The sequence below is a fragment of the Mesoplodon densirostris genome, chromosome 4 (genome assembly GCF_025265405.1).
Source record: "Mesoplodon densirostris isolate mMesDen1 chromosome 4, mMesDen1 primary haplotype, whole genome shotgun sequence".
Classification (NCBI taxonomy): Eukaryota; Metazoa; Chordata; class Mammalia; order Artiodactyla; family Ziphiidae; genus Mesoplodon; species Mesoplodon densirostris.
This window is the reverse complement of record NC_082664.1, coordinates 159,818,393-159,962,571: the sequence shown is the minus strand read 5'-3', so window position 1 is coordinate 159,962,571 and position 144,179 is coordinate 159,818,393. Positions and strand designations below refer to the sequence as shown.

General features: G+C 41.8%; 1 protein-coding gene and 1 pseudogene across 2 annotated transcripts; both read left to right on the top strand.

Moving 5' to 3' along the window:
* Positions 1 to 29,177: 29,177 nt before the first annotated feature.
* PRKCQ (protein kinase C theta) lies at positions 29,178 to 134,489 on the top strand. Of its 2 annotated transcripts, XM_060095409.1 has the most exons (17): positions 29,178 to 29,295; positions 32,937 to 33,136; positions 36,648 to 36,708; positions 46,558 to 46,720; positions 48,174 to 48,205; positions 48,302 to 48,387; positions 51,656 to 51,785; positions 55,265 to 55,374; positions 56,379 to 56,496; positions 58,067 to 58,227; positions 61,822 to 61,995; positions 99,917 to 100,008; positions 102,120 to 102,182; positions 109,895 to 110,033; positions 116,082 to 116,270; positions 131,764 to 131,892; positions 134,334 to 134,489. In XM_060095409.1, the coding sequence occupies exons 1-17, from the start codon at positions 29,178 to 29,180 to the stop codon at positions 134,487 to 134,489; spliced, it is 2,121 nt and encodes a 706-aa protein (XP_059951392.1). The 2 variants fall into 2 exon arrangements, with proteins under 2 accessions (XP_059951392.1, XP_059951393.1); XM_060095410.1 differs by lacking the exon at positions 116,082 to 116,270.
* LOC132489693 (U6 spliceosomal RNA) lies at positions 45,337 to 45,414 on the top strand (annotated as a pseudogene).
* Positions 134,490 to 144,179: the final 9,690 nt, after the last annotated feature.

Below are 144,179 nucleotides of genomic sequence, written 5' to 3'. Positions count from 1 at the left end.
ATAAAAGCAAAAAAAAAAAGCATTGACAGAAGAACGGATAAAAAGATTGTAATATATTTATTTCAATGAAATTCTAAGGAACAATGATTCTCAAAGTGTGGTCCAGAGACCCCTGGAGATCCTGTAGACTTTGAGGGTGTACCCAGGTCAAAACTCATTTCACAGCATGGCTAAGACCTTTTTCACATTTTCACTCTCATTCTCTGAGTTTTCCAGAGGCTGTATGTTACAGTAGCAACAGACTAAATGCAGAAACAGGTGTCAACAGACTAAATGCAGAAACAGGTGTAAGAGGCCAAATGTCTTCTATGAAGCCAGACATTAAAAAGATTAGAGAAATGTAAAGCAGTGCCACTTTTCTCATTGCTTTTTTGCATTGAAAAATATTATTTAATCGTAAAATATGTTGCTTATGCTAACATGTTATATGTAATGGGTTTTTATTATCTAAAATTAATATATGCGTTTAAAAATCTTCTCACTGTTATTTTCTGATATGGCAAATATTGCCTAATCCACTTAAACCTCTTCGGCATCCTCAGTGATTTTTAAGAAGGTAAAAGAACCCTAAGACCAAATATTTGAGAGCTACAGCTATAGAGCAATGAAAATGAATAAATTGAGGTTACATGTATCAAGAAGAATGTATCGGGCCTCCCTGGTGGCGCAAGTGGTTGAGAGTCCGCCTGCCGATGCAGGGGATACGGGTTCGTGCCCCGGTCTGGGAGGATCCCATATGCCGCGGAGCGGCTGGGCCCGTGAGCCATGGCCGCTGAGCCTGCGCGTCCGGAGCCTGTGCTCCGCAACGGGGGAGGCCACAACAGTGAGAGGCCCGCATACCGCAAAAAAAAAAAAAAAAAGAAGAATGTATCTCACAAACCTGATAAATGGAGCTGCAGAAGAATATTATAAACAATTTATATTGAGTTTTAAAGCCAGTAAAATATGCTATATTAGAATAGATATAGATATACAGATATTTGTTACATGTATAAAAAATGGTGGAAATAATAAATTCCAGAGTCTGGATAGTAGTTCTCTTGGTGGGTAGTGAAAGTATGAAAGGGAATTCAATCCAGAGAAGGACATTGGAAACTTCAAATATGTCAGTTAGATTTTCTATTTTAGGTTGGATTCTAGGTATAGGGTGTTCATCAAGTTATTTTTTATATTTTGTATGCCTGAAATGTTTTATAATACAATTTTAAAACTAGTAGCTATATACAACTCAACAACAAAAAAGAGTCCAACTTAAAAAATGGACAAAGGACTTGAACAGACATTTTTCCAAGGATGATACACAAATGGCCAAGGAGTATATGAAAAGATGCTCAACATCATCGCAAATTAATACCACAGTGAGATATCACCTCACACCCATTAGAATGGCTGCTATGAAAAAACAAAATAACAAGTTTTGGTGAGGATGTGGAGAAACTGGAACCCTTCTACACTGTTGGGAATGCAAAATGGTATGGCCACTATGAAAAACAATATGGCAGGTCCTCAAAAAAATTAATAGAGTTACTGTATGATCCAGTAGTCCCCCTTGTGGGTATTCATACAAAAGAATTGAAAGCAGCATCTCAAAAAGGTATTTGCACACCTGTGTTCATAGCAGCATTATTCACAATAGCCAATAGGTGGAAACAACCCAAATATCCACTGACGGATGAATGGATAAACGTAATGTGGCATGTACAAAAAATGGAGTATTATTCAGCCTTAAAAAGGAGGGAAATGCTTCAATTAAAAAGGAAGGATATTCTGATATATGCTATAACGTGGGGTTGAATAATATTCTACTTTAATCTTTTTAGACTTCAGTTGTCTCCTCTGTAAAATAGGATCAGTAGCCCATTCTTCAAAGGTTGATGTGAGGATTTAACGAAAACATGAAAAATGATGGCCAGTGCCTCGCACAGTGCTTCGGCCCATGATATATGTTTGTTTCCTTCTCTTTGCTAATTTTTTTTTAATTTAATCTTTTTTATTTTTGGCTGCGTTGGGTCTTCGTTGCTGCACGTGGGCTTTCTCTAGTTGCGGTGAGTGGGGACTACTCTTCATTGCGGTGCACAGGCTTCTCATTGTGGTGGCTTCTCCTGTGGCAAAGCACGGGCTCTAGGCATGCGGGCTTCAGTAGTTGCAGCATGTAGGCTCAGTAACTGTGGCTCGCAGGCTCAGTAGCTGTGGGCTTAGTTGCTCCGTGGCACGTGGGATCCTCCTGGACCAGGGATTGAACCCGTGTCCCCTACGTTGGCAGGTGGACTCTTAACCACTGTGCCACCAGGGAAGTCCCCCCTTGCTAAATTATAAATTTCATTGAGGACCAGGTACAAGAAATACGCCTTTTTCATTTCCCTAGTTCCTTGTGTGACACATGAGTGAGAGCACAGTAATGATTATCATGTCTGCTTGAATTAGAGAATCTCCTTGCATAGTAAGTTAGAGATCTGACCCCAGCATTGTAATAGTGATTGTCTCACCCTTTCCTGCTGCTCTCCCCACAGCCCCTGCCACCTATAAATCAATAACGTGAGGAAAATAATAGCAGACCTGTCACTCAGAAAAACAAAGCTGATGTAATACGTCTGTGGGATTGGATCTCTCTTACATAGGAGAGAATGTTGAACAGTTGTCTGATAAATGCAGGTATTGAGGACAAGCTGAAAGCATCAAATCACAAGTCAGGACCCAGTTTCCAGTTATCTTAATTTGTCTCCTCCTTTGCCTGAATCAATAAAAGTTAATCAGTGTGGAGTTAATTATACTGTCACTCCTTGCTGTTACCAGTGTATTCTGTGGTCATTGCATGATTAGATGGGTAAATTGGTACTTAAGTTGACAGTATGATTGGGTCATTAAAGAGGAAAATCTGAAGAAGAACCTTGAGTGGGGTTGATTTCCGTGGAAACATCCAGCCATCCACCAATTTTCTGGAATAGATGTCAAATGGCTGTGGGAATTAAACTGAAAACTGCAACTATGACAAACAGTTTAACTCCTTTCAAATTATTTTCCCTCCACTGTTTTCTCCAAACCTCTCTCTCTCTCTGAAGCTCTCCCCAAAGGGTAACTTACTACATAAATTGTTTGTTCTGAGAATTTCTTTTTTCTTTAATATGAATTAATGACTCTACCCCCAATTCATAATAGAAGTATACTCAGGGATAAAACTCAAGTTTTTTGAAATCCTTCATTTTCTTAAAAGAATCTTGCCTATCTAGACTGAGAAAGCCATGAGTATAAGTTTATTACATAGGAAATGTCTATTTATTTTATTGTCTCAAGAGAAATTAGATAAGTGGTAAAAGTTTGTGAATATTTTATTAGGCACCTGAAATAATATCACTCTCCCAGTTTTCTGAAAGTAAACGTGTCATCTGTGTCCCAGAATAGGCTTCTGCATGTTTTAGAAACAAACACAACGTAGTTCAGGTAGGCCAACCCCATAATTGATTGGGAAATAAACGAATGCATTCTTTATGCGACACTGAACCCAGAGAGCAAAATAATTTGTAGGACTTGCAGACTTGGGAGTCTGTCTAAAAATAAAAGGTGAAACCTAGTATTATGCAAACACATATATTCTTCCTTTTTTTCCCAGGATCTCATCCTAAACGGTTACAAAGGACCTTCCTGAAGCAGAGAGTAGGTTAGCAATTAGGCAGCCGTTGCTTTGGAGACAGATACGCAGTGCGAGGTGCTCTGGCCATGGGTGAGGCGGGTAGGGGGCGCAGAAGTGCCTCAGATCCTTAGATCTGTCCTGCACATGATGATAAAAGGAGAAATTAATCTGATACTGACATTGGCTGTCTTGCGTTTCTTCCAAGATATACAGATATTGTGACTCCTTTGTACTTCGAATTGAAAGGAAAATGTGAAGTAGTGAAATGTCAGAATACATAGTTTTAATTACATTTGATTAATTGGGGGGTATGTAAAATAATTTAAACAGTTAAAAATAGGCTGTCTGAGGGCATTCACCTTTAAAACTAGAAACTCTGGCTGCCTGGTATAGTGGGAAGGGCACTCAGATGCTGAATCCTGGCTCTTTTCCTTTTTTGCAGCTAAAAAGTAGGGGTTTTTTGCCCAGTTTCTTCATCTGTGAAGTAGGGATGACGATTTCTACCTTACAGAGCTGCCGTGGGCATTCTTTTAGATGAGTGTAAAGCACTCAGTCTAGCACACAGTAGGTGCTCAATCAATAGTAACTAATCTTAATATGTCTCACTCATATTTCCATTGTAAAAATCTGTCACACACTTAAACACACGCATTTAATACTTAAAAATAGTCTCGACATATAGCAAACATTCACCAAAATGTTTCCCAAAGGTAAATTTCAATCTCTCACTTCCTTGTGGAATTTTACACACATCCCAAATCAGTCAGGGATGAGGGACAGACTGTATTAATGAGGTGTCTGGTTCACTGTAGAAAGATAAAGTAATAAATGGTATAATCGATTTTACTCAGTTAAGGGAAACTTGCTTTGAAGCTACATGCAAACCACCTGAAGAAATGGTAACCCTCTTAGCATTATGGGGCTAGAGATGACTTTTCCCCTTCCCATAATGGGGAGGATTTGGCACTCTGGTTTCCAGTCTTGACAGCTGCCCACACAAAGCATAAGACAAACAAGGTCTGTCGTCTCAACCAGGAAGGATGCCCTTGAAGATAACTAATAAGGACCTACTGTATAGCACAGGGAACTCTACTCAATACTCTGTAATGACCTGTATTGGACAAGAATCTAAAAAAGATCGTATATATGTATAACTGATTCACTTTGCTTTACACCTGAAACTAACACAACATTGTAAGTCAACTCCAAAAAAAAAAAAAAAAAAAAAGAAAGAATAAAGGGCAGGAGGACCATGAGAGGAAAGAGTATGGCGCTTCCAGGATTTGACCAGGCTGGTCTCCGTTCCAACACAGGCGTAGTTTTCTCTGGAGAACAGCCCCACCGGCCAGAGGGTGGCCTTGTCAGAAACCTTCTCTGTTAGGAGTGAGTTTATTTCATCATCAATGACAGTGTTTTAAGTGTCTGGAGGTGTGTGTTTGCTTTTCTTAGGTAACCACAAAACAGCGGTTAGCTTCTCTCTAATAGATAAGAGTGACAGAAGTTGCTGTTGCCTTTAAAATGATGCATGCAGTCTTATTCTGAGAGTGAACTTGGTGAGTTTAGTCACGACAGACCTAGTTCTTACTTTTTCCTCTCTCACCTTTTCCCAGCACCACCCTTCCCCATGTCGTCTTACTCCTCCGTTTGGGGATAGAAAGAAAGCAGAGCAGGGAAGCACATGCCAGGCTGGCAGCAGTTTTAGATGCCTGGGCTCCACCCGTGTGACTTTTTCCTCTTTTCTTTTTAAAACTAAACACAGCAGGATGTGTGCACACCAATTACTGAGCACAGAGAAACCCGGGCACTGCTGTATTGAAGGAACAGCTTTCAAAGGACTGTGGCAGGAGCTGGCTGCCTCCCTGCCAGGCATTTAAAGAGCTGTGCTCTCCCGGGGAGAAGAGCTGACTTCCTAACCTGGGACTTTTCTCAGAGCCCCGCAGAAGGAGCTCTGTGTAGGGAAAGGACATGTTGGCAATGGGTTTCCCACTAACTTTGGGACCTTCTGCACCCAAGCAAAAAAAAAAAAAAAAAGAAACCTTAAAAAAATTTATTTTATTGTACTTGGCAAAAACAATGAAAAGAATGTGAACTTGACTTTGAATACCTTACACCTGTGGGTTATACATTTTTCCAGTGTATTCCTAGGAATACTTAAGGAAGCTATGATGTAGGTAGCCTTTATTACCTCCATTCTTTTTAGATAAGCACTTTGAAGCACAAAGCAGGCAAGTGACCTTGTGACATCAAATGCTTCAACGTTAAGCTGATCTTCTTTCTCTTTTTAAAAAAATTTTATTGAAGTACAGTTGATTTACAATGTGTTAATTTCCTCTGTACAGCAAAGCGACTCAGTTATACATATATATACATATATATACACACACATATATATACCTATATATATATTCTTTTTCATATTCTTTTCCATTATGGTTTATCACTGGATATTGAATATAGTTCCCTGTGCTATATAGTAGGACCTTGCTGTTTATCCATCCTGTATACAATAGTTTGCCTCCCAAACTCCCATTCCTTCCCTTCTCTACCTGTCCTCCCCCTTGGGAACCACAGTCTCTTCTCTATAGCTGGGAGTCCATTTTTGTTTTGTAGATATGTTGATTTGTATTGTAGTTTAGATTCCACATATAAGTGATATCATATGGTATTTGTCTTTCTCTTTTTGACTTACTTCACTTAGTATGATAATCTCTAGGTCCGTGTTGCTGCAAATGGCATTATTTCATTCTTTTTGATGGCTGAATAATATTCCATTTAGGCATATATGTACCACATCTTCTTTATCCATTCATCTGTTGATGGACATTTAGGTTGTCTCCACATCTTGGCTATTGTAAACAGTGCTGCTGTGAACATAGTGGTGCATGTATCTTTTCAAAGTATAGTTTCGTCTGGGTATATGCCCAGGAGTGGGATTGCTGGGTCATATGGCAACTTTCTCATATATGCCCTTATGTGCTACAATCGAACGTCTAAAAATGGGTAGGACAGCACACCAGACAATCCTGTTGTTGAATTACACTCAAATGCTGCTCTTGTCTTAGAGTGAGAGCTGTTAACCCTGAATTTAGAGATGCCAGGTTATTGATACCCATGGTTTCTATCAGGGCTGTTGTCTTCATGTTCTATTGCTTCCACTAAAATGCAAGTATTTCGCGGATGAAGTACTTATCATCCATGCTCCATGAGTATTTATTGTATGAATGTTATTATTGAACAGATAATTTATATGTTATTCCCATAATATCAGAACGCAAGGATATTTCTCCAGAACGGCAGGTTTCTGCCTGTAAACGCATTCGCCTCAGCAAAATGGTGAGCACAGCAAGCAAGCTGGGAAGCCGTCGTGCACTGTAGCATGTTGGGGACTCAGACCAGAGAGCTAAATCTCTACTCCCTCATTTTATAGACAGAGAAGCTGAGACCCACAGAGTAGAAGAGATTTCCCCAAGTTTACCCTATCAAGCTTTGCCCTGGCCTTTTCATTCTTAGTGAGAACCCAAGAGCTGGCCACAGTTAGAACATGGCCCCAGCTCCTGTCTCTGACAGGGAGTCAGGAACATGTTGAAAAGATGTAGTTTCTCCCCTGGAACTTAAACTTAATTGTACAGAAATGCCCTTGAGTTCAGCATTTCATATAGAAATCAGATTTCTTTAAAGAGCAGGGGGAGAAGCATTTGAAATTTGAATATAAATACTTTGGGGAGAAAGAATGAAGAGAAGCTGTTACTTCACATGGAAGAGACAAGGCTTGGAGGTGATTTTAATATGTAGATGAATATAAGAGGGATCATTGAAAAAAGAGTCCTAACTAGCAATTTCTGATCTTCATTTAAAAGAGAGAAATAGGCTTGTAATAGAGCAGGACATTTTCTGTTTAGTTGTTAAAAAAAAAAAAAGTGGTAATCAGAAGGACTTAGCATAAACTTACTAAGCTTCGTGCCAAACTCACCTAATTCCATTTTTATAGAGTTACCAGACGGGTGAAATACTAGAAAAGTGAGAGAACATTTTTATGTCAATAAGACATTTAATAGGATGTCTCATAACACTCCTGTTAAAAATATGAAAAACACCTAGGGAACAACAATTCATTTCGTATTCAAGAAAGAGGCGTCTTTAGTGGCAGGTCATAGAAGTCTTCTAGTTATCAGTATTTATAGAAATAAATGACCTTAGTGAAGGCTTAGAAGTCAGGCCAAATGAACAAAGGGTCAATATATGTAATTTTAGAAAACTCAACTTCCTCTGAGTTCTAACATATGTTACTTTTATTCACCGATGAGCCCTGAAGTTATAGCAAGACAAAATAATTTGGATCAACAGAAAGGAGACTGGGGCTCTCATGATTAAATTCACTAATATCTTTTCCCCAGTCCTAGAGAACCATAACTTGATACTTAGCCACGTCACTTTCAATTGCTAAAAATAATCTAAAAGTACTTCCTTTTCAAGTCATTTGGAAATAGAGTTAAAAGTTGGCAGCCTAGAACCTCAACTAGGAGGTTTAGTCTGACTCCAACTCAGCCTCTCCAGAGTTGTGGGGAGAGAACTGTAATGCCGGACCTGTGTCACCTTGGTGACATCACCATGACAGTACTGCTAAGCAAGCAAATTCCTAGCTGCTTTAGTGCTGCCTAGATTTCCTGAAAGCAGAAGGAACCAGTGAGGGGAGCCTTGGTTCTGGAGAGCCATTCCATGTTCCCTTCAAACTCAGTCCTGCCAACTGTAGACTGGAAACCCAGAACTTTGTTTTAACGTTTCCCAGTGGAGCAGCTTTTATAAGATGTTTCTTCTCTCTCTGCTAAGAGGTCATTCCCGTTAGAATGCCTTCTACCTCTGATCAGAACCAGCCTGGCTTCCTTAATTTACCGAAAGCCCAGCAAGGAAATACCTGGAATCAGTGGAGACAGGTCGGGCTAGTTGTGCATATCCATCTCCTGCTGCCCCAAAGTCAACCATCCCCAGGCCCCAGTCATGGCAGCCCCAGAGGTTGGATGCCAGAGCATAGCACAGTGGACCTACACCCTAGAGAAGCAACTCTTCCTTCAGAGTCTAAGCAGGTGAGCAAGATGAAGGGCGTTTCAGGCAGGAACTGAAGGTAGATCCTGGTGCGAGCCATGGTTCCCATTCTCTTTGCTCCTGGAGATGATGTGTGAGAGATGGTGCGGGGAAGAAACCACCCCGCCCTCCTTCCTCTTCTTTCCTCTTTGCCTAGAGACCATCACTTGGCTTTTGCTCCTGTTCTGTCACCAGGGAGGAAGCCCTGAACTGCAGCAGTCCCAGAGGAGGAAATGTGGGGAAGGGGTGGCACTGTGGATGAGTATCCAGAAAAAGGCAGTGTTCCTCCAGCCCTTCCCTGACCCAAGTTTGCAAAGACAAGAAGTGTAGCTTCATGGTTGGGAGCAACTGGGGTACAAGTGTCTTTTGAGAGCCCTAGAGAAGCATGGGATGAATAGTACCTTTTCATCATCCCGTCTCTGCAGTAAAGAACAGCTGCAAGGAACTCAGTGGGAACCCAAAGTGTTCTCGACAAAGATGTCAGTATAATTCACCCAGTCAGACGTAGTTAAAAATAATTACTTACAGGACAGAACTTGCCATACAGGAGATCAAAGTGCTCTGTGTGCTTTCAGAATAGACTCCAGACCCCAGAAAGGAAGAGAATGTTACAGCAGAGAACCCACAGGTTGGTATCTGTGGCACTGGAGTCCGGTCCCCGCTCCACCACCATTAGCTGTGCAACCTTGGATGCATGTCCTCACCTCTCTGAGCCTGTTTCCCTACCTGTAAAATATGGATGAGAGTATCACCTTGGGTATGTCACAAGACCATGGCATGAAAATGGAGGAAACATATGCAAAAAGGACTTCTAATTAATGTCAGATTTTGCTATTCCTCCTTCTCATTGATTTCCCTAAGAGATAAATGGAGGCAAAGACTAACAAAATAGCTTATTGCTCTCCATTCTTTTTACAACAAGATGAAATGTTACTTTTAAACATGAACAATAGTAAGAAAGGGAACCTCCCACTTCCGTCCAGCCAATCACAAATGTCCACAGTGAAGATCCAGGGAGAGCACTTGGTCCTCTTCTCCCGTGTCCACTGGTCCACGCCCAGGAACTTCAGCCCCTGCCTCTCTCTGTCTCTTAAGCATCACGAGCTTGTTCCAGCAGCAGCCCGACCAGGGCTCACTCCCCTCGGAGTGGTTGGGAGATGTTGAGAATTAGGGGCGGGCATATTTTTTCAAGATACTGTAGGTTTTGTTTCAAGGAGGGCAAGTTGGTGCCTGAGTTCAGCCCTTTCCTTCTTGCAGCCCAAGAGCATGACAGAGGGACTTAGGGACACTACACGTTTCCTTCCTCTTTCTCTCCCGGAGCTTTTACCTGGACAAATTTGAATTTCAAATTTTTAAACCTCAGGAAAATCTCTGTGTTCAGAAGATGGTTCGGGTTTGTTTTGTGCTGTCAGATGCGGGATGAGAGCAGGACATTGACACCGGATGCCCTATTTGGGTACCATTGTCACATCCTCTTTTTTCTTTCGTCCTGTGAACAGGACAGGGAGAATTGGCTGGTCAGTCTGGGGGGCAGGGGCCAGAAGAAGGGGGAGGGGAGGAGGAGGAGGAGGACTTTTTAGAGTAGAATAAAAAAATTCTATTTTGTTATTAGGACAGTCCTTCTATCATTCAGGAAACCTCATCAGTTATATTCTTACTTGCTTCTTACTAGTCTTGTGAAGTGTGGTACCCATTAGTCTATGTGTTCGGCTGCGGTCACAGGCCTCCAGTCCTTTTCTGCCTGCACATCCAGGCTCAGGTGGTCCAGGGCATCGTCAAGGTGATTCAGTGCCACCACCTCCAGGTTCTAGCCGGTGGCAAGAGGCAGATGGGCCCAACCTGGAGGTTACTCATCAGCTGGGCTCATCGGCCATTGGCCACATCCACCTGCAGGAAATTGTGCCAGTGGTGAGGTGTCTGCCATAGGCTGCCCCGACCTTCAGATGCCCTCTGTTGGAGACCACCAGTTGCACGCTTCCTCTTCTCCCCCTCATCCTCCTTGCTCTCCTGGTTCGCCTTCCCTGGCATCACTCTCCAGCCACACCTGTGTCTCCACTGCCCCACCCACCCCAGTCTCTGTTGCCCTCTGTCACCTTTTCCTGCTTCACCTTTACTCTCCATGCTCAGCATCACCGGTGGGCGTATCTCCCCCACTCCTGCCTCCTTCCGCAGAGCCCTTTCCCCCAGGCCCTTACTCCCCACTACCCTTGGCCATGGAAGCCCCTCGTGTGACCTGGAGCTGGGGGAGGACCTGATCTGATCCCACGACTCCACAGGAAGAGGAATCTCTGACTCCACTCTCCCAGGGTGTGTTCCAAATGGGACTTTGGGAAGCAGTTCCTAGTAAATCTATTATAAATGCATTGTAGGTGGTTTCGTAGTACCATTAATTCTTCCCAAAATGTGCATATGTCGATTCAACATCATGGGTAACATTTCTATGGGAAAAAAATATGCTCTGATCTAAACTACCTATTAGTGAAGTTGTGGACGGCTGCTGTTTCCTAAATTGGAATCTCCTATGATAAGGATTGGAGGATTCTTGAAGTCAAGAACTGTGGCTTCGATGTCTAAGAACCGCCCCCCCCCCCAGTACTTTCCACATACTAAACTCCCAGGAATTGATATTAAAAGTGACTTGTTGGGCTTCCCTGGTGGCGCAGTGGTTGAGTCTGCCTGCCGATGCAGGGGACATGGGTTCGTGCCCCGATCCGGGAGGATCCCACATGCCGCGGAGCGGCTGGGCCCGTGAGCCCTGGCTGCTGAGCCTGCGCGTCCGGAGCCTGTGCTTTGCGACGGGAGAGGCCACGGCAGTGAGAGGCCCGCGTACCGCAAAAAAAAAAAAAAAAAAAGTGACTTGTTAAACTACCAAATGTTATCAAAGCAAGGCATCTGATTGTGTGCTAGGTGGTACCCTGGGGCCTGGCGTCCAGTGGCCTTGCAGTGGAAAGGGACTAGATTCGGAATCAGGAGACTTAGGCTGTGTCACGTACAAGTTCTATAGCCTTGAGAAAAGTCCCCACTGCTGCAGGCATCCATTTCTCCTTTCACTATAATGGGAACTGTCCATCCTACTGCATAAAACTGTTAGGTGTGAAAAATGAATTGATATAGGAAAAGCATTTTCTCCTTTTTGTTACATAGGATCACTTTTTTAAAAAATTAGTATTGTAAACCTCTGAAAAAATAACCACTTAAAATCACCTAAGGGCTTCCCTGGTAGTGCAGTGGTTAAGAATCAGCCTGCCAATGCAGGGGACGTGTGTTCGAGCCCTGGTCTGGGAAGATCCCACATGCTGCGGAGCAACTAAGCCTGTGCACAACAACTACGGAACCTGCGCTCTAGGCCTGAGAGCCACAACTACTGAAGCCCATGCGCCACAACTACTGAAACCCGCGTGCCTAGAGCCCATGCTCTGCAACAAGAGAAGCCACCGCAATAAGAAGCCCGTGCACCGCAAAAAGAGTAGCCCCCGCTCACCGCAACTAGAGGAAGCCCGCGTGCAGCAACGAAGACCCAACGCAGCCAAAAATAAATAAAAAATAGAAATAAATAATAAAAAGAATTTTTTAATAAAATAGAATCACCTAAAATCCAATCCATCCAGAGATAGCACTTTTTTTAAAATCTTTATTGGAGTATAATTGCTTTACAGTAGTGTGTTAGTTTCTGCTTTATAACAAAGTGAATCAGTTATACATATACATATGTTCCCATATCTCTTCCCTCTTGCGTCTCCCTCCCACCCTCCCTATCCCACCCCTCCAGGCAGTCACAAAGCACTGAGCTGATCTCCCTGTGCTATGTGGCTGCTTCCCACTGGCTATCTACCTTACGTTTGGTAGTGTATATATGTCTATGCCTCTCTCTCGCTTTGTCACAGCTTACCCTTCCCCCTCCCCATATCCTCAAGTCCATTCTCTAGTAGGTCTGTGTCTTTATTCCTGTCTCACCCTTAGGTTCTTCATGATATTTTTTTTCTTAAATTCCATATATATGTGTTAGCATACGGTATTTGTCTTTCTCTTTCTGACTTACTTCACTCTGTATGACAGACTCTAGGTCTGTCCACCTCATTACAAATAGCTCAATTTCGTTTCTTTTTATGGCTAAGTAATATTCCATTGTATATATGTGCCACATCTTCTTTATCCATTCATTCGATGATGGACACTTAGGTTGTTTCCATCTCCGGGCTATTGTAAATAGAGCTGCAATGAACATTTTGGTACATGACTCTCTTTGAATTATGGTTTTCTCAGGGTATATGCCCAGTAGTGGGATTGCTGGGTCGTATGGTAGTTCTATTTGTAGTTTTTTAAGGAACCTCCATACTGTTCTCCATAGTGTCTGTATCAATTTACATTCCCACCAACAGTGCAAGAGTGTTACCTTTTCTCCACACCCTCTCCAGCATTTATTGTTTCTAGATTTTTTGATGATGGCCATTCTGACTGGTGTGAGATGATATCTCATTGTAGTTTTGATTGGCATTTCTCTAATGATTAATGATGTTGAGCATTCTTTCATGTGTTTGTTGGCAGTCTGTATATCTTCTGTGGAGAAATGTCTATTTAGGTCTTCTGCCCATTTTTGGATTGGGTTGTTTGTTTTTTTGTTACTGAGCTGCATGAGCTGCTTGTAAATTTTGGAGATTAATCCTTTGTCAGTTGCTTCATTTGCAAATATTTTCTCCCATTCTGAGGGTTGTCTTTTGGTCTTGTTTATGGTTTTCTTTGCTGTGCAAAAGCTTTGAAGTTTTATTAGGTCCCATTTATTTATTTTTGTTTTTATTTCCATTTCTCTAGGAGGTGGGTCAAAAAGGACCTTGCTGTGATTTATGTCACAGAGTGTTCTGCCTATGTTTTCCTCTAAGAGTTTGATAGTTTCTGGCCTTACATTTAGGTCTTTAATCCATTTTGAGCTTATTTTTGTGTATGGTGTTAGAGAGTGATCTAATCTCATACTTTTACATGTACCTGTTCCGTTTTCCCAGCATCATTTATTGAAGAGGCTGTCCTTTCTCCACTGTACATTCCTGCCTCAGAGATAGCACTTTTGATCCAGTTTTTCCCACTAAAATTTATGCATGTAAATTTATCTTTTTAAGTGAGCGCCTATTATATACACTATGGTTAGTATCTCTTTTTAACTTAACTGTATACTGTAAATTGAGTGAAAAATAATCTGCTGGTTGTAAAATATTCCACTGTAGTTATATGTCATAATATATTTAAATAATACCTTATTTTGGGACATTGAGGCTGTTTCCAATTTTGCTATTATTAGCCAGTGCTGCAGTGGGCATTCTTGTTTATATACCTTCATATACTTGCCTTATTATTTTAAAGTCATTTAATACATATTTTCTTCCATAAAGACTGTATAGGTCCCTTATCCAAACTATTACAGCCAAATCTATTTTATAATTTATATTTAATGAAGGTAATAAAGTTATACACTGTATAGTACAAAATATTCCTAGTAAGCTATGCATTGTGGGGTAGGGTATTAGCAGTTATGTTCAGTGGGATTAAATAGACCATAAATAGCCCACATCAGATTTGCTACAAAATTAGTTTGCACCACAGAACCATTTTTTTTTTCCTATTTTCAGAGCTTTTGGATTTTGGAATTGCAGAAAAGGGATTATGGAACTGGCTGATTTACATTTCTTTAGGTTCTAGTGAAATTGAACGTTTTTCATTGTTTCATTTTGCCTTTATAATATTCATTTTGTAAAAGGTGTGCTCTTAGCCTTTGCCTGTTTTTTAATTGGGCAAATAATATTTAACTATTAGGCTTGACCTCCTTATTGATATTTAAGAGCTTTTCACATATTTGTCAAATATTTAGCCACATACTTTACAATCATGTCTCCTAGTTTGTCATTTGTCTTATACTCTGATAATGTTTAACACATATAAGTTTTTAGTAAAATAGAATAGAAATGTGTTCCTTTATGGAGCTTGTCTATGGTATATTTGAGAAATCTTTCCTAATTCCAAAAGGATATAATCATTACTCTACATATCTAGTACCTTTAGTAGTTTAGAGGTTTTTATTTCTATGTTAATATCATCAATCTATCTGAATTGTATTTTGATGTCAGCTTTAATATAAGTTTTAGCCGATGGGCACAGTCCATTTATTAAACAATCTTTCCTTTTCCCAGGACTTTACTGTCATCGTTGTACCTAAGCTTTCATAAGTATCTGGACCTGTTTCAAAACATTTGGTTTTGTACTGGTGACCTCTCCAACTCTGCTGCTGCCAGCACCACACTATTTCCATTATTACATCTTTATTCTCATATCTATTAGGGCTGGGGCGGGGGAAGGATGAAGAGGTGGAGTGCAGGATTTTTAGAGCAGTGAAACTGTACTTAGTCTGATACAAGAGCGGTGGATACATGTCATTATGTATTTGTCCAAACTCACAGAATGACAGCACCAGGAGTGAACCCTCGTGTAAACTGTAGGCTCTGGGTGATGGTGACGTGTCAGTGTAGGTAACAAACGTACCATCTCGTTGGGGCTGTTGATGATGGGGGATGTTGTACACGGGTGGAGCAGCAAATATATGGGAAATCTCTGTCCCGTCTGCTGAACTTTGCTGTGACTCTAAGACTGCTGTTTAAAAAAATGAAGTCTATTAAAAAAACAAAAATGAGACATTACTCCTGAAATCGCAGAGCTTACCTCCAAGGGGAGAGTATAAAAAGCTAAATAGAAAACTAGAAGAGATTGCATTTCTCAAATATTGTGTTACAAATAGGCACCAGAGAACAATGCTTCTCAAACTGTGAGGAAGGGGACTTCCCTGGTGGCGCAGTGGTTAAAAATCCGCCTGCCAGTGCAGGGGACATGGGTTCGAGTCCTGGTCTGGGAAGATCCCACATGCTGCGGAGCAACTAAGCCTGTGCGCCACAACTACTGAGCCTGCGCTCTAGAGCCTGCGAGCCACAACTACTGAATCCTGCGTGCCTAGAGCCCATGCTCCGCAACAAGAGAAGCCACTGCAAAAAGAAGCCCACACACTGCAATGAAGAGTAGCCCCTGCTCGCCTTAACTAGCAAAAGCCCCTGCGCAACAAAGACCCAACGCAGCCAAAAATAAATAAATAAATAAATAAATAAATAAATAAATTTACACCCCAAAAAACCCCCAAAACTGTGATGAAGGACCAATTAAAAAAAAAACAATTTCCAATATCTTTTAAGACTAGCAACCTCTTTCTTAACCTTATCTTTGAAAAGCTGTGTGTAAACTGTCAGTGCTCTATGCCTGTTAGTTATTTGCCACTAATCTGTAGTGGATTCTTTGTCAAAATGAAGATACTTATTCAGTCCACCTACCTTCTCTACAGAACAGTGAAAGTGTATTTATTAAATACTGTGCCGTCCTCTTAAGAGATTGTTGTCTTGTAAGAATAGGCTGAAGCACATTTCACACAATAGCTCTGATCACAAAATAATCTTGTTAGCTCACTGAAAATTCACCGAGTAAAGTCGAAGGTTGGCATTTTCATTTATTTATTTATTTTATTTATTTATTTTTGGCTGTGTTGGCTCTTCCCTGCTGCGTGCATGCTTTCTCCAGTTGCGGTGAGCGGGGGCTACTCTTTGTTGGGGTGCATGGGCATCTTATTGTGGTGGCTTCTCTTGTTACGGAGCACGGGCTGTAGGCATGCGGGCTCAGTAGCTGTGGTTCGCAGGCCCTAGAGCGCAGGCTCAGTAGCTGTGGCACACGGGCTTCACTGCTGCGCGGCGTGTGGGAACTTCCTGGACCAGGGCTTGAACCCTTGTCCCCTGCATTGGCAGGCAGATTCTTAACCACTGCGACACCAGGGAAGGCCAAAGCTTGGCATTTTCAAGAGGTCTGCCGCATAATCAAGTACTTCTTTTTCTTTTTACCATTCTTTTTGTTCAAAGACACAAAGTTTTTAATGTCTTCATATTTTATGTGTGTATGATGAATACAGAAAACCCCCCCTTGGAATATGAATAATCAGCAGTTAGCTAGTTGCACTCACTAACTGAATGCTTGCTACTGCATGTGAGGATGCTGCAGTGTCCAAAATTAGCAAAATTAGGACATGTCACAAATATTAAGTCCGATCGGGCCGAGGGTCTGGCATCGGGTGGTGTAAGCAGTACTCATATTTTGCGTAGGAGAAAATCTAGTCATCTGTTCAAATCATATTCCTCACTGAGTGATATCTACAATAAAATACGAGCACAGTGGAAAGATGAGTAAATAAGGACCTAGGAGACCTGAGTCCTAGTAACATTTCTTCCACCAATTAGGTAGATTTGATCACTTGCTTTAATTTCTCTGACCCTCAATTTCCTCAGCTGTTACAAGAGACAGCAGTTAGATCACTAAAGGCACTTTCAGCTCTCAAAAAGAAAAAAGAAAAATGAACAGATCAACTCACTGATTTGTTCACAGATTGATTCATTCATAACCGATGTATCCGTGTACGTATTCAAAAGACACTTGCAGTGAACATATTACATGTCAGTTACTGTGCTACTCGCGGCGGCCGAATGAGAAGGCAGTATGGAAAAGAGAGATGCGTTCCCCCAAGTCTCCGAATTCCCTTCTTGTTGTGGCGCTAGAATTCACTAAGCATGGGGAAATGATGAGAGACAGGGAGGAATGAATAGGGGGGAATTCTTTTGGCATCACCACGTTTAATGTATGTATGTAGAACAGAGCTTCTCAGCCTCAGCACCATTGATGTGTTTGTTGTGGGCAGCTGTCCTGTGCATTGTAAGTTGTCTGCAGTATCTCTGGCCGCAATCTACCCAATGCCGGTCCCACCCTTTCCACCCTTGTGACAACCAACCATGTCTCCAGGCATTGCCAGATGTCCCCTAGAGGCAAGGTTGCCCTGGTTGAGAACCAGTGATTTAGAATCACCTCAGTGCCAGGCACTGTGCTGGACGCCAGGCAAATAAAGAAGAGAAATACACATCCTGGTCTTGAGGCCTTTATTCCAGGGCAGTGCTTCTAGAACTTAGATGTGCAGCGAGTCAGTGGAGGGCCTGTTGGAACCCAGACTGCAGACACCCGCTTCCATAATTTCTAATTCAGCGGGTCCGGGTGGGGCCGGCGGGTTTGCATGTCTAAAGCGGTGCTGGTGCGATGCTGGTGGTCCCCCAGGACGACACTTTGAGAACCGTTGGGCTCGGGGGTTCCCATCTCGCAGGTGACGGGTGTCCACTGCAGTTGTGGCCGAGAATATACATGTTCTCGCCTCACCCGTTCAACCAGTGTTTGCTGAGATTCAGAGTAATCTGTGGTCTTTAAATTGAGAAATCAGACCCCAGATGGGCTACTAAACCCACAATAAACCTGAAAGGTCACAGGAAGAAAAACCAGGGGAGGACCTCCTAAGCCAGAACAGTGACGAAAAGGTGCTTAGTTTCATCCTCTTGATTTCATTCTGGATTAACAGATGAATGGGTTGTTCATGGGCTTGTCCAGGTACCTAAATAGTATCTAATTTCAATTTCCATGGATTCTAAGCTCTGATCACAGACAGGCTTTTACAGACCACTCATTTCTAAGGTGGGGACAATCGTGGGCAACGAGAGACGTGGGTCGTTCACCTAGACCTGCACGCACACATCCCTCCTGGAGCGTCTGAGCCCCGCTCGGCCGTCTCCGCCCCTGGTCTCCACCCCTGTGGTCTCTGCCCCTGTGGTTCTGCCCCTGTGGTCTCCGCCCCTGTGGTCTCCGCCCCTGGTCTGGTCTCCCTTTCCCTTTATCTCCAGCAGTAACTTCGACAGCAGTGCCTGTCGTGCTGGCACACGCAGGGCTGTGTGTGTGTTGTTATTCTTCACAAAACTATTAGTTCGTCTTTGGACTGAACACTGCTACTTCCTCTTGCTATGGCGATACTACCAAATACTGTATTTTCTTTGAAAAGTGTCACACACCCTCGGGAGGAAGTGGGGTGTGGTGTTTGAACACCACTGGGGGGACAAGGGTGTTTCGCTCCCGCCATACCCACAAGTGACAGCCCGCTTTGCAATTCTTGTTTTCTCTGTCTCTTAATGTTGAGTCCACACTGACTGGCCACGTCATTCTACTCGCAGGATGAACAGCGAGAAAGTGGAGTCCAGGCTGCCAGAACCTCCTCTCTGTCCCCCTCTAGGCAGGGGTCTACTTCATTCTGAGGTCCCAAGGCTGATTTAGAACAGGGACCCTGTCACATTTTTGCATCCAGCACCAGGCTTTATACCTAGGAGGCAGGTTTAGCAAATACTTAGTGAGCAATGGCAAAAAACAAATGTACGTGTCACTTCATTTCCTTAGCCAATAGTTTAGGTGAGTTCTAGGCCATGTCAGGTAATCCACTGAGTCAGTCATCATCATCATCATCATCATCATCATCATCATCATCATCATCGGTAGTTAATTTCATCAGGGAGAATTTCCGCGGTTACTTTGGAAAAGTCCTATATGATGTTATAGCTACCTTTTGCACCAAACACTGTTGTAAGCATTTCATTTAATGGTTAATTCATTTAATCCTCCCGACAACTCTATGAAGTGGGTCTGCTGTTTTCCCCATGTTGCAGAAGTAGAAACATAGTCGCATAGAGATTAGGTCACTTGTCTATGACTGTGCAGTTGGGGAAAGCTGGCGTTTGTACCGCGGCCCTCTCGTTGACACACCTGTGAGCTCCTGCCTGTGTCCTCTCCTTCCTCATGGTATACTGCCAGGCCAGGGAAAAGGGACCATGTGGCCAGGGACTTCAACTTGACCGTCTCAGTCAAGATGTCCTTTGGGGGCTTCGCTGGTGGCGCAGTGGTTGAGGGTCCGCCTGCCGATGAAGGGGACACGGGTTTGTGCCCTGGTCTGGTAAGATCCCACATGCCGCGGAGCGGCTGGGCCCGTGAGCCATGGCCGCTGAGCCTGCGCGTCCGGAGCCTGTGCTCTGCGCTCTGCAACGGGAAGAGGCCACAACAGTGAGAGGCCCGCGTACAGGGAGAAAAAAAAAAATGTCCTTTGACCGGGGCACACTGGGCCCTGCCTCTGATTGGACACCCCACATCCATTCAGGTGGGGTGTTTTTCCTACCTGAGCACCTGACAGGCAGAACTCTTCCTCTGATGCATTAGGAAGATTCCAGAGTATCCTGTGTCTCATTAGAGCTACTGAGTTAATATGATGGTAAAGTCACTGAGAAAATTGTCTCTTTCCCCCCAACTTTATTGAGATATAATTGACAATTAAAAGTTGGATATATATTTAAGGTGTACGATCGGATGACTTGATAAACGTATACACTGAAATAATCACCACAATCAAGCTAATTAACATATGCATCATTTCACATAGTCACCTTTTTTTGTGTGGTGAAGAGTGTCTTTTAAGAGTAAAATTTGACGCAGTGAACAGACCCATCATTAAATTTCCTTCCTGTACCAGGCAGCATCTTTGGACTCGGTAAGTGGTTACCCTACCCTGGGTAGAAAGTAGTGCCGAGGAGACCGACTTCGTACAAAGCAGTGAGCTCTGTCTGCTCTAGACTTTGGCCCCAGGAATCCTAACTGATACCAGCCAGCCACCAGTAAAGGCATGAACGGAGAAGGCACAGAGGTAGACAGTACACACTTATGACCCTCTGGGAAAATTACCCAGGTCAGCAGCTTTGACCTCACTTCTGAAAGAGAGCTTAAGCTCCTCCAAGAAACTTCAACTCCGTTTATATTACCCACTCTTTAACTCTTCAAATTATAGCCATGGAGTAGAAAGATCATTAAACCACAGGTTCTGACAAAAAGAAACATCAAATTGGTACCCAAGGTAACTGAGCAAGTAGGCTGTCCAGAGGCTGCTGGGAAAGCCTGTCTGACAGCTGTCGTGGGTCCTTGCTAATTAGGAACTGGGTGAACAGATGGAAACAATCTATGGGGAACTCTCCATGCTTTCACTTCCTCCCTGGCCTCACCTTAAAAGCCATTTTCTAACAAGGAATCATTGACTAGTTTGAGTGGAGGTACTTAGCAACCAAGGCTGGAATCCAGGTTCTATTGCTTACTAGCTGTGTGACCTTCAGCAAGCTGCTTACCCACTTAGGCCTCAGCTTTCTTATCTGTAGAATGGAGCTAATTATACCTATCTCACGGGCTTGGTGAGAAGGTTGAATAACACAAGCTACGGAAAGCTTTTTGCAAAGTTTTGTGAGCTGTAGGAGACCTAATAAATAACCGTCTAGGCTATGCATATGCTTGGAACAAATGGACAGATACATCAGGAGTCAGGGAGATGGAGAAGAAAAAAATCAACTTGACTAGTGATAAAGGTCGCATTGGTGGATATGGCCAAAGTGTCCAAGCAAATCCGTTGGTCGTTGTTCACAGTGTCTTGGGCAGTACTGCACAAAGGCTGGCCTCCCAGGACTGGCAGATTAGCCCCGCCCCGCTTATGGCGTGGCAGAGGGGAGTGGAGAAACATGGTCTCTGAAAGTCGGTAGATCCCCCCAAAAGAGAGGAGGGGGCTGGACTGGGCACGCATAGGTTATTCTTCTAAAACTCATCTGTCAGATAAATCGCTCCTCTTCTCACGGGGGGCAGGAAAGGATTTCTGGATGAAGTAGTACAGAAGTGAAGTCCTTGAAAGATGAGAAAGATTGAGGGGTGGCAGCTGTGTACACGTGGAGCTGGTAGAGCATCCAAGCAGAAGGAAGGTGTAAACAGAGCCGTCGAGATGGATTGTCGGGGTGTATTCAGAAAACAGGCTGAGTTGTGTGCGGTCGGTACATTGATGCCAACACATGGGGGCTTTTAAATAGCAGATTGAATCATGATTTAATTCAGCAAGGATGTGGACAGTTGAGTATTTGTATAATGTGATCAGAGCTGTGTTTTCGTGGGACTGTCTATTCATGTCACACATTAAAATTAGTGTCAGAATATTAATAATGCCATCCCAGGTTCTTTCTTTCCTATATTTCAATATTTGTTTTATTTCTACACTTTTTTTTTTTTTTTGGTGGGAGAAGGGATATGTTCTATTAGTCTGCTCAGGCTGCCAGAACAGAATACCACAGACTGAGGGGTTTCAATGACAGAAGTTTGTTTTCTCCCTGTTCTGGAGGCTGGAAGGCTGAGATCAAGGTGCCTTCAAGGCTGGTTTCTGATGAAAGCCCTCTTCCAGGTGTGTCGATGGCATCTTCCCACTGTGTCTTCATGTGGCAAAGAAAGAAAGAGCGCTCTGGTGTCTCTTCCTCTTCTTATAAGGACACTGTCCTAATGGATCAGGGCCCCACCCTTACGACCTCATTTAACCGTAATTATCTCCCTAAAGGCTCCACCTCCAAATACAGTCCCATGGGGGCTTACGGCCTGAACATATGAATTGCTGGGGACACAATTCAGTCCATAACTGGGGTTGGGGGGAGTCTTGTTAATGTTCGCAGGTAGGAGGGCATTACTAGCTCTGTCACAAATCGCCTTTCCTTACTAGTTGAAGGTTAGGCCTCTTTCCTTTTGTCATGTAGCATATATGGTCAGGGTTATTTTACAATATTATCTTCATTTCATACTTATTATTTTAATTCACCTTTGAGACCATATTTAGGGGTGAGAGGCTAATATTTAGTCTGACTCTTTTTATTGTACTACTTTGTAGACATCTTAGCAAGGGGATAAAACACTTCCCAACTAGTTACAGTCTTTCTTCCATGCACATTGCAAGGCAAATTAAGTTTTTTATTATAACTTTTTTTCTACAGCAGTAAGTCATTTTATTCAGCTGCCACTTTTACCTAAGAAACCTTTCTATCTCTTAAATGTGAAAGCTATAAGCTTAATTTGCCAAAATTTGCCTGATGTTTAATTTACCAAACTTTGGCTGAGCTGATGTGTTTGGAACCCATTGAATGTTTTTTCCCCTCATCCCCAAGCTTACTGTTGATTCCTTTGTGTTTTCTATATGGTAAAGATTTGATATTTCTTTGAGACCTTCCCTGTGTCCCTAAGACACCTCCAGCTAAATTGTAACAATAAAAATGACATCCAAATTTTTTAAAAATAAAGAAGTATACTCATTCTTAGTTCACTTGCTGCAGAGGAAGAGAAGTTGTGGTATGTTTTAGCTGATGAGAGTATAGAGAACTTCTCTTGCTTTCTGTTTCTATGGAATTTTCCCCCATCCGCTTTTGTTAGGTGGTGGCAATCCTTCAGGTCACCGTGAAAGTATTTGGTGGCTTTGAATTGTGGCAGGTGAGTCAGTCTAGATAAGTAGGTCAGTCAGCATCAGGGAGGCAAGAAACCAGAATTCTCCATTCAGTACTTAATGGCATATGACCTCAAGCATGCCACCGAGCAGCGATACTTGACCATCTCCCTGCATTGTCACTACCTGCCGAAGAGAAAAGAGTTCACACTTAAAGGTGAAAACATTGAGCTGTAAGAGTAAAGGTCCTCCACAAATTTAAAGTACACATTAGGATGGTGTTTCGCAGTTGGGATGGCAAAAGTGCAGAAGATTGGATGGACACACTGATAGTTCATCATGATGAGTGCCAGCATCGTGATGACTCCATTAGGGGAAAATAAGTGCTATAGGAGAGATATGTGGAGGGTTTTACAGGAGCTCAGTGGCAGAGCACAGAGGCAGGTCACGTAATTCAGCCCAGATATGCTCCTAAAAGACTGTTTCCATTCTCTTCCTACCCTTTTTTTGGTATATACTAATAATGACCATAAAGTACGCTAGAAAGTATATCAGTTGCAATAATAATAATAATAACTAACATTACTTTGAGAGTTTACTATGTGCCAGCCCTGTTCTAAGCACCTCCATGTGTTTTCCCATTTCATCCTCAGAGCCCTTTGAGACGAGTAATGGTATTATCACCATTTTCCAAATGAGAAAGCAGAGAGGTTAAATAATTCCTGCAGTTGAGCTCATAATGGCATCGATTCTCTGCCTGTAACGATGCCTGGGATGTTTCCTTTGTATTGATTTCCTCTGTAACTGTCTGCCACCTAATCGGACCATAGAATTACCCTTTCAGGTAAAAGAAATGCATGAAGATTAAAAGATGATGTAAAATGTTGCTTTTGAAAATTAAGTTTCTTAGCAAAAAGGCATTGAGCATCAGCTCGATATCAGACAGGGATTAACCCTGGAGGTACATAGATGATTAAGATATGACCTCTGCTCTCAAAGCCTGAAGTCTTTTTTGGGAAGACCAACAGGAACTAATCCATCGAATAAAGCGTTGTAGGGAAATATGGCTGTGTGAGCATTTGGTCTCCTCCTCAGCCCCACATTCCCCAGAGGAGCGTGGTAATAGAGGAGACCCCTCATCACAGCTAGAGTCCAGTAAGGAAGGCACCTGCATGCACTCATTCTGGAGGGATTTTGCTAGATATACTGCAGATGAAACCAGAGGGACTTCTATAGGTTGAGTCCCACTCGTCTTCTGGGGATATGAGTAGATCCCACCCTCTTCAAGGATTATGTAGGAGAAATCCTGGTGGGGCCCTACTGTGTCCCCCAAATTTGGGGGCTAAGAGCTGAAGACAAAGACAGAGAATGGGAGGTACAGGATCTACCCCACTCAGACTTGAAATGGCAACTGTGAGGTGAACAAATATGACAGGTGCTGTCTTGCAGGGTACCCGGGGAGCCATGGGGGCTGGGGGAGCGCTGAGTAAATTCCACCAAGACGTGCCGAGGGAGGCTGATGGAGGTGAGGGAAGAAGAGCTTCACAGAGGAGGTACAGACTGAGCAGGAGCTTGAAAGATGAGGAAGCGGGGGTGGGACAGATGGAGGCTGGAGTGAGGTAGGAAGGCGGTCCAGGGAGAGGAAGCAGCATTGCTAAGAGCCTAGAGCTCCGAAGCAGCATGACAAGTTGGAGAAATGGCAGTGGCTCTGCATGGTCCTAGGGAAGATCCTTTGGGACTGGGAGTGAGAGGTTACAGGGCTGGGGAGAGAGACAGGTAAGCTGCTATGATGGGTCCAACGAGGGTTGATGCAGAATCCAGCCAAGACCCCAGGGAAGGAGGAGAGGAGATGGGGAAGGAGAAGGACAGGTTGGTTGCGGTGGATGAGAGAAAGGGTGATGTCTAAGCAGGGTGCTAGGCTGGGAGTCATGGTACCAGTCACTGAGCTGGTCAAACAGAAGAAGAGGAGGATTCCAAAGGCAAGACAGTGAGTTCCTTTCGCACCTGGCAGGTTGGGGGTCCCCGGGAGCTGTCCAGGAGAGACTGGATGTGTGCTTTTATTCCTCAGATGAGCGGTCCGTAGAGGGACCTGTGTGTTGCCAGAACAGCCTGAGCTGGCCAGTCAGTCTTACTGCACACATTGTTTGTTGTAGAGGGCGAGGCTACTGTGATTGGCAATAAGGAGATTATGAAATTCACACTCCACAGAGAGACTGGGGGAAGACAGTCCTGACAGATGCGATTCCAGTGCATGTATTTCTGTACACAAGTAATTTTCCTTTCTATTTTAGCACCCCTTCTCCTTTACCATCAGCTCTGCACACAAAAAACCAGCCCACAAAAATCTGTTATGTTAATTTCATCCTCATGTGCCTATTACACATCTTCTTGGCTCTTGAGATTTGCATATATACACATACATATATGGATACATACACATATGAGTGTTCAACACATTTATGCTCACAACAGCATTGTATGGAAGTGTATGATTCCTGGTGTCCTTGCCATTGTTAGGTAAGAGCATTTCTAAAATATTTGCTAACTGCACAGGTAAAATAATATTGTGTTTTATTTTAAATATTTTATTATACTTTGAATTGAATATTAATGGATCCCCAAAGAAAATGCATTATCAAGTTCCAATGTTATTTTCTTCTCAGCTATTTGCACCAAAATGCAAAATTTCAGGAGACCTTAAATACTACGGAGTAAAACATGTTTTCTTAAGGCTCTAACCATTTCCCTTTAGTAAACTGAAACTATGCTGGATTACTTCAGATTTTAGTTTAATATTTCATTTTATGAATTCTCAGTTTCCTAATGTATATTCTTTATATAACCTCTGGATTTATAATCTATGCCTTGAAATGCCAGTGGCATATTTCTTTATTTTGATTTTTAAATTATCATATGGCAAAATTGACCTTTGCTTTGGGTGTATCATTCTGTGAATTTAAGTCTAGATTTCTGTGACTACCACCACAATCATGCTATAGAACAGTTAGATCTGCCCCTAAAACCTGCTCATGTCACCCTTTTATAATCATACCCTGTCCCCTACCCAAACCACTGGTAACCACTGATTCTTTTTTTTTTTTTTTTTTTTTTTTGCTGTACGCGGGCCTCTCACTGTTGTGGCCTCTCCCGTTGCGGAGCACAGGCTCCGGACGGGCAGGCCCAGCGGCCATGGCTCACGGGCCCAGCCGCTCTGCGGCATGTGGGATCTTCCCGGACTGGGGCACGAACCCGTGTCCCCTGCATCGGCAGGCGGACTCTCAACGACTGCGCCACCAGGGAAGCCCAACCACAGATTCTTTTCTCCATATAGTTTTGTCTTTTCAAGAATGTCATATAAATGCAATTATATAGTATCCTGCTTTGTTTTGTACATCTTAAATTGCTCACGAGGCTGAACATTTTCCTACAAACTAGTTACAAGTATGTTTTTTGTATTTTGTATAGTTTGTGTTCTTGCCACTTATTTAGTTGGGTCATGGGTAGTGGTTTTGGGGTTTTTTTTCTACACGTTTGTGTATGCTTATTATATAAGAATGATGCTAACTTATTTTCTGTTGCATTTACCGTAGATATTTTCCTTAAGTCTTTGCCTTTGCATTTTGTTATTTTCTTTAAGTGTGTATGACCTTACAAATAGCGATATTGTTTGATCTAGTAATATTGGAATTCTCTGGTTATCTAGTTTGATGCAGTCTTCCTAAATTAAAAAAAATGTAAAAGGAGCTTATCACAGCATTATTTCTATTATGGAAAAACTGGACACAATCTAAATGTGGAACTATAAGACTTCAGTAAAGCAGATAATGGAGCTGTCCCTCAGTGGGCTATCCTGTAAGAATTAAAAGGATGCTTACAGAGATGACATAGTAGCTTGGACAATTTTTTTGGTAAAATGTTAAATTAAAAGTCAGATACAATCTCATATACACAGTATGAGCACAGTGTATAAAACAAAACCATAAAACCCATTAATTAAAATAGACTAGAGAAAATCCATCAAAATAGTAACCGTGATTTGCTTCTGTCGGAACTATGAGCAGTGTTTTACCAATTTTGTGTATTTTCTTCATTTCATGATGATTGCCTATTACTGTTACAGAAGAGGAAAAGATTCTGGGCAGCTCAGCAATAAAATGCTACCTTTTGCCTTTAAAAGGCGCCCCCTGAGCTTGAGGCTTTGTTGAACAACGTGTGAGGTTAAGCACACGGATGCCAGTTCTGCTTTCTGAATGCCAAAATGTCAGATCCCGTCACCGTGGCTAGACCTTTAGAAAGACAGTGGCTTGGCTACCAGACAGATGCATGCATTGGGCAAATCATCAAAATGCTGTTGGGTGAGGGGATAGTGCAGGCGAGTCTGGTGAACTGGCGAGGGAATCAGGATGGCTGTGGATAGGAAGTCAGTTAATGTCTAAGCCAGCCCTGTTGGGGGAGGGGGTTTTGCAGTAACTCTGTTCCTTACTGTGATAGAACCCCTGGGAACACTAGACCTTTCAGTCTGTTCCCCAGACAGATTTTCCCAGGTGCATGTTGAGCTGCTGTTGCCTAATTCTGAACCCAGCCTGGAAATAGCAGAGTGACGACACATCCATCAGTAAAGGTCAGAGTGGTTGTAACTCGGACTTTATGAGTCAGTGATCCCTCGAGGCTCAAGTCAGAATTAATGACTTACCTTCACTTGTGTTAAGGAAATCTTCAAAAAGTCCACACGTGGTAAATACTCGCATAAACGATGCTAGTTCTTGGTGATTGTTCCTGATCAGTGGAGGAATATAGATTTGTCTGAAAGATCTACATGGTCCAGGAATGGGGGTGTCAAAGAAGTTTTCTCTGGAGAATTCTCAGTTCTTAGCCAGGCTTCTGCCCAAGAGTTCTAAGCTCAGAGGATGAAGGGGGCCCCCTAAAGACAAATCTGGAAGTCATCTAGCTGCTAATTCAGCAGTGACATATACAGAATGTGTTTCCAAGGCTAAGAACTCCTGACAAATCATGGTGATTCCATAACCATCTCCTTTAGTTAAACCTGCTGAACTGCAGGAAATTGGGACTCTCATAACCTCCATGAAATTAACAGCAGTGATCAAGAGCCCCTAATTTGTCTCTCTGTTTGTTCAAAAAATACCCAGGCTGCCGGCATTCCAGAGGACTGGCAATCTTTTATGGCTCTGTCGGATTCAGGGTTACGGGCCCAAGATTTCCAGTTGTGTCATTGATTCTCACATCTGGGATCCTGTTACTCTGAGTAGTTTTCTTCCTTCACAAAAAGGTAGAAAAGATGGCTAATGCTTTCTTCTTGATATCTTTGGCTTGCTTAAGAATGTTTGGGAAAATTCGTGAGGCAAAATCGATTCAAGAGAAAGAGGAAGCAAAGACGTAACTTTATCACTAAATACCAGAGAATAGTTTCAGATTGATGGAACCTCATGGAAAAGTAGGTTTAAAAAAAGGTTGAAGTAAATGGACAAAACAAAGACAAGGAAGGAACAACAGATGAAGAATCAGACTGGAATTCTGGAATTTGTAGCCAACACTACGATGACTTTCACCGGTATCTCCAGGAAAGTGTAATTATTAGTTCTTTGGCTTTTACGAAGTACTTTGTTTATCCTTCCACAATGAAGTGGTATTTTACGGTGGTCAGTGATTTAGGGTTTTTAAGTGGTTTGTAATATTCAAAAGCTTAATTTATATATATCTATATGTATATGTGTGTATGTGTGTCTAAAGTAAACAGAGATCAGCTGCTGAATAAATATCCAGAGCCACTTCCATCACACACGTAAATAGCCCATGTAAGAATTTCACGGTGTCATGTTCAACTGGTGTGACTAAAATAGACTCACTGTTTGTAAACTCATTTTCTTACTACTGTGTGTTGTTTCCTGGGTACCTTCTTGAATAATATTGATAGAAGAAGTAAAATGTTGGAAAGCCTCTGCTTCTCTCTGCAACTATTAAATAAAACTCCATTCGATTAAGAGTGGAACGTAGGTCTAACTGACAAAGTTCAGTAACGCTGAAGTCCAGAACGCCACTTTCTTTGGCTAGTCAGCCTGTGGTTTGGGGTGAGCCCAATAATGTACTGTGCAGAAGGGGAAGTAAAACATTTGTTTGAATGGATAGTGGAGCCATTTGAGGCTCTGGCTGTCAGAGATAAAGCACTGGTTAAGTGGGGATGGGACACCCACAATAATATATTTTACAGCCCCCAAACAGCATTTGTCTTTTGTCGCTTTTCAGGGAGCGACCATGTCACCATTTCTTCGAATTGGTTTGTCCAACTTTGACTGTGGGTCCTGCCAGCCGTGCCAGGGAGAGGCTGTTAACCCTTACTGTGCTGTGCTTGTCAAAGAATATGTTGAATCAGGTAAGCTTGAGTGGGTGGTATAGGTGGGGTGGGAGAGGAGGAGGAAGACCCTGCTATGAACTGGGAAGTAAGGTCTTCCGGGATCTTCAAGGTCATCTGGCGCAACCTAATTTTCCAGCTCAGGAAACTGATGCCCAGGGAAGCCAAGCGCTTTCTCAAAGGCATATGGGCTTAGTAACAGCCTCTGAACTAGATCTGGTCTCCTGCCTCATGTTCTACAATATTTCATGGTCCCATTTTCCACATAAACAAAGGAAAGGAGAAATGAGTTGAGGACATTATTGTGAAGAGTTAACGGGGGAAAAAATCCACTTTAATGAGCTGAAGTAGAACAGGGTGGTGTTAAGTCTGGTTGTTGTCAATGATTATAGATAAAGTCTGCATAATCTTAGAATTAACTCCATAGATGGTTTACTGCTTCTTTGGCCAAGCTCAGATGAATAGTACAAAGAATATATGATTAGCGCTTAGAGTCCAAATTACAGAAAACTTACTTTTGTGTTTACTAAAACCCTGGTTGAGTGAAAGAATAGTCACGTTTTGTCAAATTTAAATATTTATTAGAAGTTCATGGTAAGGGGGAGAGTGTGACAGTCTTCCCGGATTCCTTTGTGTGTTTAAATCATTCCATTAAAATAATCTATTCTGTCTGGAATCTCTCCATGATCACTTCAACTGTTCCAACCCTCCCTCATCCCTGCCTCTGTATTTTAAGATTCTCGTGGACTTTCTTAAAAAAAAAAAAAAGCAGGAGGAAGTTTACATCCCGTGATTTTTTTTTTGACACTGAAACACATTTTATTAATAAAGAATGTTGATATAAGCATACCAATTTAAATACAAAAATGTTTTTCAACTTGACAATCATTACACTAAAACAGATTTGACTATCTTATTCACAGTTATTATAGTTTATAGAACATTTAATTAATATTTCTTCTATTTATTCCTCCTCTCCCCATCCCGTGATTTTTCCAGCTTCACTGCCTTCCTACACACATTCTGGTTTTCACAGAGACTTCGTAGGGAAGTCTGATTGCCACCAATGCAGAGTCCCAGTAACAGTAGGAGCCATTATAGTTCGTTTACAGAGAAAGTATTTATGGAGCACCTACTATATACTGGGTCAGAATACGTGCCTTTCCTCTAGAGCTTCTTTCCTAGCAGAGGAGCATAGGCAAGAAAGAAAAATATCACGTGGTAAGTCATGTGAAGTGAAGACATTAAAGCAGGGTAGTGGGGAGAGAGAAGGATTGGGGCTGGAGAGACAGATGGAGAGAGACAGAAGTCCTGAAAAAAATAGTCCTTTAAGGGCTTCCCTGGTGGCGCAGTGGTTGAGAGTCTGCCTGCCGATGCAGGGGACACGAGTTCGTGCCCCGGTATGGGAAGATCCCACATGCCTCGGAGCGGCTGGGCCCGTGAGCCATGGCCGCTGAGCCTGCGCGTCCGGAGCCTGTGCTCTGCAACGGGAGAGGCCACAGCAGTGAGAGGCCCACGTACCGCAAAAAAAAAAAAAAAAAAAAAAGTCCTTTAAGGGGGTGACATTCACAGGTGCAAGAGGAATCTGATTTTGCAGTTGAGAACCTCCAGCTAGATGTTTCCAGCTCAGAACCCTGGGGTTTCAAATCCTGGTGTGTTGGCTTTTCTCTCCCTTATAAGACTTCTGCTCTGTGGTTGACTGACTTCAGCCTTCGAGACCCTGTGGGCACATCAAAGCGGGGAAGACTGTCTGATGATCTCGATTTCCCTTCTGCCTAGATTTCTCTCCTGTTTAGTTAAAAGTGAGAATGGCACTTGGTCCCAATCTAAGACCTTTCAAAGGTCACCAAAATCTTTGAAGTGTGCAATGTCTGAGTTTTTCAAAGCTGCTTTCGACTTAATGGGTCCCCGGGATCCAGTTCCCTTTACAACCACAGCTCTCACTGACATTTGCCTCTTGAGAGCCTTTTTAAAATTTCTTCTTCTTTTGGCCTTGCCTTTGAACTTAGTATAATCAGCCGTGTGGATCCAGAGAACGTGTCGAAAAAGACTTTGTTTTTCCAAAAGGTTAAGCTGTGGAGTTTAGAAGTTTGGGGTGTCGATTTTGTCTTAGTTTTGTTCTGAAAAGAAATCACTCTGAACATGATCGTTCAAATATTACTTCTCTAGAGTTTAAGCACATTTCAGTCTTGGGGGTGTGAGGCTGAATTTTACGTAAAGCAGTAGAACGGGCAAACAGGACACAGTGCTGTCGGTCTGGGAGCCTTTGAAAATGGCAAAACCCACTTTAAATAGATAGGAGCTTGAGTTCTGGTTCTCTTTTTAAGTGATTGCAAACATTACTGAATGAAGGTGTAAAAAATGCCTTGCCGTGGGAATTTCTGTCCTTTTTCGGGGTGTGGAGAATGGTTATGGTTGGGAGGAATTAAAGGAATTATGAGGGGTGGCTTCAAGCCTGTGGAAGTAAAACGTTACTCTGATCACTAATATTGCCGTTGCTTTTCCTTATAGTCCGATCCTGAGTTAAATTTCTTTTTTTTTTTTTTTTTGCGTTACTTGGGCCTCTCACTGTTGTGGCCCCTCCCGTTGCGGAGTACAGGCTCCGGACACGCAGGCTCAGCGGCCATGGCTCACGGGCCCACCTGCTCCGCGGCATGTGGGATCCTCCCGGACCGGGGCACAAACCCGTGTCCCCTGCATCGGCAGGCGGACTCTCAACCACTGCGCCACCAGGGAAGCCCTAAATTTCTTTTAAACAAGACATAAAAATCTTCCCCTTCCTATTCCACGCTCAACACTGTCAGAGTTTATACCTCTTAGAGCCAGGTTTACCTAAAATTTGAAATCTCAGCTTCTTCAAATCCTTGTATACCTCCCGAAGAATAATTTAGCAAATGCTAAATGCCTGTTGTGCTTTTAGCATCGTGCGCCGGAGAGAATCAGGATTCAGAACTGCTTTGTTTCCCTGTTTTCAGTGATTTTTTCCTTTTGCTTTATCAACATCTCTGAATTGCTAAATTTGCCACTTTGTGTGCTTATGATCACAAGAAACAAACACTGAAATACAGCTGCAGTTTTCTGCTCCTGAAATGATTAAAGAACAAATACTATGGAAAATCCAATATGGATGAAAGATATGACAACGCTGCTTAATCCCACGAGTAAGTCCAGTCGCCTGGTGGTTCTGGGGAAGTTCCCTTAAACTGTATCATCCTGACCTCGGCTCCTGTTACTAACCATTTCCAGGACCCCTACCTGCCTGCAGGTCTACAGCCTGCTTCACTGGCTCTGGGCATGATGACCACCACCTCTCTGGAATACTTGTTAATTTTTGCTTAGGGTGCATGGTTATGTAAAATATATCCTCATTTGCAAATTAGGGAAGGAAATAATGGCTCATGATGTTTTAAAGGTTTTGCCTCTTAGTGTATTTATGTCAAATGGAAAAGTTTTAAATATCTTTTTAAAGGAGCACTCATTGTAAGCCTGAAATTATGCCACTGTATCTTTCAGATCAATCTCTAATTCCTTTACGTGTTATTTTTGTTCTCCCAACAGACTGATATATCCCGGAGAGCAGAGGGAATAGGTGCCGCTGTTGCATTGAATTATTTCCCAGGGCTGGTTAGGGGAGTAATGAGAACATATCTTTCTGTTCCTAGAGAATGGGCAGATGTACATCCAGAAAAAGCCAACCATGTACCCTCCCTGGGACAGCACTTTTGACGCCCATATCAACAAGGGAAGAGTAATGCAGATCATCGTAAAGGGCAAAAATGTGGACCTAATATCCGAAACCACTGTGGAGCTCTATTCCCTGGCCGAGAGATGTAGGAAAAACAATGGGAAGACAGAAATATGGGTAAATAGCCAAGCTGTGAGCTTTATTTTAAGTGTATATTCCATTAAGTGATAAGAACCATAGTAGTTGAAGACTTGTTCAAGATTTCAGTGTCATCCTGAAGGTATGATACACTGGCCTTAAGTAAACTGACTCCCTACCACTGACTCATTGGTGGCTTGATAATGATGATGATTCATTGCAGTCTTAGAACATACTGGTATACTCAAATCTCTGATTCTTATGTAAGGGGAAGAAGATCTCTTAGGCTATGAAGAACTGTTATTGATTTATTTATAACTGTTAAAGTAAGCTTGGAAATATCACAAATTTTCCATAACTTGGGAACCTACCTGTGGCCTATTTATCAAGGTATCACGTAGATATCAAGATATCTAGGTACCTATGTGATATCTTGATAAAATATTTTAGATAAGATGATGGGTGGATAAGTGAGAAGAGAGAGCAAAGATCCATTTAATGTTTGATATCTCAATCCCTGTAATTTTTTTTTTAGCCATAATTTGTTCACTTAGCTTACTTTACTCTAAAAAGTACATTATACACAATCCATGTTACCACACCAAGTTTTTGAAAACTTAGATTATAACTATTTTGGTAGCAAATGTTTAGAAAGTTAAAGGGAGAAGTAAAATATGAAAGCATAAAAAATTCTAATGAAAATTTCTGGGGTACAAAAATTGAAGAAAATATACTAGTAAAAACTGCTTTTACATGATGTGAAACCCAGAGAGTGTTTTCACATGTCTGTATCATTTATGCAAAGGAGATTCTTACCTTTCTGCTTTGTACAGATTCTTAAGAACTCCAGCCAAGAGATCTTCAAGTCACAGGTTTCAAAATGGGAATGATACAAGCCTAAAACCTAGATTTTTGTGTCAATTATGTATTTTTGACCTGAAAAAAAAAGGTACTTTTTAGGAAAGTACATGTATCTTTGCTTGTATCGCTAAAGTAATCTTTAGAGATAAAGATATATCAAGATTTTTTTCTTAAAGTTCTCCATGCTTAGATGTGTTTAGGTAACTTAGTTCAGTGTGTCTGTTGAGCACTTCCACGTTCAGCCTGGGGAGAGGATCTTGGAAACAGAATTCCTCTTGGGTAGCTGGTTATACAAGTAGGAAGAGTTTAAATAAGTGGATAATGTCACAGGTGTGTGACTTAGTGTTAAAGGTTTATACAAACCCAGTAGGTGAGGGGGTGAGGCTGTAGGTACAACTGAATCATGGGAGCATTTGGCTAGGCTCAGAGAAAGAAGAGAGAAACTGGAGAAAGTTTTCCTCAGTTTTTTCCCCCATTCCCATTTATTTTCCACTTTCTGCCCCATTTTTTTTAAAAAAGGGAAGAGTCACCAAATCCCTAATTTTTTAAGTAGCAGGCTATTTGATTTCCTTTTCAATTAATGAGAGGATAACTATTTTAAAAATTCTTTTGTTAAGCATCACTGACAAACAAGTTGCTTTTCTATTTGTATCTCTTAAAGTTGCATTTGATTTCTTGCCTCGACTTTCTCTGATTTTATCCTTGTCAGACTTTTTACACTTTTTGCATATTGGGATTTTTGAGACCTACACCCTTGGATCCTCATTTAACTACTAGCAACCTTCTTACATTTTCCACCTTTGCTGTTTTCAGGGTTATTTGTTAGTTCACTTTTATTTATAATGTTTAAAGGTCAACAGGTTGCTTTGGACTTATAGCTTCTCTGGCTTCTATTGCAATCTGCTTTCTTAAAATTAGCTTCTCTATTTAAAAAAAACAAAAATGATTTTCTCAGAGTTGCCTCTGACTTCCATAAACACCATCCAGTTTCCAAACATGAAGATTTTCCTTCTGCTTTCCCAAGATTTTCCCTGTTCGTGCGGTTATCTCCTGTTCACTCTCAAAAACATAATGGACTTTCTGTGAATGTTGTTCTTCCAGCAGCTAACTGGTTTAATTTTCCCCATCACCACTAATTCCTGAATATCGGTACTGAATATTGGTAATACTGGTTGCAGTCACCTGGTACCAATTTTTCCCACTTCCTTTGGGACTGACCCCCTGTTCCCTTGCTCTTCTAGCTTTATTTTTGCCTCCTTATTTATTATTCCATAAACCAGAAACTAATGGTGTATATACTTGTCAAAAAGCACTTCTCTTTTCCTTAACCTATTTAAGCTTGCCTGAGAATGTGTAGATAACCAAGCAGTACAGCCTTGTCACATCCTAAAATTCTAATAGTAGTCATGCTGTCACATCGGCATCACTATTATGTCAGCTCTTCGAGATCTTTAAAGGTCTGGTGACAGGCACAAGGTCACCATGACCTTGAATTATTTAGCCATGATTCCTATTCAGTCCTGAGTTTGACCAGACCCTTCTTACTATTTCTCAGTTATTCTAGTTACCCATGGATGTAATGACCAGCAGTGCCCTGTAGTTCACCTTTGTATTCTTTTTAGCATATTTATAGTACGGTGTTACAGTTTAGTATATAATCAGTAGTGGTCAGGTCGTGTCAGATTTACCATTTTCCCCCTTATGTCACATCACATGATTTCCTGCATCATCCCTTCTACATAATGATACTGAAATATATATATATGTATATATTTTTTTAAATTTATTTATTTGTTTATATTTTATTTTTGGCTGTGTTGGGTCTTCGTTGCTGTGCACGGGCTTTCTCTAGTTGCAGTGAGCAGGGGCTACTCTTTGTTGCGGTGCGTGGGCTTCTCATTGAGGTGGCTTCTCTTGTGGAGCACGGGCTCTAGGCACGCGGGCTTCAGTAGTTGCAGCACGCGGGCTCAGTAGTTGTGTGTCACGGGCTACAGAACGCAGGCTCAGTAGTTGTGGCACACGGGCTTAGTTGCTCCGCGGCATGTGAGATCTTCCCGGACCAGGGCTCAAACTCGTGTCTGCTTCATTGGCAGGTGGATTCTTAACTGCAGCGCCACCAGGGAAGTCCTGAAATATGTTTTTTTAAATCCCTTCCTCGACCAATCTAATTAAAATTTCCCTTAGCCGACTATCCAGCACTTTCCAAAGGAAACAGGCTCTCTGCGTGAAAGAAAAAGGCCACTCCCATTTAATACCCGATTAACCTAGAGGCAAGTGTATTCAGGCATCCTCAAAGCAGGATTTCTCTTTCCTTCCAAAGGGAACCTACTTGTTCTCCAAGTGAGCTAGTCCCCAGCCTCCATGATTCTTTTGTCAGCATCAAGATATGAATCTACCCTATTACAACTCTTAAGATAAGCAGTAGCACAGGGCAAGGAAGTCACTTCCTTAAGGAAGTTTTGGTCTCCAAGTCAAATTAGGTAGTTGCTGAGGGTTTTAATAAAAGAAAGCCTATGTTCACGGATGCTGTGCTAGTCTGATGATAATATGGGTAAGTTAAGTGAAAGGGAACAGGGGTGGGCCCTGCGCTGGGGATCTCCTGCCATCACCAAACCCGCCAGTTGTGATATCATTCAACTCAGCACTTGTCTCATATTCTGACCCTTGTTTCTTTCCTTCCTTACACCAGTTAGAGCTGAAACCTCAAGGCCGAATGCTAATGAACGCAAGATACTTTCTGGAAATGAGTGGCAAGTGGCATTTCTTATTCCTGTTTGGGGGTGTGGCGGGCATGTCTCCTCTCCTTTGCAACTTACTTCACTTTGCTTTTCTGAGAGCAAAGAAGATGGAAGCATGAGGAATTTTCTTAAAATTCCCAGTGGTGCTCAAGCATGAGTTGAATATACACTCTATGGGGCCAGATCCACATAGAAACAGAAAACATTTATAGCATTCGTTTTTAAATGGTGTGAATTCACATGCCCAGTGCTTTTCTAGTCTGTCTGTATTTTCATTTGGGAATTTAATGTAAACACCAGAGGCTCTGCTAATGTGTTGCTCTGTGTGTACAAACTGTGTATAAATGATGTGATATAACAAGTTGTTACACCATCAGTAGAATACAAAATAAGAAACTGATAAATATTTTCTATAACACTATAGTAGGAAAATACTAATGCTTCAAGTTAGTCACCTCAAATCCTTTTAGGAACAAGGAGGGAAACAATGCATCACTAAAGAGTTTCACTTCCATCTCACACACAGATGCCATTCACAGAAGTTACATTTACAGTCAGTGTGCTTGGTGCCTGTGACAGCCCGTCACTTCTTCCTGTTGCATTTATATCCTGTTGTCAAAGTGCTGTGTCAATGAATCAAATGCTACTACTCCTAAAATCTTTTCTTATTAAAGTATAGTTGATTTGTGATGTTGTGTTAGTTTCAGGTGTACATTACAGTTATTCAGATATATATATCTATTTTATATACATACACACACACACACACACACACACACACACACACACGTACGTATATATGGTTGGGCAAAAAGTTCGTTGAGGTTTTTCCATAAGGTGTTGCACAAAAACCCAAATGAACTTTTTGGCCAACCCAATATATACTTTCTTTTTTAGATCTTTTTCCCTTATAGGTTATTACAAAATATTGGGTATAGTTCCCTGTGTTATACAGTAGGTCCTTGTGGATTCTCTATTTTATATATAATAGTGTGAATATGTTAAGCCCAGATTCCTATTTTGATCCCTCCACCCCCTTCCCCTTTGGTAACCCATAAGTTTGTTTTCTATGTCTGTGGGTCTGTTTCTGTTTTGTAAATAAATTCATTTGTGTCTTTCTTTTCCTTTAGATTCCACATGTAAGTGATGTCATATGATATTTGTCTTTTCTCTGTCTGGCTTCTCTTAGTATGATCATCTCTAGGTCTGGCCATGTTGCTGCAAATGGCATGATTTCATTCATATTCCTATTTCATTGAGTACATAGGAGGTACTCGATGAATGTTTGTTGAACTGTTCAGTTGGACTCACTCTGGCATTTAGAAATTCCTTTTATTTTCTTTTGGTTCCCACACAATGGCTATTCCAAACATGCCCATACTCCTTGGTTGCTGAAGGTGTCTTGATCTTCTCTTACTCTTGGAGGTTGGCTTTACCTCCAGGGTAATTGGGAGAGACTACGTCTTCTGTCTGTCTCTGCACTTTAGGATTCAGCTGCTTCGTCCTGCATCTCTTCCTGCTCTTCTGCCTCGGAGAAAGTCCCTCCCTTTCTTGGTCTCCTGGCTCTCACCCCTGGCAGTTCTGTAATATCAGTCACGCTTCCACTCTGGCACCTTCAACTTTTCTGTCTTTCTTTGGTTTCTACCTCATTGCCAAGACATACATAATTAAGCCATCTTCTCCAACCTGAAAAGAAAATTTTTTTAAACGTTTTAACCTCCATGAGTTTTTCTTTCCTTTCCTTCCCTGACACATTTCTTGAGAAAGTACTTTAATGTATCAGTCCCTCTTTCTTCACTACTCCGTCAATTCTTAAACCCTAAGAGTCTGGCTTATATTTCAACCAATCTGCTAAATGACTTTCTCCAAGAGAACAGATCCTCAAAACAAATGCAGTGTCTTAACCTTCAATTCCCTTGACACCTCTGTTTCAGTCAAGGCTGAGAAACCCATTCTTTCTTGGATTGCTTGATGTAATATTATTCAAGTTTTCCTCTTAATTTTTCAGCTGCCTCTTCATGGCCTCTTTTGTAATTCCTTTTCCTACCTCCTAAAGAATATGGGTGTGTACTTATCTCTAAGTCAAGTCTTTGTGTGAGTGCCATATCTTCCTGACTGGGCTATTAGCCATTCAGAATTAGGGGTGATGTCTCATAGTTCTTTAGACCATTCAGCATAACAATTTGCTCATAGCTGGCCAGGAAATATTTGTGATTTAACTGACTACATACAAGTGACAGACTAAACTAAATAAACATACAAAAACCAATGCACTTATTCAAGCCAATAAACAAACAGAAGACCAAATTACTTCAGAAATAAACAGTAAATACAAGGAGAATTTTTAAAATTCTGAGCTTTTATACATTTACTTTCTTGTAATGATTGAAATGGTCAGAGGATAAAGGAAATCACAGAAAGGAGCAAGGGAATGAATTCCTTTTTAATACTCTCTAGCATTTTTTAAATGTACAGTGTTATATTCTAATACACACACTATTTTATATTTATAAATATATAATTATATGTAGTCTGTACTATTATATAATAGTTTATGTATTAGACTATATATAATTTTTACATAATTATATATATATAATTTTTTACAGTAATACAGATAGGGTTCCCAGAATAATTCACTTCCACCCCTGAATTTAAAAGTAATTTTATGCTTTATTTCATTACATCTGGACCAAAATAAAAATGAGTCAAATCTTACTGACAAATGGCCTACTATGCCAGTCCCAAGTTGTAAATTGATCTCTACACTTAAATCAGAACTTGAGGAAGAAGGCAGTTGCCTTAGTGACCCTAAATTTAATCCCTTATTCACCAAGCCTAGTTTATTTCTGACCCAGTTCCTAATAAAAAGACTTAAATTGCCTAATGAAGTATTAGGCAAAATATTCAGCCCTATCTAAGGAGCTCTTTATTAGGAAGGCTTTTTATCTGGAAGTTTGGAGTTTCTGTAAAACAGATCTGTGGAGCCCTGTGGAGAAGACTTTTGTCCTAAAATGAGTCCTGAGACTAGGCTGGATCCTGGGGGAGAGGTCTCCACCTCCATGCCCCACCTTTGTCCACCCAGTGTGTTTCTAGCCTGGCCACTCTAAGGGGTGGGGAAATTAAAGTACTTTGGCAGGAACATTTGCCTCAAGTGTGTTGTCCAGTCTCTGCCATGGCTTAGCCAGGATGGAAATAATTTAGTTTAAATTTTGTGAACTCTTTTTATTTGTGAAGCATGAGCCCCTTATTCTCGCTAAACCTCCATTTTTTGTATTTGGAAAAAATAAATAGAATAAGTCATCCAAGAATCTTCAAGCTACTTAAAATCGTGGTTGTAGGAACTATAATCATTAAATTCATTACCCTTGTTTTAGTGATGATGATTATTTTTGTTATTTCTTTCTTGTTTACCATGTCACACTCTCTCACATGCTAGAGTTTCCATCGTGCTGTTAAACCACGACTGCCTTGCTGTTGTGTGTTTTCTTTGTGCCTGGGCTTCAGCCAGGGCTGATAGTCTCACTGGTACTCTCAGAATTCTACCAGCCTTTTGGGAAGATGCCATTTGGGTATGGGGCACTGTGGACAGTTACTTCCCAAAGTACCTTCACCAATATCCAGAGCCCAGGGCGAACTGAAGAAATGTGAATGTGATGATTTGATGTAGGTGACTAGGTAACATCCAGGATTACATTTTTTTTTTTTAATTGCAGTGATCTGTTCATCTCTGGCCCTTTCCACATTGACCTGTGTAATCTATGGCCGGTGCCTCTGATTACTGTGGGCCTCGGGAACCAGAGCATAAACAACTTCCCAAAGTTCTTTTGCCTTCAGAAGTCTGGCCAGCTCCCTCCTACTTTTTCTTGTCCGTAAACAACCAGATATAAAGCATCCTGGGACCTTAAAAAAAAAAAATGTCGTTTCCAACTTACTGTCAGTAACCACATTATTCTCTAGAATTCCCGGTAGAGTATTTGCCGCTTCCTGCCTTTTCTGGCTGAACCATCATTGACAATGAATAGGAGAGGCTGATAAATACCTTGAATGTTCTGACTTTTGGTTTTAAAAATTGAAAGAGGATATAGCTCAGTGTCGTGAAAGAGGAGTGAAGGGTCAAGCCAGTAATCCAGCCTCATTTTTCCAATCTTATAACAATACACCCTCTGATAATCCTGTTATGGAATTAAGGTAAGATGCTTCATATTTTACCAACGTTAAGAAGTACTTAGGAGAGGGCAGACAGGAGAAGCAAGAAGAACTACAGTTCTGCAGCCTGTGGAACAAAAACCACATTCACAGAAAGATAGACAGAATGAAAAGGCAGAGGACTATGTACCAGATGAAGGAACAAGATAAAACCCCAGAAAAACAACTAAATGAAGGGGAGGTAGCCAACCTTCCAGAAAAGGAATTCAGAATAATCATAATGAAGATAATCCAGGACCTTGGAAAAAGAATGGAGGCAAAGATCGAGAGGATGCAAGAGATGTTTAACAAAGACCTAGAAAAATTAAGGAACAAACACCTAGAAGAATTAAAGTACAAACAAACAGATGAACAATACAATAACTGAAATGAAAACTAAACTAGCAGGAATCAATAGCGGAATAACTGAGGCATAAGAACAGATAAGTGACCTGGAAGACAGAATGGGAGAATTCACTGCCACGGAACAGAATAAAGAAAAAATGGAAAGACATGAATACAGCCTAACAGACCTCTGGGACAGCATTAAACGCAACAGCATTTGCATTATAGGGGTCCCAGAAGGAGAAGACAGAAAGGACCTGAGAAAATATTTGAAGAGATTATAGTCAAAAACTTCCCTAACATGGGAAAGGAAATAGCCACCCAAGTGCAGGAAGCACAGAGAGTCCCAGGCTGGATAAACCCAAGGAGAAACACACCAAGACACATAGTGATCAAATTAACAAAAATTAAAGACAAAAATTATTGAAAGCAACAAGGGAAAAATGGCAACATACAAGGGAACTCCCATAAGGTTAACAGCTGATTTCTCAGTGGAAACTCTACAAGCCAGAAGGGAGTGGTACGATATATTTAAAGTGATGAAAGGGAAGAACCTACAACCAAGATTACTCTACCCAGCAAGGATCTCATTCAGATTGAATGCAGAACTCAAAAGCTTTACAGACAAGCAAAAGCTAAGAAAATTCAGCACCACCAAACCAGCTCTACACCAAATGCTAAAGTAACTTCTCTAAGTGGGAAACACAAGAGAAGAAAAAGACCTACAAAAACAAACCCATAACAATTAAGAAAATGGTAATAGGAACATACATATCAATAATTACATTAAACGTGAATGGATTAAATGCTCCAACCAAAAGACACAGGCTCACTGAATGGATACAAAAACAAGACCCATATATATGCTGTCTACAAGAGACCCACTTCAGACTTAGGGACACGTACAGACTGAAAGTGAGGGGATGGAAAAAGATATTCCATGCAAATGGAAATCAAAAGAAAGCTGGAGTAGCAATACTCATATCAGATAAAATAGACTTTAAAATAAAGAATGTTACAAGAGATGAGGAAGGACACTACATAATGATCAAGGGATCAATCCAAGAAGAAGATACAACAATTATAAATATATATGCACCCAAATAAGAGCTCCTCAATACATAAGGCAACTGCGAACTGCTGTAAAAGAGGAAATCGACAGTAACACAGTAATAGTGGGGGACTTTAACACCTCACTCACACCAATGGACAGATCATCCAAACAAAATTAATAAGGAAACACAAGCTTTAAATAACACAATAGACTAGATAGATTTAATTGATATTTATAGGACATTCCATCCAAAAACAGCAGATTACACTTTCTTCTCAAGTGCGCACGGAACATTCTCCAGATTAGATCACATCTTGGGTCACAAATCAAGCCTCAGTAAATTTAAGAAAATTGAAATCATATCAAGCATCTTTTCTGACCACAATGCTATGAGATTAGAAATGAATTACAGGGGAAAAAACATAAAAAACACCAACACATGGAGGCTAAACAATACGTTACTAAATACCCAAGAGATCACTGAAGACATCAAAGAGGAAATCAGAAAATACCTAGAGACAAATGACAATGAAAACATGATGATCCAAAACCTATGGGATGCAGCAAAAGCAGTTCTAAAAGGGAAGTTTATAGCTATACAAGCCTACCTCAAGAAACAAGAAAAATCTCAAACAATCTAACGTTACACCCAAAGGAACTAGAGAAAGAACAAAACCCAAAGGTCGTAGAAGGAAAGAAATCATAAAGATCAGAGCAGAAGTAAATGAAATAGAAACAAAACAATAGAAAAGATCAATAAAACTGAAAGCTGATTCTCTGAGAAGATAAACAAAATTGATAAACCTTTAGCCAGACTCATCAAGAAAAAGAGGGAGAGGACTCAAGTCAATAAAATTAGAAATGAAAAAGGAGAAGTTACAACAGACACTTCAAAAATACAAGATATCATAAAAGACTACTACAAGCAACTCTATGCCAATATAATGGACAACCTGGAAAAAATGGACAAATTCTTGGAAAGCAATAACCTTCCAAGACTGAACCAGGAAGAAACAGAAAATATGAACAGACCAATCACAAGTAATGAAATTGAAACTGTGATTAAAAATCTTCCAACAAACAAAAGTCCAGGACCAGATGGCTTCACAGGTGAATTCTGTCAATGATTTAGAGAAGAGCTAACACCCATCCTTCTCAGATTCTTCCAAAAAATTGCAGAGGAAGGAACACTCCCAAACTCATTCTACAAGGTGACCATCACCCTGATACCAAAACCAGACAGAGATACTACAAGAACAGAAAATTACAGACCCATATCACTGATGAATTTAGATGCAAAAATCCTCAACAAAATACTAGCAAACAGAATCCAACAACACGTTAGCAGGATCATACACCATGATCAAGTGGAATTTATCCAAGGGATGTAAGGATTCTTTAATATACACAAATTCATCAGATACACCATATTAACAAACTGAAGGATAAAAACCATATGATCATCTCAATAGATGCAGAAAAAGCTTTTGACAAAATTCAACACCCACTTATGATAAAAACTCTCCAGAAAGTGGGCATAGAGGGAACCTACCTCAACATAATAAGGCCGCATATGACAAACCCACAGCCAACATCATTCCCTATGGCGAAGAACTGAAAGTATTTCCTCTAAGATCAGGAAGAAGACAAAGACGTCCACTCTTACCACTGTTATTCAACATAGTTTTGAAAGTCCTAGGCACAGAAATCAGAAGGAAAAGAAATAATAGGATTACAAATTGGAAAAGAAGAAGTAAAACTGTCACTGTTTGCAGATGACATGATACTATACATAGAGAATCCTAAAGATGCCACCAGAAAACTACTAGAGCTAATCATTGAATTTGGTAAAGTTGCAGGATACAAAATTAATGCACAGAAATCTCTTGCATTCCTATACACTAACAATGAAAGAGCAGAAAGAGAAATTAAGGAAACAATCCCATTCACCATTGCAACAAAAAGAATAAAATACCTAGGAATAAACCTACCTAAGGAGGTAAAAGACCTGTACTCAGAAAACTATAAGACACTGATGAAAGAAATCAAAGATGACACAAACAGTTGGAGAGATATACCATGTTCTTGGATTGGAAGAATCAATATTGTGAAAATGACTATACTACCCAGAACAATCTACAGGTTCAATGCAATCCCTGTCAAATTACCAGTGGCATTTTTTTTTTTACAGAACTAGAGAAAAAATCTTAAAATTTGTATGGAGACACAAAAGACCCCAAATAGCCAAAGCAGTCCTGAGGGGAAAAAAAACGGAGCTGGAAGAATCAGACTCCTTGACTTCAGACTATACTACAAAGCTATAGTAATCAAGACAGTATGGTGCTGGCACAAAAACAGAAATAGATCAATGGAACAGGATGGAAAGCCCAGAGATAAACCCACACACCTATGGCCAACTAATCTGTGACAAAGGAGGCAAGGATATACAATGGAGAAGAGACAGTTTCCTCAATAAGTGGTGCTGGGAAAACTGGATAGCTACATGTAAAAGAATGAAATTAGAACACTTTCTGACACCATACACAAAAATAAACTCAAAATGGATTAGAGACCTAAATGTAAGACCAGACACTATAAAACTCTTAGAGGAAAGCATACGAAGAACGCTCTGTGACATAAATCACAGTAAGATCTTTTTTGATTCACTTCTTAGAGTAATGGAAATAAAAAACAAAAATAAACAAATGGGACCTAATGGAACTTAAAAGCTTTTGCATTGCAAAGGAAACTATAAACAAAACAAAAAGACAGCCCTCAGATTGGGAGTAAATATTTGCAAACAAATCAAAGGACACAGGATTAATCTCCAAAATATATAAACAGTTCATGCAGCTCAATTTTAAAACAACAAGCAACCCAATCCAAAAATGGGCAGAAGTCCTAAACAGGCATCTCTCCAAAGAAGATATAGAGATGGCCAAGAAGCACATGAAAAGCTGCTCAACATCACTAATTATTAGGAAATGGAAATCAAAACTATAATGAGGTATCACCTCACACCACTTGGAATGGCCATCATTCTACAAACAACAGTGCTCACTTTGGCAGCACATATACTGAAATTGGAATGACACAGAGAAGATTAGCATGGCCCCTGCGCAAGGATGACAAGAGAATGGACTTGAGGACACAGGGGGGGAATGGTAAGCTGGGACAAAGTGGGAGAGTGGCATGGACATATATACACTACCAAATGTAAAATAGATAACTAGTGGGAAGCAGCCGCATAGCACAAGGAGATCAGCCCGGTGCTTTGTGATCACCTAGAGGGGTGGGATAGGGAGGGTGGAGGGAGGGAGATGCAAGAGGGAAGAGATATGGGGATATACGTATATGTATAGCTGATTCACTTTGTTACAAAGCAGAAACTAACACTCGATTGTAAAGCAATTATACTCCAATAAAGATGTTTAAAAAAAAAAGAAAACATCAGCAAAAAAATTAAAAAAAAAGAAAATCTATACACAACAAACGCTGGAGAGGGTGTGCAGAAAAGGGAACCCTCTTGCGCTATGGTGGGAATGTAAATTGATACAGCCACTATGGAGAACACTATGGAGGTTCCTTAAAAACTAAAAATAGAATTACCATATGACCCAGTAATCCCACTACTGGGCATATACCCTGAGGAAACCATAATTCAAAAAAACACATGCACCCCAGTGTTCACTGCAGCACTATTTACAATAGCCAGGTCATGGAAGCAAGCTAAATGCCCATCAACCGATGAATGGATAAAGAAGATGTGGCACATATATACAGTGGAGTATTACTCAGCCATAAAAAGGAATGAAATTGGGTCATTTGTAGAGACACGGATGGACCTAGAGACTGTCACACAGAGTGAAGTAAGTCAGAAAGAGAAAAACAAATATCGTATATTAACGTATGTATGTGGAATCTAGAAAAATGGTACAGATGAACCTATCTGCAAAGCAGAAATAGAGACACAGATGTAGAGAACAAACGTATGGACACCAAGTGGGGAAAGTGAGGGGTGGGATGGGATGAATTGGGAGATTGGGATTGACATATATACACTAATATGTATAAAATAGATAACTAATAAGAATGTGCTGTATAAAAAATAAATAAAATTCAAAAAAACAGAAGTACTTGGGGTTTGCTGATCTCGATGCTTGTCTCATTCCTCGTCAGTCTCTGTCCCTTCCCCATCTCCCCCAGCCCCACTGCCCCAAGCTCTCACAGCCATATGGCAAAATGTCACTCTATCCCCTTTCCTCTTCCTGCAGACACAAAGGACATGAGTGAATTCGAGAACGAAGGCTTCTTTGCTCTGCATCAGCGCCGAGGAGCCATCAAACAGGCCAAAGTCCACCACGTCAAGTGCCATGAGTTCACGGCCACCTTCTTCCCACAACCCACGTTTTGCTCCGTCTGCCATGAGTTTGTCTGGTATGGTAACTCAGCATTTCACTCCAAGCTTCAGGTTATGCATTCTGTCGCATCTTCTTGATCCACCAGGTCTGGCATGCCCCACCTTGGGGAAGTGTGCCGGAATAGTACCACCTGAGAGTTTCCAGTGACCTCACGTGGATTGAGAAGGTTCAAAGGGTGTGACTCTATAGAACAGTTTCATAATATAACTCCTGTAGAGCAAGGAAACCAGCCTCCTTAGGAAAGGTTCCAAGGACTTCAGTTTCCAATTAAATGGGAGGCTTATGGGGGTGAGGGGGAAGGGAAGGAAGAATGAGAGATGTTATTGTAAGCACAGTTTTACAGTCAAAACTGCCACCAACTCAACAGCCCAACTGTGATGCTACTAATGTCTGCAAAAGGCAACACTTGCCCGTTGGAGCTAATGGGTTTCAATGTTTACAAGCCTCTTAGGTGTCTTAAGAGCCCTCAAACAGAGAGATTGGTTCAACCCTCAGTAAACACACAGCGAAGGCTATGGTGGAGTGGAGACTTGAAATGACTCCTATCTCTGGCCTCAGCCTCCTCACCTCTTCTGGGGTGTTCTCTCCTTAACCCCCGTTTAACCAGGGTATCCAGAGGTCAAGTAGACTTTTGGTGGATTTCCATCAACTGTCTTCATCTAATGACTTGAACCTCCTTCCTTTCTAATAGTGAATGGTACTCAGGCGTCAGTCTTAAGCTTGAGAATTCATTAGTTGCAAATATTCTCAGATACTCAGAAAGGGGAAATAAAATGTTATAAAGTAAAATGTTATAAATGTAGATATCTTTGCTTATCTGTACTGAGCTTAGTGAGACACTGAATTTTTAAGCGTAGACGTGGAAATTTGCTACCATGATCCCATGATCCATTTTTTAAAAATATTTATTAATTTAAAATTTTTTGTCCTTTTTTGGCTGCATGGGGTCTTAGTTGTGGCAAGCAGGGTCTCTTGTTGCGGCACATGGGCTTCTCTAATCGCAGCAGTGTGCGGGCTTCTCTGTAGCTGTGGCATGCGGGTTTTCTCTTCTCTAGTTGTGGCGCGCGGGCTTAGTTGCCCTGCGGCATGTGGGATCTTAGTCCCCCAACAAGGGATCGACTCACGTCCTGTGTGCGAAGGCGGATTCTTTACCACTGGACCACCAGGGAAGTCCCCCCTTTATCCATTTTTGGTCAGGCATTTTTATCTCTACATGTTTGTTTGGAAAATATGCAAATGGGAGGGAAATCAACAACTCCTCATTTATTTAATTATCAGACTTTTCACAAAGCAGGTTAAAATAAAAGCACGTGTTAACACTCTTGGTTAATAATAGATTAGTGCTGCAGGTCAGAAAAATGCCCTGTGATAGCAGAAAGCTATGAGATCTTGTTCATCTTTTAAATGTTTTTGCTACTACTGTTGACTCAAAGGTCCATATAAATATTCAAACATGTGCTTTATTGCAGGGGTCTGAACAAACAGGGCTACCAGTGTCGACGTAAGTCAGAAGGATTTCTGTTGTATTATCATCATTCTTTTTGTTTAGTTGTCTCTTAACTTCTGAAAATCTCAAGCTGTAGTCATTTCTTTTCAGAATGTAATGCAGCAATTCACAAGAAGTGTATCGATAAAGTTATAGCGAAGTGCACAGGATCAGCTATCAACAGCCGAGAAACCATGGTACGGATCTAGATTCCTCTCTGTCTGAAATACGATGATTTTATCCTGACATTAAATTTTACAGCCCGCTAATTCTTGTTCCTAATGCCCGAATTTGAATGCTTAAATTTTTCCTTGCACACCCTTTCCTCTACAGTGGTGATGATTACTGAGATCCAAAACTAGGGGATGAATAAGAGAGCACAAGATGAATTTTAATGATTCTACCTTTTCCAGAAAAACATCACAGAAAGATGGCCAGAAAGCATAGTTCTGATCAATTATGTGAGAACGACTCCTGTGGCATCTACAGCTAGAAGTGACAGTTAAAGAGTAGAGGCAATGGTTATAAAGTGCAGATGTGAGCATTTACAAGGGAGGGTAACAGATAGGTAATTCTTATATTGAGAGGCAAGTATTTCTTTCAGAATGAACTTTGAGATGTATCATCTGGGGGCAAGTTAGACTTTACTCTGTGGGAGAGGGAGACAGATGGAGCTGCAGAGAGAGAGAGGCAACCAAAGCAGTCAGTCTTGGTAAGAAGGGAAGAGGTCCAAAGCCACATGGACATGAAACTCTGACGGACAGGAAGGAGTTGGAGAGATGGTTGTAGATGAAGGTAGGTTTGTAGATTTGGGGAAGGACAGATGAGGGAGCTTCCCTTAGATGGCTTAGGTCCTCGATGAAGTCTGAGGACTAGGGGAAGAAAGAAGGCAGCAAGTGTCTTTGAGGAGGAAGAAGGAGCTGTAAAATAATTATCTCAGAGATGGCAAGGCAAGGGGATTCAAGAAAAGCAGCAGGATTGCCAGGCACAGTGGCAAGTCCATTTGAGTTTGAGGGCAGCCATCTCCCGGGTGTGTGATTTTCTCCAGCAAAGGGGTAGGCAAAGAGAGAGCAGATTGGTTGGGTTTTTCCAGAGTAGAATTTCTTTTAAAATTTAGAGCCAGAAGGGGATAATCTCCTGTTATGAGTGACTCTGCTAAAGGTCAAAGAGGTTGAAGTAGTTTGTCCAAGATAAACCACTTCCACCTGGCAGAGCTGGGACTAGAATTCGGATCTCGGTCTCCCAGACTAAGGCTTTTGTTCGTTGAAATCACAGTGCCTCTTTTCATCCCGCCCGCCTGCTCCCTTTACCTGATGCCTTCGGCTTTCCTGGAAAAATCACAAATTGTAAGCATGACTGTGAACTTCAATGGCTAACGTCCAGTAAGACTAGAATGAGAGCCACAGGTAAAATTTTAAACTTTCAAGTAGCCACATTAAAGACCGGAAAAAGCAACAGGTGGAATTCATCTTAACGATATACTTTATGTAACCCAGTCTGCTCCAATATTATCATTTCAGGATAGAATCAATATACAAAATTGAGATATTCTACATTGTTGGTTTTTTTTTTTTTTTTTTTTTTTTTTTTTGCGGTCCGCGGGCCTCTCACTGTTGTGGCCTCTCCCGTTGTGGAGCACAGGCTCCAGATACGCAGGCTCAGCGGCCATGGCTCACGGGCCCAGCCGCTCCGCGGCATGTGGGATCCTCCTGGACCGGGGCATGAACCCACGTCCCCTGTATCGGCAAGTGGACTCTCTACCGCTGCGCCACCAGGGAAGCCCTGTTTTTTTTTCATACAAAGTTGTCGTAATCCAGTACGTATTTTACACTTACAGCACATCTTTTCAACACCTTGTAAGTGTTCCCTTGGCCCATGTGGGTGAGTGACATGTTGGAAAGTACAGATCTGTAGTCTTTCCCAGACACATCTTGAACCATTTAGACTTGGGTTCAGGATTTGAGGTAGAAGTCTCCTAGCCTGGACCTTAACATCACTTGTTCATATTTATGTGGAAAAGTTTCTACGAAATAGGAGTTCTGAAAGGCATTTTTTCTTGGTTGAAAATATCTCCAGTAAGTTCTGGGCAGCTTTTAAGCCATTCTAAATAGCCATTCTAAAGACTAAATGCTGACCAAAAGCCACCATGAGAACATGTATTCCTTTAACAAATAAGACCACTTTACTATACATGTTCTTAAAGAAATTGTTTAATTAAAAACTTTTGTAGAGATTTTAAGTCTCAAGTAAATAAAACTTTTTATACTGCACAAGAATATTGGTATTCTTGCCAGGAATCAAAGTGCCTGATTTTTTTTGTTGTTGTTAATAAGTTTGATTAAAGGGGAGAATTTAAACTCTAGAACACTTTAAAAAAGAAAATCTTCACTATATCTACTATCAGCATCCCTCTGTCATCTCCCTTCTCTCCATCCCTTAAACCATCACATTTATTTTGAGAGAGCGAAGAGTAGTGGTGAGAGAGGGGATGGGCACAGATTCGGACTGTCAGGCTCATAGATATCCCAGCTCAGTTCATGGCTGTGTGACCTAGACAAGTGTCTGGCCCTATCTGTGCTGAATCTCCCCACCTATCAAAGCAGGATACCAACAGAGGCTGCTTCAAAAGAGGTATTTTGAGGGTTGTATAAGATATCACACATGTAAAAGATAACACATGTGACGTGTCTATCACAGCACCTGGCAGAACAGTTATCTACCTCTTGTCTCTTCAGTTCATGTATAAGCAGTGTGAAAAGGCTTCCCACCTTGGGCTCCCGCACTAATAAACCGATGTCTCTAGAGGAGGCATTATATAACATCTTCCGAAGGTTAAAGCACTAGTGCTAGGTTGAAAGAGAAAAGGAAATATTTATATTAAAATAGGAAGGGAAGGGCTTCCCTGGTGGTGCAGTGGTTGAGAGTCTGCCTGCCGATGCAGGGGACATAGGTTCGTGCCCCAGTTCGGGAAGATCCCACATGCCACGGAGCGGCTGGGCCTGTGAGCCATGGCTGCTGAGCCTGCACGTCCGGAGCCTGTGCTCCGCAGAGGGAGAGGCCACAACAGTGAGAGGCCCGCATACCGAAAAGGAAAGAAAAAAAAAAATATATATATATATATATAGAAAGGGGGAAGTGTGTTTACTTAGCTCCCATTTAAATAAATAACGCTGGTCTCCTCTTCCTGGAATCTTAGCCCATCTGTGGGAAGGCCGCAGACTTCAGCCATCTCCAGCTTACTTGATATGTGTATCTTGCCCCCCTTGCCCTTGACCTAGAAGAGCTAACGGCTCCTTGTCTTCTTTGGACACGACTATAAGGCTTGACAAGTAAAAATTATGGGTTCTAATAAACATCACCACAGTGTTTTTATTATTCTGTTCACTGTGCTAAAGTCTCTGCTAAGACGTGAAAAGTGGGGAAGTGGGGACACACCGACCATCACGCATTCTTTTTCCCTTTCAGTTCCACAAGGAGAGGTTCAAAATCGACATGCCGCACAGATTTAAGGTCTACAATTACAAGAGCCCCACCTTCTGTGAGCACTGTGGGACCCTGCTCTGGGGCCTGGCGAGGCAAGGCCTCAAGTGTGACGGTGAGTCTAATGAGCGTGACCCCCCTGGAACCCCCTGCGGCTGGATTTGCAGCTTTGATGGAGAGAACCAGGGAGTGGGGGGAGGATGGAGGTGACTGGCTTCTCCGTCCAGCCCGGAAGAGCCCCGTGATCCCGAATGAGAAGTTCCCCGATAACAAGGCACTGCTGTTCTTTTCCTTCCACCTGTCCCCACCGCATGCCTTGTTTCCCAGAGAAGTGCCCAGTCATCCAGGTCAAATGTCACAGCCCCTGGCCCGAGGCCTTCTGTGGTACTTGCCTGCTTCTCCTCTGACTGGCTCCCTCCCCTGGACCTGCCCCTTCCTGACCTCTGCAGCCCCAGCCCTGCCCCTGCCGCTCTCCTTAGCACCAGCGAGTGCGATTCTGTCTGTGGCTCCATCAGGGAGCGAGCCTGGCACGTCTGTTTCGCTGCTGGATAGTTCTGCGCAGAAAACTGCCTGACTTCAGCTGGAAAGCCTGTCTCCAAAGCGTGCTGTGAACTCCACGTGCACAGGAAGAGGCCCAGCTCTGATTCTGATGGCCTGAGAGCAGGGCCTGAGCCTGCTGCTCTCCACCATGGAGTTATTCAGCCAGACCCTGAGAAAAAGCACAAGAGCTTTCTCTCTCTGGAAGTCCAGGCTGCGAAGGCAATAACCTTTAGAAACCGAGATGCTGTTATGCCAGGATTAGGGGGTAGGGAGGAAAAATTCCAGCAAGAACTAACAAAGTACCTTCTGCCATTGGAGTGCAGCTGAGGGAAGGACAGTGCCCAGATCACACTCAAAACAGCTGCCTCGCTCAGGGACCTTTGTATTTTATTTTATTAAAAAAAATTTTTTTAATGAAGTATAGTTGATTTACAATGCTGTGTTAATTAACATACATATACATTTTTTTTAACTATACTTTTGCATTCTGGTTTATCATAGGGTATTGATGAAACACAGAAGCCACTTTATTTTTTCTGGGCAGCCCCATTTTAACTTATGCCACTGGCTAATGCGTGTTGTATCTTTTAAGTGATAAAGGGCGCTGACCTAAGGAGGAAGATCACCCTTAGCTGCCTCCCTGTCCTCATCCCAGTTGCATCCACGTGTCTGGTGGAGCCTGGAGTGACATCTTAATGGAGGTGGGAGGGGTTAGGTCTCCAAATCATTACCGAAGGCAAACCCACAGGTAGTCAAAATTCACCTGAACAATCCCTCCATCACCCAAAGTACCACCACGCATTTTCCTCTCTACACCTGTGTAAGAGTCCGTGGGTGGGTGGGCTGGGCGTTGTATAGAGTGTCCTTAAGAGTCGTAGGCAACAGGTAATATTGGAAGTGTTCTGCTGGGACAAACGGACAGGAATAATCAAATCCCCGTTTGATGGCGCTCCTGTTCCTGTGATGCACTCACTCGTCGGGTTTTCTTGCCCTGGAGCCCAGGCGCCCCACATGCAGAGGCCCGAGCTGGTCCCCACAGCACGATGGTGCCTCTGAGCTCAGAACTTCCAGGACAATTCCTTGGCGGGGCTCCCACGCCCTGCTGGGTTTGGTCCTTTTCAAACATTCCTTCTTCCTTCCATTCTCTTTCCTCATTCCCTGTCCTCCTGTGCTTCCTGAACCCTACTCCCTCTCTTCTCTCATCCCCTTCCTCCCCCCTCTCCTCCCCCCTCTCCTTCCCCAAGTCCCTCCCTGTTCCTGCTGGAACCCCGAGAGGCTGGGCGCTGTCTGCCCCGCCCCTCTCATCTGCATCTCCGCCTCTCACTCTCTCCCCTGGGTCTCTTCCCCCATCTTCCTCACTCTCTCTTCTTACTCTTCCTGTAAGCCTCCTTCCTAAGTAGGGCCCCCACTCCTCCTGACCCTGTCTCCTTTCTCTCGCCACTGAAATTGCCATGAAATTAGTTATCCGGAGGGACTCTTTGCACTCCCCGAGGTCCAGTTATCATCTACTAGGTTAGTAACAGACTTAGGACGTTGTGATCCTAGTGGGCACGGGGCCTCTCTTCACTGCACATCAGATAGGAGCTTAGATCCGCTACAGTTTTAAAGAGCAAGGTGCTCGATGCTCGCTACGTGCCTCCCTCTGCCTTGCAGTAAATAAGTAGGAACTGGGGCCGCCCAGCATAAAACCTGCATCCAGGAGCCCAGGAGGAGTCAAGGTAACAAGGCAGAATTCAGAGGGCAGAAGCCATTATGAGCAGCATCTTTATTCTATTAAAGGTTCCACTTCAGGTGGATTTTTATGTCTATACTGGGATGAGTAATAGTTTATGCTTACCTACTAGAAAGTGCCGTTTTATTTTGTCTTGTTGTGAACTGTTCAGTGAAAACTAAAGGTGAAGGTGGCTAAAATTTCACCTAAATATTTCAAGAGTATTTTATTGTAGTAAATAATAAAGATGAAAGAAAAGTTGTCTTTCGTGAATACCTGTCGGAGGCCAATCACTGTGCTAAGTTTTTGCACACAAATGGGCAAGTAATAAGGTAAGAAGATTAAAACAGCATGATTTTATAGCTTCTCCTACCTAATTCCACGGTAACAATCCCTGTTGATATACCTTTATAGAACCTAGCAGGATGTGAGATCAGAGTTCTATCTGCTGGTGTTGGGAAATCTTTGTTAGCTTTTTTTTTTTTTTTGGCATAACGGTGATGTTTCATAAGCAGAATTTGCATTTTCTAAGACTAATGACATGAAACGATATTGTCTTTACACAGACACACAGGTGCCCGACCCCCAGTACAAGAAGGCTCCCACAGTCACAGCACGGTCGTGCTGTTTTTAGGACTAACGGATCAGGATACTCCTCCAGCATCGTAGGTCTCAGAGCTAGAAGCCTATACAGGTCATTTAGTTCAAGTAGCCCAACTCTCCCATGTGGTGAGAATACGGTCTGCGGACACTTTCCTTCCTTTCACCCCTGCCTCTCACATATGCACAGACCGCCCCACTGTCTCAATTTCCACTTCGACTGAGGCTGTACCCTAGGCTTCAGCCTAGAGGGTGGAGAAGCCTCTCGCAGCCCATGTGGGAAAGGGGATGCTTGGACTCCAGTCTAAGTGGCAGTGAATGACCTTCCACCCAGCATTCCACATTTCCGCCAACTTATTTGCTGGGATCATCCCTGGAATCAGAGCCAACCTCCGTTTTTCACTCTCAGCGATGGCACAGTGGACATGCATTCTGGGAGCAGCCTTCCTCCCCATCCACAGGCTCTGGTTCTGCCTCGAGCAGGAGTCACTTCCCAGGAGCACGCTGAGGAGCATCTGGCGTGTGCGTGAAGGTCTCAGGGAATCAGAGGTGAATGTGCGGTGGCGTCGTAAAAGCACTGCCCTAGTCTGTTTGCCTTCAGTGTCTCCCTCTGCCGGGAAGATGGCGCCGGGGATTTGCCAGTGATTCCTTGGACATAACATGCACCTAAAACAGATCACGTGCAAAGTCCGTGGAAGTTGGTTCTGTTGCCCTTGCTCAAGGTGTCGCTTTCTTCCTTTCAGCCTGTGGCATGAACGTACATCACAGATGCCAGACAAAGGTTGCCAACCTTTGTGGCATAAACCAGAAGCTAATGGCTGAAGCACTGGCAATGATCGAGAGCACTCAACAGGTAGGAACGGCTTTTCGGGGACAAGTTCCCACAATTTCAGCTCAACTAGGACTATTCCAGTCCCTTCGCTCTGTGATCTGTAGCAACTCTACGGGCAACGTGGACTCTATTTCCGAGTACTTGCCTTGACACTGACTTTCATCTTCATGTCCACATCCCCCGCTTGAGATACTTACTTCTTTAATGCATTTGGATTATGTGGATCTTTATAAGATCTTAAATTCTTCATGGAATGAGCAGGGGCAGAAACAAATTCATTAAAATTATTGAGGATTCAGGGCTTCCCTGGTGGCACAGTGGTTGAGAGTCCGCCTGCCGATGCAAGGGACGCGGGTTCGTGACCCGGGCTGGGAAGATCCCACATGCCGCGGAGCGGCTGGGCCCGTGAGCCATGGCCGCTGAGTCTGCGCGTCCGGAGCCTGTGCTCCGCAGCAGGAGAGGCCACAGCAGTGAGAGGCCTGCGTACTGCAAAAAAAGAAAAGAAAAAAAAAAAAAAAAAAAAAGTATTGAGGATTCATTGCCAGGTTTATACCTATATATGACAACTATATAATAGCCTGGGGAAAAAAACATTTATTTGCTAGAATCATCCCTAGAATGCCTTCAAAACACTGAGTCCAAGGCAACTTTTGCCTTGCTACTTACTAGCATGCCGAATCCTCACATCCAAGGACAAACCCTCTTTAAGACTTGGCATTGCCCACGTAAGCTATTTTTCCATCCATTGGCCTTTGATTCTTATTTGTGACCGAATAATGTGGATAGCATGGGATAAACCAGTTAGCCCCCAGAAAAGTATGCAGGAAGCGAATACGTTCTGCTGGTACGTAAAATATGATAGACATCCACAGGATATGAGATCCCCAAGAGAGTGCTGGGGGAGGGAGAGATTCGGTTATCCTACACATTTAGGGATCTGAAATGGCTTTCATGCCCATGGACAGCAGGCTGCACTGTCCCGTGAATGGTGGGTGGGTAGTCTGACTCTTTTGTTTGTAACCCAGGCTCGCTGCTTAAGAGACTCTGAACACATCTTCAGAGAAGGTCCAGTTGAAATTGGTCTCCCACGCTCCATAAAAGGTGAAGCAAAGCTGTCGTATGGACCAGCACCGGGGAAAAAAGGTAGCTATCCTGATCCACCGTAGAATCATCAGTAATTCATCTTGATTAACCTGAGTCCTCTGGATTTAATTTCTCCACATACCTGGCCTGATAAATGATTCTTTTCTAGTTAGAGATTACAGACCTAGCCACCAACAAAGAGTCTCCTACTTCTTTGAAGTACTGTAAAACCAAAATATACCTCACTAGAAAACCTTCCTAAGCAGGTGGTGGTGGTGAGAGGTTGAGGTGGGAGAAGAAAATGCAGCCATCTCTGGAGGAAACAATTACAAACTTTTCCTTAGAATTTTAGAACATTACTCCCTGCCGTGGTTAAACAGTTTTACAGAAACAAATCCTCCATAGAGCTCTATGGTAGGAATACCACAGACCATCTTATTCTGCACCTTTGAGACTTTTCTGGAAAGTTTAAGATTAGAAAGGGGATTATGGACACCAAGAGGGGAAAGTGGGGGGCATGGTGGGATGCATTGGGAGATTGGGATTGACATCTATATACTAATATGTATGAAATAGATAACTAATAAGAACCTGCTATATAAAATAAATAAATAAACTCAAAAAAAAAAAAGATTAGAAAGGGGAAGGATAGCCTAACGTCCTTAACATTTTTGATGTTATGGAAGTTTATCCAGCCTCCTGTTTGAAGGTCCTTCATGAGAGGATATGACCATGTGATTCTGAATAGTTTCAGCATACATTATAAAATACTTATTTTCCTTGGACTTAGAATATGAAAGATAAACCTAGAGATCGGAAAATAAATGTCATTATTCCAGCCACAAAAAAAGACATGATAATTATGTGATGTGATACAGGTGCTAACTATCTAGTGCTATCACAGTAGATAAATGTGTCAATCAACATGTTATGCACCTTAAATTAGCACAATGTGACATGTCAATGTATTTCCATTTTAAAAAAAGAAATGTTATAAGGGGATCGGAGGAAGGCTCCAGAAAAGTTTTTCTACACCTTCTCTGGCAGGGGGTGAGGAATAAATTGTCCTGAAAATTTTTTAAAGAAGGGTTTGGATTGGATTTGGGAAGGGTCTCCGGGCAGAGGAGTAGACTGTGTGTCTCAGACATGATCAAGGTAGGTAGCATCTTGACTCGAAGACTGTGGCGAATGATGCATTTCAGATCTTTATAATGATCTGCTAGCCATTTCGTCGTCCCCACATGGTCACAGAAATTGATGCCACTGTGCCTGTGAGCCACGCAAGCAACGGAGAATCATTTTTCCTCCAATTTGGTTAAAATCCCTATTTGTCCGTGATTCGGCATTATCAGAAGTGCTCATTCCTGTTGCATAGATGGTCTTTTGCTGATTGGAATGTTTCTTAACTTGATATTTTCCCCAGTCTGTTGCATAAAGAGACACAGTCCACCCCCCAGATACCAGGCTCCCAGGCAGGAGGTGCTGCTTTTGCCCTGCAGGAACCCCTTTCTGCATCGCTCTGAATGGAGCTTCAGAATGGGATGTGGAAAAGAAAGCATGTTCTCAAAGTAGCTAGAACGACCTTCCGCTGTTCCTTATTTCCTTTTAACCACTGATTTGCCATTTTCAGAGCCTCAGGGGATCTCCTGGGAGTCTCCCTTGGATGAGATGGAGAAAGTAGGCCATCGTCCAGAACCTGAACTTAACGTAGAAAGACCATCTCTACATATGAAATTAAAAATCGAGGATTTTACCTTGCACAAAATGTTGGGGAAAGGAAGTTTTGGCAAGGTATGATATTGTATGTAGAATTCTGTGGCCCAACTTCCAGAAATTGAAGAGCAAATCTGGCCAGTGGAACTGAACTGGTGGAACTGAACCACGCATGGGTGTGCAGAGAGCACATTCCTGGTCAGGAACTGTCATGTGATGTGATATATGTTAGAGGGCAGAGAGACATCTGAATAAATAGGGACCCGGGGAGCTCTGGGGAATAGCAGCCTCTGCTTCCTGGGAACAACGATTCAAGCCATTTGACTTGGAAGGTGTTCGTCCCACAAGCTTGTGTGTTCAGTATCTTTGGACACCAAAGAAATGAGAAGGTGCCTCAGCCGGTTCCTGTTTCACAGATATTTTTGTTTTGTTGGTGGGTTTTTTGTTGTTGTTTTGTTCCTTTCTCAAACCTGGAGTGTGGTTTTTACCTTCTGTATGATTTCTTCTCTACCAAATGTCCTCAGCCTTGTTTTAGTTTGCTAGGGCTACTGTAACAAAATACCACAGATGGGGAGACTTCAACAACAGAAATTTATTTCCTCTAGTTCTAGAGGCTGGAAGTCCAAGATCAAGGTGTGGATAGGGCTGTTTCTCCTGAGGCCTCTCTCCTGGGTGTCCACGCTGTCTTCTCCCTTTGTCCTCACATGGCCATTCCTGTGTGCATGTCTGTGTCCTAACCCCCTCTGCTTATAAGGACACCAGTCATATTGGATTAGGACCCACCCTAATGACCTCATTTTAACATAATTACATCTATAAGCACCCTGTCTCCAAATGTGGCCACACTCTGAGCTGCTGGGGTTTAGGACTCCAACATATCAGTTATTTGGAAGGGACACAATTCAGCCCAGAACACGGTCCTAGCTTGAGCATCTTAGGAAAAGTTCCACGGAGGAAGTTCCTCTTCTAAATTCTTCCTGTCACTCACTCAGGTTATGGGCCATTAGTCAGTCACAGAGGGCAAGGAGAGGAGGAAGGAGACATAATGGAAGAAATTATAATCAACTCTCGGTGACAAGAGGAGATTTTCAAGCCAGTGATTGTAAAGAGGGATGTCATGGAATATAGGCTTTTAGGTTATTTTGAATATTAAGGATATCACATGTATTAATGGAACTCTCAGTTGTTTTATATTTATATTGGATGCAATGTCTAGGAAAATTTTAGCCAAAGACTACTGTTCCATGAATTTGTGCAACCAAGACCAGCATTATGCTCAGCACCTGCTCACTAGACTTGGGCTGCAAAACTTACCCAGTTTATTTAATAATAATGTAACTGGGTATTGCCATAGCTGAATGACATTGTGCTGCAGTTGGGGTTTCTATATAATACCAAGGCATTGCCTTTGGCAGAATCCACTCTGCCCTACAAACTGTAGCTGATATCCATTAATTCGTTTATTTTGTTTCCACAATAACATGAACCATAGCAGGCTCGTCTGGTGTTAATCTGAGTGTCATAGGCAATTTTACAGCCAGTCTTCATTAAAATTTAGCATCAATTAATGTGCAGTTTATAAACTGTTTCCAAAAATTGAAAGCACATTATAGAGATGGAAATGGCTTTTTTTTTTTCAGCTTCTTAGTTTATGGCTGGTTTGGGGATGTTTTATTGAAAGAAGCAATTACCAAAAGAGGACTTTTAATTATTAAAGAAAAGCTTTTCTTTGTTCCCGTGTTGATTTTACTTTTCAACAAGGTTAAGAAGACATTAAGTTAAACCTATATGCCTTAGTAAATAACCCAAGGGACAGCTGAGAGCTTCAGGTATCCTCTGCTCTGTGTCCAAAGCAGTAAGCCCCTCACCATCAGGACCCCGGATCCCTGCACTCTGAGGGGGCTGCACCGTGGGGCCCAAGGAGAGGGGCATGAAGCACCAGAGCCAAACGGGGCAGCCATATCTCCTTTTCTTCCAACACTAAGAATACTCAAACTTGTTTTTCTTCTTTCTTTTCACTGTATATAGGAAGTATGGTTCCTCACCAAAACGGTAGCCTCTATATTCTGGTTCTCCATCGATTTTAGGCCCAGGAGAACAAATTGCATGTTTTCTGGGGATATGTATGTACATCATTCATTTGCCTGAATTCTCATCTAAGCTCTACCCCCTGTATCAAGCCAGCTACCCCAAAGTTATGTGTCTGCACTGTATTATTTTAAACATAGACACATGCATTTTCACTATTGGTGTAACATCATTAACGTCAACATTCCCTAAAAGTCACTAAAAGAAGCAAATGGCAAGTGTTTTTTTAAAGTATAGTTGATTTACAATATTAGTGTCAAATATATAACATAATGATTCAATAGTTTAATAGATTATACTCCATTTAAAGTTATTGCAAAATAATGGCTATATTTCCCTGTGCTATACAATATATCCCTGTTGCTTACTTATTTTATGCATAGTAGTTTGTATCTCTTAATCCTATACCCCTATATTGCCCCTCCCCCTTCCCCTCTTCCCACTGGTAACCACTAGTTTGTTCTCTATATCTGTGAGTCACTTTCTGTTTTGTTATATACATCCATTTGTTTTGTTCTTTAGATTCCAGTAACTGTCATTTAGAAAGCATTTTACAGTTCACAAATCACTTTCCCACCTGGTATTTGATTTTCACAACAGTCCTGTAAGTCAGCAGTGTGTTGATAGTTACCACTTTTACACATTCGGGAACTGAAGCAGCCCAGGGAGGTTAATTTGTTTGCCCACATTCCCACAGCTAGTAAGTATCTGTGAAATGAGGCCTGAGCTGGGGCTTTCTGTCTCCAAATGCCATGTCCTTACTCCTGTCAATCATCTGTGGCTGCATCATTTGCAAAAGTGAAAGTTGGTGAAACTCTCCATTACATGCCGTCTGGTGTCCTTTCTTACAAGATTCATGAAATCAAGTGGAAAAAGTAAACTTTGGAGTCAGATTTCCCACTGAGTAGCTCCATGAATTTGAGAAAGTTACCCTTTGAGCCTAGTTTTTTTAAAATTATTACTATCTCTCTGTGTTGCAGAGTGTTCTGAGCTAAGAATTAAATAGATACTAAAATTAGCACATGTAAAGCACATAGCAGAATGTCTGACACATAGTAGGTCTTGAAGATAATATTAGTGTCTGTGCCATCAGAGGAAATGCTGTCCATTCTTTAAGCACATCAGGAAAGCTCAATTCCTCACATATTCTTTTTTTGCCTTGAAAAAGTGGGTAAAACTTAGAGTAAGGTTTTATGCTCATTTTCAGTGATACTTCAAGAACAATCAAGTCTTCCTTCCACTACTTGCTGCTGCTTCCTTCAATACATATTTGCCTCTGAATGTTTTTATAAACTTACTCAGGTCCCTGGGTAGACAGGGCACACTTTTTTAAATAGAATTTTTCAGGGGCTGAGAATAACCCATCCAATTGCACCGTAGTTTTGTGAAACCCTTTGAAAGGTAGAGAGAGGATGAAACCCTTCCGTATCATCCCACACCTGTGAAGCTCTATTTGTCTCCATAAAGGGGGTGGAGGAGGATTGGAGAAGTCATCTTTTCTCACCCAATACATCTCTCTCAGGACTTCGTGACTCTTCTTTAATGAGTATGAATCCAAATAAAGTGTCTTCCCCTTCCCTCTAGGTCTTCCTAGCAGAGTTCAAGAAAACCAATCAATTTTTCGCAATAAAAGCCTTAAAGAAAGATGTGGTTTTGATGGACGACGATGTGGAGTGTACAATGGTAGAGAAGAGAGTTCTCTCCTTGGCCTGGGAGCATCCATTCTTAACGCACATGTTCTGTACGTTCCAGACCAAGGTAAGGCTATCCTTCATCTCTGCCTCTCACCCCAGTAAATCTTGGTGCTCCTGGCAGCCCTCATTTGGAGACATGGGGTACTCTCTCCATATATTTCTTCTTTACCTTTGAGTCCACCTTCCATCCATACAAAAAAATTTCTCTTGCTCTAAACACCATTGAAATATTACTTAGAATTTTTTTAATGTAGTTGATTGGGAAAGGACCTTACTTCTGGATTTGTTTGTTTTTTTAGAATTTGGTTTAACTTATATAAGCAGTATGTGTGACTTGCTTAACAAAGCAGTGCTTTGTGAGAGGGAAAAAGTGACATCTGTTCATTCATCTACCATACATGTATTTGAAGAGACGAAATTTGGAAAAATAGATGAGAACGTGTGTGCACTGTTATTTTCCTTTATAAGGCCAGTAGAAGATCATCCTTTAGAGCAGGCTTCATCCGTGGGGCCCTGAGCATTGTGGTAAAAGGGTGAATTTTGTCAGAAGTGTCTCTTCTGTTCTGGGAGAATTCTCCTCCTGATCTCCTTTTTCCTTAAAATTAAAAAAAAAAAAAAATTGACTCATTTTAGAAAATTTGGAAAGTGCTTATATGCTCAGAGAAGAAATCGTTTTAGAAAATTGATTTTAGAAAATTTGGAAAGTGCTTATATGCTCAGAGAAGAAATCATTTTAGAAAATTTGGAAAGTGCTTATATGCTCAGAGATCATTTTAGAAAATTTGGAAAGTGCTTATACGCTCAGAGAAGAAAATCATATGTAATCCCATCACTTGGGTATACGCACCATTAATACTTCTAAGTTTATCCTTCTAGATTTTTTCCCCCATTAGATTTTTAAAGGTAAAAATAATGACCTACTGTAAATACCTCCTGTTCTGTAACTTGAATTTTCAACAGTCTCTGCATTTCCTCACATCTGTGGATATTCTTCTACAATTTATCTAATTAGGCTACTTCTAAATTTTGTTCTGATTTCAATAACACTGGAGTGAACATCCTTGTAGGTCAGTCTTTCTGCACAAACATAATGATTTTCTTTTTTTATTTTTCTACCCTACTTGACCCTATCCCTATGTATGTAGCCTAGAATAATAAGCAGACCCATGTGGAGCCATGTGGTTAAGGTCCAAAGAACATGAGGAGTTTTTCCTCTTGTTCTGTTTCAAGCCTTGATGATAATGTCCTACCTTAGGACAAGTAACCGAGGACCTCAAGATGCCTCCAGCCACAGAAGGTGTTAGTGGGGAAACTGGAAGTCAGCCAGAAAATGTGGACGGTCACTAGGGGTTTCATCACCACTCCTCCAGCTCCCAGTAGATTCTCAACAAGTATTTAATTAGGGAATAAATGAATAAATATACTTGGCTAAAATAAAGAGAAACCAGACCATGAAAAAGCACTCAATGATCATATACTGTATTCAAAGCATTGTGAAGGATATAGAACTAATACAGTTCCTGACCTGGAGAATTTCATACTATAAAAAATTAAAGAGGCAAGAATGAAACTTCTAACAGTGGTGAGTAATATTAATTGCAGAATGCAGACTCTAAGCACCAGAGCTGAGAAAACTAGAAATTAGAATTTGAATAGAAATTAGAATAGGCAGAAAGGGTCTTGTACAGCAGAGGTGTCGTGGCTATAAGAAGGCATGAAGGAATAAAGGGATTATGATAAGCTGTTTAAAAGTAGGCTTATGTTTTACAGCAGGAAGGAGTTTGGAATTTCTGATAATGAGGGTTAGAAAGATTTCCTGCTAGAAATTTCCTCCTGGAGATCATAAATATCTGTTGGTCTGGGATGGTGCAGATATTTTACTGGAAGACAAAGTAAGGAACTCTGTCCCACTCTCCTGGTCTGTGTTCTAAATTTGCCGTGCACCCTAGGGGTTACTTACAATCTCATTTTTCCTCTTGAAATATTGTGGGACTTTTATCAAAATACTAAATACACCTCAGACCAGGCTTCTAGGGGCATTATGTAATCAAGTTTCACTCGGCACCTTTCCCTGCTGTTTTTATATATTTGTTTGTATCATTGTTTTCATACCGTGTAGGGAAGGCTGTTATGAATCCCACTTTGCAGAAAATAGGTATGTTTCCTTCTCTGATTGTCAGTTAGAGCCTCAGGCAGAGTTTTCTTCTTGCCCTGTTAAAGGAAATGCTCTTAAGATTTCAAACCTATGTAATGCTTTACCAAAACCAGAAAAGTAAATGCATGAGAAAAAGTGTCAGAGAATGTACATATCAAATATAAAAATGACTGTCTCACTATTTAGATTTCAAGGAATTGACTCCTTTTAGAAATAAGAGATGTGGGGTGGGGTGGGGTGGGGGGAGAGGCGAAGCTTACATTATACTTTCTGAAGGACCCTGATTTGAGATGTCTTGATTTTTTAATTTTATTCATTTTTTATTGAAGTATAGTTGCTGTACAGTATTATAGGTGTACAATATAGTGATTCATAATTTTTAAAGGTTATACTCCATTTATAGTTACTATAAAACATTTGCTAGATTCCCCGTGTTATACAATATATCCTTATAACTTATTTTATACTTAATAGTACTGATTTCTTCTTCAAACCTTGTATGTCAAACAAAATAACCAAATGCCACAAGTGAGTGTAAACAGCAGCAATCGATAGGAATCACGATTTCCTCTGGGTAATTTTTTAATGTAATCAGTTGGGAAAGGGCCTTACTTCTGGATTGTTTTGTCTGCTTGCTTATTTTTTAGAATTTGGTTTAACTTATATGACAACGAGGATTCCAAGCATATGTGACTTGCTTAGCAAAGCAAAGATTGCTTTGGCTCTTTGGGGTCTTTTGTGGTTCCATACAAATTTTAGGATTATTTGTTCTAGTTCTGTGAAAAATGCCATGGGTATTGTGATAGGTATTGCATTAAATCTGTAGATTGTTTTCTGTAGTATGGACATTTTAACAATATTAAGTATTCTAATCCATGAACACAGGATATCTTTCCACATTTCTTTGTATCATCTTGAATCTTCTACATCAGTATCTTTTAGTTTTCAGACTACAGGTCTTTCACATCTTTAGTTAAATTAATTCCTAGGTATTTTATCCTTTTATGATGCAACTGTAAATGGGATTGTTTTCTTACCTTCTCTTTACACAGGATACAGAAATGCAACACATTTCTGCATATAAATTTTGTATCCTGCAACTTTATTTATAAGCTCTAATATTAGTTTTTTCACGGTATCGTTATGGTTTTCTATGTATAGTATCATGTCATCTGCAAATAGTGACAGTTTTACTTTCTCCTTTCCAATTTGGATATCTTTCATTTTCTTGTCTGATTGCTATGGCTAGGACTTCCAATACTATCTTGAATATAAGTGGTGAGAGTTGGCATCTTTGTCTTTTTCCTGATATTAGAAGAAAAGCTTTCAGCTCTTCACTATGGAATAAGTTGTTAGCTGTGGGTTTGTCATATATGGCCTTCACTAAATATGTTGAAGTGTATTCCTTCTATACCCACTTTGATAAGAGTTTTTATCATGAATGGATGTTAAATTTTTTTAAGTGCTTTTTCTGTATCTATTGAGATGATATGGTTTTTGTCCTTCGTTTTGTTAATATGGTGTATCACGTTGACTGATTTGTAGATACTGAACCATCCTTGCATCTCTGGGATAAATCCCACTTGATCATGGTGTATGACTCTTCTAATATATTGTTCAATTTGGTTTGTTTATATTTTGTTGAGGATTTTTACATCTGTATTCATCTGGGATATTGGCCTGTAATTTTTGTGTGGTGTCTTTGTCTAGTTTTAGCATCATGGTAATGCTGATCTCACAGAATGAGTTCAAAAGTATTCCTTCCTCTTTAATTTTTTTGGAATATTTTGAGAAGGATAGGTATTAACTCTTTTTATATATTTGGTAGAATTCCCCTGTGAAGCAATCTTGTTCTGGACTTTTGTTTGTTGGGAGTTTTTGTTTGTTTGTTTTTTTCTACTTACTCAATTTCATTACTGATTATCAGTCTGTTAGATTTTCTGTTTCTTCCTGATTCAGTCTTGAAAGATTGAATGTTACTAGGAATTTATCCATTTCTTTTAGGTTGTGCAGTTTGCTGGCATATAATTGTTTATAGTTGCCTCTTATGATTCTTTGTATTTCTGTGGTGTCAGTTATAACTTCTCTTTCATTTCTGATTTTTTTTTTTTTTTTTTTTTTTTTTTTTTGCGGTATGCGGGCCTCTCACTGTCGTGGCCTCTCCCGTTGCAGAGCACAGGCTCCGGATGCGCAGGCCCAGCGGCCATGGCTCACGGGCCCAGCCGCTCCGCGGCATATGGGATCCTCCCAGATCGGGGCACGAACCCGTATCCCCTGCATCGGCAGGCGGACTCTCAACCACTGCGCCACCAGGGAGGCCCTCATTTCTGATTTTATCTGGGCCATCTTTTTTTCTTGATGAGTGTGGCTAAAGGTTTATCAGTTTTCATTATCTTTTCAAAGAGCCAGCTCTTAAGTGATCATTTCTACCGTTATTTTTGTCTCCATTTATTTCCACTCTGATCTTAATTATTTCCCTCCTATTAACTTGAGGCTTTATTTCTTCTTTTTATAGTTCATTTAGATGTCAAATTCGGTTGTTTGAGATTTTTATTTCTTGAGGTAGGCCTGTATTTCTATGAACTTTCCTCTTAGAACTGCTTTTGCTGTGTCCCATAGACTTTGGAAAGTTGCATTTCCATTTGTCTCAAGGTATTTTTTATTTCCTCTTTGATTTCTTCAGTGACCCATTGGTTATTTAGTAGTATGTTGTTTAACCTCCATTTCTTTGTGTTTTTTGCAATTTTCTTCTTTTGATTTCTAGTTTCATACCATTGTGGTCAGAAAAGATGCTTGGTATGATGTCAGTCTTGTTAAATTTATTGAGACTTGTTTGGGTGGCCTAACATAACCTACCTGGAGAATGTTCCATGTGCACTTGAAAAGAATCTGTATTCTGTTTTTGGATGGAATGTTCTGTATGTCATTTAAGGCCAGTGTTTCTTTATTGATTTTTTTCTGGTTGGATGATCTATCCATTGTTGAAAGTGGCATTAAAGTCCCCTATTATTGTATTACTTTCAATTTCTCCTGTTATGTCTGTTAAGTGCTTCTATGTTGGGTGCATAAATATTTACAAATGTTAAATCCTGTTCTTGGATTGACCCCTTTATTATTATGTAATGTCCTTCTTGGTCATTTGTTACAGTATTGTTTTAAAGCCTATTTTGTTGGCTATGAATATTGCTACCCCAGCTTTCTTTTCATTTCCTTTTGCATGGAGTATCTTTTTCTATCCCTGTACTTTCACTCTGTGTGTGTCTTTAGGTCTGAAGTGAGTCTCTTGGAGGCAGCATATAGTTGGGTCTTGTTTTTTGTTTTTAATCCATTCAGCCACTGTGTGTCTTTTGATTGGAGCATTTAGTCCATTTACATTTAAAGTGATTATTGATAGATATGTACTTAATGCCATTTTGTTTATTGTTTTCTGGTTGTTTTTGTAGCCCTTCTCTGTTCCTTTCTTATTCTCTTTGCCTCTTTCCTTATGGTTTAATCATTTTCTCTAATGTGATGTTTGTGTTCCTTTCTCTTTATTTTTTGTACATAATAGGTTTTTGATTTGCAGCTACCATGAAGTTCATCTTTCTCTCATGTATGTATATGAGTTTATTTTAAGCCCCAGGTCACTTAAGTTAGAATGCATTCTAAAAGCACTACATTTGTACTCCCCTTGCCAACATTTTGGTTTTTATGTCATATTTTACATCTTTTTGTGTATCCCTTCACTTCTATTGTAGTTATAGTTGATTTTACTACTTTTGTCTTTTAGCCTTCATGCTAGTTTAAGTGGCTGTTCCACAGCCTTTCCTATATATTTGCCTTTACCAGTGAGATTTTTTCTTTCATATATTTTCATATTTCTGTTTATGGCCTTTTCGTTTCACTTACAAAAAATGTTAAAGGGTCTTCTTTAAGGCCAGTTTAGCGGTGATGAACTACGTTAGTTTTCACTTGTCTGGGAAACTCTTGATCTTGTCTTCAATTCTGAATAACTTTTCCAGGTAGAGTACTCTTGGTTATAAGTTTTTTTTCCTTTTTTTTCCTTTCAGCACTTTATCATGCCACTGCCTCTGGCCTACAAAGTTTTTGATGAAAATTCAGCTGACAGTCTTATAAGGGTTCACTTGTAGGTGACTAGTTGCTTTCCTCTTGCTGCTTTTAATATTCTTATCTTTAATTTTTGCCATTTTCATTGCAGTGTGTATTGGGGTGTATCTGTTTGGGTTCATCTTGTTTGGGACTCTCTGCTTCCTGGGCCTGGATATCTGTTTCCTTCACGAAGTTAGGGAAGCTTTCAGCCCTTTTCTTTTCTCCTCCTGGGACCCCTATAATGTGAACGTTAGTAGGCTTGATGTTGTGCCATGCCAGAGGTACCTCAAACTATCATTTTTAAAATTTTTTTCTTTTTGCTGTTCTGATTGGGTGATTTCCACTCTTCTGTCTTCCAGATTGCTGATCCATTCTTCTGTATCATCTAATCTGCTATTGATTCCCTGTAGTGTATTTTTCATTTGTTATTGTAGTCTTCAGTTCTGATTGGTTCTTTCTTATATTTTCTGACTCATTGTTGAAGTTCTCATTGTGTTCCTTTATTCTTCTTTCGAGTTCAGTGAGTATCTTTATGACCATTACTTTGAACTCTTAAATCCAGGTAATTTACTTATCTATTTCATTAGGGTGTTTTTCCCAGGGTTTTATCTTGTTCTTTCATTTGGAACATATTCCTCTGTCTCCTCATTTTGTTTGACTTTCTGGTTTGTTTCTATGAATTAGGTAAGACAGCTATGTCTCCTGGCTTTAAAGGTGGCCTTGTGTAAGGAGCATCCCCTGTGTGGGCTGGGCACCTTTGGCAGGCTGGTTGGGTCAGGCTCAGCCTAGGGGTGAGGGGGGCTGGAACTGGAGCAGGTATGGGCCGGGGGTGGGGGTGTGTCTCTGGACAGGGTGTCCTGTGGCCACCCTGGCAGGATGGCTGGAGCAACATGAGCCAGAGTGGCCTAGGATATATACCACACCAAAGCCACCCTGGTAGCATGGCTGTAGCTAGTGCAGGCCTGGGGCATGCTGCAGTGGCCTTGGCAGGCTGGCTACAGTGTCTGGACTGTTTTCCCATCCATGCACAGCACCTCCAACCCTGGAGAGAGTTCCAGCAGTTCCCCATGTGTTTGGCAGATGCTCTAAGGTTAGTAAATGGATTTCCTTCAAATATGGTCTAACGTGTCCTTTAAATTGCGGGGGGGGGGGGTTTCCTCACTGTGCACCAAGGTGGGCAAGTCTGTGCACAGGCCTCTCAGTGGTATCCCTCTCTACTGCAGATCACTGTGATAGGGGTGTTTCCTATTGATGCTGGGTCTTGGTTCCTCTATCATTTCTTGTGCAGAAGCTGTTCAGTCAGCTCTTTGTTCTTCAGGAGGAATTGCTTTCTGTGTAGGTGTACATCAGTGTGTCCATGGGAGGAATCTTTTAACTGTACTCACTAACAAATTAAAATCTATTAGAAACAAATTAATCATAAAACCTTGAAAATACATGTCATAAATTACTTTAGAAAGTCACTGTTAAATTAATTCAACAAATGTTTCTTGTTGACCTGCTAAGTTCTGTTTCCCCAACAGAGGCAAGACTCAAACTATATGGGGATTAAATTAGAAAACTATTTCCTTTTGCTACCTAATTCTAAGTAGTAAATAGAAAAAAACAAGTTCTAGCTTGGAAGAATAGTATTCTGCTTTCTTGATTTTAAGATACCATCAATAATTAGATGCCCTATTTTCTTGATACACAAAATTATTTTAAAAACTAGAAGCCATCTCCCAATTTCAGAATTGTCTAAATGTGAATTAACATGTATGTCAATTAGAAATTGCATTGGCTGCTAGTAACAGGGATAGAAAGTAACAATGACTTACATGAGATAGAAGTGTTTTTCTCTTCATATAAAAGGAGTTACATACATGGTTCAAAGCAAGTATGACAGTTCCATGGTGTCAGAGATCCAGGAACCATCTGCTCCCTGTTCCATCATTTACTGTACTGAGTTCCCATCCTCAAGGGTACTCCTCAGTCCAATATGGCTGCTAGAGCCCAGCCCTCACAGCCACATTCTAGGGAAGAAAGAACAACCTCATGCCAGCTTAGTCTTCTTTCTTAAGTCACTTTTCCAAAAGGCCCACAAAAAACTGCTGCTTCTCTCTGACTCTTCTATAGCTGTAAGGAAAGCTGGAAAGTTGAATCTTAAGCACATTGTCATCCAGAATAATTTTTTTTTTTTTTACTAAGAAAGAAAGGGAGGCAACCAGCCATTTCTGCTCCAACATATATATTAAAATAAAGAAAATATGATTAAAACTAGGTTTACTGAAGCCTATTTTGTGCCAGATAGTTTCCTAGGAACTTTAAATATATTATCTCATTTAATTCTATAAACCCAATGAAGTAGATATTATTATTCTATTTTACCTATGAGAAAACTGAAGCTAAAAAAGATGAGCCTTGCCTTAAGGCCACTCAGCTGGAAACAGGAAACAGCATTCAATCTTACCATATGTCTTTGTCCAGATATGGGCCTCCTATATATTCATACCATGTGTCTTAGTGACATGTCATCTCTGTAGTATCTAAATGTTCACCTACAGGGGAAAAAACCACAGAAAAATAGTTTACCTCTCTTTTTAATTATGCTAGATTAAAAGTTCAATAACTCGGGCTTCCCTGGTGGCACAGTGGTTGGGAGTCTGCCTGCTGATGCAGGGGACGCGGGTTCGTGCCCCGGTCTGGGAGGATCCCACATGCCGCGGAGCGGCTGGGTCTGTGAGCCATGGCTGCTGAGCCTGTGCGTCCGGAACCTGTGCTCCGCAGTGGGAGAGGCCACAGCAGTGAGAGGCCTGCGTACCGCAAAAAAAAAAAAAAAAAAAAAAAAAAAAAAAAAAGTTCAATAACTCAAGTACACAAAGTTTCTCTGATCTATCTCTGATAACCCTAGGTGAAAATAACAGGGTTTGGAAAGAAAACACAAAATTCAACCGAGTAAATTTAGAGATCTAATTATCTTTTTTTCAACAATTCATGAATTGAGCAGCATCCATCTAGCAAACAGAAAGGAGCTCTGAGGACCTGTATGAAATGGAAGACTTTTATAGGAAGAAAGTAGGGAGCGACAAGGAAAGAGCAGATTGTTTCAGTCAAGGTCACCTTCCTTAGATAGATGTCCTCACTGGTGCTGATCAGGAAGTTCCAGACTGGCTGGTTAAGATTACATTCCTGGGGATGTTTGGAATTGCAGTTAGCTTACATATTAAGTGCCGGTTTGGAGATGTGGGCTTAGCACAAGTGATTCCATCTGGGGACTGTTGTTTCTTTTCTAACAATCACACCCCCTCTTTTGCCTCTTTTGATCAGACCCTCAACTTAACTGGGAGATGTGATCAAAATTTAAGGTATTAGCACCACTCCCAGCTACCGTTCTGAAGTTCTCATGGTTTTTGATGGTCCTTTGTGTGGTGTTCACAGGTCAGGATGTTTTTCACTTAATCGGTGGTATTCACAGGCCACAGAGTTCAGGGTCACAATTTCTAAGTCAGTCATTCTCTTCATTGCTTTCTTGAAGTTCCACTCTTAGGGAGATCATTTAGTTGGTGGTCAGTGGCTGCAAACATGAATTTAAAGCCTTTGAAAGAATATAGCATTTCAGGGAGTTCACTATGATTATGAAAAGTAGGATAATTTCCAATATCTGGAATGCTCTTCAGCCCCAAGACCCAAACTAATCAAAATCAAATAAGTCAAAGAAAGACCCCATTGAAAGAGTCACCTGTTTAAGGCAAGTGGCTTGTTCAGTATTTTTATGTAACTGAGCCTCAACTTCCTCAGAAGTGTTAATCCAGGTGCAACAGGTTGCCTTGGCTTAGTGAAGTAGGGCCCTGACAAAAGGTTTGCTTCCCCTTAGCCTTGTGTCCCTTTCTTTGTATACAAAGCCTGGATACAAAGTTCCCCAAGTTTGGGGTTATTAACCAGAGAGAGGGAAACAGACCAGAGGGTCTCTAACGTCATGGATACATCAGAGTTTTTGATGATAAATCCAGCAATCTAAAAGGATACCCCCACACACACCCAAGCAATGGCCTGGGAGATATGGATGATGATGTTATCTTTACAGGCCAGTGCCAGAGTAAACGCTGAAGAAGAGAGGGTGTCAAGTTTAGTTGTCCAGCAGTCTACCTCAACATCGGCTACTTCTCAATTTGATTTTGAGGTCTTCAGTGGGTGTACAGGACCCAACATTAGGTGGGGACTTCTTCAGTTGTGAGATATGTACCCAAGGTTCAAGCCCCTGCAGGTTGGTTGCCATCAGGTTAGTGAGGAAGATCTGGTAGAGTCCCTTCCAGGGAGACGCAAGGGCAGTCTTTGTTCTTAGTGACTCCAAATCAGAAGGGTGGGAGAAAATTGGAAACATTAGTTTGGAGAGTCACAGCCAGTTAATTGAGGGAACTAGGGGTATTCAAGATCCAATCCAGTTTACAGGTATATAACAAAACCTCAAAAACAATTACCAGGATTAGAATCTAAAATCTACAAAGATACAGTTTTCCTCTGTATCATCACCATTTTTTTCAACCAAAGATAATTACAGTAAACCTAATTCGTTTGCATTAAACTTGGCCTGATTAATTACATAGTGCAGCAAGAATAGTGACTGACCATTTAAGCTCTTTTAAAAACTTTCCTGGAAAGGAATCTCAGAGTGAACTCTTAAAGCCTCTGAGGCTTTAAGCTAAGCCAAAGTCTCACAGTAAGATTTTACCTGCAATACCTATAACTTTGGGTGAATTTCTCTCTTCCTGAGGTCCAAAAAATATCCTGAATCTCCTGGAACCTACCAGGAAATTACCTTTCTTACTCACCTGGTTAGCTCCTAGGAACCTTGGTACCAGAGTACCAGTCCAATTTTCCCAAGGGACTTTACTGACTTCCTAAAGTCAACTTTAGTTATTTAAATCTGTCTGGTCATATCTGAGTCTATACACATCTCTCTCACATATCACGTTCCAGTCAAGGTCTTGGTAATATAACCAGTGTATCCAATTGTGTCCTGTTACAAAAACAGACTCTCACTTTACTTAACTTAAATAACTATTTTTCTATAAAAAGAATACTTGAGGGTTTCTGGATTCTGGAGGAATCAGAGAGAAAAAGTAAACGTTTCATCTTTGTTTACAAAAGTATACTTTACCTAATTGTAAGTCATGATAAGTCTCAAATCTAGAAAAACAAAACATTAAAGTACCAACAATATTTCAAATAAGAAGTCATAAAAATTCTAATCATCCTCCTCAGTTCATTCAGTCCTGTGTTATTAATTCTTGTTCTGCTTGAATCCAGTTTCTTCCATTAGTTCTGGGAATTTTTACCTAGTTCAGTTTTGTGATGTAAAGTTATCATTAACCTGTGTTTGCCATAGTTCGCTCCATAAATCTCTTCAAAGATGAGGCACTTTTTTTTAACATCTTTATTGGAGTATAATTGCTTTACAATGGTGTGTTAGTTTCTGCTTTATAACAAAGTGAATCACTTATACATATGTCCCCATATCTCTTCCCTCTTTCATCTCCCTCCCTCCCACCCTCCCTATCCCACCCCTCTAGGTGGTCACAGAGCACCGAGCTGATCTCCCTGTGCTATGCGGCTGCTTCCCACTAGCGATCTATTTTACGTTGGTAGTGTATATATGTCCATGCCACTCTCTCACTTTGTCCCAGCTTACCCTTCCCCCTCCCCATATCCTCACATCCATTCCCTAGTAGGTCTGCATCATTATTCCCATCCTGCCCCTAGGTTCTTCTGACCAATTTTTTTTTATTCCATATATATGTCTTAGCATACAGTATTTGTTTTTCTCTTTCTGACTTACTTCACTCTGTATGACAGTATCTAGGTCCACCCACCTCACTACAAATAACTCAGTTTCATTCCTTTTTATGGCTGAGTAATATTCCATTGTATATATGTGCCACATCTTCTTTATCCATTCATCCGATGATGGACACTTAGGTTGCTTCCATGTCCTGGCTATTGTAAATAGAGCTGCAATGAACATTTTGGTTCATGACTCTTTTTAAATTATGGTTTTCACAGGGTATATGCCCAGTAGTGGGATTGCTGTGTCATTTGGTAGTTCTATTTTTAGTTTTTTAAGGAACCTCCATACTGTTCTCAATAGTGGCTGTACCAATTCACATTCCCACCAGCAGTGCAAGAGCATTCCCTTTTTTCCACACCCTTACCATCATTTATTGTTTGTAGATTTTTTGATGATGGCCATTCTTACCGGTGTGAGATGATATCTCGTAGTTTTGATTTGCATTTCTCTAATGATTAATGATGTTGAGCATTCTTTCATGTGTTTGTTGGCAGTCTGTATATCTTCTTTGGAGAAATGCCTATTTAGGTCTTCTGCACATTTTTGGATTGGGTTGTTTGTTTTTTGGGTATTGAGCTGCATGAGTTGCTTGTATGTTTTGGAGATTAATCCTTTGTCAGTTGCTTCATTTGCAAATATTTTCTCCCATTCTGAGGGTTGTCTTTTCACCTTGTTTATGGTTTCCTTTGCTGTGCAAAAGCTTTTAAGTTTCATTAGGTCCCATTTGTTTTTTTTTCCTTTTTATTTCCGTTTCTCTAGGAGATGGGTCAAAAAGGATCTTGCTGTGATTTATGTCAGAGTGTTCTGCCTATGTTTTCCTCTAAGAGTTTGATGGTGTCTAGCCTTACATTTAGGTCTTTAATCCACTTTGAGTTTATTTTTGTGTATGGTGTTAGGGAGTGTTCTAATTTCATTCTTTTACATGTAGCTGTCCAGTTTTCCCAGCACCACTATTGAAGAGGCTGTCTTTTCTCCACTGTATACTTTTGCCTCCTTTATCAAAGATAAGGTGACCATATGTGCATGGGTTTATCTCTGGGCTTTCTATCCTGTTCCACTGATCTATATTTCTGTTTTTGTGCCAGTACCATACTGTCTTGATTACTGTAGCTTTGTAATATAGTCTGAAGTCCGGGAGCCTGATTCCTCCAGCTCCGTTTTTCTTTCTTAAGATTGCTTTGGCTATTCAGGGTCTTTTGTGTTTCCATACATATTGTGAAATTTTTTGTTCTAGTTCTGTGAAAAATGCCAGTGGTAGTTTGATGGGGATTGCATTGAATCTGTAGATTGCTTTGGGCAGTAGAGTCATTTTCACAATGTTGACTCTTCCAATCCAAGAACATGGTACATCTCTCCATCTATTTGTATCATCTTTAATTTCTTTCATCAGTGTCATAATTTTCTGCATACAGGTCTTTTGTCTCCTTAGGTAGGTGTATTCCTAGATATTTTATTCTTTTTGTAGCAGTGGTAAATGGGAGTGTTTTCCTCATTTCACTTTCAGATTTTTCATCATTAGTGTAGAGGAATGCAAGAGATTTCTGTGCATTAATTTTGTATCCTGCTACTTTACCAAATTCACTGATTAGCTCTAGTAGTTTTCTGGTAGCATCTTTAGGATTCTCTATGTATAGTATCATGTCATCTGCAAACAGTGACAGCTTTACTTCTTTTCCAATTTGGATTCCTTTTATTTCTTTTTCTTCTATGATTGCTGTGGCTAAAATTTCCAAAACTGTGTTGAATAATAGTGGTGAGAGTGGGCAACCTTGTCTTGTTCCTGATCTTAGTGGACATGGTTTCAGTTTTGCACCATTGAGGATGACGTTTGCTGTGGGTTTGTCATATATGGCCTTTATTATATTGAGGAAAATTCCCCCTATGTCTACTTTCTGGAGGGTTTTAAATGGGTGTTTTAAATGGGTGTTGAATTTTGTCAAAAGCCTTCTCTGCATCTCTTGAGATGATCATATGGTTTTTCTCCTCCAGTTTGTTAATATGGTGTATCACATTGATTTGCATATATTGAAGAATCCTTCCATTCCTGGGAAAAACTCCACATGATCATGGTGTATGATCCTTTTAATGTGCTATTGGATTCTGTTTGCTAGTATTTTGTTGAGGATTTTTGCATCTACATTCATTAGTGATATTGGCCTGTAGTTTTCTCTCTTTGTGACATCTTCTTTGTGACATCTTTGTCTGGTTTTGGTATCAAGGTGATGGTGGCCTCGTAGAATGAGTTTGGGAGTGTTCCTCCCTCTGCCGTATTTTGGAAGAGCTTGAGAAGAATAGGTGTTAGCTCTTCTCTAAATGTTTGATAGAATTCGCCTGTGAAGCCATCTGGTCCTGGGCTTTTGTTTGTTGGAAGATTTTTAATCACAGTTTCAATTTCAGTGCTTGTGATTGGTCTGTTCATATTTTCTATTTCTTCCTGGTTCAGTCTCGGAAGGTTGTGCATTTCTAAGAATTTGTCCATTTCCTCCAGGTTGTCCATTTTATTGGCATATAGTTGCTTGTAGTAATCTCCCATGATCCTTTGTATTTCTGCAGTGTCAATTGTTACTTCTTTTTCATTTCTAACTCTACTGATTTGGGTCTTCTCCCTTTTTTTCTTGATGAGTCTGGCTAATGGTTTATCAATTTTCTTTATCTTCTCAAAGAACCAGCTTTCAGTTTTATTGATCTTGGCTATCATTTCCTTCTTTTTCATTTATTTCTGATCTTATCTTTATGATTTCTTTCCTTCTGCTAACTTTGGGGTTTTTTTGTTCTTCTTTCTCTAACTGCTTTAGGTGTAAGGTTAGATTGTTTACTTGAGATGTTTCCTGTTTCTTAAGGTAGGACTGTATTGCTATAAACTTCCCTCTTAGAACTGCTTTTGCTGCATCCCATAGGTTTTGGGTCATTGTGTTTTCATTGTCATTTGTTTCTAGGTATTTTTTGAGTTCCTCTTTGATTTCTTCAGTGATCTATGTGTTTGTATGTCTTACAGATTTCTTCCTGTAATTGATGTCTAGTCTCATAGTGTTATGGTTGGAAAAGATACTTGATATGATTTGAATTTTCTTAAATTTACCAAGGCTTGATTTGTGACCCAAGATATGATCTATCCTGGAGAATGTTCCATGAGCACTTGAGAAGAATGTGTATTCTGTTGTTTTGGATGGAATGTCCTATAAATATCAGTTAAGTCCATCTTGTTTAATGTATCATTTAAAGCTTGTGTTTCCTTATTTATTTTCATTTTGGATGATCTGTCCATTGGTGAAAGTGGGGTGTTAAAGTCCCCTACTATGATTGTGTTACTATTGATTTCCCCTTTTATGGCTGTTAGTATTTGCCTTATGTATTGAGGTGCTCCCATGTTGGGTGCATAAATATTTACAATTGTTACATCTTCTTCTTTGATTGATCCCTTGATCATTATGTAGTATCCTTCTTTGTCTCTTCTAATAGTCTTTGTTTTAAAGTCTATTTTTTTCTGATACGAGAATTGCTACTCCAGCTTTCTTTTGATTTCCTTTTGCATGGAATATCTTTTTCCATCCCCTCACTTTCAATCTGTATGTGTCCCTAGGTCTGAAGTGGGTCTCTGGTTGACAGCATATATATGGGTCTTGTTTTTGTAGCCATTCAGCCAGTGTACGTCTTTTGGTTGGAGCATTTGATCCATTTACATTAAAGGTAATTATCGATATGTATGTTCCTATTACCATTTTCTTAATTGTTTTGGGTTTGTTATTGTAAGTCTTTTTCTTCTGTTGTGTTTCCTGCCTAGAGAAGTTCCTTTAGCATTTGTTGTAAAGCTGGTATGGTGCTGCTGAATTCTCTTAGCTTTTGCTTGTCTGCAAAGGTTTTAATTTCTCTGTCAAATCTGAATGAGATCCTTGCTGGTAGAGTAATCTTGGTTGTAGGTTTTTCCCCTTCATCACTTTAAATATGTCCTGCCACTCCCTTCTGGCTTGCAGAGTTTCTGCTGAAAGGTCAGCTGTTAACCTCATGGGGATTCCCTTGTATGTTATTTGTTGTTTTTCCCTTGCTGCTTTTAATATTTGTTCTTTGTATTTAATTTTTGATAGTTTGATTAATATGTGTCTTGGCATGTTTCTCCTTGGATTTATCCTGTATGGGGCTCTCTGTGCTTCCTGGACTTGATTAACTATTTCCTTTCCTATATTAGGGAAGTTTTCAACTATAATCTCTTCAAATATTTTCTCAATTCCTTTGTTTTTCTCTTCTCCTTCTGGGACCCCTATAATTTGAATGTTGGTGCATTTAATGTTGTCCCAGAGGTCTCTGAGACTGTCCTCAGTTCTTTTCATTCTTTTTTTTTTATTCTGCTCTGCAGTAGTTATTTCCACTATTTTATCTTCCAGGTCATTTATCCATTCTTCTGCCTCAGTTATTCTGCTATTGATCCCTTCTAGAGAATTTTTAATTTCATTTATTGTGTTGTTCATCACTGTTCATCTGTTTTTTAGTTCTTCTAGGTCCTTGTTAAATGTTTCTTGTATTTTCTCCATTCTATTTCCAAGATTTTGGATCATCTTTACTATCGTTATTCTGAATTCTTTTTCAGATAGACTGCCTATTTCCTCTTCATTTGTTAGGTCTGGTGGGTTTTTACCTTGCTCCTTCATCTGCTGTGTGTTTCTCTGTCTTCTCCTCTTGCTTAACTTACTGTGTTTGGGGTCTCCTTTTTGCAGGCTGCCAGTTCATAGTTCCCGTTGTTTCTGGTGTCGTCCCCAGTGGCTAAGGTTGGTTCAGTGGGTTGTGTAGGCTTCCTGGTGGAGGGGACTAGTGCCTGTGTTATGGTGGATGAGGCTGGATCTTGTCTTTCTGGTGGGCAGGTCCACGTCTGGTGGTGTGTTTTGGGGTGTCTGTGGCCTCATTGTGATTTTAGGCAGCCTCTCTGCTAATGGATGGGGCTGTGTTCCCATCTTGCTAGTTGTTTGGCATAGGGTGTCCAGCACTGTAGCTTGCTGGTCGTTGAGTGAAGCTGGGTGTTGGTGTTGAGATGGAGATCTCTGGGTGATTTTCGCCATTTGATATTACATGGAGATGGGAGTTCTTTTGTTGACCAGTGCCCTGAACTTGGCTCTCCCACCTCAGTGCACAGCCCTGTCGCCTGGCTGGAGCACCAACAGCCTATCCTCCACATGGCTTAGAATAAAAGGGAGAAAATAAAGAAAGAAGAAGATAAAATAAAGTTATTAAAATAAAAAATAATTTTTAAGAAAAAAAATTTTTTAAGTAATAAAAAAAAACAGAACCCTAGGACAAATGGTTAAAGCAAAGCTATATAGACAAAATCACACCCAGAAGCATACACATACACACCCACAAAAAGAGAAAAAGGGAAAAAATATATATATATCATTGCTCCCAAAGTCCACATCCTCAGTTTGGGATGATTCGTTGTCTATTCAGGTATTCCACTGATGCAGCGTACGTGAAGTTGATAGTGGAGATTTAATTCGCTGCTCCTGAGGCTGCTGGGAGAGATTTCCCTTTCTCTTCTTTGTTCGCACAGCTCCCGGGGCTCAGCTTTGGATTTGGCCCCGCCTCTGCGTGTAGGTCGCCTGAGGGTGTCTGTTCCTCGCTCAGACAGGACGGGGTTTAAGGAGCCGCTGATTCGGGGGCTCTGGCTCACTCAGGCTGGGGGGGAAGGAGGGGTATGGAGTGCAGGGCGAGCCTGTGGCGGCAGAGGCTGGTGTGACATTGAACCAGCCTGAGGAGCGCCGTGTGTTCTCCTGGGGACGTTGTCCCTGGATCACAGGACCCTGGCAGTGGCGGGCTGCATAGGCTCCTGGGAGGGGAGATTTGGAGTGTGACCTGTGCTTGCACACAGGCTTCTTGGTGGCGGCAGCAGCAGCCTTAGCGTCTCATGCCCGTCTCTGGGGTTTGCGCTGATAGCCGCGGCTCGCGCCCGTCTCTGGAGCTCCTTTAAGCAGCGCTCTTAATCCCGTTTCCTTGCGCACCGTGAAACAAAGAGGCAAGAAAAAGTCTCTTGCCTCTTCGGCAGCTCCAGACTTCTTCCCGGACTCCCTCCCGGCTAGCTGTGGTGCACTAAGCCCCTGCAGGCTGTGTTCACGCAGCCAACCCCAGTCCTCTCCCTGGGATCTGACCTCCGAAGCCCGAGCCTCAGCTCCCAGCCCCGCGTGCCCCAGTGGGTGAGCAGACAAGCCTCTCGGGCTGGTGAGTGCCGGTCGGCACCAAGCCTCTGTGCGGGAATCTCTCCGCTCCCCTGTTGCTGTGCTCTCCTCCATGGCTCCGAAGCTTTCCCCCTCTGCCCACCGCAGTCTCCGCCCGTGAAGGCGCTTCCTAGTATGTGGACACCTTTCCTCCTTCAAAGCTCCCTCCCACTGGTGCAGGTTCCGTCCCTATTCTTTTGTCTCTGTTTTTTTTTTCTTTTGCCCTACCCAGGTACATGGGGAGTTTCTTGCCTTTTGGGAGGTCTGAGGTCTTCTGCCCGTTCAGTAGGTGTTCTGTAGGAATTGTTCCACATGTAGATGTACTTCTGATGTATTTGTGGGGAGGAAGGTGATCTCCACATCTTACTCTTCCACCATCTTGAAGCTCCTCCAAAGATGAGGCAGTTTTGAAGAAATACTTTTGCAAAAGCATCTGAGTTAAACAGTAACTCTCTGTAATGACAAAGACTTAAAAAAGAATATGGTTAAAGATCTAATGAGAGTTCATTTGATAAGGAAATGTAGTTATTTTTGTGATATACATTTTAAAATAATAACTGGAAGTATGGCTGATTACATTATACCAGGACATAACAATTTTGGGAATACTTATATATCTGTACAAATACAACATAAAGGAGGCTTAGTGTTACTTTCTGACAGTGCTTCCCATGCAATTCAGCATAACAAATAAACTTAGTTTGTTTTCTCTCCTTATAAAAAGAGAGATGTTAAACTAATCTTTTGAAATGTTCCTGGGGCTCTCTGGACAATCTCAAAGTTGGTTTGAGGTCAAAAAGATTTCATTTAGAATTTGATTTGTGGGAAGTTTGTCAAAAACATCAAAAGGTTTAAAAATACATGGTCAAATAGGACATAGAACACTGTGAAATAGTAGTTATTCATTTAACCAGTGATAACTTGAAGACTTTGCAGGTAAATATAGAAAGTTAAGTAATTGTTTAAAATATCTTATCTCTTTTAATAGAGAAGACTCAGTTTTAAGTAATCAAAGATCTAGTAAAGATAATGGGAATCACAGGAAGTTATTTTGCAGAACCTTTCATGATAGCTTATCAGAAGTAGACCAATAGTGCAAAAGAACTTTTCCTTTTAAGAAAGAGAAAACCAATTTTAATTTTGACTAAAACTTTTTTTAACTTAAATAAATTCATTCCAATCTTAGATAGCTTAACCATGCATAAAATTTAGTTCCCAAGATTCTTTTTCCCACAACTCTCTACAGTCTTTTCCTATGTTTTCCCTTTTTCCCATTCTGAAATAAACAAATATTAACAAGTTTCCATTTAGAACAAAATTACTTTTTTTCTCAACAAAAATACATCTCTATTCCTCATACCTTCGTCAAAATCACACATCCTACTTTCCTTGCATACAGAGATATCCACCTTATTATTTCCAATAGCTTTAATTATATATATTAGAATGTTTAACCCTAAAAATACTTAATTTTAGTGAAAATAAAGAAGTAAACAACTGTAAACTGTCTTTTACGTTAGCATTCTGTGGCTTAATATAGTTTTAAAATTTCTTGAAACATGCTCTCTGATAGTAAATATTTCAGTGTGGCACAAAAAAAAATTTACTAATAGACCCAAATATCTTTAGTTGCTCTGTAGGAAGCCAAAAGTAGATAAACCCGTGTTCAGTAACTGGTGTTTCAATATTTTATCTTATTTGGAAATTATCTAGATATTTAATGCCTGTCATTTAATTTAACTTAGCAAAACTTTGTTTCAGGTTACCACAAAGTTTTGAGGAAACTATTTTAAAAGTTACCTAAAACCTTTTATCCCATTTACATCTATTTAATTCACTTGTTCTCAATAATTATGTTTAGACTACCCACAGAAACTTTGTGAGTCATTAGACAAAGTCAACCATCACCCCCGAGCTACTTTTCTTGCTGAAAACTTTGTAACAGAAATAACATGAACTAATTTGAGCAGTAAAACAATTAAAGTTGTACATCTGCATTATTTTCAATGCTAATAATTCTTAAGACACATTTTAATTAAAATCCAACGAACTTCAACTAGCTTTTATTTACCAAGGATTATCTCAGACCATGTGAATTTGAGAAGCATTTGGGTTAGTTTCTATTACCGGCATACCTTGCTTTATTGTACTTCACAAATACTGCATTTATTACCGGCATACCTTGCTTTATTGTACTTCACAAATACTGCATTTTTTATAAATCAAAGCTCTATGGCAACCCTGCATTGAGCAAGTGTGCCAGTGCCATTTTTCCAATGGCGTTTTCTCACTTCCTGTCTGTGTCACATTTTGTTAATTCTTGCAGTATTTCAAACTTTTTAATGTTACATTTGTTATGGTGGTCTGTGCTTAGTGATCTTTGATGTTACTACTGTAATTGCTTTGTTGCACCATGAACTATGTCCATGTAAGACAGCAAACTTAACTGGAAGATGCTACGTGTGTTCTGACTGCTCCACTGACCAGCCGTTTCTCTCCCTCTCTTTGGGTTCCCCCCTAGTCCCTGAGACACAATATTGAAAGTAAGGCCAGTTAATAACCCTACAATGGCCTCTAAGTGTTTAGTGAAAGGAAGAGTCACATATCTCTCACTTTAAATCAAAAGCTAGAAATTATTAGGCTTAGTGAGGAAGGCATGTTGAAACCTAAGATAAGTCGAAAGGTAGGCCTCTTGCACCAACCATTAGCCAAGGTGTAAATGCAAAGGAAAAATTCTTGAAGGAAATTAAAAGTGCTAATCCAGTGAACACAGTAATGATAAGAAAATGATACAGTCTTACTGCAGATAGTCTGGATAACTCAAATCAGCCACATATTCCCTTAAGCCAAAGCCTAACCCAGAGCAAGGCCCTACTCTCTCCAACTCTGTGAAGGCTGAGAGAGGTGAGGAAACTGCAGAAGAGAAGTCTGAAGCTAGCAGAGGTTGGTTCATGAGGTTTAAGGAAAGAAGCCATATACATAACATAAAAGTGCAAGCTGAAGCAGCAGGGGCTGCTTATCTACAGGATTTAGCGAAGATAATTAACCAATGTGTCTCCACTAACAACAAATTTTCAATGTAGATGATAGAGCCTTATAATGGAAGAAGATGCCATCTAGGTTTTCCATAGCTAGAGAGAAGTCGGTGCCTGGCTTCAAAGGGCCGACTGACTCTCTTGTTAGGGGCAAATGCAGCTGTGACTTTAAGTTGAAACCAGTGCTCATTTACCATTCCAAAAATCCTAGGGCCCTTAAGAATTATGCTAAACCTACCCTGCCTGGCTCTATAAATGGAACAACGGAGGCTGGATGACAGTACATCTGTTTACAACATGGTTTACTGAATATTTTAAGTTCACTGTTGAGATCTACTGCTCAGAAAAAAAAAAAAAGTTCCTTTCAGAATATTACTGCTCTTTGCAATGCGCCTGGTCACCCAAGAGCCCTGATCGAGATATAAAATGAGATTACTATTGTTTCCATGCTTGCTAGCACAGCATCCATTCTGCAGCCCATAGATCAAGGTGTGAATTCAACTTCCAAGTCTTATTATTTAAGAAATACATTTTATAAGATTAAATCTGCCATAAATGGTGATTCCTCTGATGGATATGGGCAAAGTAAATCGAAAGCCTTGTGGAAAGAATTCACCATTCTAGATGCCGTTAAGAACATCCGTGATTCACGGGAAGAAATCAAAATATCAACATTAACAGGAGTTTAAAAGAATCTGATTCCAAACCTCATGGATGGCTTTTAGGCATCCAAGCCTTCAGTGGAGGCAGTAACTGCAGATGTGGTAGAAACAGCAGGAGAACTAGAATTAGAAGTGGAGGCCGAAGATGTCACTGAATTGATGCAATCCCATGATCAAATTTTAATGGATGAGGAGTTACTTCTATGGAAGAGCAAAGAAAGTGGTTTCTTGGCTAAGAATCTACCTCTGGTAAAGATGCTGTGAAGACTGTTATATAAACTTAGCTGATAGAGCAGTGGCAGGGTTTGAAAGAACTGACTCCAGTTCTGAAAGTTCTATGGGTAAAATGCTATCAAACAGCATTGCCTGCTGTGGAGAAATCATTCATGAAAGGAGGAGTCAATCAATAGAGCAAACCTCATTGTTGTCTTAAGAAATTACCATAGTTACACCCACCTTCAGCAACCACCACTCTGATTAGTCAGCAGTCACCAACACTGAGGTAAGACCCTCCACCAGCAAAAAGATTATGACTTGATGAATGCTCAGATGATGATTAGCAATTTTTAGCAATAAAGTATTTTTAATTAAGGTATATATATGTATTTTTTAAGGCATAATGCTATTGCACACTTAATAGCCTACAGTATAAACATAACCTTTATATGCACTAGGAAATCAAAAAATTTGTGTGACTTGCTATATTATGATATTAGCCTTATTGTGAGGGCCTGGAACTCAACCTGCAATATCACTGAGGGATGCAGGTATATTTCTGGGAGTTTTAGGAATACTTAATTCATATAAGTGCTTAATTTTCTTCAAACCAATTAAGTTGAGCTTTTTTTTTTTTTTTTTACAATTTTAGTAATACCATACACATACAACACATATACACAGACACATAAACATACAGAGAGGTGCAAACAGAGACCTTATAGCTTTCATTTTAAAATTACTACCATGAATCAGCTATAATAATACAAAATTCACTACTTATAAAAGCAGCTGAATCTAAGTTGTTTACCTGGTGGAGGGAATACGTTAAGGTTACCCGCTCAGACAGCTAAAGCTTTTTCACTAATGTTTGTGGGGAAGACACTTACTTATAAGATTTTTTGTTCACCTAAGTTTCAAATGACCTTCCCCCTTTCGTTTTCCTTCTGATACGAATTACCTCCCTAAAGTTTATATAACGTTTACATCTCAAAGGCACAGGGATAGAATGTAAGTTCCTCCAAGAAGGACTTTGGTTTCCTAAGGCCAGAATTTTTACAATACATACACGCCTTTTGAGATAAATAGGGGAGGTTGTGGGATTGGTGATAGGAATAGTTGGATTTTTGAACTGCCTCTAGAGCTGAATTTCTAGTTTTGCAAAATTTTTAAGATCATGACAGTAGCTCTCAATTCCTCAAAGAATTGGGTTGCAGCCTAAATGACATCATAAATTGATCCACCCCATCCAACTAAATTATCCTTAATTCGCTTTTTTTTTTCTTTTATATCAGGGAGAAGATTTCTAACTAAGATGGAAATCAAAAGATCTCTATGTTCTGGATTTAGAGCTGTTTGCCTTTGGAATGTTTTAGTAAATCCTTTCACAAAGGCTTTAGAAGGTTTTTCTTTCCCTCTGGGGTGTACATAGTTTTATTTTGGCTTAGGGGAAGAGGCCTAAAAAAAAAAATTCCTATGAGCTTCCAATTTCTGACCAACTTCTTACCACTGAGCTACTTTTTAAAGAAATCCTTATAAATATCTTGCCAGTTTTCAATCGGGACAAACAGCAGATATTTCTTGCAGTATTGAACAGCCCCTTGTACTTGATGTCCCCAAAGGGGATACAAAAGTTATTATATTTTCCTCTCTTTATCATGTTCTACAAGAGATCCAGGGGAGCTGACCCTCACCTTAGCTGGCTTCTGCCAGTTTTCGTGGGATCACATCTGCAGGCTCTGCGTGGGGTTTAATGTAGACAGTATAGCTCTGGTATCTACCATAACTTGGTAATTGTTTTTCATTCATTTTAATTTTAGTTTGCCTTAGCTGCTTAAGGGAATAATGTAGCAGTTTACCAGAAAATCCCCCAGGGTCTCAACCATCCTGGGAAGCGCCCTTTGGGGGCCCTCCTTTAAGGGTAGATATAGGGATGTCTGTAAAGCCACTAACTTGGTGGAGTTTATGGTCCTATTGCCTCTTTAGAGTAGAAAGACAATTTAGACCGGATTACTAGAATGAGTATTCAACTAAAGGAGGACAGAGACGAGCAGTAAAGGTTATATAATGTTCATTTTACCATCTATTTTAGGTACCTCTTGTGCCTTTAATTTTTCATTAGCCTTTTGCACAAATTTTTCAATGAAGCTATTTTGGCATCTTGAAGGCTTTTGAAGGCTTCTGCATGCCAGTTAAAATACGTATCCCCATTCTGTTTGTTTGATTTGGGAGCCCTTCCTTTCAAGGGCACTTCTCAGATGATCTCAACTAATTGGAACTTTCCTCATAATGGCCGTTGCAATCTCTCCAAGGGCCGGCAGCGTTTGGTAGGACCCTTAGCCACAAAGGTAGTTCAACCACGTTTCTGTCCAGCCGGATTTTGGAGTCCCCATCGTGACAGTTACCAGGCTAAGTTCTCAGAACCCCAAACAACAATCCTAAGTTATTTTTAGTAAGATTTTTGCCATTTTTATAGATATCTGCAGCTTCTAGAATTATAGTTCTTCGATATAAAACAAGTATGTGGCACACTTAACTCTTTAGAATTTAAAGGTCTCATTTTTGGGGGCTAAGCCTTTGGGTCTCTCGGAGCCAGGTGAATAACTAAGGGATATGCCACGGGGTTGGAGGTTGTGTGGTTTTTTTATAGTGTGCCTCATTGCATGGAAATTTTGAGGTTGGCAGCTGACCTAGTGTCACTCTAACCCATTCCATGACCAACCTGTCCTAACACAGGAGTCTCTGTGTTAGGTGGTGAGCATCTGACAGTTTAAATGCTTGATCCATGCCCACCAATTTTGTGGCTTTTCTTGCTTCTGAAATTCCCATCAACAATAGCCTTTATCTATACAAGACAAACAAACACGCACCTTAACACACCAGCAGTAACCAAGAGATATCACTGCAGCCCGACCAAGGCAAAGACCTTGCACACCAACAATTCCCAACGTGGAACCAGGGACTGGGCAAAGGACTGAACCAGTAAACCCCAAAGAATGGGGAACCACAGCTGCCACCAGCAGCTCCCAGCCTGGAATCTGGAGGAGGATTCCAAACAGATGAGGAACTGCAGACTAAACCACCAGCAGCTCCCAGCATGGAACTAGTGGTTCCAATCAAATGGGGGACTGGATAGCTAATTAAATTAGATCAGGAGCCCAACGCAAAGAGCAGAGCTCAAAACCGAGGGGAACTTACCCACGGCCCTTGAAGCGGCAGGAAAGATGAGGCACTCCAAGTATTCGTCCCTGTGTCTCCTGTTGTCCTCAGAGCCATCAGATGTTTCCTTCGGATCCCGTCACCATCACTAAATCTGTTAAGACACAAAATTGAACTGAGTAAATTTAGAATTCTAATTGGCTTTATTCAGTGGCTAACGAATCGGGCAGCATCCCATCTAGCAACTAACGGAGCTCTGAGGAGCTGCATGAAATGAAGATTTTATCGGCAGAAATGGGGGAGGGACAAGGAAAGAGCAGACTGTTTCAGGCAAGATCACCTTCCCTTAGGGAAGAAGGGCTTCTATCAGGGGCATTACCTGTCTTGCACTGACCAGAAAGATCCAGACTGACCGGTTAAGATTACATCGCTGGGGAAGGTTGGAACTGCAAATAGGTTAGGTATTAAGTCTCAGTTTGGCGATGTGGGCTTAACACGAGTGACTCCATTTGGGGACTATTATCTCTTTAAAAAAAAAAAAAAAAAAAAAAAAAAAGGAAAAGATACATCTAACACTTCCTTGGGGTTTTTTTTTAAGGAACTAATTTTTCCTTAGAAATGAAAAGTGGACTGTGGTCTGCATTCATCTGTGTCTCCTTTGAATCCTGAAAGGCCCATCTGTGCTCAGATAGTTTCAGTAGCCTTACAATTTCACACCTACAAGACATTTTAGATCATATGAGCACATCTCCGGGCCTCTCCCCCCAGGCTGAATGTGAGCGAAGGCCCAAAGGTTTTGCAGGCTTCCGAACGTCAGGAGTGAGGGTGCTAGTGTTAATTCATGTATTTACACCGCTGCCCTCGACATCCACACGCCCTGTCTGAACCAGGTGACGCTTCTTTGTCAGCATTAGTGTGCAACGTCTCTTTTATGAAAAAGAAAACTGAGTTTCACTTTCCCTTTATAGAACACATGAGGCTTAACTTCCAGGGTGGCCTCACCATGGTCACTCCTCTGCTCATGATTTCAGAGCAGGAGTTGACGCCTGACGCTTCACGTGACTTTCAACAAGTCACCGAACCTTTCTTTGTAAACTCGGTTGTCCCCTTTTAGCCTCCAAAGGGATAACGTTCAAAAAAGAAAATAGCATTTGCAGGGAAGTTTGAGTCCTTCATGGAGAAAGTGCCATATGAACTGCAAGTTATTATTATTTGAAATAGAAGAAAAATGACTTCAGCATGGCAGTTTTTTTTAAAGTGTGTCATTCTGGAATTCCCATAGTTTGAAGGTAAAATCCACCTGAGATTGCCAGAAGGTTTTTCAGGTCAAGCATTCTATTCAGAAACTACCTCGTCCGAAGCTTTCAAACAAGACTTTAATCCACAAACCCTCCAGCTGCGTTAGGAGCGCTAGCAACTATCACAATTTTAACAAGGAAAAGAAAACCCACATCCTCAAAAACACTTATCCATGAACTAAGACAAGAATTAACTTTTTGTGTTGTCCCCATTTGTAAGTAACGGAGAAGTCTCTTCTCTTTACAGGACTCTGGCAGTTTTCTGATACGAAGATTGCTTGAAAATTGTTATTTCAGAAATGGCACATCACTTTGATGTGCTTCAGATGTCCTTTCTGTGCAACTAAAGTATGATTCAGCAGACGTTAGATTCACAGTAAACATACCAAAAAGAGTCAATTTACAGTAGACACGTGGTAAATTCCTGTTGTACTCAAAAAGCTTGCCTTACACACACACCCCCTCACAAGACACTGGTGGTAGGAGGCAATCAATGAACAAACATGCAGGAATTCTGTGACTACACGTGTTGCCTGCTGCGTCTGAAATGCCGTGCCCTTTCCGCACACCTGCTTTTAAGCTCACAGATATTTTCTCACCTTTATGTGGTTTGTTTCTTCAAGGCTCGTGTGCCCACACTGTTCATCTGTTCCTCCATCAGCTGTTCTCCCAAAGCCACAGAACACCAGCTTCCCTCGAAACACGGACATTTTGCATCTCCTTCAAGGGTATCCTGGAAAGTAACCTCTCTTGTCTGCAAAGCTACTCGCCCTCCTTTGAAGGGTCAAAGAGGATCTCCCCCCTAAATATCTCTCAGATTCACCAAATCCTACTTAGTGACCATTAACTTTCACCTCCTCAGGCTTCTCAGCTGACAAGACCTAGAAAGGTGGTTTTGTTCCTGTGGTTTGCCCCTTTCTGTGACTGCTTTCAGATGCATTTATTTGGTTTCTCCATTTAAATAGTATTTTCCCTTGATATCAAGAAGCATGTTTTCTCTCTTTTTAAAAAATTATCCCACAGCATTCTAGACAATGTTCTTGGGGTAGGGAGCTGTAGGGGAAGAAAAATAAAAAGAAATGGTCTTCTGGTAAATTACATTGGCTGACTGTGGCAGGTCTGCCAGCATCCTCAGGTTCCAGAAAGGCTGGCCGAGAGGAGAGGACGTCCACCCTTGGTGTCCACTCTTCCACCCCTCTGTGCCCTTCAAGTCCATTATCTCCCCCTCGACCCAAGTCCCCTTGATCTTGTGCCCCTACCAGCCTGTGGACTCTCTACCTTGACCTCAAAATCATTCTTATCTACCTCTCGTCTCTCCACATTAAAACTTAGGTCACTTATGTGCCCTTTTCTCAGCTGACAGTCTTAGAGAAAATACACGATCAATAGCAAACGGCAGCCTAATACGTGTCATTCCCAGCGTTCTGACAACAGGGCACCCAGAGGTGCATCCCCCTGTTCCACCAAAGACCACGTGCGTTGGAGGGGACACAGCACACACCTCAAGGAAAGGATAACTGCAGGACTCTGCAAACAGGCAGTAGTTGACATTGTGGGAATACGTGAGAGTTGGGATAAACCCACGGAAGTGGTTCAAGGACCAAACCAAAGCGAAGCCCCCTCGTAAGGAGGAGGGGAAAGAAGAGGGAAAGTGACAGCGCAGATCCCTCAGGGAGGTGAGGGGAGGACTAGGCGAGTAGGGTCACTGGAAGCCAGGAGAGAGAAGGATGTCAGGAAGGAGGGGCCCATGGGGTCAGGCTGGTGAGGAGCCCACCTGTTGACTGTCATTTAGGGGCAACAGAAGGAAGCATCCTACTGGGAGGCTGAGGACGACATATGTCAGGTGACAGAGGGGTAGCTGGCGGGTGGGTGAACTTGGCGGTTACACGGCAGTCTTTCGGAAAGTGTGTTTCCGAAGGTGGACGCTTGTTATGATCACAGGGTTCAAGGGTTATGAGTAATGGAGAATGCTCCCAAAAGGGAGGAATTTGTGGTGGAAGATTCTGGAAGAGGAAGGGGTTAGGATACAGCAAACACAAGGAGAGGGGTCACTTCTGAGAGAGGACGTGTGAGGAAGAGGCGGGGGAGAGAGACTAAGAAGAGGAGGAAATCCAGGAGGGCTCACCGTGGTGGTGATCACCACAATAAATAAAGTAGGAAGTGTCTCCAGGCTGGAAATGAGAGGGACAGGAACGGGACCATGGAGACAGAAGAAAGGGCTTGACACATCAGCAGTAGGGGCTCCAGTAAAGGCTGAGTAACACACAGAAGCACAAATTGCGAGTGACCATCTAAGAGCCAGAGTTTGGAGACAAAGTACGTGATGAAAATTTCCCAGGGACGGAAAACTGGCAAAGTGAAAACAATCTTCAACACAAATAAGTTGACATAAAACTTACTGTGTAACTTCTACCACCATTTTATAATGATTTGTATTTATCCAGAATGTGAATGAGCTCTTAAATCCTACGTGTTTAATAGGATAAAAGAAATAAACAGTAATTCTCCAAGAAACTATGAAAGAAATATTTCTAGAAGAGCAATTACACATATTTTAAGTGGACACTATCAACCAAAATAAAGATGTTTTTAGAAGTCATATTTTTCAGATTTTAAATAGAAACTGCAGTGCTACCTTCTTTGTGTAATTTCTACCTTGATAGGGTGAATAAACATTAGAATTTAGTAGAACTTAATAGTCTCCATCTTCTTCAGCCATTATTTTATTAATTTTTTATGAACTCCACATGAGGAAGACTCTAAAGAAGGTTTTTCTTCTTGTACATTTGTATTTTAATGCATTAGCTGGTCTATAGCTACTAGCGTTTTTGTTTTTTTTTTTGTTTTTTTTTTTTAGTAGACTATTTTTTAGAGCAGATTTAGGTTCACAGAAAAACTGAGTGGAAGGTACAGAGACTTCTCATGCCTCCCCTTCCTCTCTCCACACCTCGCACATTCCCCTATTTTTAACACTTTATTTATTTTTGGCCGCGCAGTGCAGCTTGTGGGAGCCTAGTTCCCGGACCAGGGATTGAACCCTGGCCCTCGGCAGTGAGAGCACAGAGTCCTAACCGCTGGACCACCAGGGAATCCCCATTAACATCTTGCTTTAGTCTAGTGTGTTTGTTATAACTGATGCATCATATTTATATATTATTATTACCTAAGGTCCATAGTTTATATTAGGGGTTTTATATTGAACATTCTATGCGTTTTGACAAATGTCTGACATGCATTCACCATTACAGCATCATACAGAACAGTTTCACTATCCTAAAAATCCTCTGTGCTCTACCTGTTCATCCCTCCCACCCCCTACCCCCCAGCCCGTGGCAACCACTGATTTTTTTCTGTCTCCATAGTTTGGCCTTTTTCATGTCATATAATTAAAAATCACACAGTATATATAGCCTTCTTGTTGGCTTCTTTCACTAAGCAACATGCATTTGGGATTCCTCCATGTCTTTTCATGGCTTAATAGTTCATTTTTTTATTACTGAATAGTATTCCATTGTCTGGATGTACTATAATTTATCCCTCACCTATTGAGAGACATCTTGGTTGCTTATAGCTACTAATTTGATTTGTTATACTCTTTTTTTTTCTATTGTAATGACAGACTATATGAAAATTTTAAGAGCAGGAAGGGGTTGTAGAGGTTACCACATCAGATACTCTCATTCTGCAGCTAAGGAAACTGAGATTCAATCGTGATCAGCCTAGCTGATCACAGTCTAGTCTCTTTTCTAGATCATACTGTCAATCCAAAACTTAGTAAAGTTGAGATTTCAAGGTACCTAGACACCAAATCCAACTCATTTAATTGGTCAGTTATCTATTGCATGTCCTCAACCTTAGAACCAAGCATCTCCCTCATGGACCAAGGCACCATGGCCCCTCATCCCTCATTCCCATCCCATCTCTAGGACCCCAGAATTCCATGCCCCAATAGCTCAAAACATGTGCATTTCCCTGTTGTGGAGGCTAGTGGCTGGAGGGGGTAGGATGCTTTCCCCATTCAGCAACTTCACTAGTACAAGATTTGGAAGAATTCTAAATTCATCACATACCTTCTTGGTCATTATGAAGGTATGTTTCTCAAGATATATATATAGAGAGAACATATTGGAATATAGAACATATTTAACTTGTTCTAACAATAATACACATAATAAAGGTTACTATGTATGGAGTTCTTACTCTATGTCAGGCACAGGGCTAAATACTTGATGTGGATTATTTAATTTTAGATACGGACCAACTCGCCTTCATCCTTCAGGGCACACCTTCCCTCACTTTCCACTGGCTAAAATAGGATATACCCTGAAGTTGAGTTGACGTGTACTCTCCGGTTTCCATATTGTTATATCAATACTGTCATCTTGGATGTTACAGCATTTATTACATATGCTTAACACATGATACTCTGAAAAGGATACTGGTATACTTGGATGTTTTTAATAAATATTGGTATTCTAATTTTATTTCCTCAGACATGCAAATCTTCTCGTATAAAATTTATTAATTTACTAGCCTTGGGGGAAAAACCTGAAAAAAATGACTATAATTATTTTTTTTTATTTTTTTATTTTAAATATTTAATCAGTTATACATATACATATGTTCCCATATCCCCTCCCTTTTGCGTCTCCCTCCCACCCTCCCTATCCCACCCCTCCAGGCGGTCACAAAGAACCGAGCTGATCTCCCTGTGCTATGCGGCTGCTTCCCACTAGCTATCTACCTTACGTTTGGTAGTGTATATATGAAAATGACTATAATTATTCTTTTCCTCCATTTCTTATTTTTTCTGGAGAGGGAATCTATATTCCTGATCTCATGTGCATGATATTTACTAAGTTCTCCATGTATTTTCAAAATTCATTGTTATAGGTTTGATAAAATTATAGCATCAATGCTACAGAGTTCTCATTTATCCAATAATGTATGCACATTTGGCAACAGTTCCCTTATTGGTTCAGTACTTGACTAGCTATACTGAATAGTCATCGTTACTAAATAATTTTCCATGTTCTTTATTTTCATTCTCTTATTAAAAGCAAATGTAATCATATTAAGGAGAAATCAGGGTAGAAGCTACATCATATTAGAAGAACTGAGTCCTCTTTACATTTCCCCTTTACTAGAATATCCATTCTCAAAATGTCCTTCTAAAGAATGATCTCATGTTTGAAACACTGGTATATTTTGACAGCCCTAGGGCTTTTAATTTCTCTTAAGACATTCATATATGCAAACACAGCCCTGTGAGAATCACACCACTGATTTTATTAGATCTATCACTTTAATCTTGTATTAATCATCTTTCATATTGTAAATGTAAGATTTTACTTTAGTGATGCTTCCGTTTTTAGATTTTTGTTATTCTTTTTAAAAAGAATTACTCTGTTTGTATTATGGTGATTCAAAGTGATGTTGACAGTATTTTATCACATGACTCTACCCCCCTGTACCTGGTCATGCTTGTTCCTAATACTTAAGCCTGCCAGTTTCAACTTCGGGGAACTAAAAAAGATAGCATCTCACTTTACATCAGACACTGAATCGATATTTCCATGCCAGATAGCAAACCCCCATGGCACATATTGAGAATCTACACCATACAAACATCCAGTGATAGAAAACTCACTCACTTATAAATTCTTAAGGAAAATTCTTTAACATTTTCCCTAATTATAAAAGTAATTACACCAAAACATACTTTAAAAATTGGAAAATACACAAAAGCATTGTAAGAAGAAAAGAGTCGTTTCTAGTTATATCATTCAAGGCACCCAGAGGTAGGATTTTTTGAGTATTTCATCTCTCTTGTGTATCTTTTTTCTCTTTGTCGTAGTGACAGTTTAGAAACTTTAAAATCTTCAGCAGAGTAGGGTCATTTTCACATCAAAACCGTATTCCTTAAAACTTGCCTTTTATGTTAAAACCTAGTCTGTTCCAGGGACCCCTCTGTGTTTGGGAATATATATTTCTCAACATGCATTGTGTGTATACTGTATACAATAACTGTGGTCATAAATATAATAACAGCTGATGTTTATAAAGCATTTACTATGTGCCAGTCCATGTTCTAGGCACGTTGCATATTTTAGCTCATTTAATCTTCATATCAACCTTCTGAAGTAGAGACTATTATTATCCCCATTTTACAGACAAGGAAATCGAGGTGGCCCCTACAGGGGTCAAAGGCACCACAGGTCAAACAACTGTCAGGCAAGGGAACCAGGATTCACCCTTGGGCAGTTTGGTAGCAAAGTCCATCAGCCTAACTGCTCTATTGTCTCTTAGTAGAGACCCAGTCATATCAGGGAAAACAATTTTAAAATTCGTGAAATGGATCACTGTTTGTACTTCCGTTATGGAAGAAAATAATTTGCTAGTTAATGCAAGATGACCCCGTGGGACAGTTAAACCAGAAAATACCAACTGAGCCCAAGTTCCCGGTGCAGGTGCAGACCTCTAGAAGCTCAGGCACATTATTTCTGACAGGTACTAATGAATCTATCAAAGGCAGAGTTTTACTAATTAGACTTACAGTAGAAATATAAACAGGCCGTAATGAATGAGTTTGCTTGTCTGCAGAGAGCCTTTCCTCCCTCCCTCCTTCACACACATACACATGCAACGCTTAGATATCAAAAGTATACATGTGATTATCTGTTCGTTTTTTTTTTTTTTGATGGCTTTTAGTTTCTGCTGTATAACAAAGTGAATCAGCTATATGCATACATATATCCCCATAGCCCCTCCCTCTTGCATCTCCCTCCCACCCTCCCTATCCCACCCCTCTAGGTGGTCACAAAGCACCGAGCTGATCTCCCTGCGCTATGCGGCTGCTTCCCACTAGCGATCTATTTTATATTTGGTAGTAAATATATGTCCATGCCACTCTCTCACTTCGTCCCAGCTTACCCTTCCCCCTCCCCGTGTCCTCAAGTCTGATGGCTTATTCTTTATGAAAAAGGAAATAAACCTGTTTTCTAGGGTGTTTTAGCTTATAGCTCACTAAACAAGGAAGGAATAGATCAAGTACTCCAGATTTGGAGTGGCTCCAGCCTTCTAAATTACATGCATACCTAAGACATGGAGTGTCAATGACCACACTGACGCAGGCTGTGTGCATGTAGCAGCAGGGGGTTTGGGTGAGCCCGTGTCCCGGTGCCCTGCAGGTGTGCCATCCGGGTGCAAGCTCCATCCCCACGTGGAGCCCTGGCTGGTTCTGTAAGCTCCTGGCTTGGGCAGCCTGGACCCCAGCTCTGTGCTCTTCCTCTACACAGGAAGCGCCTGTAATGCATCCCCACCACAGAGCTGTGGATGTCAAGAATGCAGCTCTCACAATTTGCAATTCCAAACTAAACCTTTGCTTGGCGGGGGACAATAAGTAGAAGTAAAGATGTAAACCTCCTTGGAGGTAGTGGTCAATCTGAAGGAGACTCACCTCCAGTATGACACTAGTCCAGACTCAGGACATCGGTAGTGTTAGTAACAAGGGTGGGATCCACAAAGGTAGAGGTTCAAAGGCAATATCTTGGTTGAATTTAGACCATAATGATTTAAAGGATTTGGCCTTGAAAACCACTGGGATTAGTACATATCTGTCATCTGAAAGATGATTTTTTTTCCAGCGCTTAGATTGGCAAACTAAGTATTTGTATTTCTGTATATAGCTTTTACCTGCTTCCTCCTTTTTACCAGTATAAATCGCTTTCATGGCTAAATTTCATATAGAGATTTTACAAAGAAAATGAATACAAAGCAATTTAGATGTTAGAGGCCCCCTAAAGTGGCCTGTCATATTTTTGTAAGTACATAGGAGAAGAAAATATACCATTCTATCAGCCAAGTGATGAAAGATATTTGTAGACACTTTGGAAAATACAGTACTTTGTACACAAACACACAGAATCCTTTGCTACTTTCAATTTTTGAAAGTACTCAGTATATATATTTAAATGACTTTGCAAGAATAAATACCTTTTTTAAAGGAAAAAAAAAAAAAAGAGCCACAGAGCTTTGAATACCCATCTACCTCCAGAATATCAGCATTGATTATTTCCTTCAGTTGCCAGAAAATCACAGCAAAGCAATAACTAACTCTGACTCTCTTGTTTTTATGTATCTGGCATACAGAACGGCATGCATGCCATAGGTGTATTTGCAAACTGGAGAGCTGAGAGATAAATAAGTATTGTTGAATGATGTATCAAATGCTTGCTTGTTAGCGAGAGGTTCTTCAGCGTTATTCAATGAATCACTTCTTCCAGTGGCTGTAATCATTGTACTGTCAAACCCCAAGTAAAACTGACTTCACGGATAGGATGGAAATAAGCTCAGTGTTTTACTGTTTCATTAATAAGAACCTTAGCCATTTCCCTGCAGGAGGGAACACCCTGAGTAAGGCAACCTTCCTCTTTTAAAATTCACTTTTCATGGAGCTACTTGAAAAAATGCTATGTTTTGCCACCCAAGTAGGCAAAGTGAAAAACTCACCAAGTGCTTGGACTGGGAGGGTAAATCCTAGAGGTTACTGAGTTCTAATCCTTTGTTTGGACTCTTTTCCGAAATCAGAAATAATACATACTCCTCTCTGAGCAGGGGTGCTCGAGACCTTTCTTAGAGAAAGAAACACACGATTCAGAAACAGAACACCAAGACCAATCAAAAAGTGATTCACCTGACACTCTGGTCTACAAAACAGCGCTAATCCTAACCCATTCTGCTTTTCAGCCCTCGGTGCATGGCGGGATTAATTTAGACGTTAAAGCAGTCAGGACCGTGACACACAGAGGTATTTGCCCCCAACTAGCCAAACTCTATTAGCATAACCAGGAGACTAATTAAACGGGAGGAAGCCCTCTGACCTCTATTTTGTGAACTTCTTTGGGGCATCATGGTAGGTCATAACTAACCCAGCCATAATGCTGACCTCTGTGGAAGAAGTTTCAGAGAGAAGGCTCATCTCTATACCTTTCAGTTTACTTCCAATACACACTGCTTCTGGACAAAGATTTCTCTTAAGAATTTTGCAGCATAACACCTTCTTACCAACATGTGTTTTATCATCTGGGAAGCACTACATAGGTTTTGTCATGTGCTCAATAACCAAAGTTTGTGAATTTCATATTTTCCTCCAAGAAAAAGGAAGAGAAATTAAGGTGAAAATCAGGGCATCTTTAGGCTAGTAAAGAGGAATTCGGTCAAAGGGTCTCACCAATACTTCTCATTTTTCAGAGGTTGAGACTGAGGCCCAGGGATGGTATGATTTACCTGATCACATAGCTAGTTAGAGACACACAGAGATGAGGATTTCCTCTCTGCAGATGCTGTGCCAGGAGCTGTTGACAAATTCTAAGTCCAGGGCAGTTTGGGACCATCCCATCCCCACCCTACCCACCCCCCACCAGCATCACAACTTGAACTCTTACTCCACCCAGAGGAATCATTTGCATCAGTTAATGTATCACTGACATTAAGAAGAGGGTCTTTGCTGGAATAACACGTGTCACAAGCCCACATTCCCCTCGCTTTGCCTGCTTTGCATTTTCTCCCAGCTCTGACTGGAACAGAAAGATAGCGCTGGAGGAGATTTAACTTGTTGGAGGAGATCTAACTTCCTGTTTTCCTCCTCCTTTCAAGATCCACAGGACTGTGCGGTTCCTTTCTCTGAGAAGTGTCTGCTGGGTGTTTGTTTTTCTGACGTTGTGCAAATAAAAATTAAGAAATGCGGAAATACGATAATATACAGTGGTGATCAGCACCATTTCTTGAAGAGACAGTCTTTGCTCCATTGTATTGCATTTTCTCCTTTGTCAACGATCAGTTGACTATATTTACATGGGTCTGTTTCTAGGTTTTTCTGTTCCATTGATCTATTGGTCTGGTCTTTCACCAATACCACCATCTTGATTACGGTCATTTTATAGTAAGTCTTGAAGTGGGGTAAGGTCACTCCTCCAGTTTTGTTCTTCTTCAACATGTTGTTGGCTATCCTGGATCTTTTGCCTCTCCTCCATGTAACCTTTAGAGTCAGTTTTGTCGATACCCACCAGGTAACTCACTGGGATTTTGACTGGGATTGTAGAGAATCTGTAGGTCAAGTTCGGAAGCAGTGACATCTTGGCAATACTGTCCTCCTATTTATGAACGTGGAATCTCTCTCCATTTGTTTAGTTCTTGTGATCTGTTTTTTTTTTTGACTGGCTTTTAAATTGTTTACTATGACAACAGCTACCAGTTCTGAAGTGCAGGCTGAGTGCCAATGCTGAGCTAGCTTTCCACATAGGTCATCTCATTTACCACTCACGACAACCCTATGAAGTAGGAATATTACTTCTTCCATTTTGCAAATGAAAAATATGAGGCTCAGGAGAGCTTAAGTAACTTCAAGGTCACAAATAGAGGAAATCTGAACTCGGGTCTGAGTAAGGGCAAAGCCCATTATCCTAACAGTTGGCTTGAGTCCCGTCTGTCCCAACTGTCTCCACGCCAACTGAGCAGATTACTAATTCTGTGGTTCACGAGGACTCTCAAAATCAGGGTGCTCCAGGGGTCATAAATATACCTATTGAGGAACTCTTGTCTCACACCATGGAGGAGCTCAGGCTCCCTGGAATCAGCCACCTCTGATACTTCGACCACGGTCCGAAGACCACTCAGCCTTGCTTTTGACAGCTGCCGTTCAGGGGCAGTGGCTCTAACAACATGCATGGCGTCCTGTTAGGAGCAGCACAGCTTATAAGCTGTGACTTGCAACAGGTGAGGTCAGGACGGGAGGGAAGTAAGCCCAGACTTGACTGTGAGCTCCCTGAAGGCAGGGCTGTCTCCATCTTGGATGGACGAGGCACGCATGAGCATGCCCACTCTTGCTCTGGCCATGCCCGAAGAATACATTCAGAACTACTTACTGAGTGTTGAACGAGTGAACGCTTTCAAGCCCTGCCCCTGTAGTCAGAGCCCCCGGTTTGTACTCTTTACCATCTACACACTGTCAATTTCAGTAGGTATACAGCCAGCACCCATTAAGTGCCCAAGACCATCCCACTGTCGGGTGGTCAAGTCCGGGTGGACCCTCCCTCGTGCTGTGCCCCATCTGCTGCACGCTAGCATCCAGGCATCCTAGCAAACATCACACATACTCCTCCTGGATCCCCCAGGTTTCTTGGGGTTCAGAAATGCTATACAGATCTGGTAAATTATCTTGCCAGCCATTTTAATAAGGGATTTCAAGACAGAATTGGTTCCTCTGAAATAATGAAATCCATTTAAAAAGTAATCCTCGTTTTCTTATTTTAAAGAAGCTCACAGTTGGGATGGTTGTGTCTTTCCGCAGGAAAACCTCTTTTTTGTGATGGAGTATCTCAACGGAGGAGACTTAATGTACCACATCCAGAGCTGCCACAAGTTCGATCTTTGCAGAGCCACGTAAGAGCCCTTGTAGGGTTGGGGGGGTTCCCACTGGTCTTGTCAGGGACTGGGGTCCACTGTGCCCGCACCATGCTTTTCCCCACGTGGCACTTTTCCTGTTTCTCACTCAGTGTGGGCCTAAACCCCAGGGTGAGGTGACTCCAGGAACACATCCAATGAGGCAACTGTTTTCCCAGCTTGTGAAGCTTAAATTCAAGTCGCTTTTATTTCATTTCTCTGCCGTGAGATCAACTACTTAGTTTCTTAAGGAGCCACCCCACTTCATCAGGCTTCTAAATCATGTGAACCCAGAAGCAATATCTGCCCCTCGAATAGAAGTCAAATGGGGCACAGATGGGCAAGGCGGTCACTGGATGGGGCTTCGTGGAGGCCTTTCAAGGGAAGCTCAGTGTGAAGGCATCAGTCAGCTCTGGGGGCAGGAGAATTAGAAAGAGACATTTGCTCTCTCTCGAGAATACGTTCTCCTTCTTTGGCATCAAGCCACTCCAGGCACTGGGGAAATCGAGCAGGGTGGGTTTACTAGGTAGGACTGCAGCTGCGTCCCACAGAAGCCCCGCCCCCTTCCTCCATCAGGCCCTCTTTCCTGAGTCATCAAACCACTGAGACGGCCAAACACGAGAAAACTGTGCCCCTGGCTCCGCTTAAAAGGGTGGGTGCACACTAGCCTTGCTTGCTGTATGCTCAGTAACCTCACTCACCCCTAATGAACACTCGGAGGGGTTCAGATCGAGCTGTGTTGAGAGACACACTTTTCCATGAGCTCCTACAGAAACCCCAGCTGAAGCGGCTGTTTTGTCGAATCCAGTGGGTAGTACGCCACCAATCTCGTTGCTTCCAGGAACCATCGGCCAAGTGCCCGGAGATAATTTTATGAGATTCCTGCAGCACAGAAATCATCAGGTATTTTTCTGCTAGAAAGGATGCTCGGGGTCCCTTCCAGGTGTGTAAGGCGTGAAAGCCATCGCAGACACGTGCTATCTATCTGTCCTCACTGCGTCCCAGGAAGGGGTTTCTGCGCTCTTCTCCAAGATCCAGCAGACCTCACTTGCAGGAACTTCTCCCTTATCTCTAACTTTAATCCTCCTGTAAACTCGCCTCCTTTGAGTCTGTCATCTTTGAAGGTGGAGAGCAAGGTATCACCTCCCAGCTTCTAATACAGGCGTATCTCGTTTGATTGCACTTCACTTTATCATGCTTTGCAGATACTTTGTTTTTTTTATAAAGGAAGGTTTGTGGCAGCTCTGCGTTGCCAGACGATGGTTAGCGCCTTTTAGCCATATTTTTTTTTTTTTTTGCGGTACGTGGGCCTCTCACTGCTGTGGCCTCTCCTGTTGCGGAGCACAGGCTCCGGACGCGCAGGCTCAGCGGCCATGGCTCACAGGCCCAGCTGCTCCGCGGCATGTGGGATCTTCCCAGACCGGGGCATGAACCCGTGTCCCCTGCATCGGCAGGCAGACTCTCAACCACTGCACCACCAGGGAAGCCCTAGCCATATTTTTTTAACTGAAGTATAGTTCACAAGTATTTAATTAAGATATGTACTTTTTTTTTAGACATAATACTATTGCGTGCTTCATAGGCGACACTGTAGTGTCAACATAATTGGGAAACCAAAAAAACTCGTGTGACTCGCTGTATTGCGGTGGTCTGGAACCAAACTCGTGAGATCCCTGAGGTCTGCCTGTGTGCATTCTTCCTCCTCTCAGGCTGCACTTCTTACACAGGAAGAAGTCAGGTCTATGTGGAATGCCCTGCAGATAGGTCTGAGGGGTCCAAGTAGATTTTAAAATAAAAGGGAAAACTATTTCCCTATTATTACATTTAGTGTTTTTGAATGTTCTATTAGCAAAGAAAAAAAATGACAGTTTGACCATTATAGTTTACAATATAAGAATAAGCCCTAGATGCGGGTAGGGCTAAATATACCAGCTCCATTTCATTCTCTCAGGGCTGAAGCTGGATGTGTAGAATGGATGATATCTTCCTTTTGTTCTGATTAAACAAAATTCCATGTGCACATTTAGCAGAGTGCTGCACACTCACTATAAAAAGGGGAATTTTTTTTCCTAGTAAACATTCATGTTGAGCCTTGATTTTCCTTCCCTCAGGTTCTATGCTGCTGAAATCATTCTCGGTCTGCAGTTCCTTCATTCCAAAGGAATAGTCTACAGGTAAATTTTACTCTTTGGAAACAAGTACTGGGATAACTGGATTTCCTGGTCCAGGTGATTTCATCACTGTGCTTGAGTGACATGAAGTGGTCAGTGTGCTTCTGTGGCAGAAAGTTCCACACCTGGGCTTCCTGCCCAGAGTGACAGCACGGATAGTGATTTACCAACCAAGTAAGAAATTCCGCTCTCAAAAGCAATAAGGCTCTGATCTCATTTTGTTCTTTTTTGCAGTCCTGTTGTTCTTCCTCTCTCCTACCTTTGTCTCATTTCCTTCCGTTACTTTCTCTTTGGCCTCTTATTGTTGCTTTCTTTCTTCTGTCTTTTGTATCTCTCCTTCTTGCCTGTATTTGCATATTGAATGTCCTCCTTTCTGGTGAGGGAGGAAGGGAGGCCTTCCTTGAACAAACACACCTGCGCAAACCTACAAGCCTACACCTCGTCCGCATGCCCAGGATTCCATGTGTGCCCTCTTTCTTGAGTGGAGGTCTGTCCAGAATCTATTGGACACCATCATTTCACATCCTTCTTGGATGAAAGCTAATGTACTTCAGTCTCCTTACTTCTCTCAAAGCACAGTTGACACTTACTTATACAGATCTTCAAAGGCTTAGTTGTCCCGTTTCTGACTCACTGCAGATTGGGCGGGGTGGGGGGGTATATTGAAGAAAACAAAAAAAAAAAAGGAAGGAAGGAGCTGGACAGGATGCTGGCTGAGCAGCTGGAGGCCTACACAGTGACCACTGGTGACAAGGAAAGCTGAGAACCGACATAAAGGGAAGATGCAGGACAACCTCAAGGCCCCGAGACAGTGGGATCACGTGCTTTTCTGCAGCAGATGCTCACAGGAATGACCGGAGTCATCAGTACAGGCTAAGTGATGCTCCACACAGATTGTTGAAGATGGCAAACTGTGTATAATACAGTCCAGAAGCATTCCATCTGGGATGACCAGTACTGGGCTTTGGTACTTACAGAATAGGCTGAAAATTCACTTAGGGAAACCTCTCCGTGTCCAGAGGGTACAGGCAAGTGAGGGCTGCCCCATTTAGAGCCCAGAACTAAAGACTTAGGGGAGGTTTTGGAACTCATTTTTCTTTTTTTTTTTTTTTTTTCTTTTTGCGGTATGTGGGCCTCTCACTGTTGTGGCCTCTCCCGTTGCGGAGCACAGGCTCCGGATGCGCAGGCCCAGCGGCCATGGCTCACGGGCCCAGCCGCTCCGCGGCATATGGGATCCTCCCAGACCGGGGCACGAACCCGTATCCCCTGCATCGGCAGGCGGACTCTTAACCACTGCGCCACCAGGGAGGCCCGGAACTCATTTTTCTTAAGCTGTCTCTTTGGCATCCTTTGGATATACTTTTGTATTTGGGGGAGCGGGGGCTATCTATAAAACAATAGATTAAAAATCTGATTTATACCATTCTTTAATCTTCAGGAAAGTGAGAAATACTCACCAGAACACTGAAAACCCTGATCAGATTCCGTGGTTGTTTTCCTATTTATATCTGTAATGCCTACAATATCCCTGAGATATACCTATACTGAGACACTCAGTAGATTGTGTGGGATGGATGGATAGGAAAGAGGGAGGAAAAGTTAGGAAGACTGGAGAGAAGAGAGATCTCAGGGCTAAAAGGGACCTCATGCAACCAAACCCCACATGCCCCAGTATAGTCTCTTTCTCCACATCACGATGTTTCTTTTATTTCATCTTGTAAATTATTGACACTCAGGACAAAGACCAATGAGGGTCCATAAGTGTCTTTAATATCATAAATTGTACCCATTTTAGAGCTCTTACTACATCCATGAGAAATATTTTCTAAGGCTTCTTATGCACCACAAAGAAAGAATCCTGGGTTTATTTAGCAGTGTACTCACTGAGGTGGTAGGAGATCCTTGAAAGACATGGAATCATTAAAACTGGGGGAGGCCATCCAGCAGGTACACTGACACTAAGATTGGCCTTAAGAAATTATTCAACTGCCCATTGTAACTTTACTGGCCTAAACTTTTCGTTGGGCCACTGAATTAACAAGGGGATTCTATTAGTTCCCTTTTTCTGACCACTAATGATTATCATATTAGTTTTGAAGGGTTGCCGTAAGAAATCAGCACAAACCTGATGGCTTAAGCCGATAGAATTTATTCCCTCACAGCTCTGGAGTCCAGAGGTCCAAAGTCAAGGTGTCAGCAGGGCCACACGTCCTCTGCAGGCTCTAGGGGAGGATCCTTCCTTGCCCCCTCCAGTTTTTGGTGGCCCCAGGTGTTCCTGGGCTTGAGATCACTCCAATCTCTGCCTCAGTCTTCACAGGGCCTTCTCTTCTCCCTGTGTCTTCCCTGTATGTCTCTTACAAGGATACTTGACATTGGATTTAGGGACCACCCAGATAATCCAAGATGATCTAATTTCAAGATCCTTAACTTCATTACATCTACAAATACGCTTTTTCCAAATAAGGTCTCCCTCACAAGATTCCAGGGACTAGGACATAAATATCTTTGGCAGGGGGCACCACTAAACCCACTACAACTGGTAACGAAGACGGACCAGCCACTAAACACACAGCCTTGGTTAAGCGTTGTGGTGGATGCAAAAGCTATCGAAGTCCCAACCTCTGGATCCATAATTAAGCCACTTCCTGGATTTTTATTTTGGGTTTTTTGGGAGGTAAAATGTAAGTACATGAAAAGACACAAACAGCATACTCTAAAAAATGTCTAAGTGAATAAGATTCTAATTAAAAGTAAGTGCCAGGACTTCCCTGGTGGCACCGTGGTTAAGAATCCGCCTCCAATGCAGGGGACACGGGTTCGAGCCCTGGTCCGGGAAGATGCCACATGCCACGGAGCAACTAAGCCTGTGCGCCCCAACTACTGAGTCTGCGCTCTAGAGCCCGTGAGCCACAACTACTGAAGCCCATGAGCCACAACTACTGAAGCCCGCACGCCTAGAGCCCATGCTCTGCAACAAGAGAAGCCACCACAATGAGAAGCCTGCACACCACAACGAAGAGTAGCCCCCGCTCACCGCAGCTAGAGAAAACTCACATGCAGCAATGAAGACCCAATGCAGCCAAACATAAATAAATAAAATAAATAAGTTTATTTAAAAAAAAAAGTAAGTGCCAAAGGGAAGAATAATGAAGGTATCATCAGAAATGGGTGAGGGTATGCCAACAAAAAGTTCCTATCAGAGAGAGGATTTTTTTTTAAAGGGGGAGAGGCTTTATAAATGGAAGAAGTGACTCCAGAAAAGGCACAGAAATAGGAGTAAGGAGGTCGAGTGGAGGAATATTAAACAAATTGCGTCCAGCTTTTCTGGAAAAGCTGTTGTTGGCAGTCACAAGAATTGAGGCCAAGAGATGTAGAGAAGCAGGTGGCAACATCAATCATCTACCATTACTGGTGGAATCGTAAAAGTGGTGGCATCTTAAAAGATGCCTCAGCCCTGGCTTAGGTTACATGTAAAACCAAGGAGCTGGAAAATATGCAAACATAGAAGAAGCAGAATCTAGAATCTCAAGTCTTAGAAATATTAGAACTGAAATGGACCTTAAGATGATCTTTGATCGATGACACTGGACCCAACCCATATATTTGAAACTACTTACAAATGCTTTCATGTGGATGATCTCATTGGATGCTCACAAGTTCTGTGGGATAAGCAAGGCAGGCATCACTGTACCCATTTTATGGATGAGTCATTAAAGGATCAGAGAGGAGACATGGCTTGGCTGAGCTACTTAGTAATAAAACTTGGATTTGGAAGCTGTTTCTTCTGGCTCCCACTTTGCCTCTTCCAAATGGAGAAGCTTTGCTATGTTGACAACACAATGGAAAGAAAGGCTTCCAGTGAATTCTCGGTTGTACCTGATGCCCTGATGTGCAGCCCTTTGAGCAGATGGGTGCTTCCAAGAGCCATGCCATGTGACCTGGACCCTGAAGGCCCTTTCTGGGTCCTGGTGTCCTGTGAGGGACCTGTGAACACTCTGGCCTTTGGGTCCTGTGGCTTCTCCAGTTTGTCTTCCTCTGCCTTCATCCCTTCCTGCCCCTCAGGGTGTCTGGCTCTGCATGGCAGGCCTTCTGGACCTTTCCCCTTCTGACTTAGATCTCTCAAAGCTTCAATGACCTCCTCTCTCCCAGCCCTGTAGACACCCTACCCACTTTAGAGGGTGGATTGGAAATTGAACATGAAGCTTTCCTAGCTTGAGGCCTAGAGAACATTCATTTTTAGAATTGACTAAAATGTACCCTTGCAATCACAGAAGACTCTAGGTATCTGAGCAAGACCAGTTCAATGTGAAAGACCGGGTGAGCTTGGTTTAAGGGGATGTAAAAGAGGGTAAAGCCTGGATTTGCTGGGATAGATTGTATAATTTTAAGAGCCTTTGTTTTCCATTAGATAATTATGAATAAAAATAGTGATTCCAGATCAAAGGGCTATTGTGAGAATCAAAGGATAAAATGCATGTGAAAGAAATTCCAATATTAGATATTATGTTCATTATCCTTCTGAGCTATGTACAGTACTGCAGCTGCATATCTGGCTCCCTAGTGATGACCCTAAAACCATCCTTCAGCCAAATTTCTAGGAACATACATATGTGGCTGTAAATGATGCAAATATGTTTCATATAGCAGAAACTCAAAATGATATCACTGTTGCATAGAGTGTGGATTAGGAAATGAACCTGCCATGTTAGCATAAGGAGTTAAATATGACGTATAATTGGACTTACTGGAATATAATCCATAAGTCACAATGAAAGTGGATTTAATTAAAATGAAGGAACAAGGCAGAAGCCCTGCCTATGGAGAAGACTTAGACATACTGGAAGTCTTCAGTCCTAATATTGAAAGTGTGACAGCATTTGAGTTAGGATGGGAGAAACAGAACCGAAACCGATCTGAATGTGAGACACACATTCACGTATCCTGGAGGTATCCATGCACCTGGTCAGACAGAAACCATCATTGATGCATTAGTGACAGAGGTCAGCAAGCTGGCCCAGACGCAAGAGGTCAGCTCTGGGGAACACCTGCTAGCAGCATCTCTGCACCAAAACAGAACTGCATCCCATGCTCACGTCCTCTGGCTAATTTACTCACAGAAGGTGAGAAAGCAACAAAAGGGAACCATTACTTGGGACTTAATTGTAGCTGATACTCGCTGGTGGTGAGATGGTCACTGGTTGGTGATGCATTCACTCAGATGGTTATGGAATGATAGCAACACATGCTACACTCGCGTCAGAGCATCACAGCGCAGCAAGTACCAAGCAATACGCATTCCACCCTCGTGAAGCTTAGAGTGTAACCAAGGAGATAAAACAAATGGTGACGGGACTTTAGGATACGGGTATTGATTACAAGCATCATACAACCACTGAAACCTTTGCTTAAGCAGAAGCTAAGCCTCACCGAGAAAGCAGAACCAAGAATGCAGACCCATCAGAACCCAAGTGGCTCCTCTCTCATTGGCTGGGTTGTTCTTCGGGTTCACGGGGCCTCTGTCTCTACTCTTGGCTGAGCCACTTCAGTCTCTTCTTTCACAGGCTGGTTTTCTGTCCCCTCCAAGGGCATGGTGGAGGGCGCGCCACAGCAGCCCTACGCATCAGACACCCAGCCGAGACGGACTAGTGCCATCACGTTGCAACCTCAGCAAGTTTTCCCCAAGAAGAAAAGCTGATGCACTGAGTCAGGCCTCCACCTGTGGCTCAGTCAACAGGGGCGGAGGAGACAGAGCTACCTGCCAGGCCCTTTGGGAGCAGAATCGTTGAGAAGGAGGTTCTGAGCATCTTCTCTTAGAGGAGGTGCAGGAAAAGGCAACAGCAACAGCTCTTCTCTCCCAAGACGTCTTAGCTCATTAAGGAAGGCAGTGGCAGCCACCACCCACCACATATCCTAGACTTAAAGGAGTTTCCACAAAGCTCAGAAATGCACGGCAGATAAAGGAAGAGAAAGCTGGATGTTATATAACCGACAAGAATTCCTAAAATGCCACTGACTAAAGTCGATACAAGGTTAAAGAAACTGATGTCAGGTGTCGTTCCTGGATTATCTTTTTAAAAAATCCATTTCGCAGGTACAGGATGATAGGAAAATGGTATAATGGTAGTTTGTGTGGGGGGAAGAAAAGGACACCTGAGGTGTTAGTTTACAGTGAGTTCCATATTAAGCATTGTTGTGATGGAGCTTCTAAAATAACTAGTGCAGCCACAGTGCTCAGAGGCAAGAGGACTAGACCAGAAGCTAAGGGTGCCACCATCATCTGCACCTGTGAGATCGTGTACCCAGAAGACACCGGTTTCATGCTGAGAACCATCTTTTTTTTTTTTTTTTTTACGGTATGCGGGCCTCTCACTGTTGTGGCCTCCCCCGTTGCGGAGCACAGGCTCCGGACGCGCAGGCTCAGCGGCCATGGCTCACGGGCCCAGCCGCTCCGCGGCATATGGGATCCTCCCAGACCGGGGCACGAACCCGTATCCCCTGCATCGGCAGGCGGACTCTCAACCACTTGCGCCACCAGGGAGGCCCGAGAACCATCTTTGAAGAAGAAAATTTGAGATATTTGCAGGGTAGGGGCCAGAATGTTGCAGAGTCTGAATACCATGCTGTATGGAGGAATAAAGGTCCTCAACTTGGTCAAGGAAAGACAAGAGAAAGCTTGGTGTCACTTTCCAAATATCCAGGCGATCATGTGTGGTAAAGAAAGCATCCTCGGGCCAAGAGGTAAAGTCACAGGGAGGCATAGTTTGGCCCGTTTTTTAAAAATCTCGTCACCACTTACATACCCCTAAAAAATGAAGTGGGCTGCCTTACGAGGATACTGGTTCTCTAAGGAGAGAGGAAGTCATTGACATGGTGTTCTGGTATCAGATGGATTCTGATTCTAGAATTAACCTGGATTAGGAACAGCTTTCCTTAATTGGTCTTAGAATTAGGTGCAGGGTAATTTATCCACAAACACAGGTACTTAGAAAATGGCATAAAATTAGTATATTTCTAGGCCTTTCTTCCTTTTCCATCACCCCCAGGAAAGGTACTGGGATAAAGAGCCTCAGCTCTGTGTCTCCTCCATGGTATATTAGCTGTACTTGTTGGCAAGTCAGAAGGGGGAATCAGTAGCAACCAGCCATTCCCTTGAAGAGTCAGTTTTATCTACACCCCTACCTTGGATGGAAGCGGATGGGTATATGTGTTGTGTAGTACTAAATACCACCCTACACCAGACACATCACCAAACACCAGCCCCCATGACATTTCATCACCAGCTTATTCCTTTCCATCCAGGTTTTGTTTCTTGAGGGCCCCTCTTAACACTCAGGGATGCTACTTTGCAGAGATAACGCGTGACCTTTATGTGGCCCCATCTCGGCACCTGCTCAGCCATTCATACATGAAATATGGAGGGAGCTCTGGAGATGGGCCAGGTATTGATACAGAAGATACAGAACTCGGTCAGAGCCAGGCCCAGAGAAAGCCGACCTGGACCACGAGGGGCTGTACGTCCAGTTCTGGGCAAGAGACGCAGTGACCCTGGAGCGTTGTAGATGGAGGGTCGGGGTTGAAAGGAGAGAGAAGGACCAGCAAAGTACCTCCTCACTGCCCTTCAGGCTGTGATGGGACGTGCAAGCCCCCGTCACAGGGCAAGTCCATGTTAACAAAACCGTGTGTTATTAAAGTGAGAATCTGCTTTGTTTTTTCAGGGACCTGAAGCTTGATAACATCCTGTTAGACAAAGATGGACACATCAAAATAGCGGACTTCGGGATGTGCAAGGAGAACATGCTGGGGGACGCCAGGACCAACACCTTCTGCGGGACCCCCGACTACATCGCCCCGGAGGTAGGATGCGCCGCTCTGCACCCGCCCGTACAACTCCGCCTCCCCGGGGGGGGCCCAGCACCACTGCTTCCTTCTCCCCTGAAACTCAGGAGACTTTCAACTATTTTTGTTCAGGATGTGTATTTGTTTTTCAGAGTATTTGACAAATGCAGCTGCACCTAGGCGCCGCTGGTGGCGCACTGGGCGTGGTACCCGCGCTCACTTCTGCACCTCGCCAAGGCGTGAGAGACCCAGCAGGCCCTTCCCATCCTGGCTGTCCCACCCCAGCCTTAAAATATATTCACTCTGCTCAGACCAACCAGAAGAAGCAACTGGTGAAGAGCCAGGTGGACACTAAACAGGCTCATGGGCATCCACCTAAGTCCAGTGGTTTCATTTGGGGACCAGAAAAACCTAAATTGTGGTTTCCAAGCTGCTACTGTGTGAGCCTGGAGAGGTCCCACTTGTCTCTCCTGTTACTGGGTCCCATGGGAGAGCCTATGAAAGTTTAAACACAACCACAGAGAAAACAAAATGAGCCATTGCTCTCATATTCTGAGCCCCCGGAAGATCAGAGTTTGCTCAGAAGGCATCCATCGATGCCAGCTGCCCACCCCAGGGAGATGAGACACTGCCTTACCCCTTGGTCCTTCCCACAGCATAAACATCGTGGCTTTTCTATCTTTGGATCTCTCTGAACTACTGGCTGATTGCTCTAAAGTCAGGGGCTGTTTCTTATTCACTTTTTCAAAACTTTCTCTTAAAATAATTATAAATTCACAAGAAGTTGCCAAAAATAGTACAGAAATGTCACCCACATCTACCCTTCCCCTACTGGTTCCAGCTTATGTAACTATGGTACAATATCAGAACCAGGACATGGATGTTGTTACAAGGTGTGTAAAGTTTTGCCCCACTTATCGTTATGTGTAGATCAGTGTGATCTTATCCACTTTTATATCCAAGGACGGAGCTCAAGGCTCGGCACGTTAAGGTGCTAATAGATAGCTTTTCAAAAAGTGAACGAACAACTATTGATAAGTGTGTGAGTGGTGACGGCTGTCTGATGGATAGACAGTGATGGGCCTCTGGTTTCCTGGGCAAAACAAATTTAGCAGCAAATCCCTGTCATAGCCAAAGTAACTGTAGCATCCTCAGTCTAAGAAACAGGAGACTCTGCCCTGTACGTATGTACTTAATTTAGATTTCACCTTGTTTAAATTCAAGCTTGGCCTCTGGTCAGCAAGAAATTATGGCTTTTACCTATCCTGTCTATACATGCCTTATGCCATACCCTTTCCCGGGCAATCCTTCCTTCCCAATTCTGTTTCCCTTGGCATCTTCCAGAATTTACCTTCAGAGACTGGCTTCTCTCTGCAACTTCAATCTCATTCTCTCATCTTCAAGCCTGCTTGTCTTCACAAAATTCCACTCCTGGTCCTTTTTTTCTCCCTGTACATTCTATATGAACAGCTATATTTATGACTATGATTTCAACTCCAAAATCAGTATGACCAGCCCAAACTTCTTGCTTCAGACCTGTATGTCTGTTTACCTGCTGAGATCTCCAACTAACTGTCACAGGCCATTCAATCATAACAGATCCCAAACCCACTGTCTGTTGAAATTGCCCCACACACACACACATGCACACACCCTTCTCCTTTATCCCTTTCTGGATGAATGACATACACATCCATCCATCCAGTCACCTAGCCAGAAAACTGGAATCCTCCAAGTCTTCTCCTTCCTTCTTACCCCTCCCAAATCCAGACACCAAGACCTTCTAAATGTAGACCTCAGGGGTTCACACATCTGTTTTCATGCCTCCCCAGTTTTGTGACTGTACTAAGAATCTCCCTTGATTCTTTTTTGATCCTCAAAATGAATCCCCTTGGGGATTAAATCAAGCTTCTCCAATCCCGCCCCCATCTTACAGTTGCTGCCCTGGTCCAGGCCCTCAGCACCTCTGGTCTGGATCCTGGTGAGGCCTTTTTACCCAGACTTTCCTCTCTATGACCACCCACCTGCCAGTGCCTCATCTTTCCATATTTTCCAATTTTTTGATCATGCTCCCTCATCAGTTAAAAAAGCATCACCAGCCTATGTATATTTATTATACATGATCACCAACTAATATAGTCTGTTATAAAACATGCAGAAAAAGGAACAGGCTGAACTTAAGATGAAATAAAGTTTTAAATAACTAAATTGTAGTCTATTAATAGTACATTTTATGCTTTATTAAAATAATGAGGCTAAATCTCTTTGTAAAATCTGGGTTTAACACTTTATGATTCTGGCACTCAAAAGTCTGCTTGGTTTCTTTCAATTTCTGGTTTTATTGGCTCATAGCTGAAAAAGAGCCCTCACAAAGACACACTGTAATATAGATGCTACAGTATGTACATAAGGCAAGGTTCATGGCTGAAGAGAGTGGATATAAGTCCAGAATGCACAACAGTGTTTTCTGATTTCCTGTCACAACTTCCTGTCACAACTAATGAAATGGTCACTGTTTTTAGCTTCGTTATAATGTGACAAAGAGCTGGTACTAGGAGTAAGATCTCTGCACTTGCCGTTTTCTACTTTGCATCATTAGCATGGTCTTCAATCCAAGTCTCTTTTGCAGATAACTTTTTAAGGACGTTCCATTTTGTGAAAATGAGTTTAGTTCAAACAGAACCCACTGATCCCCTTAACTAGGCATGCAACGCAAATGACGCACCTTAGGATAATAAGTAATCGTAATAGTGACGCACCTTACGAAGACGAACGCTCTAGCCAAGCCACCACCAACTCCTCCCGCGATGAGACTTCCCGTTCCTCCCTCGGGAAACCTAGTCACTGGTCAAATTTCTAAATGAGGGCATCAGTGCCACTACTGGAATTTTTTAAACTCGCATAAATACAATTTCTAATATTTTCTTCCCGTGTCTTGGCATTACGCCGTTTGGGTGCTCCCTGGGGTGCGTGCCCTGTTCTGAGGGCCGCTGTTCCACCACATCACCAGATCTACCTCTCTAATGGGAAGACCTGTCACGCCACGCCTTTAAAAATATTCAGGAAGTCCCCATTGTCAGCTGGGTACAAGCCAAAACCCCAAGAGAAGGTCCTTAATATGTCCTGAGACATCCATTTCCTTCTCTCTCATATCCCTTAGCCATGCCCTCAGAATCCTTGGTCTGATTTACTCCTACCTCCAAAGTCATCTTCTCCCTGAAGGTGCCTCTGGCTTCTTGGAATAATCAGTTGTTTCCTCCTCTGTGCTACCACAGCCCATGTGTAATCCAATTTGCCAGTAAACTGAATTTCTCACAGCTAAGGATCATGATTTATCCACCTTAGTGTCTAGTCTCCTCCTCCACAGCTCAGAGCACCCATCACCTGTTCCGTGAATGACCACACCAAGACATGCACCCCAAATGCCCATCTCTGAACATGTGCTGGAGATGGGGCCTCTTGTCTCTAGCCTCTCCCTTTTCCATCAAAATCCTACCCATTTTCCAAAGCTCCACTCACATGTCATCTCCATTGTAAAGTTTTTCCTTTATCTCACTCACTGACCCATTGCCCTCTCCCCGGGGACCTCAATGATATGGGCAGAGGGCCTGAAACACAAAAAATAAGTGCATTCAGGGCAGCATCAGGAGTGATGCATGAAAAAGCAGACTGTGCTCCCTCAAACCAAGGAATAGCCTCACCAGCCCACACCTCCTGAGACCTTTCCCAAAACTCTGTGGTTCCCTATGTCACAGTTATAGGACCGAGGGTCTAACGTATAATTGGAGGTCCACACTCATTTTGACAAAGAATAGAAAATAGTTAAATAGGGAGACACCCTCCTTTCCAACATCTACTAGCCACTTAGTAAGTCCAGGTGGAATTTCAGTACATAGAAGCAGCTCCCTGGAGAAAGCAGGAGTCACTTGGAAACCAGAGCCATAGAGGCATTGGTGGTCACTTGGTTTCTAAGGACGCTTTCCCCGCTGTGCACATCATGTGGTGAGCCATGTACAGACCTCAAATCACTAGCTCCAAGAGGTGGATGGAATTGTAGCTTTCTCTTGCTCTAAGAGAGAAAGAGGGGCTCTGACGTGAAGTGGTAACATCATTATTATCTGAATTATTTGAGTAAAGATGGGGAGAGAACAGGACAAAAGACAGCATGGCCATAAGAAGGGACCGGGGGGCTTCCCTGGTGGCGCAGTGGTTGAGAATCTGCCTGCTAATGCAGGGGACACGGGTTCGAGCCCTGGTCTGGGAGGATCCCACATGCCACGGAGCAACTAGGCCCGTGAGCCACAACTACTGAGCCTGCGCGTCTGGAGCCTGTGCTCTGCAACAAGAGAGGCCGCAATAGTGAGAGGCCCACACACCACGATGAAGAGTGGCCCCTGCTTGCCACAACTAGAGAAAGCCCTCACACAGAAACAAAGACCCAACACAGCAAAAATAAATAAGTTAATTAATGTCAGATGCAGGCTTGTGACATTCTCTGTCACATAGGGGAGGATGTAAGTCAGGCACCAGCAGATAAGCAAAGCTTTCATTTTGGCATTGGTGAGTGCAGTAGGTGGAATTCTAAGAGGGTCTCTAGGATTGCCATCCCCTGCTGAATACACACCTTCCTCCAATGATCCAATCACACTAATTAAAAAAAAAAAAAAAAAAAAAGAAGGCACCAGGGGCTGAGATAGAAAAAGAGCCACTCCAGCCATTGTTTCTACACCAATTTCTTTTAAAATATAGACTAATTTGAGCATGAATTAGATCGAAGTTTAAATCCTGGAAACATTATAATAGAAAAAGAACATTATGTAGTAAAATCCCAAAAGACCAGGGTCCAGAACGTAGCTTTCAACTCACTAACCAGGCAACCTTAAAGAAGACACATAACCTCCCGAGGTCCAGTCACCGTCCTTTGTTAAATAGGGATAACAGGACCTACCCCAGAGGTTCTTATAAATAAACACAAAGTATGGGAAACACCCAGTACACATCAGCAGGCATTTGCAGACATTCTGTTCATACAGTGTATAACTGGGTGTGAATCGGCATTTTGCTTCTTTTTCCTAACTTAAGACTGAAATTCTTTACTAACATCCCCTAGCCTTGGAAGACTTAATTTCCACCTCAGCTGTCTCCTGTCCTTCCAAATTTCTTTCCATTAATCCACCAAACAAAATTGCTTACCAAGATGCGATGCTCAAAGCAGCTTCTGGTTGCCTTGGGCTCCCCCTTGTGGCACATCCTGGGAATTGCGTGTGAACTGGGCCCCTCTTAAGGCAAATGTACCTGAACTAAGATTGCGCTGTGTGTGCATCTTTATTTTCTTTATCATTCTCCCTGGGTCTACTTTTACACTATTCCTTAAGGCTAAGTTTACTTTTTTTACTTTAGAATTAACCTCAGTATTCAAATATTGAGTTAAGGCCGGTAGATAGTATTTTTATACTGGAAGTCAGCGGCAGACTGCAAAATTCTGTTTGCAACTTGATCTTTATTTTCACAAATATCTATCAGATTGTTATCCTAGTCTCTCTTGGCATAATCACAAAATTTGACTCTTCGTAACCATGACTAGTTAGGTTTAAGGGGTGGACTTGGTCAGACGACCTCTTTGGCTGCTTGATTAGCTACAGAACTTTATGCAAAGACTCAAGACCATAGAAGTCCATAAAACACATGGGTTTGGTTTAGATATTCACCTCAGAGGCACTGAAGGGCTTAGATACACATCAGCTCTCTTAGGTCTGAATCTACCACCCATGGGCTCCCATCACAGATAGGAAAATGAAGAGCTGATGGTACAATTTAGTTGTTTTGCTTAAGGCCAGAGGGGGGAAGAGAGATGTTGAAATTCAAAAACGTTGCTTAGCTTTGGTACTGCCCACTCATTTCTATGCAATCATTAACTTCACAAAAGCTACAGTTTTCAGTGTAATCTTTGCTAAAACCATGCACTGTCTTCATCAGTTATGTCCTGAGTAGCCTTGAAAAGTACCTGCAGGGTTTTCAAGTCAACCTCGTTTTGATTCATTATGTCTCTGCCTTTTGGTCACACAGATCCTGCTGGGTCAGAAGTACAACCATTCTGTGGACTGGTGGTCCTTTGGCGTCCTTCTCTATGAGATGCTAATAGGTCAGTCACCTTTCCATGGGCAAGATGAAGAGGAACTCTTCCACTCCATCCGCATGGACAACCCCTTTTACCCACGATGGCTCGAGAAGGAGGCTAAGGACCTTTTAGTGAAGGTAAGAAGTGAAGTCAAGGAGACCTTCATATGATTAGTATTAGGTTTTCTGATCAGTGCTCCCATTCATTTCTAAATTCTGATTTATACATTGTAAACAGTAATTGTGTCAAACAAGACTTAAAGAAGATGCTCACCATTTGCTTTAACTAAGGCACCAATAGGATGAACATTAGAAATCAAAACAAGTGTAAGATAGACCCTCACGTGCATAATTTACAAAAGAAATGCCCAGAAACCAGTTCCATGACTCTTGAATGGCCTTGCTTTGAGATGTAATTGGTCTGTTGAACAAACAACTTTGGGCTTAAAAAGGTAGATAGCTAATGGGAAGCAGCTGCATAGCACAGGGAGCTCAGCTCGGTGCTTTGTGACCCACTGGAGGGGTGGGATAGGGAGGGTGGGAGGGAGGGAGATGCAAGAGGGAAGGGATATGGGAACAGATGTATAACTGATTCACTTTGTTATAAAGCAGAAACTAATACACCATTGTGAAGCAATTATACTCCAATAAAGTTGTAAAAAAAAAATTGTTTCCCATAGTCCCTATTCAACCTATTCAGTCCACCTGGAACTGTAAAATTCCTAGAAGAAAACATAGACCGTAACTTCATCAGCATCAGTCTTAGCAGTGTCTTCGGGGATCTGACTCCACAAGCAAAGGAAACAAAAGCAAAAATAAACATAGGGGACTACGTCAAACTAAAAAGCCTCTGCACAGCAAACGAAATCATCAAAATGAAAACTTTGTATGGGACAAGATACTTGCAAATCATATATCTGATAAGGGATTAATATTCCAAAATATATAAAGAACTCATACAACTCAACAATAAAAACAACCCAATTTTAAAATGGACAAAAGAGGATCTGAATAAACAATTCTCAAAGACATACAGATGGCTAATAGGCACATGAAAATGTGCTCAACATCACTCATCAGGGAAATGCAAATCAAAACCACAATGAGCTATCACCTCACACCTGTGAGAATGGCTCTTATCAAGAAGACAAGAGATAATAAGTGCTGACGAGAAGGTGGAGAAAAGGGAACCCTCCTGCACTGTTGGTGGGAATGTAAATCAGTAGAGCCACTATGGAAAACAGTATGGAGATTCCTCAGAAAGTTAAGAATAGAACTACCATACACTCATACGGTACTCCACTTCTGGGTATTTATTCGGAGAACATGAAAACACTAGTTGGAAAAGATATATGTACCCCTGTGTTCATTGCAGCATTATTTACAATAGCCAAGATATGGAAACCACCTAAGTGTTTATCTATGGATGGATAGATGAAAATGTAGTATATATACACAATGGAATATTACTCAGCCATAAAAATGAAATCTTGCCATTTACAACATCATGGATGGCCTAGAGGGTGTTAAAGTTAGTGAAATAAGTCAGACAGAGACAAATACCATGTGATTTCACTCATGTGGAATCTAAAGAAAAAAACAGGAAACAAACACAGTAAAATAAAAACAAGCTCATAGATACAGAGAACAGATTAGTGGTTCCCAGACGACTAGGGGTTTGGGAAGATTGGGCAAAGAATGGGTGAAGGGGGTCAACGCTATGGTGATGGATGGTAACTAGACTTTGGTGGTGATTACTCTGTAGTGATTTTAGTGCTGCACACCTGAAACTTGTCATTAAAAATCTTCCCCTGCCCCTGGATGAAGACTTGGATAGGATGTGTAACTTTCTGCTCACTCTTGGGTAAAAGACAAACTTCTTGTCACTCCTAAGTCATGAAACACTGTCTCAGCTGAGAAATTAAAGCTGTTCAGTCCAAGATATAAGTCATCACATCAATCTAACTCAAAAGACTCCCGCTCCCTTTCCTCTGGCCAAGTTCATGGCTGGCAGCCATTTGCCTTTGGAGAAGGGAGTATGGTCATAGTGTGTCTACCACATGTATGTTCTCTTCCTCTCCAGCTCTTGGGTTTCTTTTTCAGACCAAACACACAGAGAGGCTGGAGGGATTATAAGGAGAAAGGACTGCTCTTATACGGCTGAGGGGCTTCCTGCTCTTTGAAACTGGTGGGTTTTAAAGCCAAGGCTTTGGGACTTCCCTGGTGGTCCAGTGGTTAGGACTCAGCACTTTTCACTGTCGTGGCCCAGGTTCAATCCCTGGTCAGGGAACTATGATCCTGGAAGCTGCTCAGCATGGCCAAAAAAATAATAATAAAATAAAATAAAGCCAAGGCTTTGTATGGGATTCTAGCAGGTATTCTGGAAGTACCTATAACTGGGAACATTTTTAGCTGAAGCTTTTGACGTACAGGCTGCTCAATCCATTCCGCAGCCCAGCTTCTGTACCAAACTCTAAGCCAGCAACACTCCACCCCAACGAGACTCATTGCCTGCCGAGTGGGCAATCTCACAGGCAGTCCTTCAAATGGACGCAGACCAGCTCTCCTGCCGTGTTCCCTACCTGCATCCATGGGAAACACTGATGTATTTTCCATCCTGAATCCTTGACTGTTACCATCTTAGCAGCAATCTCCAGAATTTACCAACAAAGCGGGAGTCACACACCGCCCGTGATAACCCAGGATCAATTAAGAATTGGCACCCAGAGCTACAGATGTAAACCAGACTCCAAGAATCACTAGCCATAAACCAGGAGCTCCCAGGGCAAACCAACACAGAGACAGAGGAAGCCGAAAGCCATCATTAAAGATTTACACTTTAAGTCCCACTTTACCTTTTTTGAAGGTGCAAAATGCCATCTACAGTGTGATTGTAACAAGTTGTAAAAAAAAAAAAAAAACTCATGCTAATTACATATCACAGTAAGCACCTACATTTATTGAGCTGTCCCAACAACTATGTGGATCAAAAAGACCTACAAGTGTTACCAAGGCCCAGAAAATCTAAAGTGGACCAAGAATACAGGTGTTTTGAACAAAACAGGGTTTTGATTTGTGGCAACTCATATCAGCTGGCTAAAAAAAAAAGTCATTTAGGGAAATAATTTTTAGCCTTGCTCTTCTTAAAATGAAAAGGGGGCTAGGATAAGATCTTTCAACATCAGACACTATCAATGAATTTTAAATCCAAACTTATAAGATTACCCAGCCTGTCTTTTTTCTCATGAAGAACTCAAGATTAAATTTAAAGAGCATAATACACTTCTACCTCTCTCATACAGCTATCAGCTTGTCTAGGGTTATCTGAAATGTTGCAGCAACTGTGGACTTCTCCCTAAAGAATCAAGATCTTGAATCTGAAGTGCTGACAAAGCCCCAGGAGGAGACCCAGCCCAAGGCTGATGGTATTTAAAAATCTGAGCCAGTACCCCTCAGCTTTCACTTTCCAATTGATCCGAACAAGCAGTAAACTTAGAAAACTCCACAAACGGCCAATTAAATTCACTCTTAATGACTGGACAAAACATCTATAAAATGAAAGCTAATTTCGTAATTAACCAATTAAAAAAAAAAGAGAGGACAAGAGAAAATAAGTTAGCAGGATTGGAATGTAAAACAATTTTGCTTTCCATAAGGGCAACTTCAGGCATTGTTACAGTTGCTATGTTTCTTTTAACCAGCTCTTGGAAGGACTTAATTGAGGTATGTTAGTTGGCTCTAGCTGCCATAACAAAATATCATAGACTGGGCGGCTTGGACAACAGAAATTTGTTTACTCACAGTTCTGGAGGCTGGAAGTCCAAGATCCAGGCCCAGCAGGGTGGGTTTCTGGTGAGAGTCCTCCTGGCTTGCATACGGCTGCTTTCTGGTGTGAAAGCTCTGGCATCTGCTCAATCCGTGGCATGAAGGCTGCACTCAGAAGGCCTGGGCCATCAAAACTCACTGGTAAAAGGAAACGAGGAAAAAGCTTGGAGAGTCTGGAGGCCCTGGAGCCGCCATTGCAATCTACCGTTACCGTAATGCTGAACAGCTGTGCCTCCCAAACCCAGCTCCTCCCAGCTCAGCAAAGGGAGAACACCTGGCAAGGATGTGGTGAAGGCTTAACTGGGACCAGGTGAAGGTAATGGAAATAAGTCCACGGAAAGACGCTGGGAGTGGTAGTTTCCAAAGGAGAGGAAGACTGGGGAGGAGGAAAGGATTACTTCCAGTTGGAGGAGAAAAGTTGCAAAGTCGTGTGTGTGGAATATTATGCAGCAGTTAAAAGGATGGAACTATTGACTCATACAGCAACTTGGATCACAAGGGCATTAAGCAGAGTGAAGAAAAAAAAACAGGCCAATCTCAAAAGGTCACATACTGTATGAGTCAGTGTATGTATTAACACTCTTGAAAGGACAACACTGTGGAGATGGAAAGCAGATCAGTGGTTGCCGGGGGTTAGGGATCATGGAGGCAGGGGAATGACTGTAAAGGGGAACCCCAAGGGAGATCTTTGTGGTGATAAGACTTTTCTGTATCCTTTTTGTCCTGGTGGTTACCTAGGCCTACACATGTGATAAAATGACATAGAACAAGACATGTACTGGTTTTGATATTGTGCTATCACCATATATGATCGAAGCATTAGGGGAAACTAGGTAAAAGGTACACAGGGCATCTTTGTACTATCTTTTCAACTTCCTGTGAATCTATATGTATGGTCTGAATGTTTGTGTCCCCCCAGAAGATCATATGTTGAAGTCTTCTAACCCCCAATGTGATGGTTATAGGAGGTGAGGCCTTTTCGCAGTAATTAGGTGTAGATGAGGTCAAGAGGGTGGGGCCCCCATGATGGGATTAATGCCCTTATAAAAAGAGGGAGAGAGAAAGATCTCTCCCTCCAAACACATGCACCAAGAAAAGGTTTTTACTAACCTCTGCCCACCAGAGCAAAAGCCAGCTCTACCCACCACCAGTCCCTCCAATCAGGAAGCTTCCACAAGCCTCTTAGATAGCGTCATCCATGAGAGGGCGGACAGCAGAAGCAAGAAGAACTACAATCCTGCAGCCCGTGGAATAAAAACCACATTCACAGAAAGATAGACAAGATGAAAAGGAAGAGGGCTATGTACCAGATGAAGGAACAAGATAAAACCCCAGAAAAACAACTAAATGAAATGGAGATAGGCAATCTTCCAGAAAAAGAATTCAGAATAATGATAGTGAAGATGATCCAGGACCTCAGAAAAAGAATGGAGGCAAAGATCAAGAAGATGCAAGAAATGGTTAACAAAGATCTAGAAGAATTAAAGAACAAACAAACAGAGATGAACAATACAATAACTGAAATGAAAGACACACTAGAAGGAATCAATAGCAGAATAACTGATGCAGAAGAATGGATACATGACCTGGAAGACAGAATGGTGAAATTCACTGCTGCAGAACAGAATAAAGAAAAAAGAATGAAAAGAAATGAAGACGGCCTAAGAGACCTCTGGGACAACATTAAACGCAATAGCATTTGCATTACAGGGGTCCCAGAAGGAGAAGAGAGAAAGAAAGGACCTGAGAAAATATTTGAAGAGATTATAGTCGAAAATTTCCCTAACATGGGAAAGGAAATAGCCACCCAAGTCCAGGAAGTGCAGAGAATCCCACACCGGATAAACCCAAGGAGAAACACGCCGAGACACATAGTAATCAAATTGGCAAAAATTAAAGACAGAAAAATTATTGAAAACAGCAAGGGAAAAACGACAAATAACATACAAGGGAACTCCCATAAGGTTAACAGTTGATTTTGCAGCAGAAGCTCTACAAGCCAGAAGGGAGTGGAATGATATACTTAAAGTGATAAAAGGGAAGAACCTATAACCAAGATTACTCTACCCAGCAAGGATCTCATTCAGATTCAATGGAGGAATCAAAAGCTTTACAGACAAGCAAAAGCTAAGAGAATTCAGCACCACCAAACTAGCTCTACAACAAGTGCTAAAGGAACTTCTCTAAGTGGGAAACACAAGAGAAGAAAAGGACCTACAAAAAGAAACCTACAATAATTAAGAAAATGATAATAGGAACATACATATCGATAATTACCTTAAACGTGCATGGATTAAATGCTCCAACCAAAAGACACAGGCTCACTGAATGGATACAAAAACAAGACCCATATATATGCTGTCTACTAGAGACCCACTTCAGACCTAGGGACACATACAGACTGAAAGTGAGGGGATGGAAAAAGATATTCCATGCAAATGGAAATCAAAAGAAAGCTGGAGTAGCAATACTGATATCAGATAAACTAGATTTTAAAATAAATAATGTTACAAGAGATGAGGAAGGACACCACATAATTATCAAGTGATCATTCCAAGAGGAAGATATAACAATTATAAATATATATGCACCCAACATAGGAACACCTCAATACATAAGGCAACTGCTACAGCTCTAAAAGAGGAAATAGACAGTAACACAATAATAGTGGGGGACTTTAACACCTCACTTACACCAATGGACAGATCATACAAACAGAAAATTAATAAGGAAACACAAGCTTTAAATGACACCATAGACCAGATAGATTTAATTGATATTTATAGGACATTCCATCCAAAAACAGCAGATTACACTTTCTTCTCAAGTGCGCACGGAACATTCTCCAGGATAGATCACATCTTGGGTCACAAATCAAGCCTCAGTAAATTTAACAAAATTGAAATCATATCAAGCATCTTTTCTGACCACAATGCTATGAGATTAGAAATCAATTACAGGGGAAAAAAACGTAAAAAACACAAACACATGGAGGCTGAACTATACGTTACTAAATAACCAAGAGATCACTGAAGAAATCAAAATGGAAATCGAAAAATACCTAGAGACAAATGACAATGAAAACACGATGATCCAAAACCTATGGGATGCAGAAAAAGCAGTTCTAAGAGGGAACTTTATAGCTATACAAGCCTACCTCAAGAAACAAGAAAAATCTCAAACAAACAATCTAACGTTACACCCAAAGGAACTAGAGAAAGAAGAACAAACAAAACCCAAAGTTAGCAGAAGGAAAGAAATCATAAAGATCAGAGCAGAAATAAATGAAACAGAAACAAAGAAAACAATAGCAGAGATCAATAAAACTAAAAGCTGGTTCTTTGAGAAGATAAACAAAATTTATAAACCATTAGCCAGACTCAGCAAGAAAAAGAGGGAGAGGACTCAAATCAATAAAACTAGAAATGAAAAAGGAGAAGTTACAACAGACACCGCAGAAATACAAAGCATCCTAAGAGACTACGTCAGGCAACTCTATGCCAATAAAATGGACAACCTGAAAGAAATGGACAAATCCTTAGAAAGGTATAAACTTCCAAGACTGAACCAGGAAGAAATAGAAAATATGAACAGACCAATCACAAGTAATGAAATTGAAACTGTGATTAAAAATCTTCCAAAAAACAAAAGTCCAGGACCAGATGGCTTCACAGGTGAATGCTATCAAACATTTAGAGAAGAGCTAGCACCCATCCTTCTCAAAGTCTTCCAAAAAATTGCAGAGGAAGGAACACTCCAAACTCATTCTATGAGGCCACCACCACCCTGACACCAAAACCAGACAAAGATACTACAAAAAAAGAAAATTACAGACCAGTATCACTGATGAATATAGATGCAAAAATCCTCAACAAAATACTAGCAAACAGAATCCAACAACACATTAAACAGATCATACACCATGATCAAGTGGGATTTATCCCAGAGATGCAAGGATTCTTCAATATATGCAAATCTATCAATGTGATACACCCTATTAACAAATTGAAGAATAAAAACTATATGATCATCTCAATAGATGCAAAAAAAGCTTTCAACAAAATTCAACACCGATGTATGATAAAAACTCTCCAGAAAGTGGGCATAGAGGGAACCTACCTCAACATAATAAAGGCCATATATGACAAACCCACAGCAAACATCATTCTCAGTGGTGAAAAACTGAAAGCATTTCCTTTAAGATCAGGAACAAGACAAGGATGTCCACTCTTACCACTGTTATTCAGCATAGTTTTGGAAGTCCTAGCCATGGCAGTCAGAGACGAAAAATAAATAAAAGGAATACAAATTGGGAAAGAAGAAGTAAAACTGTCACTGTTTGCAGATGACATGATACTATACATAGATAATCCTAAAGATGCTACCAGAAGACTACTAGAAGTAATCAGTGAATTTGGTAAAGTTGCAGGATACAAAATTAATGCACAGAAATCTCTTGCATTCCTCTAAACTAATGATGAAAAATCTGAAAGAGAAATTGAGGAAACACTCCCATTTACCACTGCAACAAAAAGAATAAAATACCTAGGAATAAACCTACCTAGGGAGACAAAAGACCTGTATGCAGAAAACTATAAGACACTGATGAAAGAAATTAAACATGATACCAGCAGATGGAGAGATATACCATGTTCTTGGATTGGAAGAATCAATACTGTGAAAATGACTATACTACCCAAAGCAATCTACAGATTGAATGCCATCCCTATCAAATTACCAATGGCATTTTTTTTTACAGAACTCGAACACAAAATCTTAAAATTTGTATGGAGACACAAAATACCCCGAAGAGCCAAAGCAGTCTTGAGTGAAAAAAAATGGAGCTGGAGGAATTAGACTCCCTGACTTCAGACTATACTACAAAGCAACAGTAATCAAGACAATATAGTACTGGCACAAAAAGAGAAACATAGATCAATGGAACAGGATAGAAAGCCCAGAGATAAACCCATGGTCAACTAATGGTCAACTAATCTATGACAAAGGAGGCAAGGATATACAGTGGAGAAAAGACAGTCTCTTCAATAAGTGGTGCTGGGAAAACTGGACAGCTACATGTAAGAGAATGAAATTAGAACATTCCTAACACCATACACAAAAATAAACTCAAAATGGATTAGATACCTAAATGTAAGACCAGGCACTATAAAACTCTTAGAGGAAAACATAGGAAGAATACTCTTTGACATAAATCACAGCAAGATATTTTTTGATCCACCTCCTAGAGAAATGGAAATAAAAACAAAAATAAACTAATGGGACCTAATGAAACTTCAAAGCTTTTGCACAGCAAAGGAAACCATAAACAAGACAAAAAGACAACCCTCAGAATGGGAGAAAATATTACGCAAACGAATCATCGGACAAAGGATTAATCTCCAAAATATATAAACAGCTCATGCAGCTCAACATTAAAGAAACAAACAACCCAATCCAAAAATGGTCAGAAGACCTAAATAGACATTTCTCCAAAGAAGACATACAGATGGCCAAGAGGCACATGAGAAGCTGCTCAACATCACTAATTATTAGAGAAATGAAAATCAAAACTACAATGAGGTATCACCTCATACCAGTTAGAATGGGTATCATCAGAAAATCTACATACAACAAACGCTGGAGAGGGTGTGGAGAAAAGGGAACCCTCTTGCACTGTTGGTGGGAATGTAAGTTGATACAGTCACTATGGAGAGCAGTATGGAGGTTCCTTAAAGAACTACAAATAGAACTACCATATGACCCAGCAATCCCACTACTGGGCATATACCCTGAGAAAACCATAATTCAAAAAGACACATGCATCCCAGTGTTCATTGCAGCACTATTTACAATAGCCAGTTCATGGAAGCAACCTAAATGCCCATCGACAGACAAATGGATAAAGAAGATGTGGTACGTATACACAATGAAATATTACTCAGCCATAAAAAGGAATGAAATTGGGTCATTTGTAGAGATGTGGGTGGATCTAGAGACTGTCATACAGAGTGCAGTAAGTCAGAAAGAGAAAAACAAATGTCGTATTTTAACACATATGTGTGGAACCTAGAAAATGGTACAGATGAACTGGTTTGCAGAGCAGAAATAGAGACACAGATGTAGAGAACAAAAACAAACGTATGGACACCAAGGGGGGAAAGTTGCGGGGGGGAGGTGTGATGAATTGGGAGACTGGGATTGACATGTACACACTGATGTGTATAAAATGTATGACTAGGGCTTCCCTGGTGGCGCAATGGTTGAGAGTCCGCCTGCCGATGCAGGGGACACGAGTTCGTGCCCTGGTCCGGGAAGATCCCACATGCCGCGGAGTGGCTGGGCCCGTGAGCCACGGCCGCTGAGCCTGCGCATCCGGAGCCTGTGCTTCACAACGGGAGAGGCCACGACAGTGAGAGGCCCGCGTACCACACACACACAAAAAAAGTATGACTAATAAGAAAACAAATAAGTAAATAAATAAACATAAAAATAAATAAATAAAAAAGAAAAGGCCATGTGAGCACTCAGCAAGAAGACGGCCATCTACAAGCCAGGGAGAGACATCTCACCAGAAACTGACCATGTCAGCACCTAGATCTTGGACTTCTCACCCCCAGAACCATGAGAAATAAATGTGTGCTCTTTAAGCCTCCCAGTCTCAGCCCAAGCAGACTGAGACACTATAATTATTTCAAAATAAAAAGTTGAAAAAGAAAACTAAATCTAAGGCTAAATTCCAGCAAATACAAAAAAAAAGAGAGAGAGAGAGAGTCAGCTGCAGTTTAAGTGGCAGGAAGATTTGCTGTGAGAGTAGAAAGTGAATTTGGTGACTAGAGCAGAGACCAAGACAGTTAAAGATAAAGACGGTGAAGAAAAAGGACTCGCTGGTGAAAGAGGTTTTAAACCCACGTGGAAGAGTCTGGGCTTATTCTTTCTCCTGTGAGTTAATAAAAATTCTCTGTTCTTGTCCATGAAGAAGACAGCTGTCCGTTTTCCAGGACCTGGGCTGATAAAAAGTTGTGGCCACCCGGCAATGTGCTGGTTGTGAGACTGGCTTCTAGTTGCCCCTGTGCCTCTTGTGCTCTGACTTTAATCCAACGGCCCCCACAGCCCTGAGCTCCCTTTTCTGCAAAAATCAAAGGTGATCTATCATTTCTAGAGAAATCTCCTCTAGGGAATTTTACATAATGTTCTGAAAGCCAGAAGTAACGGGTCCTCTGGAAACGCTAAGCAAAGAGTATTCAGCGGCCTCTGTAACAGCAGTGGTGTCAGTAACAGACTTCAACCTCTTTAGCCCTCAAAGGGCATGGATGCACGTAGTGCGTTGAACACACGCACATCACAAGAGGCTGTGCTCCATCCAGAATTACAGCTGGAAAGGAAACAGTCGACAAAACGAAACGACAGCCTACCGAATGGGGGGAGATATTTGCAAATTGTATGACCAATGAGAGATTAATATCCAGCATGTATAAACAGCTCATACAACTTAACATCAAAAACAATTAAACAAAACCAAAAAAAAAGAACCAACCCGATTAAAAAAATGGGCAGAAGACATTTTCCAAAGAGGAAATGAGGATGGCCAACAAGCACATTCAAAGAATGTGCTAATCAAGGAAGCACAAAATCAAACTAATCAAGGAACTGCAGATCAAAACCACAGTGAGATATCGCCTCACACCTGTCAGAATGGCCATCATCAAAAAGAACACAAATAACAAATGTTGGCGAACATGTGGAGGAAAAGGAGCTCTAGTATACTGTCGGTGGGAATGTAAATGGGTGCAGCCACTGTGGAAAACAATATGGAGGTTTCTCAAAAAACGAAAACTAGAACTACCATATGACCCAGCAGTTCCACTCCTGGGTATATATCCGAAAAAAAACAAAAACACAAATTCAAGAAGATACATGCACCCCAGGGTTCATAGCAGCACTATTTATAATAGCCAAGACATGGAAGCAACCTAAGTGTCCATCAACAGATGAATGACAAACAAGATTATATATATATATATTTTATATATATATACACACGCACATGCACAATGGAATACTATTCAGCCATGCAAAAGAATGAAATTTTGCCATTTGCAACAACATGGATGGACTTGGAGGGCATTATGCTAAGTGAAGTAAGTCAGACAGAGAAAGACAAATACTGTATGATATCACTTATATGTGGAATCTTAAAATTACAAAAAAACTATTGAATATAACAAAAAAGCAGAGTCACAGATATAAAGAACAAACTACTGGTTACCAGTGGGGACGGGGTGAGGGAGTGGGAGACACAAACTGTTGGTGTAAGATAGACTCAAGGATGTATTGTACAGCACAGGGAATATGGCCAATATTTTGTAATAACTGTAAATGGAAAGTAACCTTTAAAAATTGTATAAAATTAAAAAAAAAATTTTTTTAAGAATTACAGCTGGGACACTGCTGTCCAGTTGACTATTGTCAAAGACACGCCCCTTTCTTCCTCATTTATTCATCCAGGATATCCTGTCCATTTGTTTGGAAAATGACGGAAAACGAATGATTGCAAACAGAAATACCTCTCCCTTTTGTAGAAAGAGCCATCTGAAGAGGGACTAAAGAGGGAGGGAGATTCCAGTGGCAGGCGCTGAGCCCGGAGGAAGCGGGGGTCCATCCCCAGCAGCCCAGCACTGCTTTCTTGCCCAGATAGCCGAATAAATTTAAACAAATTCCAGCTGCATCCTGGCCATTTATGTCAGAGATGTGCTTTTTCCTGTAAGTGTAAACCACACTTCTGACAGCTTTTATGGAGAAAAATCAAGTCTTTCTTTCATGAACATTTATTCCTTCAGTGCAGCCTCCCGGTGGCAGAGACGATGACCTCCCATAAGGTCAACAGGCATCTTCAGGACCAGGGTGGGGGGTGATTGGCTGCAGGGCAGAGAAGATAATTCACTCGTCTGTGCAAAACGGGAAAGGATTTTGAGTCTCAAGGCTGGAGATCATACTATCTACTCATTATACATTTTATCTTAAAAAAATTTTTTTTTAATTTCACAGGTACATATACCAGGTTCAGGAGGCTCTTTGTCATGATCCTCTTGGAACAAATGCCACATGTTACTGGGGAAAACTAACAGGAAACCTAGCATGTGCACACTTCTAACCTGATTCCCTGAAGCATTTAATTATAACAACCCGAGGCTGGGTTTCGGCTTGTTCATGGGGCACTCACACCTTCTCTCTAACCTTGCTTCATCAAAATGTCCTTAAGAAGTGGAAGTCGATCATTTGTCAGGATCATTTCAAGGCAAGGGATGGGGGGCAAGTCACTTATTCCCTCTTCTCCTGAAAGCATCAATCTGCTTTTCCCTCTCTTGACTCTTGCTGGTGTCTGAGTCTATAGGAAAGTGTGCTTTACTGTGAACTTTTCTCTAGGCTGTTCTATATGCTGAAACCAAGAGACTAACAGAAGACAGAGACTTTAAGCCACATAATCTGGAAAGAAAGTGGAAAGACAGCTTACTCATGTATTCAACAAACATTTATTGAGTGTCTGCTTTGTACATGGCACTGGGCTGGATTCTGTAAGAAACAGAAACATAAATGATATCTGCCTTCCAGAGGTTACACTACAGCAGGAAAGACAGTCTTTAAATACACACACACACACACACCGTGCTAATTTCCTTTAGTAGAAGGGAGGTGTTCTATGGACCACAGAGGAGAGACCATCCAAAACCAGAAGTAGGAAGGGGTTGCTCATCATTTAGGCTCTACTGCTGGCTAGATGCGTGGTCTTGAGCAAGTTACTTAGCTACGCTGAGCCTTGGTTTCTAAAAGCTTTCTGCTTTTAGAATCTGCCTTTAAAGTCAAGATGGTTTTGATGAGGCCTCTAGCACAAGACCTGACTCTCAAGGGACACTGGGTGGGATGGGTGATGTAACCAACCATGTGAATATGACTTGACGAGGAGAGAGAGCTCACCGTGGGTGGAGGCAATCAAAGAAAGCTTCACAGAGAAGAGGGGGTGTAAGCTGAATCCTGACAGGTGAGTCAGGATTTAAAGAGGAAGAGGAAGAAATGGGAGTGGATGTGGGGAGAGGGAAACCCTGGCAAGACGGAGATGTCATTGGTGAGGGGCAGAGGTAGGAAAGGCAGATGCGTATTCAATGAGCAGACGTGTCCGGATGGACGAGAAGGTCACAGTGAAATCAGAGGACGAGTGTCAGCATTGCAGGGAGCCTGGAAGGCAGGCCTAGGGGTTCAGGGGATGTTAGGACTCACGGGACATAAGGACCACCTTGTCTGACCCTTCATTTTACAGGTGACAGAACTGAGACTCAGAAAACTTGCCCCAGGCCACGTCGGTCGTAAGCCTCTTGAATGACAGTCTCATGTTATATCCACTATGCAGTGATTTTCTAATGGGGTGCTTTGGAACCTTAAGTTTCCATAGAGGGGCCTCAGTGGCCTCCATATGAAAAAGGAGAGAGGAAGCTGGGGCCATTCCAACAATTTACCACTTGGATATACTAGGTGGTTGCATGAGGTCTCACTTGGGCTTTAAGAGGAGTCTCCTAATTAAAAAAAAGAAAGAAAAAAAATCTCCACTTTGCTACAGCATGGTAGTTAGTTAGTTAGTGATTATAGACTAGAGCTTTTGAAGATTTTGACTACACATAAGACTGACTCTTCTTATAAGAGGTATAAGCACGAGGTTCATGCAATGTAGATGCAAACGGAGGTCCAGTCCTGCCAGAACTTCATGGAAAATCACTGCACATGACTTGGATTCTGTTTTCAAGACTCAAGAGTCTCTGTATGATACCCTGTAATAAGCAGTTATTTGACCGTATGATACCCTGTAATATTTGATACATAAACATCTAGCTGTTGTAAGAGAAGAGGTCACTACTCCAGACCCCCAGGACCCGAGACTATCCTAGGACTCTTCTACGTCCTTAAAGCCCTTGACATGTTTTATTTAAGTTTGAAGAGTTTCCAGGTTTCTTTCCTGTCCTGGCCAATGTTCATTTTGACCTCATGGGAGAAAGTAATAGGAGAGGGGAGAGCACAAAGAGGAAATACATATGTAATGGGTCAGAGATGATTAAAGATGATTTGAATAAAGTATTAGTGTCCAGCAGGTTTGCAGGAATGAAGAGTGATTCCGGATACTCAGATGCCTTACAAAATACAAAGCTGATTGTCAGGGGCTAGTTTATGTCACACCTGAAGTGAGCTTTTCTTTAGAGCAAGACTGTAATCCTAAGAAAGCAGCTTTGGAAGAAATCAAACTTGATCGATGGACAGTAAACCAAACAACAAACACATTGGTCACTTACTTTCTGCTGTTGGGTTCTACAGACCAGGAATTAGCACACACCTGTGTGTGTGTGCGCGCACATGTATGTGTATATTGTTGTTTTAACCCACAAAACAGCCCTGTGAGGAGGATACTTCCCTCACCTTACTGATGAGGGAACTGACTCTGTAACTTGCCAGGTCCCATGAATAACAACACAGGGCAAAGCTGATTTCAATCTAGGTCTAGATAACTCAAAACATTGCACTTCTAGAGCAAAGCCCAGACTCTGGAATATTCAGTAGACTTGTTGCCGCTGGTTTGACTTGACTCGATAGTTTATGGTGGTTGGTAGAAAAAGAAGGTTCGGAAATCAGGTGGCAAAAGCCGGGCCCTTCTCTTAGTGGAGTCAAGTGCATGCGGTCCTGGCTCCCACGCTAAGAAGTGCACCTGACTCCCAGGGGCCTGGTTCATCCCTTGAGAAGTAACTGCTCCCCTTCTGCTCCCTTTCAGCTCTTCGTAAGAGAACCTGAAAAGCGCCTGGGGGTAAGGGGAGACATCCGCCAGCACCCCTTGTTTCGGGAGATCAATTGGGAAGAGCTGGAAAGGAAGCAGATTGACCCTCCGTTCAGGCCTAAAGTGGTAAGGAGCCTCCGGGGCCCTGTGGTCCTGCCAGCACAGTCCTCACATCACACCCAGGCTGCCGGGGCCTCGACTTCCCACCCACCCTCTGCAGTTCTTGGAAGCAAGCCTTCTTTAATCAGTCTGTCGGGCTGGCGGGGAGGGGATGTTACTCACTGGCAGAATTTAACCTGTGTGATCAAATGTATTTGTGTGAAGAATGGATCACCACGTGTACATGCCTTAGACTGAACATGTACATGTGGGGATGACCCTCAGATGCCATGTGGAGCTTTGCACAGGGTGTGTCCAGGCTTCAGGGTCACAGTCCGCATGACCCAAACCTGAGCATAAACCCTGCATCCTTTGACAGGAGTTTTGGATCCATGTTTTCTGTGATATTTATGAAAGTTTCTCTGACATTTGTCATCTGTTCATATAACTACAGACCCTAATGGTAATTGGTAGGTGTTTTTTCATTTAAGAAGTAAACTGATACTTAGAAAAAGACTGGTCTCTAAATTCCCATGTATATACCCACCAGCAAGAGTCACCAACCTCCCCGAGAAAAGGCAGAACTTCCTGGGTCACCATAAAATGAAGCAAAGATGAAATGAAAAAAGTTCTGGAGATGGATGGCCCAATACGTGAATGTGCTTCATGCCCCTAAACTGTACACTTAAAATGGTTAGATGGTCATTTTTATGTTATGTACATTTTACCACAACTTAAAGAGTAAATAATAATTTTTTAAGGAGTACAGCAAAGTGGTGGATTTGCCAGCTTTACCCATTCCTGGTGATTCTGGGAATAAGGTAGCAATGACCTGGGCAGACATGAACCATCTTCGCATGGAGGTGGCACAGGCTTGTGGATTTCAAAGCAGAGCGTTCACTCCAGAAAGTATCTTCTGTTATTAGTCGTGCCAGTGGGTAATCAGAAGCAGCACTGTGCCCCCAGGGCAGGAAGAGTTACTTGTGGTCAACATTTGTCCTAAGCTCTGGAGATGTTCCAAGGGTCCTACCGGCTGGCCTCTAGCACTCTTATTATTTGTAACAGCACCATTTCTACTACATGGGTTAATAATTTATTTATGGTATGATGAATTTTTGCCTTCTTCCAGCTCATCAGAACAATGTCATTCATGTCTCAGCTTCCATGGTAGATACAATGGACTCAATATTTTCCACATAAAAATCAGATGTTTCAGCTATGCTTTCCCTATGGGACAATTCCCAATTCCTCCCGTAGGAAGGAATTTCCCTGACCCATGGTCTGAGTGGCTATTTGTAGGCAGAGATCACAAACCATTGGCCTCAGCAGCTCAGGGGCCCCCTTGAGGGTGGGATGGGCCTGGATCTTAGTCACGCTCACATAAGGGTGACATTTGATTATGGTTGCTTTTAATCTTAGAAAGCTGAAGTGTACACCATACTGAACAGTATTTATAAATAGGTCTCTTTTTCTGTCATGGGCACCAGTGGACCAGGTGACCAGAAGGGAGCTCACCCCAATCTGTGTTGTCTCTGAAAGACAGGCCCAGATGTTTAATAATAAAATTAATGTGGGATTCTTTTCCCATATAGGCCATTACAGAGTATGAGTAGAGTTCTGTGTGCCATACAGTAGGTCCTTATTAGGAATCAAAAACAGAGTGGAATACATGTATATGTATGACTGATTCACTTTGCTGTACACCTGAAACTAACACAACATTGTAAATCAATTATACTCCAGTAAAAATTTTAAAAATAAAAATAAAAGAATAGGGGCTTCCCTGGTGGCGCAGTGGTTGAGAGTCCGCCTGCCGATGACAGGGGACACGGGTTCGTGCCCCGGTCCGGGAAGATCCCGCATGCCGCGGAGCGGCTGGGCCCGTGAGCCATGGCCGCTGAGCCTGCGCGTCCGGAGCCTGTGCTCTGCAACAGGAGGGGCCGCAACAGTGAGAGGCCCGCGTACCCGCAAAAAATAAAAAATAAAAAAATAAAAGAATAAAATTAATGTAGGTAGGGGAACCAATGGGAGTGAAGGATATTGATAACCAGGATATATAATCTGCAAAACTTCTCCAATCCTCCGCCCCCTCTGCCCCCACCCCAACCTACCACTCCCCCCTCACTGTCCCCTGTAGACTAAAAGGACAGAGGTCAAATTGGGGCTTACCACCTTTTCAAAGGTTGCCAGTCCTGCTTCATGGAGAGTTATTTGAATGTACACATCATGGAATTCCTGTATACGAATTTAATTACACTACTGATACGCTGATGAGTCAGAATCTTAGAGATATTCAACAAAGGCCCTATACAATCATCTATCAGTATTACTTTCGTTTATTGGCAGACGCCAACATTTTCATACACAGATTATAGCCTAGATGACAAAAGCCCTTATCTTGAATGAATCATGAATTCAGTGGCTGATTTTCCTCTCTTTTTCTCCCCACCCCTTAAACTCTGGTCAAGAAATCACCGTACGACTGTAGCAATTTCGACAAAGAATTCTTGAATGAAAAGCCCCGGCTGTCATTTGCAGACAGAGCGCTGATCAACAGCATGGACCAGAACATGTTCCAGAACTTTTCCTTCATGAATCCAGGGATGGAGAAGCTGATATCCTGAACTCACCTCTCCAGACACACGAAGGGATTTGCCTTCTCTCTGTGAACTGGTTCAAGCGACACTTCTTGGGTTCCTTTTCAACTTGGAAAAGAAAAGAAACACTCAACAGTAAAGGCTGAGCCCTTTGAGCGCCTCACCGACTTTGCATGTGTAGCAGAAACCAGCTCTGCTTCACTAATGACAATGCCCTTTGGACTCTCCCCTGTCGTCTCTCACAGCCACTCTTGAAGTTAGGTCCTTCCTTCCTGTAGTTATTTACTTGAAGATGGTTCTCCGCACTGTGAAAGATTTGAAAACTTAATTCCACTCTAAGTTATGGCTCTTCACCTGGGCACCAACTGCTGATCCGTGACATACGTGTTGACTCAAGGAGCAGACTCCAGACTTCTCAAGACTGAAACTGCACGTTGCCTGGCGTAGCGCTGGCATCCACTCGGCCGCAGACAAGTAACCACTAACCCATTTTATTCTGTTCACACCTGGGCGAGTGTAAAGGGTAGTGGGTAGGGGAAGGCCTGAATAGGTTCTTATGAGAATTCTTCATAATAAACATAGCTTGTAACTTGAGATTTACAAATTCATTCATTCTGATTTAGCCATGAAATTCACAGGCAAGAGGAAAGTGGGGAGAGTTCGTGTCATCCATGTGCAATGTTTACTAGACTCCTACTCTGGTTATCTTGTCAACGTAGAAATTAAATTTAGAGTCCAATAAAGATAGTCATTTTACTCCTGCCAATAAAACCTTTCCATCCATCCATTCTCAGTTGATTTCAGTATCAGTGGCAGTTTCTCATTACCATCCTCACATTAGAACAGGAAAAAAAAAATGAAGTGCGTAATTCTTCTAGAGAAAAGATAACCCATCCCTTTATTATACCATTACCGATGACTTGATGACTCCTAAGTCTCTTGAGAGAGACATCCTTCAAGATAAAGACCCATGCATGCTATTTGCAGCGATCTTATTTAATAAGAATTCTAGCTATCTATGTTTAAAATATCTGTGCTGTGTGTATATTTTGATAAAATGTTGTGACTTAATGACAAAGAGGAGGATATGTAAAACTGGAATAAAAAAAAAGAAAGAAAGATGCCTCTTCATAGTTTAATTCCCTACTTGCCCCTGCTCCCTGCCCCGAACTTGGTTCTGTTTTGGTTATCATCAAAATGTAGCTAGAATTGAGTTAATGTTTTAAATTTTGAGAATCATTAAAAATCTCCAACAGGAGAGAAACTCAGATAACCTTTAAGTTATTAGTATTATATTCCTCTTTTCCTTCCCCACAAGATTTTTTTTCCCACTCACTTTCCAACATACTTTATTCCAGATTCCCTACACAGCCTTCAAAGGACCTGCAGGATGAGGTCTTTAGCCTCCTACTCTCAACTTTGCTCAACTGGCTTCAGTCATAGTGGCTTCCCCACCACCCTGACACAGTTCTGCCTCAGGGCCTTTTGCACTTCCTGCTCCCAGTACTTGGAACGCTCTTCCCCCCACAAGATTCTTGAAAGAGTGATCTCCAACCCCCGAACTCAGCTCTGCCCTCCAACTTCTCTCCTGACACTGCTTCCCCCAAGGATGCCCTCTTGCCAGTTCATGTGGAATGTTCTAGATCCTCATCTACCCCTCTGCAGCTTTTTATAGAAGGAAAGACCCTCTCTTTGATCTCGGCCCCTCGGATGTTCTGACACAGCCCTTTGCTCTTTCATCCCCTCCACCTTTGATAACCCACCCCCCACCCCACCCCCGGCTGGCCCCGTTCCCTCCTTCCCCAAATCACCTCCAAATCCCCTCTTCCCTCCTTGCTTTCACTTTTCCTTGGTTTTCTCCTCCCACGCCATGCCTTCAAGAACGCGCAGTGCAGACAATCTCAATCCTCATCCCCAGTTCTAGCCTCTCTGCCAGGCTTCACACAGTTCCGCTAACTCATCCTGTTCACTTAGGATCTTAATCTCTCTTGTAGTCCCTCATTCTATTAACAGCACCATCATGGACCTGGTCATCCAGGCTCAGAACCACAGAGTCCTTGTTGACTATCCCCTCCCCCTTTCTAACCTCCTTCTCTCTCCTACCAAATTCTTATGATTCTGCCTCTGCAACTTCTCCAAACTATATACTTATCTCTACTTTCTCTCCTGCTAATCGTGCCTGGATTATTTAATAGCTGATGAACCAGTGTCCCCATCTTAAGTCTCCTTCTCCATTTTAATTCACATATACAACATATAAACTGTAGAGTGGGAATAACTTTTCCTCTACCTCTTAGGTTCAGTACCTGAGGGCCTGTGAATTAAATTAACAAAATACCGATGAGCAAGAGAAGCATGCTTTTATCTACACATGCAACATGCATACACGTGATGAGGCACTCAAAGGAGTGGTTAGAATTGGGGGCTTAAATAGCTAACTTACCAGAGGAAAGAGAGGAAGAAGAAAAGGCTCCAACGCAAAGAGCAAATAGGGGTTTCAGGAAACAAGAAAGTTTGTGATAATGTTTGTCCACATAGGTATGAGTGGTCTTCCTGTCTTGTTTTCTTCAGGGCCAAAAACTGCCCCCAAATGGAGATTTATGGAAGTAGGTTTACTCTTAGCCTCACTCCTGAGATCAGACCCACCCCAAAGAAGGAATTCATGGTGGTCCTTATTTCTCTTAAGTGTCTGCTTTTAGTTAGATAAAGAAAGCTCCAGGAAGGCCTCTCTCTGCATCTACTGAATCTCAAATATTTCTAGCTTAAAATAATTTTCACTATTTATGAAATATAGAGATATTATCTTCAGAAATCAAGGTTATTATCCCACACCCTCATGTTCAAAACGCTGTGTAATCTTCCCTGACTGAACCCCATCCAGGGCACCCCATCTTGTCCCCAGACAACCTCTCTACCATCACCTTTCATCTCTGCCTTTCACTCACCTGTGCTCCCACTGATCTAGATTTCTTAGCACTGCCCATGAACCCCCAAGTTTCCTGCCTCCAGGCCTTCGGGAAGCTAGTTTTTCTGCCTCGAATGCCGCATTCCCACAAGTTCATGTCTTCCTGTCTCCCAAGATCCACTTCAAATATCAAAACTGCCATGAAACACTCCCGACTTGAGCTGATGTATCTCTCACCTTGTTAAGTTCCCATCCTATTGTATTTCTCTGTCCATTTCCCACGGCACTCACCATTTCTTCATCAAGCTCTACAAGCATCTGCTTTGCCCCTCTTTCTAGACTGTAAACCCCTGAGGGCAGAATCTCTGTCTAGTTTGTCTCTGTCCTTGCCACATTTCCTTGGTATATTCGGGCTCAACATGAGTTGTTGGGCAGGTGAGGAAGTAAATGAATGCAGTGTGTGGTGTCTGAATGGTGGCCCCTCCAAAGGTATGTCCACCTGGCACCTGCGAATATGACCTTACTTGGTAAAGGGGTCTCGGCAGATGTCATTAAGTTAAAGATCTAGAGGTGAGAGCATCCTAGATTTTACGGCTGGACCCTAAATCCAACATCGAGTGTCCTTACAAGAGACAACAGGGAGAAGAGAAGGCCAGGTGAAGATGGAGACGGAGATTGGAGTGAGGCAGCCCCAAGCCCAGGAACACCTGGGGCCACAAGAAGCTGGGAGAGGCCAGGACGGGTCCTCCCCTAGAGGCTGCAGAGGGAGCGTGGTCCTGCCAACACCTTGACTTTGAACTCTGGCCTCCAAAACTGAGAGAAAATATGTTTCTGTTGTTTTCAAGTCATCCAGCTTATGGTAATTTATGACAGCAGCCTTGGGAAGTTGATACACACTATTCTATGAAGCCAGCAGTGCGCTAGGAGAAGGCGGCAGTGAGCTTTGTGCCATCCTGCCCATCCGGCCACATGTGCAGGCGGGCCACCCCATCCCTGCCAGGCCTTCACCTCCCTCCTCCCGGGGCAAAACCTCCCACCATCGCCCAGCTTCTTGTCCACGTGAATTCCCCATCGCGGTTCTTACCCTTCTCTCCATTTTTGTCCTGTCACCTCCTTTCCCTCGCCTGCTTTTTCCCTCACCAGCCTTCAATATCCTCTCTGACTGCAGAGCTCACAGTTTTTCCACACACACAGGAAGAAAGCCTCTCTCCGGCTCTTTGTGAGTTGGCAGCTGTTTCTTCCTGCCGGTGGAACATCCACACCGCGGTTTATAAACGAGCCAATATGGTTAAAGAAAATACCCAGTGACACTTGTGAAAGCGCAGGAAGGGTGACTATTCAAGGGGGACTGCAGCAATGGGTATTGCAGTAGCGGGGAGACTGCATGGGAAAGCGGGGGTTTATAGAGAAGGGACGGGGTGCAGGGTGGCGGTGAGGGGCAGGGCGGTGGAGGGAAGATTACTAAGAGGAAACAGCAGCGGGAAGGTGGATTCTGGCTGAACTGACCTATCAGGATTCTTGCTGAAGGCAAGCCAGGTGATCAGACCTCACTGGGGGATGAGGAAACCAATCAGGTGTCCAGAGTGAGGGTTCTGGTTAAACTGACTTAGCAAGATTCTTGCTAAAATTGGACAATGCAGAGACAAACACAGAAGCCCAGAAGTCACGCTTAGTTGAAAAAGAGTTCAGGAAGGCTGAGTAGAGTTTGGTCAAGGAGAGAATCTTTGACGGTATTTAGAACAAAGATCCCGATTGCAGCATCGCGAGGGCTTTGGGATTACAGCTAGTTAAGCTTTCCTCTTGGTGCCATAACTACTTCCACACAATCCTGAGAGCTTGTTGTCCCCCCTTGTGATAATTTCACAAGGTATATGTGTATCAAAACATCAAGTTGTACACGCAAGAGATATACAATATTTGTCAATTATACCTCAATAAAGCTGGGGGAAATTTTATTATCTGAAAAAAAGAACTCAAAATATAATTACAATAAGGTAAATAACCTCTATATATTAAACTAGCCTTATACATGTTTCATACGGTTGCTTATTTTGTGTGAGCGAGTTTTACTTAATGAATGAAGGAGCACATGCATCTCCTAAACTCTATGCAGAAGCAGGTCCCTGAGGCACCAGTGCTAGAAAGGTCGAGTCATCTTTTACTGATGGAAGATGCTAAGACCAAGAAGTTGGAGTGACACCTGGGCTTACACCAGACAATATCATAATTCGAAAAGATACGTGCACCCCTATGTTCACAGCAGCCCTATTTACAATAGCCAAGACATGGAAGCAAACTAAATGTCCATCGATGGAGGAATGGATAAAGAAGATGTGGTGTATGTATGTGTGTGTATATATATATATATATATATATATACACACACACACACACACACACACACACACACACACAATGGAATATTACTCAGCCATAGAAAGAAAAAGATAATGCTATTTCCAGTGACATGGATGGACCTAGAGATTGTCATATGGGAAAAGAATCTAAAAGAGTATGGATATATGTATATGTATAACTGATTCACTTTGCTGTACAGCAGAAACTAACACATCGTAAATCAACTATACTCCAATAAAAATTAATTTAAAAATTCATATATACGTATATAATCTATAGCAGTGTATGACAGTCTCATTGTTAAGTGAGATGAAAGTATTTTACTAATTTTATACAGATTCTAATTTCCAGCTTTGACCCCTGTGTTTCACTTCTTCTCTGGGTCTTCCATCACCTTCCCCAAAAGAAAGACATGAAGGCAAGTGGCCCTGGTCTCCTGAAATAATAAAGGTAATGCTCCTGTAAGTTTCTAACCTGGAAGATGCTTAACTTCCAAACCCCTCAGTTTGCATTTGAGGAAGTAGAAGCTTCTGAGGAGAAGTGGCTCCTCTGAAGTCACAGCTGGAGAGTGACTGAGCGGGAAACCCATTCCTGGGCTCCTCCTAATGGGTCTTCATGACTCGATTCATTGCTTCCTTGACAACTAAGAGCAAGTTAAGGATTCCAAATGTTCCGTATCAGAGCTTTGCCCTAGAAATGGGAAGCTGAATAAAGAACCAACACCTATCAAACTCCTTTTGTGCCAGAAGGAGGTAGGTACACTCAACAACCCCATCAGCTGGGTGTTATGCTTCCATCTCACTGCCCCAATTTACAGCTCAAAGTCACACCGCTAGCAATCAGCCAAGGTAGAACGTGAACCCAGGTCTTTCTGATTCCAAAGCTCCAACTTTTACCCTGACAATATGCTTTTCCCAATTCTCTCTCTTTTGAAGCTGAACTGTACATATTCCTTCTTTTTTTAACATTTTTTTAAAATTAGTGTCTGCTTTATAACAAAGTGAATCAGTTATACATATACATCTGTTCCCATATCCCTTCCCTCTTGCGTCTCCCTCCCTCCCACCCTCCCTATCCCACCCCTCCAGGCGGTCACAAAGCACCGAGCTGATCTCCCTGTGCTATGCGGCTGCTTCCCACTAGCATATTCCTTCTTTTTCATTTTAATATCTTTAATTGAAGTTTAGTTGATTTACAATGTTGTGTTAATTACTGCTGTACAGCAAAGTAATTCAGTTATACATATATTCTTTTTTTTATATTCTTCTCCATTATGGTTTATCACAGGATACTGAATATAGTTCCCTGTGCTATACAGCAGTACCTTGTTGTTTATCCGTTCTATATATAATAGTTTACATCTGCTAATCCCAAACTCCCAATCCTTCCCTCCCCCACTCCCCCTCGGCAACCACCACTCTGTTCTCTATGTCTGTGAGGCTGTTTCTGTTTCATAGATAAGTTCATTTGTGTCATATTTTAGATTCCATATATAAGTGATATCATATGGTATTTGTCTTTCTCTTTCTGGCTTACTTCACTTGATACGATAATCTCTAGTTGCATCCATGTTGCTGCAAATGGCATTATTTTGCTCTTTTTTCTGGCTGAGTAGCATACATATTCTTTCCACGTGGAGGCATTTCCCCTCTGCCTCCATGCTACACCGTCAACATTCCTTTCCTGAACCTACGTCCTACCTTCTCAGCCCATCGTACCTTCACAGCACACGGGAGAGCCATCCTTACTGCCCTCGGGGACTTACCCAGATCTCTTGACACTTGGCACTTATTCAGCAAAAAACCTAGACCCATGTGCCCTGTTCAGCAAGCAGTCAGAGCCTGGCTTAGCTATTCCCTTCTGGCTTAAAAAGAAAAAGACATCTGTTTCAGAGTCACTGTATTTCTTTTGAGCTCAGGTCCAGCATGAGATCAGAAGCTTATTTATTTTAAAGCTTTTATACCTTTATCAGAATTCAACTCCTTGAGCTATATATTGGTTAATCCCTTTAAAAGTTTTCAGAGTCAAAGGGGACACAAAAAAACACTTGTGATTGACACTTGCTCCAAAGGTTCAACAAGGTAGCCGCCACGGTCCTTTGGCTCCTGCAACAACTGGAATTAAGAAAAAGAAGTCCCGGGACTTCCCTGGCAGTCCAGTGGTTAAGACTCTGCGCTTCCACTGCAGGGGGCACAGGTTCAATCCCTGATTGGGGAACTAAGATGCATCATGCCGCATGGTGCGGCCAGAAAAAAAAGAAAAAGAAGTCCCACATAGAGACGAGACTGGTGGTTGCCAAGGGAGAGGGGGTGGGAGAGTGAAGGATTGGGAGTTTGGGATGAGCAGTTGCAAACTGGTATATACAGGATGGATAAACATCAAGGTCCTCCTGTATAGCACAGGGAACTCTATTCAATATCCTGTGAAAAAGAATGTGTATATATGTATAAGTGAGTCACTTTGCTGTACAGAGGTAATTAACACATTGTAAATCAACTATACTTCAATTTAAAAAATAATAAAATTTTTTTTAAAAAGAAAAAGAAGTCCCAGATATCTAAAACAATTGTCGGGGGACTGTTGGCGGAGGGTCTTGTAGGAAAGAGTGCAGACGGATGACTTAAAATACTCTCTTTTTTGCGTGTCTGGAGCCTGTGCTCCACAACGGGAGAGGCCACAACAGTGAGAGGCCCGCGTATCGCAAAAAAACAAAAACAAACAAACAAAAAACTCTCTTTTGAAAAGCCAAATGGCCTGGGTTGAGTGGCACATGTGGCTGGGCTGTGTTAACACCTCCATCTGTGCTTTGTAAGTGGGTTTAGTCTCCTGGCCTTCCTTGTAAATGCACAAATTGAACTCTGAGCAGTGGGAAGAGATGCTGCCCAGGTGTCTCCCAGCTCCAGGGGAACCATCTGCTACCCTATGAAATATGGGGGTGCTTGTCCTGGTCCCCAAACGTGCTCCAGGCAGGAGAGAAGTACCAGCTACTCCCACTAAAACACAAAATTCAACAATACAACCATCAATACACTGTCAGAGCCAACTCTCCAGGGGCAGAACTGATCAATACCACTGTTAAACGTTCTTTGAAAGCTAGTTTTGCTGTTGTTCACTTTTACCCGATCGCGTACCCACAGATGGCTCCGGGCAGCAACTGAGCCTAATAAGACAGTCCCCCTGTTTATGTGTCTTTTGGGGTTTTTGCACCCAAGCTTATCTATTACAGAGGGGAGCACATTACCTAGTGTGGGGTTGGTTCTCAGTCAATAATTACCCATAAGTCCACAAGGGCTGTTCGCAAATTGGCATCCGTTCTGGTTAGCTAGTGCCCACGTTATCAGGGTGTTTAGATATTTTGAACCTCAATCCCAAATGTGGGTAAATGGGATGGAGAAATGATACCTACTTGGCAATAAAGACCTGTACATTCCCTTTCTCCCACCATTAAAATTCAGCATCTAACAAACCATGTAAAAGTAGATTACATAGCTGTTTTTAAAAATGAGCATAGAACCAGCAGTTCTGTAATTACTAATCCTGTTTTGAATCTACTCTACCATTCTCCTCCAAAACCACTGTGCTATGCCACTCAGAGGGTACACCACTGCCCTGCCAAACACAGGCCACGTCAAAAGGGTGACACATGGAACCAAGAACCTGCTTACACATATACCAGTAGAGGAGGAAGTCAATGTCATTATCTTGGCTGTTATAAAAATATGTCATATGATTATGCCCCATGTCTTGTTATAAAAATGTGTACAGCACAACAATAAAAACCGATGCCACCAAATTATCCAATACAAGTGTGGGGTGGAGAGTCTATACACTGTTTTCACTCAGATTTTTCCCACCAGAAGTCCACCACCCAATTTCTCTAGATATTATTTTTTTTCACTTTTAAATTATCTTTATTCCATTTTGTTAACATCTTTATTGGAGTCTAGATATTATTATACCACTATTTCTTTCACCAATCAAGTCTCTATTTCCTGCCAATTATGTTGTCTTAGAATGTGAAGTACATCTAGATACACGGTAGGATTTTTTTTTTTTTTTTTGCGGTATGCAGGCCTCTCACTGCCGTGGAGCAAAGGCTCCGGACGCGCAGGCTCAGCGGCCATGGCTCACGGGCCTAGCTGCTCCACGGCATGTGGCATCTTCCCGGACCGGGGCACGAACCCATGTCCCCTGCATCGGCAGGCGGACTCTCAACCACTGCGCCACCAGGGAAGCCCCACGGTAGGATTTTGTGATACAAGATGTGTTTCCCATGATTCTTAGTTGCTACCTAACTCATCATGCAACTGTAAATTCTTCTGACACTCTATTTAAAATAAGGTCCAGGATAGACCTAGAGACTGTCATACAGAGTGAAGTAAGTCAGAAAAACAAATATCGTATATTAACGCGTATATGTGGAATCTAGAAAAATGGTACAGATGAACCTATCT

What these genes read in the sequence shown, in the direction of transcription:
- PRKCQ (XM_060095409.1), top strand. Translation starts at nt 29,178, where the DNA reads ATGTCACCATTTCTTCGAATTGGTTTGTCCAACTTTGACTGTGGGTCC. An exon ending in ACCAGCACCGGGGAAAAAAG is followed by an intron (nt 56,497 to 58,066) that starts GTAGCTATCCTG and finishes TGCCATTTTCAG; the next exon opens with AGCCTCAGGGGATCTCCTGG. An exon ending in CTCCGTTCAGGCCTAAAGTG is followed by an intron (nt 131,893 to 134,333) that starts GTAAGGAGCCTC and finishes ACTCTGGTCAAG; the next exon opens with AAATCACCGTACGACTGTAG.